The sequence below is a fragment of the Schistocerca americana genome, chromosome 5, assembly GCF_021461395.2.
Source record: "Schistocerca americana isolate TAMUIC-IGC-003095 chromosome 5, iqSchAmer2.1, whole genome shotgun sequence".
NCBI classification, from domain to species: Eukaryota; Metazoa; Arthropoda; class Insecta; order Orthoptera; family Acrididae; genus Schistocerca; species Schistocerca americana.
Window position 1 is genome coordinate 656444321 of NC_060123.1, and position 144179 is coordinate 656588499.

Genomic DNA, 144179 nt, shown 5'->3' on the forward strand with positions numbered 1-144179 from the left:
AATTTACACTCAAGTCGGATTTATTATTTTATTTACCAGTTTCTCAGTCTCCCCTGGTTTATTGCAAAGTGCCATACAACAAAAACCCACCGTATTGCGTCACAAACAAAAGAGCATAAGCTCCCGAATTGCGTCGTTAACAGTAAATGACCTACATTTTCTCTACTAAAGAGCGATGTAAGCAAAAGAAGGGACAAAAGGAAAGAGACAGAAAATAGGAGCAACTTCTACTTGGTTACAATGAGGGCAATAATTTTGTAATTTCTACATTTACAACAGATCACACTTGCAATATATGTTCGAAATTTGCAGCGTTTGCTCGAATGCAAGTACTGCATCGCTCGATCATCCGTTCACGCGCAAACACAGCCACTGAATATGCGTCGAGTTCATCATTCAGTGATGTCACATGATCAACATTTCTCATTCACTTTTGGGCTGTTTCCAACACTTGAGACGCCATACGAGGTGGAATCCAAAATTTTCGGGACTGGTGCTGCCATCTGGAAAGTAGGAGTGGTAGATCTTAGCACCGCTAGGTGACGAGAGCTGCGTATCTGATGAGTCAGTGAGCGGAGTGGCATTCAGCTGGGAGGACGTGTTGCGTGTCCACAGTGACTTCCGTAATACTCTGTGTTTGGTGTGTGGCGATCTTTACGATGGATCCGAGAACAGGATTAGCGCGTGTGTATCAAATTCTGTGCGAATTTCGTGAAAAGTGCTACGGAGACGCTTGCAATGATTCAACAAGGCATTTTGGGACAGAGCACGAGACGTACTCCTGTGTTTGAGTGGCATGCTCAGTTCAGGGCCGGCCGTATAGACGTAGAAGATGATGCTCACGCTGGAGGGCCCTTTAGCCGCACAACGCCAGACATTGCGCATAAAGAATTCGTCCCTCCCAACCAAACAGTGAATTCCGTGTACTACTGTAACGTTTTGCCACGGCTCCGTGAAAACGTACGGCGACGACGGCCCCAACTTTGGCGTCAAGGGAACTGGCTGCTGCATCACAACAACGCGCTCTGTCACACGTCCTTGTTTACCAGGATCAATATTGCAATTGTACGCCACCCACCGTACTCGCCAGATTTGGCACATTGCGACTTCCCGCTATCCCTAGAACAGAAACTCAAGTTGAAAGGCCGTCGGTTCGACACTCTAGAGACGATTCAAGAAGCATCGCTGGCGGTGATAAACACCCTCAATGAACAGGACTTCCAAAAAACGTTTGACCACTGGCAGAAGAACTGGGACCGGTGTGTACGTGCGGATGGGAACTACTTCGAGGGTGATGGTGACTACTAGTTCAAAGGTAAGGTTTTCAACAGATGGCAGCACCAGTCCCGAAAATTTTGGATTGCACCTCGTATGTCTTGTATTAAAATACTTGTCTCAGCGTCATCTACGTCACTTCGGGAGTTTTTAAACTTAAGTAGAATCACAGAACGTTATAGTCTGTACGAATTGCTCAAAGTGACTACACCATTTTCACGCTTTGATGTCACGCATGACAGTTACGTTCTGTGTACTGCATGTAATCATGTGGGACCCGCCTGTGTGAAGAAATCGACTGACAGCACACAATTCACACTGGGCCGGCGACTCTGTTGTTCTATCTATCTTTCCGAACTCACTACCTGCTCTCAACAGAAAAGTGCGACATGAAGCGATGGACGGTCATAATGCAGGTACTGTGCAACACATCTGGGCAAAGCTTCATTAGATTGTCTCTGTGGTTTAGATTTTGTGACCGATCAGAATTTAAAAAAAAGAAAAAGCCCTCGTATTTATCATAGATAACATTTTAAGTCAGTCAGTGAAGTGTGTAAACGATATTAAAGAGGAGCAACATGGTGTACATTTGGCCTTGTTTGTTGGGGCAATTCTGCACAATGGATAGAAAGTGAGAGTGCGGCTGTTAACTCAGAGAAGAGACAAAGATAATACTCTCGTTTTGCCTGAAGACGCGAATCATGATCTAATTCTTTAAACTTCTGGGGATAAGCGTACATGCAGATTCATCACCCTAATAATAAGAAGAGTGAAACCTCGAGTACATACCGATACTGTCCTTGTTCCAGTCAAGTTTTAGATTATCGTATGAGTAATATACTGAGTTCAGGGACACTTTTGCACTGGTTAGGCTACAGTTGTCAAATACACAGGAATACCTAACCACATTCTCTCTACTGCCTGCCTGAACTAAGGCGTTTCTAGCTGAAAACGTGTCTTAATGTACCATCTATGTCCTGGGATCGTTGGTAGAACTGGATACTTCTAGAGTACGCGTGAATGGAAATTTAATAGCAGTTGACCATCAGAGTTTAGTGCACGTAAAACTTTTAGACAATCTTCATGTGATACGGATATATGGGACAATTTCCACTCCAATTTCTGCAAAACGATTTTATTTTCTGCTGCATGTGCTTCTTGAATGATCACATTATTATCTATAGCGCTTCAAACGAGAATCAGTTCTTCCTTTCATTCATACGGACGTGTTTGTTATTTTCAAAGAACCCCAGAAACATATTGAGTGGGATATACGTACTAAATCGCTTACTTCTCGATCATTCAATAAACCGTCCTGCATTTGTAGAACATTCAGGTACAAATTTGATGCGGATACATAATTATTGACTGTTGATGTGATTCCATTGTTTTCTGCGCGGTCAAATTCCACGCCGTTAAGTTTGTATGGTATTTCTTGAATCGGAAAGGCGAACAGATTACATGTAAGTTCCAATGTTTCTGCTGGAACGCCTCCATCATTCTTCTCAAATGTGCCTTCCAAGAATAGGAAATTGCTGCTGGGAATTGTTAAATCATCTTGATGCTGAATCAGAATTCATACCTCATCATTATTTCCGAATGTCGCCAAAGCAAATCGCTTGTGGGAGATGTATCACTGACAAGTGATTCGTTCATCTTATCGAACTGCAGCTGTTATTCTGAGTGACGTCACTGTGAGGTTGCAGTGCTGCTGATTTGAGGATGTCGTAATTCTGACACCTTATCACCTTGCCCTGATGCAGAGTGGAATACTGGCTGATGTGTGGGCTGGTTTTATACTTTACGCCCATAGTGCTGCTGCGTCAGGTAAGGATGTGCCACGATTTCTTTTCCTCTAAAATCAATCAGATTCTCGTCCTGCTCGACAGTGTTCAATTCTGTAAGGTCTGATCCCTCAACAGCAACAGACGTTTCAGAGTGGTGCATACATTGGCAACTTATTCTCAATGTTGAGAAATGTAAAACTGTGCACTTCACAAAACGAAAAAATATAATATCCTATGACTGTAATATCAATGAGTCACTGTTGGAATCAGCAAACTCTTACAAATACCTGGTTGTAACACTTTACAGGGATACGAAATGGAATCATCACATAGGCTCAGTGGGTAAAGCAGGTGTCAGACTTCGTTTTACTGGCAGAATATCACGGAAATGCAATCAGTCCACAAAGCATATTGCTTACAACACTCGTACGATCCATCCTTGAATACTGCTAAACTGTGTGCGACCCATAACAAATTGGACTAACAGGGGATATTGAACGTATACAGAGAAGGGCACCACCAATGTGGTCACAGGTTTGTTGTCCGCCCCAGTAGCTGAGTGGTCAGCGTGACGGATTGCCGTCCTCTGGGCCCGGGTTCGATTCCCGGCTGGGTCGGAGATTTTCTCCGCTCAGGGACTGGGTGTTGTGTTGTGTTCATCATCATTTCATCCCCATCCGGCGTGCAGGTCGCCCAATGTGGCGCCGAATGTAATAAGACCTGCGATATGGCGGCCGGACCTGCCCCGCGAGGGGCCTCTCGGCCAATGACGCCAAACGCTCATCATCATCACAGGTTTGTTCAATCCGTGGGAGAAAGTGACAGAGATACTGCAGGAACTGAACTGGCAGACTCTTGAAGACAGACTGTCTCGAGAAAGTCTATTAACAAAATTTCAAGAACCAGCTTTAAATGATGAATCTAGAAATATACTGCTATCCCCTACGTATTGCTCACATAGGGACCTTGAGGACATGATTAGAATAATTACTTCACCCACAGGGGCATTAAAACGATCATTCCTCCCGCGTTCCATACATGAATGGAACGGCAAGTAACTCTAACAACTGGTTCAATAGGACGTACCGTACCGTCTGCTGTGCACCTCACCGTGGTTTGCAGAGTATACTCGTAGATGTAGATGTATGCTAGACTGCCGGGCAACTTTTTTTTTTTTTTTTTTTTTTTTTTTTTTGTCAGTCTACTGACTGGTTTGATGCGGCCCGCCACGAATTTCTTTCCTGTGCTAACCTCTTCATCTCAGAGTAACACTTGCAACCTACGTCCTCAATTATTTGCTTGACGTATTCCAATCTCTGTCTTCCTCTACAGTTTTTGCCCTCTACAGCTCCCTCTAGTACCATGGAAGTCATTCCCTCATGTCTTAGCAGATGTCCTACCATCCTGTCCCTTCTCCTTATCAGTGTTTTCCACATATTCCTTTCCTCTCGGATTCTGCGTAGAACTTCCTCATTCCTTACCTTATCTGTCCACCTAATTTTCAACATTCGTCTATAGCACCACATCTCAAATGCTGGGCACCTTAGGGAGTTTGAATCCTTATCGTACTGTGCGGAAGAACCCGTGGATATTGTGTATTAATCGACCTTCAGGTATGAAATCGTTGCGATAGTACACTCAACGCAGATCGTGCTAACAGGCAGAATGTCACATGGTTGATTCGACCGTAAATTTTCTCTGTATTATTAGCCAAAGTTTGACTTCTCGAGAAACCGGATACTGATCCTTCCGAGCCTTCTCGGATAAAGTCTACTGTACGTTTTGTCATTTTTTTTATTTTAAACGTATTAACGTTTGCACATATGTAAGATCCTGTTTCAGATCGTTTTATAGTTGCATTCAGATTGTCAATCTCATACGGAGTAGGAGTAATCTCAACTACCTTGCTACCTTCTAGATGAATTTTATTCTTCGTCTTGGTGATGTTTGAATTGCTGTTGTAAGTTTCCAAACCAATTCAATGGAATGCTCCATTCACCCTTGCTTATAAATATTGGGGGGAAGTAATTTGCACTTAATACACATCAGAGTGTACGACATCACATGTAAACCTCAACTGACATGGTGATGTGCGTGTTGCATGTTTCTGTGCTTTCATCGGAACAAACTAAAACAGAAATGACCACAGAGATATGAGTCGAAGTTCTAGTAGCACTGAAAATTGTAGAACATAAGGCTGTTGGCGGAGTTAGGCGCAATTCTTCCGGCAGGGATAACACTCCGTATGAATCAAAGCAGCACACATTATTCTGTTTTATTTTGACAGACACAGCCCAGTAAATTCCGATCCTCCTGTGACGTCTAAATTTACGATCCCACATTCCTTATGCTACCCAGTCGTCTTCAGAAAAGTATTCCACATAAACAGGACCCCAAATCTTGGGATTTTTCAGTTTCTTGACGAATTATTGGTAAGTGGTCTGTCCGATAGTTCTGTTAGGCGATTTTTTAAATGCACAGTCCAAGTCCTTTCTTGTATGGTTTTAAATAAAGTCGTTTACCGATAGCGATGGCTTCCACCGTCGTGTTACGCGTTTTAGATTCCCTTAGTTGCTCCTGAATGTTTTGTGCGTTGCATTCTTTACTGTTCCACTACAGCAGCCGTTCCTCCCGCTAACGGTTCGATTACCGATAGCCCCGCCAATGCTGGAATTAAAAATGGAATAATTCAAAAAATGGTTCAGATGGCTCTGAGCACGTTGGGACTTAACATCGGAGGTCATCAGTCCCCTAGAACTTAGAACTACTTAAACCTAACTAACCCAAGCACATCACACACATCCATGCCCGAGGCAGGATTCGAGCCTGCGATCGTAGCGGTCGCGCGGCTCCAAACTGAAGCGCCTAGAACCGATCGGCCACACCGGCCGGCAAATGGAATAATTCAACCTGATGTCTCAGTCATTGGTAGAGCCCTACGCATTTTAACACGACTTCTTCTTCCTACTCCTTTCTTCTTCGTTTTCCTCTTCAAGACGTTTTTGCTGCTACCACTGCTAACTGGAGACAATTTCTTCAGCACCCCATCCTTCGCGTACGACGAACTGCATTCATGATTAGTTTCATATTTATTCCAGCACACAGTTGCAATTTGGTATTCACTGCTTTATCAACTGTGACCGCTACAATATGTTGTCCTATGCCAATGTCCCTTCTTTAACGTATTTTCTTGGATTTATCAGCTAAAATTCGATATGCGGCATGACATTCTGCCAAACCATAATTTTCAGCGTACGCTAAATCAAACTCCTTGCTTGCTTCGTTAAGTAGATAAATCCCCTTGTTAGCACAAGCCACGCTTTTTTTTTTAGTTTCATTCCAGGCATCCCAGAATATGAAGTTCAATTGGCAGTTCATCGAGATGTGCTTCCTAGCACTGAAGTTATGCTGCTGCGCGGTCTGACGTTTGTGCACCCTGTCATAAACCACACAGCGACCGTCCACGCAACTGCATTGCGGCACTTGAAAGCCACACCTTTTCACTCAAGGCTTGTTCCTATGACACCTTGTGACATGCTCTGTAAGAAACACATCTGGTTCAGAACTTTTCTATAATTTCTCTGTCTAAAAACTCACCAAGATTTCTTCACCACTGGTGTCCTTTAATGTGTACGTTCTTGGGTTTGTCCTCTGTACACTGGGCATGGTAAATATCTCTATTCACCAGTTTGGGAGGTACAACTTCTCAAACACAGCTTCGTATTTTGCATGAAATCACCCACACTGAAGTTCTGCTTCCGTAGATCCATCACCTTAATATGACTGTATGATGTATTTAGACCATTGCCACATTTACTCGACAGCACAAAAAGTGGTTGGCTGCACCAGACTGTATGCAACTAACACAGCAAAGCTGTGTCGCAGGTCCTCTAAACCATCAGCAGGGTCTGTCGGGCTATACACAACAGTTACCACAAGAGACTATTATGGAACACCGCTCTTTATGGCTGTAAGACCAGATGTAAACTAATACCATCATACAGATCATCATACAGCTAATATTATAAACACTTTATTGGAGATGACAGTCCTTAACACTAGTAAATTAAAATTCACTACAATAAGAGACACTTCAGAAGACTTACCAAAAATGGTTCAAATGGCTCTAAGCACTATGGGACTAAACATCTGAGGTCATCTGTCCCCTAGACTTAGAACTACTTAAGCCTAACTAACCTGAGGACATCGCACACATCCATGCCCGAGGCAGGAATCGAACTTGCGACCGTAGCAGCAGCGCGGTTCCGGACTGAAGCGCCTAGAACCGCTCGGCCATATGGGCCGACAAGACTTGTCACACTGATTAAATGACATGACGAGTTTTTGCTCGTGATCTGAATTTGAACCCACTGGTAACCAGACAAAGCTTGTGTTACTGCTCGAGACCTGACTAGGCATAAAGAGACGTAAAATATCGAAGTTTACAAGGGTGAAGGAATGACATTACGTTTAGCATTGTACCAGGAACCCTCTGAAGCTTATATTGAACCTGAGGTGTAACCACGAAAGGTATGTACTAAAGTGCAATGCACAAGTGTGAAGCGCCTTGTACTAAATATGTCATGATGGGCGGGTGTAGAACCCAGTACCTACATGAATTGTTAACTAGGCACAACCAGGTGTCAGATATTAAAATTTATGTTCACCAATAGCATGCTATTGGAACCTGAAACGGATATACAAATGGTTTCTGCTTGGCAGGGATTCGAACGTGACACCTTTCGCTATAATCTTATAGCCACGAACAGACAAGAAATATTTGTTTCTTCACCAGTAGCGAGGTGTGCCATGTTCAGCTGGAGCTAACGCAAGGAAAAGTTCTGTGCCACCTGTAACTCCAACCCCGTGCATATTGTCATTGTTGACCCCCACGAAGATGTGTCAAATGTCAAATTCCCTCTCAGTAATAGTTAGGATCACGCCGTTCGAAGAGACCTGGAGGACTTTGGCATCGTGAGGAAACAACGAAATGATGGCACAGTATCGTCTCTAAGAGTTCAAATCCAGGGAAGACTTGGAATTGGAGCTCGATTTCCAGTTGGTGCCAACATATTCAAAATCTGGAAGTCACTTAAAATAAGAAATGAAGGTCCTGTGACCTTACATGAGGTTTGTTTCGTGAACTAAAGTAACATTACTAGTGTGAGAAGGCTTATTAGAGACAGAGTTTCTGCAAGCAGCGTCTTCCGTCACTGACAGCCGAAATTAATTCAACTCTGTTCCATTCAGTAGCAAATGGACACATTTAATGTTGATTTTGAACCACGGCACAGTCGTGTGTTCTTTACTTGGCTGGAGGTGAAGGGGGTATGTCTGTGGCTGTTAACAGCTGGTACCCCAGCGGGAATCGAACCCGCACCTTAGCCATTACAAACTAGCCTCACTCCTTCCAACCACCGAACCTGGACTTCCACTTGAGCTGTTGTTATGAATAACCTAGCCGTGTTCCAGTAGTCAACGTCATGCAGTGCGATGATGATGATGATGTTTGGTTTGTGGGGCGCTCAACTGCGCGTTCATCAGCGCCTGTACAAAGCCCCAATTTTTACACAGTACAATTTAGCCACTGTCACGAATGATGATGATGATGATGATGTTGATGATGAGGTGTTGATAACACGCACACTCATTCCCCAGGATTACTTTTCTATTAATATTTGCATTATTTACCCCATTCCCTTAAATGGCACAACATGCATATACTATATTTACAGATTTATTTATTCCTATTCAGGGATTCATCTATGGTATAGAAGGAGTTGTCAAGGAGATATGATTTCAATTTATTTTTGAAGCTATTACTACTGTCTGTCAGACATTTTATTTCATCTGGTAATTTGTCAAAAATTTTTATAGCAGCATATTTTACCCCTTTCTGTGCCAAAGATAGGTTGAATGCGAGTGCAAATCCGTGATGTTAAACTCATCCTTTTTCTTTGTTTTTTAAGCCGCATTCCGTCAGACTGCTAAGAGCATCAGCCTGACAGAGGGTCAATGGCTATATCATTCAGTTTATAACCAGCCAGTAATAGAAAAATCTTTTGGACACATGTTCGTGAAAGGGCTCGTGGGTGTGTGTCATGATAAGACCATTTTCAGCCAGCGGCCGCTTGATAAAGACCGTCGTCCGTATCAGGCATATGGCTTATGATATCAATCGGACTTTCCTGCGCTCGTATTAAGTATACCACTGCGTAACGTTGCGCATGCTATAATACGAAAATCTTTGTGTTCGAGTTCTAATGTCTCTTATGTTATTACAGTTGTAATATCATCCTGTGTACGGCGGTGTCAATAAGAACTGTTTGTATTTGGAGGAGAAAGATGGTGGTTGAATGTCGTGGAAATAATGTGCCACAGTGAAAAAGGGTTTGTTTTAAAATTGCATCCCCAACTCGTCCTCCTGCCCCCACGCTCTCCAATCTCAATCTCACTCTCTCCCCTAATTCGCTACACTACAAAATCAACTGCCTTTTTTCAACGTTTTCGATGTCCTCCGTCAAACCCATCAGGTAATGATTGCAAAGTGACGAGAGACGCTGCGTGGGAAGTCCGCATGTGAAGGAATAGCGACTTTTCACCGCATGCAATTAGGGAGGAAAACCGAATTACTCAGAGTAAGATAGAAATATGAGAGGGGGCTCATGCCACCTCTGATAGCCCCTACGCCATTTTAGATTGCAATTGGTGAGCGGTTGGCTCACTTAGGAGCGAGGTAGCGAGTCAATCGCCCAAGAACAATCTTGCAAACTGACTCCACATGCCACACTGTATAAAAAAAATCACTGCAACAGAAAATGCAGCTCATACAGGGAGGATTATTTATGATGTACCCAACTTCACCTTCTTAATATGGAAATCTAACACTCACATCACACATCCGTACCCAGGGAGCCCCTTCCAAACACCGATTCACACAGACTTTCACGCTCTAAATATGGCCTGGGCACGTGAGCTAAATATGGAGCAGTTTATTCTTTACAATCAGAGTTGGAGTGCTCCGCAATTAAATGCCCAAGATGTTACAACAATTTCAATCATTAAACTAACCTGAACTCAATCACACATGATACTATTTAAATTACCAATCTCTTTGTGAGCTTTTAGAATCTAATTACAACCCCCGATTCATTCTGTCTCCCTGCAGCAAGAATAACCTTTACAAAATGTTCCCTGAACTGATGGTCCATTCACAATGACAGTGGTGGTATCTGCTTCAGTTTATGGGGACTTCAGGCACACTGTTTGCATACACACAACAATAAATACAGAATACAAAAAAAACATGGTGTAGAGAACAATACAGTAATTTGGTCGCCCTACTCTATCACTTACATAAGAATTACAGTGCAAAACACAAACACATACAATGTATAACATACATTACAAAACCAACACTAGAGAAAGAAATTTAAGAAAAAAAAAACAAGGTTCATGGGGTGTCAAGTTGTGCTTGCACATTGCACAATGTTCACGACTGTGCTGAGAATGAGGCACTAAATCACATTGTTAGAAATATCTGAAGCACTTCACAAATTCGTTGGTTTCTCTGAGGGGGTTGGTATGTTGAGTCATATACATTGATGCACGTGGTTCCATGTCTTGAGCATCAGAGGGGGCTTTTGGGATGGGGCTACGGTACTGAGATCACATAGGGTTAAACGTCGGGTGTTGTTGCTACGTTGTTGCAACAGCAATAGGGTGTGCTGGAGCATTTGCAGGACGCTGTTGAGATTGCAGCAAGACCCACGCATATGATGAAGGCAGTACGATAGGCTCTCCTCTTGTCGATTAATTGTCTCTAATGTCTACTAGTTGGGATGTATCACTAGTCCAGATCTCTCCCTGGACAGTACTTTACGTTTCCCAATATTGAAGTTCGACGAGGGATGATGGCACGTGGAGTGACTCCACAAGTGTGTGAGGTCATCCGTACAGGATCGAACTAGGAGCGAAGATTGCTACAACTGCTCTCTAAGTGAGAGGAGAAGTTAGAAATGAGACAATTCATTTGTTAGAGTTTGTGGCACGATACTGCTTTGTGTATGCAGATCGACCAATGCTAGTGAGTTGTAAAAACTCAAACAGGTGAGTATATAGCGTCCCTTTCTGTCCTAAGCACATGAGGCGCAGGTTCTGACGCCGTACGTGATCTTCTTCGTGTACTCACGACAACGTGGTCTGCCGCAGGGTATCCCTCCAAACGGCTGCCGCGTCCGGAGAGCTAGCTGGCTGTTGCGTGCTGGTCGCGTGTCAGTGTCAACGGCCAGCCTCACTTTCGCTTGTGGTCCGGCGAGGGTTGTCGCCCGCCTAGTCCCTCAGGTATACGGCCCGGTGACCGTCAGCTTGTAGGACCGGACGCCCCCGTGCCCTTCTCGTCAAGTGGCTCGCTGAAGCTCCCCTTCTTGCAGGTAGCCGATGACCTGTTTCTGCTCCGGCTGGCCTGTGCATTGCCTGGATACCCGTCTTCTGCACAATTCTGACAAAAATCTTATGCCTAACTTTTTCCCATGACCTTCTATGTTATAATAAATTTACATAACGATACATTGATGTTCTGTCATTTCACTCTTATTTTAATTTTATAGTTATTAATCTGTGGCTATCATTATAACAAAATCTCGGTGTATCCAACCTAGACATGGAAATAATTTATCTTGATATTTGTGTACAGACCGATCTCACTACTGTACATGGTTTGTGACGCTATGTATTAGATGAACAACTAAATGTGCGGGCCCGCACTAATATTACTATTACTTATATAGAGCGACAGTAAACATGCTCAAGAGTTAACTACCATTTGCCAACGATCTACATTCTATGTCTTTTGAATAAATTATGTTATTATGCAGGTGGAAGTTTTACTGAGTTATAAAGAACATGCGACTATTCTACGTTCGCTCGCCTGTCGTCCCTCCATCTCGGGGTCTGTGGTTTGGTGACCTGAAAAATAGCATCCCAACAGGCGCGCGCCAAACATTCCTACTTGTAGTAGAAAACCCCCACAATATTAAGGATCTAGTTATTGCTAAACCATAAAGTTAAACGTATCCTAGTATATGGTACTTTTTTTTACCTTATGCAATACTCTTACATAACTCCTGTTACGCTGAGATGTCTCGTTGCTCGCCTCTACTGACGACGATAGTGATGTGCGCGCCGTGCGACACGGCCTCCGAGTTCTCACTACGCCTCACTGAAACTCCAGACACTGGGTTAGCCATGGCTATACAAGACACTAAATTTATAGTTGCAACTTCTTTTTCTATGTGATGCTGTTTTAGCGATCAAAGGGCACCTTTCCAGAGGCAATGTAATATGAGCAAGCCAGGACTGGTTCCTGTTGAGGATTCAGTCGCCCACCGCACGCCAGCTACCCAGTATGTCACGAATCTCCAAGTATAATTCCTTGCTTATTCATCTGTGACAGTCACGAGCAGCACACTAAATCCCCAACCAGCACATTGGCATGGTAGGCTTTATGCCCGCATTTCTACCGTTTAGGACGTACCTGCAAGCATTTGTATAAACGTCTCACGAACTGGTTGTGGCCGCTATGGAGCGTATCACGACTTCTCAGAACGCTTCTAAGAGCACGTTCTTGTATGCGCCCGTTTGTGCGACCTCTCCTCACTCATCATTATCCCTCAACATGGACACCAGACAGGAAAGGACAAAAACATTGCTCATGGAATGGTAGTGCCTCCTACTCCATCGACATTGGAAGTCGCGAACGTAAACCAAGAAAAGACTAGCAGCAGTAAATTCTTTTACAAGACAACGCAGCTTGTTAGTACTTTAACGATTTTAATCTATTAATGCAACGATTATTGTTCCCCGAAGAAAGATTCATATATTTGCCTATTCTACTATGTACACCACTTAAACTATTATTATTCCATGAACTTCTTTGTGTGAGAGATGTGGTGGAGTCCTATGGACTAGCGCCAATCCCTTGCCAGGCTCCCCCTCCTCTGACGTGCATTAGGATTTGAAGGTCTAATTTGAATCTCCTGGTTCTCCTGTTGTCCTTGATTTCGCTCTCTCCAATTACGGTCGCTTTGCCGTTCGTTATTCCTCCTCTTCCCGCTCCCTTGTCTAGCATGACCCTGTTCCCTGACGTTCTGGTTTCCGTGTCTCTGGTTTCCAAAACCTTGGTTAGCGTTATCTTGATCTCCGTAACCCTGTTTCCTAAATGACCAGTACGATTATGCCATCTGTTGTCGTCCTTCCTTGCTGGTCGTTGGTATTTGTTACTCTGCCCCTTCTTCCTGTCCTTTGCGTCTTGTTTGTCAAAGACAACTTCGAGTTCACGCAATAGACTCTTGAATGCTTCTGTGTCAGATCCACACTTCCCGACAAGTGTCTGTTGGTACCTAACAGGTAATTTGGAAAAACAAAATTTGATGATTTCTCCCTTGCTGTATGGACTATCTAAAAATTGACTCTTCTTGAGTAAATCATCAAAAAATTTGGTTGCGCTCCTTTGCCCGGACACTTCCAGTTCAGGACAAAATATTATTTCCTCTTTAATCCTGTCTTGCGTTACCTTTGACCAGTAGAGCCCCAGGAACGCATCAACAAATTCCTAATAAGTCTGACACGTCACTGCCACACCCCGCATCTTTTCCACGGCTTGGCCTTCGATGTGTCCACACATGAATTCTAATTTTGCCAGGGTTGGCCATGATGACGGTAATGAATTTGTAAACTGCATTGAAAGGTCCTGTTGGATTCCTTTCATGTTTTATTTCTTAAATCTGTTGTCATTTATGGCATAAATTCCTCTTCTAAGTTTACTGTGGCGTTTCTGACTATCTGGGAGGAGACTGAGTAGTGGAACGTGTTACTTTTACACATAAACAAGAACGATCTGTCACACTACTACACTTTAAAACACAGTTTATATGTAATTCATGTCACACAGTCTCATACGAAACCTACATCCGCTTTCTTTTGTATACTGTATATGATAAGATACTGTCATCCCCCTTCCCTTCTGTGTGAGAGGATGAATGAACAAATGTATTTCTAGTTGCATGCTTGAGGGTAGCAGACAAGCCTGTCTGCTAGAGAACAGGTAGCTAAGCTTTCTAAAAGCAAAGAGGTTTCTATCCTTAGTATGGTCCTGCCCGTCCCTTGTCATGTTGGTATAGGAAGCTGCCTCTCTGGTCACTTCCGTTTGTATTTGTGAGGCACCCCTCAGGTAGGAACCAGAGCAGTCTGTCTGTGGCGAGCGTCTAAAGTGGTAAGATCTCCGGCTAAGCGCGTGTCTGCTAAGTCCGTAGGACAATGGATTTCTTACGTTCAGCCTAACTGAAAATTTAATCACCTTTATTTCAGGTTTAGCTCTAAAATATCTAATGTTATCTTAAATTGCAACGCAGTGTATTTCGAGTGTGAAGTTCAGAATATTTTCCAGTAGTTGCTTTGTCACTACTTTGTGAGTAGAGTGGAACCACGTGTTGATCAGTAAATCTAACTAAGATCATTAATCTTAAATGCGAGTGTGCGTGAGATTATAACATCTCGTCTTGACAATATTTTTCAATATAGCAACTTTTCTTTATGTTCAACCCACGTGGGGTGTACTTTGTGAGACCACTACCACGTGCTTTTATAATTGTTTGACCCATCAGGTTAACAGTAAGATGTTAGTAACCAGTTCGAGGTTTTCTTTTGTAAATTGCTTTTCGATCTAATTTATTTTAATTATCAAAATTATTGTGGAGTTACACGCTTTGTGTAAACCAAGTTGACCAGGTGAAGCATGTGGTGTAATCGTCAAAGTAGCCCTCAGCTATTCTTTTTGGGAAGATTTCACAGAGAGTTTGTATGAATTTAGTATACCAGTGTGTGGTAATTACATGACGGACAGGATTGCGCTACGAACGTAACTTTTTTGGGTGAAAATTGAATCGGTTGGTTGTGGTTAATTTTCTCTTGCATATGTTTCAACGTTCTTCGTGTGTTATTTTATGAATGCAGTGTTGTATGCAGTCTCCCAATCTTGGCTCCATATTTGATGTGTTCCGTAAGATTTCAAACTCACATTTTCACAGACCTAAATAAGGCACCAGCTTATTTATGAATCAAGTTTAATATGCTGAAATTTCAATGATCAATGTTAAAATAAATTTCCATATATAAACTGATTTATTTCTTTTCATTTAAATTCTCTTTTAGATATACATACATATATATATATATATATATATATATATATATATATATATATATATATCACCAGTTGTCGTATGACTATTAAAAGATTATAATTAATGTTAGTCTGGTTGGGAATTTGGTAAGCTAGACTGGATACCTGGTGAAACAGTTGCGCAGTAATGCAAGGTTAACTTCCCCAGACAGCTCACAGCTTTTAACCCGCTTTTATTGTCTATCAGTTCCACTTACACCACAAAATAAGCAACAACGTTACAGCATCACCCAGCTCTTGGGATGCATCGACCCTCCATCATCTCTCAACTTTTGGAAGTGATTGTGATCAAAATCCTGTCCGATCCTCGCACTGGTGTTGTCACTCGTTTCCGATACTTGCACGTCTGCTGAGTGTCCTGATCCTGACCTATCTTGCTGATAACTGTGATGTGCTATCTCTGTATCACAGTGGAAGTGGCATTCAGCATCACTCTTCGAAGTCGGCTGCAATTATTGGAGCTATTACTCGCTGCTTCTGCCAATGCATTGTTAGTTCCGCACTCTGTCACTGGGCTAGAGAACGGCGAGCTTGGAGACACAATTCTGTGTACTCCATCATTGGTATCCGAACGCGCAGTGCTCATGTGCCCGTTTCGCTCTAGTTTTGCTATCCGACTCTCTACTTCTTTCATTCGTTTCGTGATGTTCGTAACCGCGATATTACCTTGGGTTTTTAAGAACACTAGGGATTTTGAGTGGGCTTGTGTCGCACGTCGCAAGCGCCCTGCGAGTTGAAAAGTTACTTTTGCGATTTTCATTGCCCCTGTTCCTGCCGTTTTGGCTAGGCCTGCTACTTTTTGTGCTATCATTTGTTTTGCTTCTCCACATTCTTTCTTTATTGTTAGTAATTCCCCACGATTTTCTCCTATATGCGAAATTATTGCCTCAGTGTCCTTCTTACGCTGATCGTCAGTGTCTTCCTTCTCCTTCTTATGTTGTTTCTCATCTTCTTCCTTCTCCTTCTTACGCTGTTTCTCATCTTCTTCCTTCTCCTTCATATGTTGTTTCTCAACTTCTTCCTTCTCCTTCTCGCGCTGTTTCTCATCTTCTTCCTTCTCCTTCTTACGTTGTTTCTCATCTTCATCCTTCTCCTTCTTACGCTGTTTCTCATCTTCTTCCTTCTCCTTCTTACGTTGTTCGTCAGCTTCTTCTTTCATTGATCGTAGGAAGCATAGTATTGGGTTAATGTCATCTTTTTGATCCTCGTCACACGTGGGCGATGTAACTCTGGACACCTGAGCGCTAGATGGCCTCTCTCTGCACTCGTTCGTTTGACTGTAAACTTCTGCTACCGTCTCGACCTGTGTGCCTGTCTCTGTTTCATCCTCTACTTCACTATAACAATCACTGTCGCGACGTTGCTCTAAGATCGCGTCCAAATCACCTTCCTCATCAATGACCCTGTCGTCCTGTCCTGCTAAAAATGTGCCCATCTCATCTCCGAACCTATCCCCGTCAGTAAACTGCCCCTTAACCATTATGCAATCCTCTTTTGTTTTAACTTCACTCGATAATAGTCGTGACTTACTTCTCGTGATCATTCATGAAAAACAAATCTATCTAAAATGCACAATAAAAATAATCTACTTCATATATTTTTCCACATAGACATAAAATTTCAACAACGCCGTTCCAACGCTGTAATTACATGCACGATTTGTTGTGGTACAGAAACAGCACACAAACCCAACAAAGTGTGATGTGGTACGGACACCACATCAAAGAAACACATAAAACAATGAACAAACAAAAAATATATATACGCTGAAAACAAAAACTGTAATCATGCGCCGCTGCTTAAAAACTAATCGCGGAACTACAAGAAAAAGAACTTAGGTATTAATCATTAAATAAAAGTAGAGAAAAAAATTTGATTGCTCCTACTAAGAATACTGTTTGCTTATCAGTGATTCACAGGAAAGATCCGAGGCTAAGGGTCGCCGTTTTATGCGAGGTTCCGGAGCTAGCAGTGTATTTAACACTAAATTCTTCTAGAATCTTCATATGGAAATGATGCTCTAAGCCCCCCTTTTCCAACTCCGACTTTTGCTGTTGCACATGGATTAAGAAGAAACGCGAACTGACTGTAATCGACCCTGCAAGTGGAGTAGAAAAGAGTTTGGCACCTACAATAATTTAATTTGATAAAGAAAAGTTTCATTAACGTAGTGAGAAATGAAAGGGTTGCTTTACCGATCCACAGAATGAAAGATCTGTCCAAAATAACAATTTGATTTATTATGAGTAAACTCAAAATAATAAACGAAACACATGAAACATTTACAATATGTCAAACTGGATACTCAAATAAACGCTGTGAAGGTGAAGTTGTCCATAAACTAGCTTGTGACGTTTATGATCAAGTGGTATGTGGAGCCAATTCCTTGCAACTCAATTCTTAAGAGAAACAGCCAGCCAACCCAACATTAATTGCTGCTATAGTAGTGAGAACTCAGGCAATGAGCATCCAAGACAGAACCACGTAAGAAAAGACGGGAACAGGCGCGCTCTGCTGAGCTCTGATTATCACAGAGCAAATTCTCTAATCTGCCGGTGCTGTGGACATACGTTACCAAGCTGTCTTCTTAACTGCAAGGACGCGATCTGGCGTACTGGAGGCGATGGCTGGTTGCTTGATAATGTCGCGAGTATAGCCCGAAACAAATTATCCTGGTCTGGTTGTTCCAGACGAAAGACTTCCTATCAATACAAATGCGCCTCTGAGGGAGACGAAGAAGGCTCGCCACACAAGCACTGACAGTACAGTGATTGATTTTAACAAGCGAAGTCACACAGTAACTCCGATACAGTCTACTTTAGCCAAAACTGCTCAAGACGGACAACATAGGCCGCTTGTACGCAGAACGCTCAATTCCCAACTGTACTCGGAGAGTTACGTTGAAGTCGAAACTTCAGCAACTTCGTCAAACAGTTGCAATTAAATGAAAGTATATTAGACAGCCAACGGAAAGCAGGCTGTCCAGAGCAGCGAGAGCTCAGTCTTGTAACCTACCCCGACCGAAAGGCGAGAGCCGACTCTCTCAAGAGCACCTGTACAAGCCAAACACAGAACACTCCCGCCCCCACGACAGTGGCTGTGGTTAAACGTTCCAATCAGCAACTCGAAAACCAGCGGAAAATTCCACTCTATTGCCGAAGCACTACCATTCCACCAATGGAGATTCTTGGCGCCAATTTCTGCGCCGATTTTGCTACGTCATGGAGCTATGCCCTGAGCAAGCCAATGACAGTTACGATTTTGCAGAAAACCATTTTTACCGTCGTTTCAGGTTCCAATATCATACTATTGGTAAACATAAATTTTAGTGTCTGACTTTTGATTGTGCTGAGTTAACAATTCATTTAGGTACATGGTTCTGCTCCCTGTCCATCACCATAACTTAACTGCATGGCGTTCCACACTTGTGCATTGCACTTTAGTACATACCTTTCGCGGTTATGCCTCAGGTTCAATATAACTTCAGGGGATTTCCTGGCGCAGTGTTAAACGTAACGTCATTCATTTTGGACATTCGGCCTTGTAAACTGCTTCTGGTGAAAACTCCGATATTTTACATTTCTTTATGTATAGTCAAGTCTTCAGCAGAAAGACAGCCTTTGTTTGGTTACCAGTGGGTTCAAATTCAGATCACGAACAAAAATGTCATGTCATTTAATGAGTGTGATAAGTCTTCTGAAGTGTCAAGTATTGTAGTGAAGTTTAATTTACCAGTGTTAAGAACTGTCTCATCTCTAATAATGTATTTTTAATATTTGCTGTATGATGGTATTAGTTCACATCTGCAATGACTGTCATAATGAGCAAAGCTCTCTAGTGGTCTCTTGTGGTAACCATTGTGTATAGTCAAATGACTGTACCCCACGGGGTTTTGGCGTTATGCATTCGCCATTGGCCCACTATTTAGCGTTCAAGCGTACATCAACAGGTATAGTCTTAATTGTATTACATTCAACTCTATTATACTTCCTCAGTAATTTGTGGGAGAATGTCTAGTCATGTGTATGAACCATGAAGATCAAATTATATCCACATATGGGTTTTGTTCCGACCTAGCATTACCTGCTTTCATGTGGGAGAATTTTGAGGAGTGGTGTATTCCTTACCACTCTATTACACACTTAAAATACTTATTGTAAAATTCACCTCCATGGTCAATTTGTAGATTGTCAGCACACCAATTTGTACCACTATGCAGCAGTTCTTCAAACATTCACGCAGTTCCCCTCCCAGTCTCTGCCTTCACAGAAAGGGGCCATTAATATTTGGAATACGAAACTATGGTCTTTAAAATTTATTTGAACTCTTTATTCAATCGTGAATATTCTCTCATATCCATAAGACTGGTCTGCCCTAAATCATCTAAATCACATATTATGAGTTGTCTGCATTGTAAAATTTTGAGTGCAAGTCTGTGGAGTTCATGATTTGATTTGATTGATTTGATTTATTTCGTGGTCTATAGGTCCAACTGTGTTGGATTCACAAGGACGTGGGACGAGTCAGTTTTTTACAAATACAATCTGATAATCTTATAGCATATACAGAAATTTGAGTACATAATTATATAAAAATTTATACAGTAAACTCTTTGGGCAGCAATACAGAAAAACAAAATACATATTATCTTAGAATCATTAAAGCACTACAGAAAACAGATACAGAGCACACACATATACAGATCTCAGGTTAACTAACATTCTTAGTGGCATTATGTCAACTTGCATTATATAATATTAAAATTTTACAATTTATTTAGTTAAAAATTCATCTAGACTGTAAAAAGCTTTTTCTGGCAGAAATATTTTTAGTGCTTTCTTAAACTTACTCTTGTTCTGTAAAAAGCTTTTTCTGGCAGACATATTTTTAGTGCTTTCTTAAACTTACTCTTGTTATGAATCTCTGTCTTTATTTCAGGAGGAAGAGCATTGAAGGGTTTTGCTCCAGTGTAGTGGACACCCTTTTGCGCCAAGCTCAAATTTCTATGCTAGCTGTGTACGTCATTCTTCCTCCATGTGTTATTCCCAAGATAATTACTGTTTGGTTGAAATATCTCTATATTTTTACAAACAAAACACATGAGAGAAATAAGATATTGGCATGTAGTTGTGTATATTTTAAGTTTTCGAAAGCTATTTCTACACGAGTCTCTTGGGCACAATCCACATATAATTCTTAAAGCTCGCTTTTGTGCAGTGAACACTTTCCTTGCTAATGGCTGGTTGCCCAAAAAATAATTCCATACTCAATGAGAGAATGAAAATAGCCATAGTATGCCACTTTTGCAGTGTTAGGTTCAACACACGTAGTGACAACCCGTAAAGCATAGGTAGCAGAGCTAAGCCTCTTACAGAGATCAATAATATGTGAAGACCAGTTCATTTTATTGTCAATGTGCACTCCAAGCAATTTAGTTGTTTCCATTCTTTCTATTGGTTGATTACCACATGTCACACTTATATCTCTCTCTTTTTCTGTTTTCGTACAGAATTGAATAAAGCTGGTCTTACTGGAATTTAATGAGAGACCATTCACCTTGAACCAATTAACCACATCTGAGAGTAGGTGATTAATGAGTTCCTGAAGTGTCACATACTCCACCCGAGCTATTCAAGACAATTTTTTGTTTTCTGTCTTGGAGGTACGACTGTAGCCAATTGCCTGCAACACCACTTATTCCTACTAATTTTGCTTTTTGCAAGAGAATCTGGTGATCAACACAGTCAAACGCTTTGGATAAATCGCAGAAGACACCAAGCGCTAGCATTTTTTCATTAAGGGTTTCTAGGACTTCATTTGCAAGTGCATAGACTGCATCTTCTGTTGAACGGCCTTTTTGAAAGCCAAATTGGCTCTTGCTGAGAACTATTGGAATTTGCGCAGCTGAATAAGTATTAAGGAGAAAAAAAGGACATTTTACTAATAACTATATTTGCACATTCAAGAACAAAAAAATTTACAGCGAACACAGCAGAATAATTATCACACACATGAGTGTTAGACAATGCCAAAGAGGTCTATTTTACACAGTGCACTTTGCGCCGACACACACGAAATATATTGTTCACACGATTCCAACACCCCTCCTTGAACTTGTATTTTGTGTGTTGCTTCCACAAGATAAACGAAATAATCCCACAATCTTCTCAAACTTCTCCCTTTCCAAGGGTTTGGTCAGAAGGTCAGCTAACATGTCTTCTGTGCGCAGATAGTCCACGGCAATGTTCTGTCGCTCTATGTGGTCCCGAATGAAATGGTGCCGTATATCAATATGCTTTGTCCTAGCACTAGTAACATCATTTTTAGCTAGGTTTATGGCTCCCTTATTGTCACAGAAGATGGTTGTAGATTCCTCAATTAAATTGGGTTCTATTTCACTTATTAATGTTCGTAGCCATAATGCTTCCTGTGTGGTGTAAGATAGTGCCATATACTCGGCCTCTACGGCGCTCAATGCAGCAGTTTTTTGCTTTTGACAGGACCATGATGTGAGGCCCCCCATTAATTTAAAACAGCAGCCAGTGGTGGAGTATCTGTCTCCCAATTCGCTCCCCCAGTCCGCATCGCTATATCCCTCTAGTTTTGCGTTACCATCTCTATGGTATTTTAACTTATAGTTTGAGGTTTCTCTTAGGTATCGGAATATCCTCTTTACAGCTTTCCAGTGCTTTTCCTTTGGGTCTCTGCAATATCTGCTCACTGCATTGGTGGCAAAAGCAATGTCGGGTCCTGACGTTTGAGGCAAATATAACAGACTCCCTACTGCTTCTAAATAAGGAACATTCTTGTCACATTCCACGTCAGTCTCATTTACACTTAACTTCACTCCTACTTCCATTGGAGTACTAATGGGTTTGCAATCACTCATGCCAAATTTCTTTAATATTTTTTCCATGTATGATGATTGACTTATACTCAATTCTTGTCTTTCTTCAACCTTAGTAATCTGCATACCTAAATAACGTTTGACTTCTCCCAAATCATGCACCTTAAACTTGGTTTGCAGCTGTTTCTTGAAAATTCTCATTTGGCCTTCACTTTCAGTCAGGATAAAGAAATCGTCCACCCATATCGCCATTATTATTATTTCTTCTTTTCTCCCTTTATAGTAAATGCTGGGATCTGCCTTAGATTGCTTCATATTCATATTTATTAGAGTTTCATGTAGACATCGATTCCAGCAACGTCCACTTTGTTTAAGTCCATAAATACCTTTTCTCAAACGCCAAATCTTTTTACTTTCTGATCTGGTTTTTATGGCTTCCCTTGGTGGAATGACATATATCTCCTCCTCCAATTTCCCATTTAAATATGCCGTTTTAACATCCATATGATGAATTATTACATTTCATTTTACTGCCAAGGCTAAAAGATATCTCAATGATGCATACTTGACTACAGGTGAAAAAGTTTCTTCGTAATCTACCCCTTGTTTTTGTGAATATCCATTTACCACAAGTCTTTCTTTGTATTTTGGTGATGAGATTTCAGGGTTCTTCAAATTGAATACCCATCTTGCCTGCAGTGGTTCCTTATCTCCTGGCATATCTACCCATTCAAAGGTTTCGTTCTGATATAAAGATTCTAATTCTCTCTTCATCGCTTCTTTCCATTCTTGAGAGTTTGGGCCACTCATTGCTTCTTCTGCTGTTCTTGGCTCATCATTAAAAGACTGTTCTGTATTCATTTAAAAATCCGGATATTCCTTCGGTTTTGGTACACGAGAAGAATGCCTTACATTGTTTTCTTCATTTTTTTCATCCTCTAACTCACTGTCATCATAATTTGTGTCCATTTGTCCTTGGTTGTCGTCTTCCTCTTCTTCACTTTCTATTTCCTCACACAAGGTTTCACCTTCTGAACTAGGTGTAGTTGACTTAGTGGTTTTGCTCTCTTTTCAGTCCATTCTATTTTCAAAGAATATTACATCTCTACTTGTGACAATCTTTTTAGTCAATGGATCTATTAATCGGTAGCCCTTTGAATTTTCACAATAGCCTACAAAAATATACTTTTTACCTTTCGGAACCCATTTTCCTCTTAGCTGTTTTGGACTATGTGCCATTGCATCACACCCAAAAACCCTTATATTGCTTAGATCAGGTTTCTTTCCTATCCATATCCTATAAGGGGTTCTATTCTTTAATGCTTTTGTAGGTGATCTATTGTTCATATATACGGCTGTTGACACTGCCTCTGCCCAAAAATCTATGGATAATTCAGCGTCAGTCATCATGCTCCTTGCTTTCTCAACAATGGCCCTATTAGCCCTCTCAGCAACCCCATTTTGAGATGGGCTGTACCTTATGGTAGTTTGATGCCTGATTCCCTTTTCTGCCAGAAGTTTCTTCAATTTCTGGTTAATATATTCTCTCCCATTATCAGACCTGATGATCTTGATCTTCTTTCCCGTCCACCTTTCAACCATATTGCAATATTCCTCAAAGATATCTCTCACTTGGTCTTTAGAACTAAGAAAATAAACATGACTATATTGTGAGTAATCATCAATAAACGTAAGAAAATAATTACTCCCACCTATGGAGTCACACTCCATCGGGCCACATACATCTGTGTGGATTAACTGTAAGACTTCTGTGGATTTACTCTTACTAGTCTTGAAGGGTAACCTTGCTTGTTTTCCCTTTATACATGTCTCACAAGGATCCTTGGACACACTAAAATTCTGTATTCCCTTTACCATATTCTTTATTATAGACATAATCTTTCTATTTAGATGTCCAAGCCTCCAGTGCCATAAAAAACCTTCTGCTGAATATACTGAATCACTAACATTTTTATGTTTACTGTCAATGATATCCAACTTAAAAATACCCCTATCGTTACTTGCTGTAGTTATAACTTCACCACTTTCACTGATTACTCTTGCACCCTGCATGTCAAAAGTGACTGTAATTCCTTTCTTGACAATTTCCCCTACAGACAGCAGGTTAGTTGCCACATTTTTCACATAATGAACATTGTGTGCTGTAACCATATCTGATTCACCATTTACACTTACATGTAGATCTAGTTTCCCAGCCAGGTGACACTGGAGCTTGTTGCCATCAACAGTAGATATTCCCATATGAGTCTTATCTTTGATGTCATAAAGAAGTGATTTATCTTTAACAATATGCACAGATGCACCTGTGTCTAAAATCCATTCCATATCACGATTACTCATCCCACCAAATGAATAAAAACAAGAGAGTGCCTTACCTTTGTTATTGGTCCTTCTCTCTGGGCTATCAGTAACATACCTCTTTTGCTGAGTGTCTGATCTTGGGCTTACTTTTTCTTTGCACTGAGACGCAATGTGTCCCATCTTCTGACATTTATAGCACCTCACCGGTTTCTTCATTTTGTTTTTTGAGTAGAGAGCAGACGCACCTTCCTTCTCCAATGTACAACAGCTTGGAACACTCTTTACGTCCTGCAGGATTTTCACCTTAACACTGTCGCCTGTGATTGGTATACCCGAGCTTTCAAGTCCCATAATCATAGGTGCATACCTTTCGGGCAGTCCTGCCAACAGCAATGTTCCTATCCATTCGTCACCGATCTCGAATCTGATGTTTCTCAGTCGGTTCGACGTGGTTATGATTTTGTTAACGTATTCGTCTACACTCTTACATTTGTCCAGACGAGTGGTAATTAACTCGCGTAATAATCCTACTTTTCTCGTAAGACCACCATCCTCGAATGCATTTCGTAAATTGTCCCAGACTTCTTTCGCTGTAGCAGCTTTTTCAACGTGAACATAATTCACCGAATCAATAAGTAACATCAATTTTGATTTTGCTTTCCTATCTTTATTTGAATAATTCTGATCTGTGGATTTCATTGTCCCATCTACCACGTCCCATAGGTCGTCTAAACGTAAATACGCTTCTACTGCGAACTTCCAGGTTGCATAGTTTTCGCGACCTATAAGTCTTTCAATCTGTGCGGCACTCATTCTCAACGGTAACTTGCTTTTTATTGCCGTAAAGAACACCGAAAAATAATGCGGAAAAAAAATTGCGATCGTCTTATAAGGATAACTCGCATTTCACGTAAATTGGAACTTTTCCAATACTTTCTCCCTACTATTTTATTGATATACTTATTCCAAATGCAGCCTGGGCCCATAACCTATTGGAATTTGCGCAGCTGAATAAGTATTAAGGAGAAAAAAAGGACATTTTACTAATAACTATATTTGCACATTCAAGAACAAAAAAATTTACAGCGAACACAACAGAATAATTAGCGCACACATGAGTGTTAGACAATGCCAAAGAGGTCTATTTTACACAGTGCACTTTGCGCCGACACACACGAAATATATTGTTCACACAATTCCAACAAGAACTCCATTCTTCATGAGATGATCAGTAATTCGTACATGTATTAGCTTTTCTAGAATTTTGGACAAAGCTTTCAACAAAGAGATAGGTCGATAGTTAGTTCAGCTTTATCGCCCGTTTTGTACATGGGATTCACAATGGCATACTTAAGTCTACTGGGAACAACACCTTTCTGAAGGGAATCATTGAAAATATGACAGAGAATGTCCCTTATCCACACACAAGAATATTTAAATAAAATACTAGATATATTATCAACCCCTGCAGAGTTCTTACTTTTTAGAGACATGATAAGTTTTTGAATTTCTTCTACAGAGACAGGATTAAGGTGCATTTCTGAAATTCTGTTTGAATATACTGCTTGACAAAGAGTTACAGCCTCATCAACATTGGGCTTGCAACCAATCTGTTGAGTTACTGATAGGAAGTGTTTATTAAAAATCTCAGCCTCCGTTTTGGGGTTATCTACCAGAGTACCTTCATATCTGATTTTATTTACATCTTCTTTGCTTGTTGTATCTCTTCCTGTTTCTTTTTTTACAATACTCCAAATTGTTTTTGTTTTATTATTAGAATTATCTATGTTCTTCTCATAATAAAGGGCTTTTGATTTCCGTATTAGTTTCTTCGATAATTTACAGTATAATCTTTAGTGTTCCCATTTTTCTACATCTTTACAGAATCTTATTGCAGCATAAGTTTCCCTTTTGGTTTTTCATGACTGTTTTATACCTTTTGTAATCCAAGGCTTACTTACAGAATTGGGAGCACTGTTTCTGGCCCACTTCTTGGGAAATATTTCTTCGAAAAGAGCACAGAATTCATTTATAAAACAGTTAAATTTAGTATCAACATCATCATCATACTAAAGACCAATCCATTTCCTGCAACCTCTGGTTGAAAGTTCCTTTTGCCTCTTCATTCATTACTCTTATGAATTTCCATAGAGGAAATTCTTTTTTGAACAGATCAATGTCATAAAGAGTGAGAATTTGTCCATCATGATCTGAAAGCCCACTTATAACCTGTCTGACAGTATTATTCTGATGTCTACATACATCTAAAAAAATGTTGTCTATCATAGTTTGGCACTCGCATGTAATTCTTATTGGGAAATTTATTACTGATGTCAGATTATGTAAGGTCATCACAATCTCAAAGTCAATTTTATTCTTATTTTCTGTCATGAAGTTTATATTGAAATCATCTAAAACTACAATATCCTTTGCTTTTGAAAGTAACCCTGACAGAAGGAGTTCCATTGAATGCAGAAAAGTTTTTATGTCGCCCAAAGGAGCCCTGTAGACAGCCAACACTATTATTGTGTAGAATTTAGTTATTATTTCTGTTGCACATGCCTCAAATTGTTGTTCCACACAATATTTCTTAATATTTATTGCTTTGTATGCTACACTATCCTTAACATAAATTGCTACTCCACCTTTGTCTTTACTTTCCCTACAGTAACATGTTACTAAACTATAACTTACTATAGATGGCAAGGCACATTTATCAGTAACATGGTGCTCAATTAAGCACAAAATCTGAGCATTATTTATACTGTCCATTTCACTAATGTTAATAAGAAGTTGATCTGTTTTGTTTAAGAGGCCCCTTATATTTTGATGAAAGAAAGAGATGCCTTCCTCTTGCTTTTTCATTCTGTTAGTGCTGTTACCTGACTGAGAATCCATTGGAGTCTGTCTTGAGACAGGAGAGAGGAGACACTTGACACTACCTACTGTTGTCCCTTCTTTTTCTTCAGTCCCACACATAAAAAATCGTTGAGATGAGGAGGAGGCTCAGCATTTCTTCTGCCTAACAGCCTTCTATTTGTTGTTGTTGATGGTGATGCTGTTTCTGACACTTCAAATGTTGGTTCTGCCACTACTGCTGTGTTTCCTTGTGAACTTGGAGTCTTCTCGTTTTTCTTGTTTCCGTCGAAAATAGTATTTGGCTGATTAGGAACTGTAGTTCTTTTGTCGCTGAAATCGATGTCCACTGTTCTTTCTGTTAAAATTTCGTCTTTTTTTACATGTTTTGCTGGTGCTGATGATGATTCTAATGCTTTTACCTTTTTTTGAAGTGTTTTCGTTGTGAAGTCAGGCGATGGCGATGCAATTATCAGTTTGGTTTTGAATTTATTTTGGTGGTTTTTTATTACCATGGTTTGCCAGGTTTGCCAGATATTCTTTCCCCAAGCCATTCAGGTGAAGTCCGTGCTGCGTGTGTAATCTACGTCCAATACTGCTTATATCAACGCATTTCACGTTTTTAAAATGTCTGCAGATTTTTGCAAACTGATTGTTGGCACTTTTTATTTCCCTGTTAACACATGACCATCTTACGAGATCATAGCGATGCGGAATATTGACCGGTATTACGTTAGTGTGAGTGAGGTTCCTCAGACACTGTTTAAGATCGCGCCTTGCACTCGCTGTTTCATTTTTGTAGATGTCGTTTGTGCCTCCCGGAAGTACAACGAAGTCTTTATCATGGAGATTTTTTGCCTCTGCCGATACAGTCATTTTTTTAATTTCGCTAAGTGGGGCTCCCTGTTTCACTATACCACACGAATATGTTTCAGTTGTTTCTTTTAGTTTACTCGCAAGCGCACGACCATGGCTGTCTGAAAATACAAACAGTTTGCTGTTATTGGAGTTCACAATGTGCGAATCGTTTTGTATTGTTTTACTAAACAAAAAATGGTTCAAATGGCTCTGAGCACTATGGGACTTAACTTCTGAGGTTCAAATGGCTCTGAGCACTATGGGACTTAACTGCTGTGGTCATCAGTCCCCTAGAACTTAGAAGTACTTAAACCTAACTAACCTAAGGACATCACACACATCCATGCCCGATGCAGGATTCTAACCTGCGACTGTAGCGGTCGCGCAGTTCCAGACTGTAGTGCCTAGAACCGCTCGGCCACCCTGGCCGGCTTTTACTAAACATTTCGGCACAATTTTGGTCGGCATATTTACATTGACCTCATTCACAGTTGTTTGCGTCAGTAAAGTTTCTTCTCTTACCTTATTCGCAAGACTTTGGTCTTGCTGTTATTGCACTTTACATTTGACCACTTTTCCGTAAGGGACGAACTATCTCGTGCACGTTTTAGCTTGTTCACTTAACTATTTTCTTGTTCTATTTTCTAAATATCCGTTTTCAAACTGCGATTATGGTCTGTAAGCTCGTTATGCGTTCATTCAGTTTTTTGATTTCGTCCTTACAATTTTCACATGATTTCTTTTTTACGGAAAAATTTATGTTTTTCTGTAAGGACACTTGCTTAACTTTTACTCTAGCCGCCACCTTGAAACACATGGATCACTGTCTTCATTATTACTCAGTAATGCATCTTTCTCGAAGCTCCAAAATAATTTATGTTGTTTTGAGAATTCGTATGAATTGTATTCTCTGTGGTGGCTGATGCTGTCAGTTGTTGTAGTCAGCCTATGATTTCTTTGGGATCATTGTAATGAATATACTCCGAAGGTAATCTGTTCAGCTTTTTTATGCTTGCCCTCCGCTATGTTCACCGCTTAACATTGGTCTAATAATGCCAATGTATGTTCATGTTGACTCGCCTGTATGCATTAGTCATACATAATATTTCAACATATCGTCTCTTATCTTTTTTCGAATACTTTTTAGGGTTCCAATAAACTAGGTGTCCACGCAAACGTCCTGTCTCCAGCATGTATGGTATCTTTAATAAGTATATAGGCAGTTTTTACAGTGTATATGGCTGATCTTGACTAACGCCCTGTATTGTATCTAATTCGCTAGTACTCAAAAGGTTTGTGAAATCAGTGGTAGTATATCCTTATTCTCCTTTTTTCCTTTTCCTCTTCTTTGTCTTTCTGCTCCAACGAGTGAGAGATGTTTACTGTTGTGGGTCCACACGTTTCAGAGAAAGACACTTTCCAGCTGTCCCAGTTTTAGGAGTCATAGTTAGTGATGAATAACTTTCTGCCCCTCTGACTTTGCATTTTGTGACATGCTGTCATATATTCATCTCATTTCGATATAGTGCACATCTTCTATACTGTTATACATAGCTTTCTCAGGCTCGTCAACCTTTCCATTGCCTTCTTTCGGAGATTTTTTTTCCATGATATTTACAGGAGAGGATTTTTAAGTACCTTTTAATGTTTTTTTGGACATTTACAGTCACTCTAAGAACTTTGTTGATCTTTACGTCCTCACCTCGATGTATGTCCACATTTATCATTCAAGTGCCACAGCTGCAGCTCACCTTTCATAGCAGATACCTTGTGTTGATTGCTTGCTCAGTTCGCTGGATTCTGTCATTCACCGATATTCGCCTTTCACAGCTGCTTACTTGTCACATATTGGTGCGGGCGTCAGTAAATGCAGAAACGGAGGCAGCAGCCAGATGGGAGAGGCACCTATGCAAGAGTAACCCAAACCAACGAAATGCTACAGGTTAAGAAGAAGACAACAGACCAGGACACATGTAGCTCTTAAACAAGTGGTTCCCAACCTGGAGCTAACTACCCCCTAAGGGACAAAATGAAATTTTCTGAGGGGTAAAAACTAAACGAATCGATTCTGTTTCACGCAATTATTTTCAAAAGATCATTACTATTATCACAGTTTTAGAAGACTCTAATATTGATCATATAAGTTATCAATAATTACTTTTTCTCAAATTGTAGCATTAATGTGGTGGTGCTTACAGGTTCCTCACATAATCCACCCACTACACACAAATGTTGTGCTTTGTCCGGTACATAGCTGATGATAAAAGTAAGACATATACGTAACAAATACTAGCTGTATCGAGACAATGTCTTCTCCAAGTTGTAGATAGTACCCATGGTGGTTCAGAAATTGCTTCAATACTCATTTCGGCACAGATAAACGAATTAAGTGACAGCACGACACATCAGTAACTATATAAGGGCTACTATAGTGCAGTATACATTATTATTATTATTATTATTACTATTACTATTAGTGGCTGTGGTCAGACACAAAGCATTAACAGCCTTAAGTCTTTCAATTTCTGCCAGTTTGGAAGAAAGGAGTGCAGCAATCAAGTAATTTACGAACAGGCAGTATAGTGCACACATTTTAGCTTGGTTGATTTCAAATTGAGTTGCAGTGTGCAGGTCAAGCAAGTGCGGCAGTGGAGATGAGTAATGCAGGGGAAGGTTATTTTGTAACAAGTTTCAATCCTCAATAGGGATAGTTTTCTTTCTTATCTGAGAAGGAGGTGAGGTTAGCACTTACGATGAACCACAATCTCCTTTATCATTCATACTAACACACATATACTGACACACACACACACACACACACACACACACACACACACACGCACACACACACAAACTAAATATCATTCATCTCTCACCCTTTAATGAATAAAAGTGTTCCAAGAAAAGTCTTTCATTCTACAGTTTATGTGGGGAGCGGGGCAACAGATGGCGAGGGGGGGGAGGGGGATGACGACAGGGGTACTAGCTGATGTCTAATTTCGCTCAGTGGTGATTGTTTCCCTCCATACCGGCACAATATGAATCACAGAACTGAGCGAGCTAATTCCAACAGTTAACTCCACAATGTCCCATAGAATCGATGGCTTTACGATACATGTTATAATCGACAGTCTACACAGTCTACAGCTACTTTATACACTGAAGTGCCAAAGAACTGGTATAGGCACTCGTATTCAAAAACAGAGATATGTAAACAGGCAGAATATGGCACTGCGATCGGTAACGCCCATATAAGACAACCAGTGTCTGGCGCAGTTGATGGATTCGTTACTGCTGCTACAATGGTAAGTTACCAAGATTAAAGTGAGTTTGAACGGGGTGTTATAGTTGGAATACGAGCAGTGGGATACAGGATCTCCGAGGTAGCGATGACGTGGGGATCGGAAAACGATCCTGCAAAAACGGGACCAACGCCGATTTAAAAGACTCTTTCAACGTTTCAGAAATGCAACCCTTTAGCAAATTGCTGCAGATTTCAATACTAGGCCGTCAACAAGTGTCAGTGTGTGAAGAGTTCAACGAAACATCGTCGATATGGGCTTGCAGAGCCAAGGCCCACTCGTGTGCCCTTGATGACTGCACGACACAAAGCTCTACACCACTCCTGGGCCTGTCAACACCGCCATTGGACTGTTGATGACTGGAAACATTTTGCTTGGTCAGACGACTCTCGTTTCAAATCGTATCGAGCGGATTCACGTGTACTGAAATGGAGACAACCTCATGAATCCATAGACCCTGCACGTCAGCAGGGCACTGTTCAAGCTGGTGGAGGATCTGTTATGGTGGGTTACATCTACAGTTGGAGTGATATTGGACCGCCGAGACGTCTAGATACGACTCTGACAGGTGACTCATACATAAGCATCCTGTCTGATCCCCTACATTCATTCATGTCCATTGTGCATTCCGACGGACTTTGGCAATTCCAGCAGGGCAATGCAACACCCTACACGACCAGAATCGCTACAGAGTGGCTCCAAGAACACTCTTCTGAGCATAAACACTTCAGCTGGCCACCAAACTCCCTAGACATGATCATTATTGAGCATATCTGGGATGCCTTGCAATTTGTTGTTCAGAAGAGATCTCCACCCCATTGTACTCTTACAGATTTATGAACAGCCCTGCAGGATTCATGGTGTCAGTACCTTCCAGCACAACACTACTTCAGACATTAGTCCATGCCACATCATGTTGTGGCACATCTGCATGCTCGCAGGGGCCCTACACAATATTAGGCAGGTGTAGCAGTTTCTTTGGCTGTTCAGTGTAGAATAACTCGTCTACACTACATTCTTAAACATCTGTTCCTGCAGATGTATGCACACTGTCCTATTAAATATTTTTATTATCCTAGGGAAGTCTCCAGCTGTGATCATATGATCTCCAGTGGTGACTTGGTCCATTCTGTTCCAAAAAAATATTCCCTCGGAAGTGCCGAATCGCTGTTCTGGCGTGTTCTGGCACAAATTAAACCCTGTACTTCGACTGAAAGAAGTTTTTCCAAATTAAAATTGATTAAAAACTATCTTAGGACTTCTATGAGCCAATACCAACTTACAGACTTGTCAGTGCTGTCTGCAGAGGCAGAACACCTTGAAAAACTAAAATCGTCTTCAGCTATGGCTAATTTAATAAGTAAGATAGCTAAAAAAGAAGGTGAGAAAAGTATATATTTTAATTGTTTGCCTAACTTAGCTCCTAGGAGCATTAATTGTAAATAATTACTTACCTGTGAAACCTATACTTAACCAATAAATATTTATTTTATTCAAAATGAGAGTTTTTATTTCTTCTATGAAAAATCTTAAGCCTCGATTTGATCTTCACCACAGTCGAGTAAAAGGATCTCGCAACAAATTTTGATACAAGGCCCATGTAAGACAAGCTATGTCACTGTTAGAAAACTAGTAAAATGCAATCACTACACAAAGGAGACTGATTTAAACAGTCATGTGAGTAATCCTATAGTACTACTCAAGTTTGTAGAACCTGTACCAAATACTATTAACAGAGCACATTGACCACATACAGAGAAGGGCAGCATGAATAGTCTCAGATTTGTTTCCCATGGGAGAGTGTTGTGGACATACTGATAGAACAGAACTGTTCGACACTTGGAGATAGACATAAACTATCATGAGAAAGACTGGTTACAAAATTTTAAGAACCCGCTTTAAGGGATGACTCTAGGAATGTACTACAACTTCCTATTTACCGCTTTCGTAGGGATCTTGAGGACAAGATTAGATTAATTACAGCAAGTACAGAGGCAGAGTATAGCTACAGATATAGAACTGTAAAAAAATGGAAAAATTGTCATCCATAAATTTTCAAATACCTTATCTACATTTATTTGGTAGAGAAAATATTTACATACAAACACTTCAAACAAATTTAGAAGGTACACATAGAGGCTCTTTACCTTAACCTCTGTTTTATTCCTCTATAAGTACCAAATAATGTCAAAAAGAACCTTACTTTTCTCCATCAATTGAGCTGACTTCTGCACTGTTTAAAAATGTAGTTTTATGAAAAGTATTTAATCAATTTCTGTTCTTATTTGTGGACAATATAGGATTTTCCTTTATTCAGGTATTGTTACTCCCATAATTTTTCGCTATCCGATATAGTAGTAGTATGGTATTCTGCGTTATGGCAGGTCTTGTCGTGGGTTAAGCCTCTTCCACTTATGTCTGTCCATAGCAAGTCTTTTCATTTCTGAATATCTGTCTCCTTTGATACTGTCCAGCATTAGATATCTTCTTTTTCCCCTTCCCCTTTTTCCCTTCAGCATTTCTTCTAATCCTTCCTTAAATAAACAGTCCCTCTTCAAACAGTGTCGAATCCAGTTCCATTTTCTCGTTCTGATGACTTTCAGCATGTTTCTTTCTTCTCCAACTCTTTTTAATACCTCTTCATTCCTTACTCGGTCTTCCAATTTCACTTCTCCATTCTTCTCCACATCCACATCCCTAGTGCCTCCAATCTTCTTTCATCTTCCTTCCTCACTGTCCAGGTCTCCGCACAATACAGTGCAACGCTCCAGGTGTAACATTTGGCAAGTCTTTTTCTCTGATCTTTGTTTAGTGGTCCACTAAGTAATTTCTGTTTCCCCTTGAATCTTTCTTTTGCCATTGCAGTTCTTTTCCTAATTTCTGTTGAGCAATACATATCATTCATTATTGAAGTTATTCACTTGCTCTATTTCCTCTCCCCCTATTTTCACACGGTTCATGGGCTGGACCTCTTTGTACATATCCGATATATGGTCTCTTTTGTGACAGCACACACAGGAAACATATGCAAGGACACGTTCCATCTTTGAATTGTCTCTTACAAACAAAGTAAACACTGAAAGCAAGATTAGAAGAAACAAAAGCAGATTATCTACAACTGTGACATGAATGGAGCAGAGAGAACAGGTTGACTTCCTAGGTCAGCGTCAAAAGTTCTTCCTCAGAAAAGTTGACATTTCGTTGTCTTGATACGCTGTGTGATGTCACCATTTGAAATGCATTGTGGAATGTTTTGATTTTCAGTAACACAACGTACATCGTGAATTGAGCTTAACTTCCGATGCTAGCAGACGACGCCACTGTCGGACCATAAAAGACACGGGTATGATTGTTGTAAAACCTTTGATGTACTTGCTTTATCGAAGATCTTTGGTGCAGTAGCGCTTGAACTTGAATTAGCAGTGGCGTTCAAAATGCGAATCGTATGTGTGTGTTTTGTGTGATACTGTTGTGAAGTATACGTAAAGTGCTTGTCTCGAAAATTTTGAGAGCAAATGTTTTTTAGTTTTTCTGGTAAGTTTATCCACGATATTCTTGCATAAATTTTTATCTGCACGAGCTGTCGTATATCAGTGACATTGTAGGCAAAACAAACACTATTTAAACCAATTCGGAAAGGGATAAAGCAACTTGATCTATTGCAGAGGAAAATATTTATTCCTATGCTCCGTATACGACAAATCAGAGCTACTAAGAAACTGTATGATTACACACAAGCCCACTGTTTGACTAATAATAAGGTGGAACTATTGTGTACAAAATATCAGTGTATATACAAACAAATAAGGCATGTCACGACAGTAAAATTTTACTGAACGAAACAGGTAATCAGACTCTGGAATTTGCCAGTGTTTGAAAAATAAAGTTGACAAAAAATTACATAGTTGTGTAGTGTCAATGTTTGACGTAACACATTTACCGAAAATACTAAGATTGTGTTGGAAGCAGTTTGTTGCGTGGAAAGAATGAGAGCTGTAGTTCATTGAATATGAAGTTGTGGTGTAGCAACTGGCCAGTAGTGGGTGATAGTCATATTCTATTTGTTGCGTTTCCAGTAGCTCACTGCTGAAAGATTGTAAACTGTTTCGGTCTGCCACTAAATGACCGCAGCATATATTCGAAATCTTGGTTGTGGTCATCTGCTGTAACTAACCCCAAGTTCCACTACGTAATTGGGGTCAGTCCATATGAAGTGGTCCACTGATGGTTGCTTGACCATTTTTTAATATGTGATTGGCCTAAATTTGAGAAGTTCAAAACAAGTTTTTTAAAATAATTTATCTTGCATCTTTACTGGATGGCGGCCATTTTTATTTGTAGGCGCGCGACGATTTCTCAGGCTGGAGACATTAGCAAAAATTTGAATATCTCTACAGCGGGTTAAGTTACAACATTGCAATTGACATGATTGTTTTTAGAAAAGTGTCCTTTACAACATTGTCTATTACACAAAATATCCTAAAATCAAAAACAATTAGCAATATTCATTTACTTTATTTATTTTTAATAATGCAATAATGCTTCATGGTGTGGGTTCCTGTAGTCATGTCCTAGTTCATGAGCCACGGGCAACGTATGAGTGGCCAAGTAAGTGGTCCTGACAGTCAGGATACCAGTTACTTCGGAATAAGGCTGGGCATCTCGGACATATTCTGAGTGGTGGTCACCTTTGTGCTCATACGGCAAAGACTACCAAATCCACCGGTTAGTCCCTCAGCCGTTAGGGGTAAAACCCAAAGGGACTCGGGGCAAGTAAGGCTAGCAACCTGCTTCCCTGGTACTTTAAATATGATGCTGGCAACAATCACAGCAAAATACCTCGGACCTTTGGAGGTGGCGGAGCCCCACCTCTAACTGACAAACCAGGGACTCCTAAGATACGACTTGGCAAACAAATGGTAATGAGATGGGGAGCTATTAATATCAATGGGGGCTACTCTGGGAAGAAGGTAGAGCTGGCAGAGGCTGCAAGTAAGATGGGGCTGGACGTTTTAGCTGTTAGTGACATTCGGGTAAGGGGTGAGAAAGAAGAGGAAGTGGGAGAATACAAGGTATACCCGTCAGGAGTCAAAGCAGGAATAGCACAATGGGGTGTAGGGCTTTGCATCAGGAAAGAAATGGAACCCAGCGTAGTTGCATAAGGTATGTAAACAAACGACTGATGTGGATAGAATTGACAGTGTCTAGCAAGAAAATTAGGATTTTGTCAGTATATTCGCATTGTGAAGGGACAGATCAAGATAAGATGGATAGTTTTTATGAGGCACTCAGTGATGTAGTTGTTAGAGTAAAGGACAATGACAGTGTTCTGCTCATGGGTGATTTTATTGCCAGGATTGGAAATCGAACAGAAGGGTATGAAAAGGTTATGGGTAAATTTGGAGAGGATATGTAGGCCAACAGGAACGGGAAACAACTCTTGGATTTCTGTGCCAGTATGGGCTTAGTAATCACAAACTCCTTTTTTAAACATAAGAACATTCACCGGTATACTTGGGAAGGCAGGGGAACCAGATCTGTCATTGACTATATAATAACAGATCAGGAATTCAGGAAGGCTGTGAGGGTCACACGTGTATTCATGGGATTCTTTGATGACACTGATCATTATTTAATCTGCAGTGAAATTGGAATTGTGAGGCCGAAAGTGCAGGAGGTCAGCTCCATATATAGGAGGATAAGAGTGGAGAAACTTCAGGATAAGGAAATCAGGCACAAGTACATAACAGTGATCTCAGAAAGGTACCAGTTAGTTGAATGTAGTCAATTACAGTCATTGGAAAAGGAATGGACAGGGTACAGGGACACAGTACTTGAAGTGGCTGAAGAATGTCTTGGAACAGTAGTGTGTAAAGGTAGGATGAAGCAAACAGCTTGGTGGAATGACACAGTCAAGGCAGCCTGTAAAAGGAAAAAGAAGGCGTATCAAAAATGGCTACATACTAGAACTCAGGTAGACAGAGAAAGTTATGTTGAAGAAAGAAACAAAGCCAAACAGATAATTGCAGCATCCAAGAAGAAATCTTGGGAAGACTTTGGAAACAGGTTGGAGACATTGGGTCAAGCTGCTGGAAAACCATTCTGGAGTGTAATTAGCAGTCTTCGAAAGGGAGGTAAGAAGGAAATGTTAAGTATTTTGGACAGGTCAAGAAAACTGCTGGTGAATCCTGTGGATTCCTTGGGTAGATGGAGGGAATATTTTGAAGAGTTGCTCAATGTAGGTGAAAATACGATCAGTAATGTTTCAGATTTCGAGGTACAATGGGACAGGAATGATGATGGAAATAGGATCACATTTGAGGAAGTGGAGAAAATGGTCAATAGATTCCAGTGCAATAAAGCAGCTGGGGTGGATGAAATTAAGTCGGAACTCATCAAATACAGTGGAATGTCAGGTCTTAAATGGCTACACAGTATAATTGAAATGGCCTGGGAGTCGGGACAGGTTCCATCAGACTGGACAAAAGCAGTAATCACACCAATCTTTAAACATGGAAACAGAAAAGATTGTAACAACTACAGAGGTATCTCTTTAATCAGCGTTGTGGGTAAAATCTTCTCAGGTATTGTTGAAAGGAAAGTGCGAGTATTAGTTGAGGACCAATTGGATGAAAATCAGTGTGGGTTTAGGCCTCTTAGAGGTTGTCAGGACCAGATCTTTAGCTTACGGCAAATAATGGGAAAGTGTTATAAGTGGAACAGGGAATTGTATCTATGCTTTATAGATCTAGAAAAGGCATATGACCCGGTTCCTAAGAGGAAATTATTGTCTGTTCTACGAGATTATGGAATATGAGGCAAACTTTTGCAAGCAATTAAAGGTCTTTACATGGATAGTCTGGCAGCAGTTAGAGTTGACGGTAAATTGAGTTCATGGTTCAGAGTAGTTTCAGGGGTAAGACAAGGCTGCAACCTGTCTCCACTGTTGTTCATATTATTTCTGGATCATACGTTGAAAACAATAGACTGGCTGGGCGAGATTAAGATATGTGAACACAAAATAAGCAGTCTTGCATATGCGGATGACTTAGTTGTGATGGCAGATTCGATTGAAAGTTTGCAAAGTAATATTTCAGAGCTAGATCAGAAATGTTAGGACTATGGTATGAAGATTAGCATCTCCAAAACGAAAGTAATGTCAGTGGGAAAGAGATATAAACGGATTGAGTGCCAAATAGGAGGAACAAAGTTAGAACAGGTGGACGGTTTTAAGTACTTAGGATGCATATTCTCACAGGATGGCAACATAGTGAAAGAATTGGAAGCGAGGTGTAGCAAAGCTAATGCAGTGAGCGCTCAGCTACGATCTACTCTCTTCTGCAAGAAGGAAATCAGTACCAAGACTAAGTTATCTGTGCACCGTTCAATCTTTCGACCAACTTTGTTGTATGGGAGCGAAAGCTGGGTGGATTCAGGTTACTTTATCAACAAGGTTGAGGTTACGGATATGAAAGTAGCTAGGATGATTGCAGGTACTAGTAGATGGGAACAATGGCAGGAGGGTGTCCACAATGAGGAAATCAAAGAAAAACTGGGAATGAAATCTGTAGATGTAGCAGTCAGGGCGAACAGGCTTAGATGGTGGGGTCATGTTACACGCATGGGAGAAGCAAGGTTACCCAAGAGACTCATGGGTTCAGCAGTAGAGGGTAGGAGGAGTCGGGGCAAACCAAGGAGAAGGTACCTGGATTCGGTTAAGAATGATTTTGAAGTAATAGGCTTAACATCAGAAGAGGCACCAATATTAGCACTGAATAGGGGACCATGGAGGAATTTTATAAGGGGGGCTATGCTCCAGACTGAACGCTGAAAGGCATAATCAGTCTTAAATGATGATGATGATGATGATGATGATGATGCAGTATTAAATGGTAGGAGCTTTTCGCTTTTGTTGTATGGTGACAAAAATACCCACTTACGTTTAGGTTTATTGTCAACAAAGAAGTACGTTATTGCTGGGTGTGTCAAAACTTGGTGATCTTAACTGCCATGAGTTGCTAGATTTAATGATGTGTGACACTATATTAACAGTTATGACTACATAAGGAGTTGGTGTAATAAATTCCCTGCTAAGGAAACCGTTATTGAATTTTCATGAATATGATGATGAAATGCGAGACACTATTACTTTCATACAGTGGGTCACAACTGACAGTGCAGAAATGATAACAGTGGTTAAATCTCAGGAAGAGTACTTGGAATCATTGATAACTTAAAAACTCAAATGTCACCACTATGTTTCTAAAACCCAAAGTACGTTTTTGGACAAAGAAGCACAACTTCATGAAACTGAATGCATAGTGCTAGCTGATTTTGCAGAAAATTTTACATTTATGGTTCAGGATGCAATACAGACAACAGTGCAGCCATTTATTCTCTACTTTAAAAATGGGAAAGATGACGTTAGCAGTTCTTTAGTTTGCATTCTAAGCGACTACTTGGAGCACAACACTTTGGCTGTACATGTGTTTAAAAAGTGTGTAATAAATTACATAAAAGAAAATTTTCCCAAGATTGAGAAGCTGATATACTTTTCAGATGGAAGTGATAGTTGGTATAAGAATAAAAAGAATTTTTCAAATCTGTGCAACCACAAAGTAGACTTTGGGTTGGAGGCTGAATGGCACATTTTTGCATCTTGCCATGGTAAAAATGCATCTGATGGAAGTACAACAAAACGTGAAGTAGGGCCTACCAGTAAGTAAAGCCAGCCTACAAAGGCCAACCACGGACCAAATTCTCACAGTACAGGACATGTAGGTCTTTCGCAAGTATGATATTAAAGGCATTAGGCAGACCTATTTTCTGATCAAGCAAGAAGAGGTTCTGTATATGAAAACAACACTTCAAACCAGATTTGAAAACTGTATAGCAATAAAAGGAACAAGGCATTTCCGCAAATTCCTTGCCATTACAGAAAACTTAGTTCGATAATATGTTTACATCAGAAACAGAAATTTGAGAATTGTTGTCAGTAAAATTACATCTCTGTCTTTAACTTTGAATGACATAGTGGCATGTGTGTATGATGGACAGTGGTGGCTTGCAGAGGCTGAAAGAATAAGTTTGGAAAACAATGAGGTTTTTGTGCATTTTTACCATCCTGCTGGCCCAAGAACATCATTAAAGAAATCTGCTAGTCACAAAGTTTGGATTCCAGTGAAAAATGTTTTAAGGAAACTTTCAGTGCTTGAACTTATCACAACTAGGAGGTCTTATTCTATATCACAGAAGCCATCTGAAGAAATAAGCGTTCTTAACATTCACCACCAGCTTTGGGAACAGTCACATCTCTAAGGATATTAATTGAAAGTAATTATTTTAAGTATGTCAAAATAAAATAAATGTTAATTTCAATGATGTTTCCACTTTATGTATATAATTCAGTACCTTACTTCAATAATAATTGATTATATCCAACCAGTATCACACATGAATAGGCAACAGCCATAAGATAAGTTGTAGAGTAATGTCAATTATTTCCTCATTTTCAAAAATTCATATCGTTGTTCACAGTCAGATATCAGTGCTGAAATTTTTACAGTATGTTGCTATCACGTAGATGTACAAACTGTGCAAAAATCATATTTTTTATGGTGAGTCCCACTTGAGATAACTAAGTCCAAACTTCACAAAAAATGAAAATTTTCAAAAATTCATAAAAATTAAGGAAACATTTGTAGGTAAGTGTTCTTGCTATATATGAGACTAGTAGTGTATGATATCTAATTATAGGAAAAAATACTCTCATAAATCACTCCTTGTTTGTTGTTTTTTGGGCCTAAAAAGTGGATTTTTAAAAATTTGTATACCAAACTTTGGAGGTAATTTTGACTGGTTATTTTTGAATTTAGGGTATTTTATGTAATAGACAATGTTGTAGAGGACACTTTTCTAAAAACAATCATGTCAATTACAATGTTGTAAGATTACCCAGTGCAGAGATATTCAAATTTTCACTAACATCTCTAAACTGAAACATTGTCACGCCCTTTCAAACAAAAATGGCCACCATTTAGTAAAGGTGAAAGGTAAATTTTTTTTGAAAACTGTTTTGAACTTATGAATTATAAGGTAATAACATATAAAAAAATTAATATTTGAAAATGGTCAAGCAACCAACTTATTTTTTATTGGACCACTTCATTTGGATTGACCCAACTTTAACCTCCGTTAGAGTATTGCTCTGCTTTCATGTGACATCTAGTCATTATTCATTAGCAGACAGGCGTCGGACTATTGGTATAGAGAGCATTGACTCTGGCAGTCACCAGTTGGGTTGGTTAGGTACAGACCTCAAACAGAGAAGGAATTATCTAATGTCTGTATGAGGGAAGGTTTTGTCTAATTGGTCACAGGTGTTCGTCAACAAGAACTAAAATTTGTCTATTGTTTCCCTTTTTGCCACCAGTAGGGCTGCTTTATTGATTAAATTTTTGTTTTTGTATCAGGAAACAAAGTGCAGATTTTTAGTGGAGTAAATCAATTGTAAACAGATAAGAAAAGATGCTAATGAATTTAAAATACTACGGTGTCGTCCAGTGCTTACATTTTATTATTTCTCGCTGTCTCGTATACTTTATCAAGTTGTGTCCACCTTAATTCTCAATCTTGGTTGGTTGGTTGGTTTGGGGAAGGAGACCAGACAGCGTGGTCATCGGTCTCATCGGATTAGGGAAGGATTGGGAAGGAAGTCGGCCGTGCCCTTTCAGAGGAACCATCCCGGCATTTGCCTGGAGTGATTTTAGGGAAATCACGGAAAACCTAAATCAGGATGGCCGGACGCGGGATTGAACCGTCGTCCTCCCGAATGCGAGTCCAGTGTCTAACCACTGCGCCACCCCGCTCGGTCCTCAATCTTGCATATATGATGTGACTGATCCTAATTTGAACATATTTCTTCATTTCCACTCTGCTCTGTGTGACCTGATCAGTAGTGCAATAAGCAGTTAATTGTCAGTTTTTTTTATTTACAAGTGGCTGCCCTACTCTTGCTTGGCAGATAGAAGTTTTGTTTGTATTTTTGAACTGCTATTTATGTACTACTGTTCCCTTATGGTGCCAATTCTGTCTTTTAAGAAAGCGTAATGACTTATGACAAAAACAGGAATTTGGGCTTATGGAGGTGTAAAATTTTCTTTAAATACAGTAACCTGAATGTTATAACTTTAGAATTTTGTTAATCTTAATGCAATATGGTATTATTGGTTGCAGATCATTCCAGTGTTACAGCTGCTTTTTGGTGTGTGTGGAAATAGGTTGTCGTAAAGCAGGCTAATCATCTCTGGAGTATGTGCTTGTGGAACATCTCAGGTATTGTACTCAACTCAAGTTTTATATTTAGGAGATGTGCTGCATTTGATGTGAATGTTTAGAGTTTATCAACATAGTAATTGTGCGCAGTGTCATATGGATTTGCGACAGGTGGTGTTAAAACATAAACTGTTTATTTCATTAGTTTATCTTTCTTCCTTCAGAAACCTTAAAAGAGGGAGTGGGAAGTTGGATGTTTCTTGTGCTTATCTAAATGTACAAACAGAAAACTTTGATATTGTGGTATACATTTATTACTGGAAGATAAAAATTGTTCTGGAAAATAACAGCAGTACCTGCCTAGAACGTGCATCATTGAGGCAAACAAGCTACCCACCCTCAGAGAAAATTTTTTAAAATCTTTATCTGAAGTACGCCAATTCTCATGCATTATGACCTTGGAAACGGTAAAGATGCTGAAAAAATTCTCAAGGTGATAGTTTCAAAAAAAAGTCACTAGTGCAGTCGTGCTAGTTAGGTTTTATCCCAGTCCACAAAACATTTATTGTGCTGATCAAAAAGTGCTTTTATTTATTTTCATTTCAAGGACTTACAATAGTATGACAGAAGTGGTATAAACAAACTGAACATGCACACTCAAATATTGGTCACACGTGATGTTATATGACTGGACCCTTGCTTTTGCGATGTTCATATCTGCAAAATCTTGGGAAGATATGTCATCCACTGTGGGCCAACGGTTGTAACACTTGTCCACAACTGGTTTTGCTGATGGCGTGTAAGTTTTCATTTTTTCTTTTCAAGTTGTTAATTTTCGTGATCATCATTTTCTGCATGACTTTACTTTCTCTCTGATGTTGACATTGGAGCCTGTGCAATGGCCATCCTAAAACTTGAGCAAATCCAGGATGATACTTTAAGGATATTTGTTTTTCTGTATTCTTCTCGGTACTGCAACCAACTATTTTGAGTGCTCAAGTCAAGAATGTGAAATATTAATCTTAGAGCCCATGTCTTAGTTGGAAATACGGAAGCGTCCGATCCCGCCCGTCTGCTTTGACCCATGACATCACAAATATGGCGGAAACAAAAACAAACACACACTCTTTCCACAAGAAGCCTAATGACACTAACGGGACAAGTGCGGGAAATGGGGTGTTTTGGGTGGGGGGCAAACTAAATATAAACAAATTTAGACGCCTTGCGTAGCTACAACGTGTAAGTGAAGACAGCCATGCATGAATACCCACCCACCTCCCCAGGGGTCGTAACCCCTGCAACCCATAGAAGATAAAGATTCTTCAGTAGCTGATTAGTGTTTTTTGTCTTTTTAAAAAAAAAAAACTCACGGGATAGAACGAACAGATCAGAAAGATGAATATAATAAACTAAAACAGAAATTGGAGGAAACAGATAATTAAAATAAGTAATGAGTGTTTTTAAATAAATAAAAAAAAAAAAAAAAAAGAGAGAGAGAGAGAACGAACAGATCAGAAAAGTAAATAAAATAAGATAAAACAGAACTGGAGACAGACACACTCAAACCAAACTCTGTGCCGTCATGATGTCACACACAACACCCTTACGTCACGGGTCAAAGCCGACGCGTGGGATCAGACACTTCTGTCGACCCTCTTAGTTTTGTCCTATAGCACTCCATCTGTTGATCACATATGGGCCCAGTTACGCAATATGTAACCAGCCCCAAATTTATAGTTTTGAGCTATATCATGTTTTGCAGAGCATTGAAAACAAAATTCTAAGAGTACGATATAGACAAGGTGAGAATGTTATTACAGTGTACATTTTAGATAACAGACGTTTAAAATAAAGAAAGGTATGAAATATAGATTTCTCTAGGTGTAAGGGTCTAAATGGGAGTTGGTTCCTTATTGCTTACCTCAATAAGTTAAAATGGCACTTGGATCTGTTGTGTTGTATTTTGAGGGACTAGGCAGTGTGCATCAGCAGATTAAAAAACCTGGCAACAGTTATGTTTGCATGTATTAATATATTAAACTTCAATTATTTTCCAAATAATATGAACATAATGCAATGCAGTGGCAAGAAAAATAACACATTTTGCATAGTGAATCAAATGTTAGTCCAAGGTAAAGTCCAGTTCCCCATCAACCCCATCAGTATTGTCCACAATACCACAGTCTACTGAAAGATCACTGTAAAACGAGGTAGCATCACTCGGAATGAGATGCATAAGGGATGCGATGTCATCCAATTTTGGCTGTGATATAGGCTTCCCCTTAGGCCACAAAGGTAACAGGAGTGATGAGAAGTTTACTGTAAACTTTGGGCGACCAGCTCTTCTTTTCTTGACGTTGGCAACAAAATTATCATCTAATTCTGTATTCATAAATACAGATAAGGGTTTGCTCTTTAAGATTCTAATCTGATTGAGTTGCAGCCAGCTTGTTGTCATGTATGTCTTGTTTCCTATTATCAATACTCTTTTAAAGTTGTACAGCTTCTTTAAGGTCATGTTTTGTGTGTCCTATGGGTCTGAAGGGGTTCGTTTTCCTTGCCCTCTGCAGTACACGGATATAGTCTCCTGCTGTATAGAGTCTATCCTTCATCTTCAGAGCACGTTGTATATCACCAAAATCGCTATTGTTAGGTGTAATTGCCTCCAAAGAAGTATGCTCTTCTAGATTTGCTTTTAACATTGAAATGAAATGAGTGCATGGCATTGTTGGCCTTGAGGCCCCATTCGGGGAAGTTTGGCCGTCTATTGTAAGTCTTGTTTCAGTCGATGCCACATTGGGAGACTTGCATGCCGGTGACGAGGATGAAATTATAACACAACACCCAGTCCACGAGTGGAGAAAATCCCCAACCCAGCCGGGAATCTGACCCGGGCCTGCTGCATGGGAGATAAGCACGTAACCTCCCAGCTAAGCAGGTGGATGCTTTTAACATTAAAAACTATTTAAATTATGGTTTTGTCCCCCACAAGAATCCAACCACAAAACCATTTCCCCCACTCCACGATTTACATTGTTCAGTATGTGGTGTCGAAGACATGACCCTACTTCTTGAGCCCCACAGCCAGCAGTGCCTTCAATCCAGGTAAAGCAGTGCTCTTCATTACATTTACCAATATGGATTCCGCAGTTGTACATCCACGGTTGTCTTTTGTAAAAGATTATATTTGTTGGTATCCGTGGTATTGGCAATGTTGTTGGTTTTTTTAATCGTGAGTGAATGTTTCAATCTGATCTTCCTCCTGAGCTCTAATCATATCTTCTTTCAGCATTTTCTGAGCTTGTTCTGCTCTAAATATGTGTTTGTCATGCTGGTCTTTGTGTGTTGTCTTATCCACTGCAGCATTTGCTGATGCAGCTTGTGGCTTCTATCTGTCACAAACATTACATGTGTCTTTTTGAACTGTCTTCCTTCTTAAATTCAACTCATTCATAAATACTTTATTATACTTGGAAAATAAGACTGGTCCTCCTTATATAATTCAAACATTTTGCTTACTTTAAATCAGGTGCTATGTATTCTGTGACTTATATATTTTGGGAACTTACTAATATGGTGCATAATGTCCCATTTTTGCTGATGTAATCTTATTATGACCTCCACTACATTGGTTGGTATCTCTGCACAAAGCCGCACATACGGAGACAGAGCTCTCGTAAAAGATAAGTAATTTAGGTTGTAATTAATTGTAGTTGAACACTTTTAACTAATTAAATACGTTCTTTAGTGTACTCTTCAAGCTCACTATTAAAGGTTTTTATTTATTTACGTATTCTTCCACTTATCGCAAGAAGTTCATTTTGGTTACATTCGGCTGTTTAGGCCTAATTTTTGATCATGCATATTTAGCGTTATACCACAAATTTAAGTACATTTGGCAATAGTTTACTTACATATTAGTTTCCAAAACATATTTAGTGTCCTTTTGCATCTGTATTTAATATATTATCGTTATCACTTAGTAAATCTGTTAGCTACTAAGTGTGTGAGCTGCAGTAGGAAAGTTAGTTCAGGGGTTTTATGCAGCTGTTGTGACAGGTGGTTTCATCGGGGAGATTGTGGCGGCGAAGCAAACGTGACTCTTTCATTCTTTTGCATGGTTTGTTCAAGAGATAGGATTATAGCTGAACAGGAGGAGAAAATTAGAGCCCTTCAGGCTGATTTGGACAGAGCTAGAGAGGAACTGAAGAGGTTGGGGGGGAGGGGGGGGGGGGGTAAACAGCGGTGGGAAGTGGTAGCTGGGGACGGGGGCCACAGAAAGAGGACAGTGTCTGACAGTTTCCCAATTGGCACAACCAATAGATTTGCCTTGCGACCACAGTTAAGTAAGGAAGGGGCTCCAGTAGAAGTAGATGTAGTTAAGATGCAACAGTATCTCACAAGGAAAGTTCTGTTGCTAGGTAGCAGCCATGGAAGAGGTGTCGACCAGATTTTGCAAGAAAATTTAGGTGACAGGTATCAGGTCACAAACTTTTTCAAGCAAAGTGCATGTCTTAGCCAGGTGGTAGAGGATATAGGTTCCTTGTGCAAGGGTTTCACAAAGCGGGATCGTGTGACGATAGTGGGTGGAGTGGGAAACAGTATTGATAGGGATCAGGGCTACAGTATTGAGTGTGACCTGGTGAAAATAGCCTAGGCAATGACCCATACCAATGTTGGGCTGGTGCCTGCTTTCATGCGGCATGATCAGCCCCAGTTGAACCGCTCTGTCAGGAGGGTAAATATGGAGTTGGATCAGTTGTGTAGAGCGGCCACACTGTCAGACATTGGATTGGTTCCTGTCGAGGCTATTGATAGGGGGGATTTCACAAGGCATGGCCTACACCTCAGTAGGAAAGGGAAGGGTAAACTAGCAGGGTTGTCAGCGAAATCCATAAGGGGGGACACTAGTACTCACGGATGTACCTCTTTTTTAGACTAATATCTGTGCCCAATGAGAAGTTCCGGCAAGCAGGTGCTAAACAGGTCCAAAACTCACAAAATTCTCACAACAAGAAAGTAAATAATAATGTTGCCAAATTTAACGAAAATATTGGTGGATTAAAGAAAAAAGTAGATTCTCACAAAAGTAAAGTAAAAAATAATGTTACCATTTTTCACCGAAATATCCCGGGATTGAAGAATAAAGTAGATGAGCTCCTGGTTTGTTTAGATGATATTGAATCTTACACTGTAACAGATATACTATGCCTATCTGAGCATCACATTGTGTCTGATATGGAAAAGGTAAATATCAGTGGTATAAACTAGCTGCACCTATGAGTAGAGAGAATAAGGTGAGAGGAGGAGTTGCCATATATGTCAAAATTTATCACTTTGTAGAAAGCTTAGATACAAAAACGTTTTGTCTAGAGCAACATATAGAAGCATGTGCCTGTCAACTTAAACTGAAGGAGGGCTCTTTTATAATTGTAACAGTATATAGGTCCCCTTCAGGAAACTTTCATTTATTCCTGGAAAACTTGGATGCCTTGTTGTGCTACCTATCAGATAGGGGAAAGCAAATTATTATTTGTGGGGACTTCAATGTTAATTCACTGAAAGAGTGTAATAGGAAGAATGACCTGGAAGTCTTGCTCAGTTCTTTCAATTTGACAACTGTCATTAATTTTCCTACTCGGATAGTAAAGGACAGCAGCATATTGATAGATAACACTTTTATAGACCAAGATAGGTTTAAAAACATAAATTCTTGTCCTGTTGAGAATGGCCTTTCTGATCATGATGCTCAGCTAGTTACAGTATATGACATAGCTCCATTCAGTAATTCAAAGGTACCCTGCAAAGTTGTGCGTTCAATTAATGACTCAACAATTAGAAATTTCAGAGAAAATCTTCAGAAGTTAGACAGGGATGAGGTGTACAAGGAACCCGATGCTAATTTAAAATATAACTTATTTCATGATACACTTGTAAGAGAATTCGAAAACTGTTTCCCCAAGAAAGTAGTTAAATCTTAATTATAAGAAACCATGCAAAAAACATTGGCTTACTAAAGGAATAAAAATATCTTGTAACCACAAAAGGGAACTGTATCTAACAACAAGAAAGAGTAATGACCCAGAAACAGCCAAATATTATAAAAACTACTGTACTACATTAAGAAAGGTTATTAAAAAGTCCAGAAGCATGTGCATCATGTCGGAGATTAATACCTCTGATAACAAAATCAAAACAATTTGGAATATTATTACAAGGGAGTCAGGCAACCAAGAGTACAGGATGACGGCATCACCGTCAAAGCGAATGGAAACTTGATAACCAACAAGCCAGAAGTCGAAAACATTTTGAATAAGCATTTTTTTAATGTTGTAGAGAAAGTAGGATATAAATGTTCATTAGAAGAAGCAAGGCAGTTTATGGAAGAGGCCTTACCCACACCATTTGATACAATTGAAATTCCACCCACCTCTCCTTCTGAAATTAGGAAGATGATAAACTCTCTCAAGAATAAAAGCTCACGTGGAATTGATGGCATTTCCAGCAGGATAATAAAAAGCTTGTTCCCCAAGAAATAAGTGGGATTCTTACCCACATATGTAATAGCTCTCTGAAGCAGGGTATTTTCCCAGATAGACTGAAGTATGCCATTGTTAAACCACTGCACAAAAAAGAGGACACATCTGATGTCAACAACTACCGCCCAATCTCTGTTCTGACTGCCTTATCCAAAATTCTTGAAAAAGTAATGTATTGTAGAGTAGCTTCACACCTTTGTAAAAATAAAGTTTTAACAAAATCTCAGTTTGGCTTCCAGAAGGGTTTTTCAATGGAAAATGCTATGTATACTTTCACTAATGAAATATCAAATGCTCTGAGTAACTGGAAGTCACCCGTTGGGATTTTTTGTGATTTATCAAAGGCCTTTGATTGTGTAAATCATGGAATACTTCTAGGTAAGCTCAAGTACTTTGGTATGAATGGGACAGTGCTCAAATGGTTTAAATCATACTTAACTGGAAGAGTGCAGAAAGTTGAAATAAGCAGTTCACATATATGCAAAAAACTGGTGATTTCTTAAACTGGAGAACAATCAAGAATGGGGTGCCGCAAGGTTCGGTCTTGGGTCCTCTGCTGTTCTTAATATATATTAATGACTTGCCATTCCATATTCACGAAGATGCAAAGCTGTTACTTTTTGTCGATGATACAAGTATAGCTATCACACCCAACAGACAAGAATTAACTGGTGAAATTGTAAACGATGTTTTTCAGAAAATCATTAAGTGGTTCTCTGCAAATGGGCTCTCATTAAACTTTGACAAAACACAGTATATACACTTCCACACAATAAATGGAATGACACCATTAATAAATATAGACTTCAATCAGAAATCGGTAGGTAAGGTAGAATATTCAAAATTTCTAGGTGTATGCGTTGATGAGGGGTTGAACTGGAAAAAACACACTGAGAATCTGTTGAAACGTTTTGAGTTCAGCTACTTATGCTATTAGGGTCATTGCAAATTTTGGCGATATACATCTGAGTAAATTAGCTTACCATGCCTATTTTCATTCTCTGCTTTCGTATGGCATCATATTCTGGGGTAGCTCATCGTTGAGTGAAAGAGTGTTCATTGCACAGAAGTGTGTGATCAGAATAATTGCTGGAGCTCATCCAAGATCATCCTGCAGACACTTATTTAAAGAGCTAGAGATCTTCACTATAGCCTCACAATATATATATTCACTTATGAAATTTGTTATTAACAATCCGAACAAATTCAAAAGTAATAGCAGTGTACATGGCTATAACACTAGGAGAAAGGATGATCTTCACTACTCAACTACACACTAACTTTGGCTCAGAAGGGGGTAAATTATGCTGCCACAAAAGTCTTTGGTCATTTACTTGATAGCATCAAAAGTCTGACAGATAGCCATATAGCATTTAAAAGGAAATTAAAAGAATTTCTTAATGGCAACTCCTCTTACTCATTAGATGAATTTTTGGATATAGTAAGTGGGTAATTTCCCCAACCCCCACAAAAAAAGTGTCATGTAATATTTTGTGTAATGTAATATCTTGTATAGACACCTGTTCTTAACCTGACACGTTCCACATCATTATGAAATGCCGTATTCATGATCTATGGAACAATTACTAATCTAATCTAAACCTTTTATCTAATAATGCGTTGTTATCTTTGGATCTGCTCTTCTCCAATGCTGTATTCAACCTCTTAGTTGAAATACACAATGTCTGACAGAATAAATCCCTGCAGACTGTAATATCATTAGTTGTGTAAATCCTACTGTAAGTATGTTTATTATTGTCCCTTTCCTCTGTGACAGCAGACTTCATCTTGCGTAATCATTCTAACACCGCAGTTCGTACATTATAACCTCGACTATTCCAAAAATTATCAAAGCACAGTTTCCTCTCCTGTATGCTTAGTTTTTCACTAAATTTTCATGGGCAGTTACAGATATAATCTCTGAACAGTTTTGACTCCACTGATTTCTTTGCAGCATTAACATATTTTTTGTTATTATTTCTTAAGGTCTTCCACTGCTCTCTTTACAAGCCTCCAAATTTTCTCTTCCTTCCTTTTGTGGACCTTCCTTTGTTTACCTGCAGCAGCGCTACTGTCATCACCACTATAGCTCTGCATCATGTTCTATAACTGAATTTTCTATATCAGTAAATCCATTAACATCCATGACACCTTGTCTTACATATGATATTTCCATCTTCCTCTTGTAATACATTAAAAATAGGCCCTTGTTAGTATGCAGTACCATGAATATATCATCCAGTTCAATATCAATGACAATCACAAAATATAAGTGAGTTTAAATGTTATACTAGCCCCACATTTTCTTAATTCATTTTGGGCCTGTGGAAATTGTTCTGTGACATTCCCTTCCTGCTACAATAACAAGCAAGGCCTTGTAAGTAATAGGTTCTATTTTGCATAACGTGCACACACCTTCAAGAACATTTTGCAATATAAATCCAGAAACTGGTGTTTGGATACTTACTGCATAACTAGGCCCATATATCAACCCCTCGTATTTGTTATAACTCTTTACAACATATGGACAATTGATTTCCACATACTCGTCCTCCTTTTTGCACCATCTCTACTTTGTGTTTCTATTCCTTCACAAGTTGATGGTAAAACCACTTGATGGTTGTCTTTCCATTCTACTACAACCTGGGCACCATTACAATGGACATATTCATGGCACTCGCCCCTTTGAGCTTTTTCTTCTTATAATTTCACATCTCTTATGGGATTAATCATGATGGTGCCTGTGGCATCAATTCCTACTTTTTGTATGGCCTCTAGTAAAGGAATTGTAAAATATTGGTCAGACATCATTTGCTCATCGATAGAGTAAAACTTGATACCTTTGCAACTTTTGGCATTGACTTCTGTGTCGGTGACCCATTGTACTTTCCACAACTTGTTTACTTGAGCTACCTCTGGAGGTGACTCTGTGCTGACAAAATGAGTGTTCTGTCTGATTGAGGGAAACCTATCTATAGACATGCTCTCACTCACCACTGATAGTGCCGGACCTTTTTCCCAGTACATAGATAACCTCGGGTAGAGGATACAGCCCATTGCTAAGTTCATGTCAAAAAAAGCTTTTTTAGTTCCACAGCTGTAGTATTTATAGATTACCTGTCATCCTTACGCTGTGCATATTAGTGTACAATGCACCTATGTCATAAAAATCGTCACTAAAGTAATCAGCCAAATCCACCATTGGTGGATTCTGAAATTTAGAAATAAATGCCCAAAATTTATTAAGGTTTAATCTAAATGAATTCATGCGGTCTGTTGTGGGCACGTTCTGACAGTGAACCATTATAGCGACACTAACCTGATTTGAGGTGTAATCTTTTGGAGGAGGATGTGGTTTGGATGCAAATTCCTTCTTGTAGAATAAAAGCCTCCTACCTGGAATTGGAATTGATTTCTGTTATACCTCTTGTTCTTCTTCTTTCCTGTTATGTTCACCACCATGAACATCAGAATTGTCATTGTCATCCACAACACTGCACGATGAGGCCATTATCTCGGACAGTTTCCAGCCTCTGGCCAGGTCTATTTGGAACATAAGCCTCTCCATCGTCTTCTGTCTTCACCTTGGTCCAGTCTTCTCCTTCCTTCTGGATGCATTCCTCCACGCCTTTCAGCCATCTGTCTCTCAGTCTTCCTCTTGGTCTCGTTCCTTCCAGTTTGATCTCGTGTATGCTCCTGGGTATCCTCTTCTCATTGGTTCGCTTAACATGCCCGTACCGTCTCAGCCTTGATTTCTGTATCTCCTCCTGTAATGGTTCCACTTTCACTAACACTCTGAACCTCTTGTTTCTTAACTTTGTCACTCCAGTACTGTTCCTCAAGAACTTCATCTCACTAGCTCGTGCTTTGCTTTTCTCTCTCCCTTTCATAACCCAGGTTTCGGATGCATATGTCAGGATTGGGTCATAGTATGACTGTTATATAACCTTTGTACTGATTTGGGGTACATCCTTGCTCCATATCATGCTTCTGACACTCTTACGAAATGCTTCTGCTTTTCTCCCCTGCTCGTTTATTTCTCCATTGTTTCTTCCATCTTCCGCTGCCAGTCTTCCTAGGTACTTGAAACTCTCCACTCTCCTCAGTTGTTTCCCACCTATTGTTATTCCAGTTGTTCGTCTATCCTTCATTCTTGTTGTGATAATCATCTCACTCTTATTTGTACTAAATTTCATCCCATATTCTTGTACTATTCGGTGGTTAGACACTAGACTCGCATTCGGGAGGACGACGGTTCAATCCCGTGTCCGGCCATCCTGATTTAGGTTTTTCGTGATTTCCCTAAATCGCTCCAGGCAAATGCCGGTATGGTTCCTTTGAAAGGGCACGGCCGACTTCCTTCCCCAATCCGATGAGACCGATGACCTCGCTGTCTGGTCTCCTTCCCCAAACAACCCAACCCCCCCCAACCCCCCCCTCCCCCCCCCCCTTCCCCCCCCCCCCCCCACACACACACACACACACACACACACACACACACACACACACACACACACACACACACACACTTGTACTATTCATTACCATACGTCCAACTGCTCTTGTACTTCCTCCTCCTTATTCCCCCAAATCATTTGATCATCTGCAAACACCATAGCTTCTTTCCTTCACCAATTACTTGTGCTACTGTACTCATTATATCATCCATCACTAAAGTGAAGAGTAATGGTGAAAGTGCACTTCCCTGCCAGAAGCCATTCTTCTGCTTAATCCAAGCTGATTTCTCTCCTCCCACTTTCACACAGCTCACACTTGCACCGTACGTTTCCCTTATCCTTCAAATAATCTGTTTTGCTACTCCTCTGTTCTCCAGGGCTTTCCACACTATGCTTCTACGTACACTATGATATGATTTTTCAATGTCCAGGAAGGTCATCAGTAGATCTATTCCATACTCATAATGGTGTTCAGCAAAAATTAGATCCACTGTAGACCCTCTTGTTCTGAAGCCATGTAACCCTTCTCTCATACCACCTCCTAATTCTGTCCGAATTCGTGCTTCCAAAATTTTCTCAAAAATCTTTGCACAGTGACTCATCAGTGTTATCCCCTGATAGTTTTTGCACTCTTTTCTATTTCCCTGCTTAAAGATCGGGACAATTATTCCCTTCTTCCAGTCTTCTGATATCATCTTCCGTCTCCACACAATTTTCATTACTTGATATAGCCATTGTATCCCTGCCTCTCCTGCTGCTCTCACCATCTGTACACTTAGCTCATCCATGCCTGGTGACTTCTCTCCCTTCATCTTGCCCATTGCCTCTTCCATGATGAGGTAATTGGTTGAAAATCATCACTGGAGAGGTCACTTAAATTGGAATCCTCCAAAAAAGTTGTATTATTTCTTCATCAGTTAACCCTAGAAGACAAAAGGATATTGTATTTGCATATAAAAACCAAAGCATTAGTACTTGTTCATAGATCTTAGAGCCAATATTTACTGTACTGCCTTCTTGTAAAAATGATGTCAGCATCAAAGCTTGGCATCATTAACACCTGAGATGTACGATTATGCTACTCCAAATATAAACATTTATAAAATCCAACTGGCACTTGATGCACTTGTTTAGACAACTTATATATGTTAAGTGAAACATTCTCTGACTAAAATAATGTAGCATTGCCTTAAATTAATGAAATGGAGGAAAATACATTGTATTTACCTCGCAGATGCATGCCTCTGTCTTCTCGTCAAAGTTTGAAGTCATCTGGTGCCCTCTAGTGGTCGCATTATGAAACTAAACAGCCACCAAACACAAGCCGAGAGCCCGCATATTCATTGCAGTGCGGAGTGATTCAGAAAAGTTGTGTGTTTAAGGCATGATAACTTTAAAAACAAACCCGCGCTATCATGCAGGGCAAAGTGGAAAGACATATCCATGGTTTAGGGTGGTGTGCTCATCAAATGTCCTCTCTTCTATCTCTTTATTAATTACACATCTGCAGTCTACCAAGACACCCACCAGATTCTTTTCACACGCCCTCTTGTTCGTTTTGTACCCTAACCCTTTTGATGAGAATGAAAATGGTATTCATTCCTCTTCATCAGTTTCCTCCTCAGACTTCTCTTGAAGCCCAATTTGTTAACCACTTGCCAAGAACCATAGTGCCATTACTATATACTGAAACAAACTATTTTATCGCAAGCATGACACACGCTAAAGAAAACTTGCATTAATATTGTCATTTCCTAACTCATACAAGGTAAGTGCACTGGTGTTTGTCACTCTTAGATGACGAATTTGTTGGATTTTTTGTGACTAGTAATAGTATACTGTAGATAAATGTCCCATGTGCGCAATATTCCTTGGCACATGTACATCAGTACTGAATCCCACAGAAAGTCATTATCTACGCATTTTAAATTATGTCTTTAATATTTCTGAGGAAGCACTAATAATTGACAGCTCAACTTTTAGAATGTTCCTTTTATTGGCTCCTGCTGCATTAGTAAGTGCCACTTGCATTATATGTGTTAAACATAATCAGAATACTGTAGATTATCATTAATTAGTGTTAAATATTATACAATGTACGTCTAAATGTCAGTATCGTCAGTATTCACTATGTATGAAGGTCTTTGGTAATTTACAAGCACCACATAAAAACAGAATACCTGTACAATTGGTGCCTGTTATAACTGGACCAATTTTCAATTAATTTTATGAAGAATTCAGTACTTTTATTTCAACATCTGCCTTCAGATTGCAATTAGCACAAAGAATACTATTTACAAAAGATTTTGCATGGAATGAAAATTACGAAAGTTGCCCTAAAACATGTCGGCTTTGTGACAAATTCATGCTTTATTTTTAAGAAAAGGGTATAGTGCACACTTTTTTAAATATTGCTGTTCTTTTATGACATAATCATCCTTTATTTATTAAATGCAGTGTTGTTTCATCAGAATTTTTGTCTGTGGGAGCCAGAATGTTATAGGTGCTACAAAGTTGTAGCTACTTGTAGTGCAACTTTGTAAGAGTTGCATTTCTACTTAACCAGCTCATATGTTTATGGCCTGTTCGATAGTTGTAATTGTGGAGGTCTTATTTAAGATAGATAATTGCATACGAAGTAACTTGAGACAGTTTGTTGCAAGAAAAAGCCATGAACAACTTTTATAAGGAAATTAATAACATTATGATGCAACCCAAGAGTAGCAGCATTCTAAGTAAACCACAGTAACAAATCTTATTTCAGCAACCCTGAAAATAGTTTGTTTGCCTCTTTGTGTGTAGCACCCAAAGGGCCACCTTCAGTCCACATGCCCCACAAACCCTTACATTTGTAGTCTTGTAAACAGGAGCAAGCTCACCATCAGCATTCCCACAGAACATGCTGCAGGTACAGGCCCTGGTGGTATTCTGTACTTCGCCAGGATGTTTTTTGCCCCTCTTTGTAATGATTTTAACCAATCCAGGATCATCCACAAAATGAGTCTCTTTGTGGTTCCATATATTGGAACGCCTTCAGTTCAGGATGGAGATGATCAAAATATTTGTTTACCACATTTTCATCAACAGGTGACCTTGCAGTCGACGTGTTCTGAGCAAACGTCCGAGTCGGGATAGTACGGCAGATCATAAATGCACCTTGTCATTCAGCTATAGAAAATTAATTCTAAAAATTGGGACTTTCCTTCCCCCAAGGTCAAGATATGCCTTCACTAAACATCTCCGATGGAATTCTATGACAGGAAAACCATAATTGGACATAATTAAGCAATGAGAAATGAACATTTCCTCTTCTGTTTAAGAAAATATTGTTTGGTGACTTGGAGTCAAGAAATGTCTATTTTTTATTGTCATCCGTATTGTCTTTCTTTATATGCCATACCTGAAAAAAATATTGAGGTTACAACACAATTCAATGACTAAAATTGTAACTGTAACAAAGATGCCAGTATGTACAAACTAACTTCTCAGCTTCATTCCTAGATGATGTAATCTCGTTAAGAGCTTTCTGCAAAGTTTCTGTTGTATAATTACGATATGGGCAGACTCTTCGTAACTTTAAAGCCAAATTATGATTTAACTACGGGAAGCAGCCCATAAATATAGCTAAACCCAAAAATAACGGCCATCTTTAGCATAAATAGACAACTTTGTGACAGTGTATTTGTTTCATAGTTTTGTACCCTGTCACCTCACATTTTCAGTATACCTGTTATATTGGAAGTGGAAGTTTCTAGGAAAGTATACCTTCACTGGTGATAGTTCCTTCACTGGTGAGAGTTCCTTCACTGGTGATAGTTCCTTCACTGGTCCCTTTTAGTGAAAGCAGATTACCGATTCCAGTTCTATCAAACAATACACATTGACAAGGGATAGTGTATTACCACCAGTGAATGTATACCTTCACTGCCAAGAGGCTAGGAATGTGAACAATGGCTGTAATAACAAAACAGTCATAACCTGTAGTTTGAAAACAGTCATATTATGTAAAATTTACCATTGCACTTTGAGTTGCAGAAAACATTTTTGTTTCTGCAAAAGCATCCGAGTCTCACATTTTTGCAGGTAGTTGCAGTTGAAGAATCCCTGGCCGCTTTCCATCGACTGAGATGTTAGAGCCAAATACTGAACTAGGACCTGAAACAAAATGTTGTAGTTGTAGCGGCAGTGACATATCGTGTTGTCCCTTCCACAATTATTTAAAAACAAAAAAATTGTTACTGTGTGTATAGTTGGCTCAGCACACCATCTCTCGTTTCAATTCAGTAGAAGCCATTGCCCATTGTCTCGGCACTCAAGATCGACCTAGCATTTCCTCTTCCTGTATCGAAGTCTGGAACTGGAACTCTAACAGTACAGCCCTTTTCCACTGTTGGAAAGCAGCGATCTGAGCACTGCCGCATTCTTTGCGCTTGTTTATCTAAGCAATGCTTCAGCTCTGTATTTTTTAATAGCACGAATTGACTCAACTAAATCAGCCAGGCAGTAGTCATTATTGTCAGAAATACTTTCTTTCTCTCTGTTCTCAACCTCTGTTCCTATTGGTATGTTAACCTGTTACAATGGAGATATACTGATAATAATCCTGAAACATTTCAGTCCCTGTCCCACTGCTAACACTCACTTGATTAAGTGTATTTTCAAGGTCATCCTCAGAGTGCCCCCTTGTGAGTGTTAAAATAGGCCCGATATATTCCTTTCTGTTGTAAGGGGTGACTAAAAGGAGTCTCACACGTTTCGGCCTTTATGTGATGGTCCCCTATAAGGTTTGACCTCCATTTTTCAAAATTTTCCAAAAGAGCGAGCCAGTTGAAGGGTGCCTTACACGGTTCATAGTGTCCATCGTGCGCTGAGACCTCTCGCATCCTTTGTTGATGATGAGCATCTGCACTTCTGGTCATTCTCCAGCTGTTGGGTGAGGTCACCCTCCTCCATCATCTGTGCAGTATCGCTTTCTGCACTGTCGACAATAATGGACTTCTTAGCTCGTTTGCATCTGATATCGACCATGGTAGCCACTCCTTTGTGGTGGGGCCACCATGTACCCTGTAAGTTGTTGCCCCCTGCACACACAGGGATTGATCTGCTGATGCCTGTGCCGTTAACTCCCCACATATGCCAAGGAGTAGATGCCCGTCACCCTGGGGCTTCGGGACTCTGGGTAATGGCCATCCTGCCAGGTGGCCTTTGCTACGGCTGGGTGGCGCCCATGGGGAGGGCCCCCGGTCAGAGTGGGTGGCATCAGTGCGGATGACACACCATGAAGCGTAGTACGTCATCTCTTGCTGGTGGTCGAACACCAGCAGTCTCTAAGCGGTCAAGGTCTAACATCAGTGCTAAGAAATACAACCCCGTCGTCGTCCCCCCCTCACCACCACACCATGGGAGGAACGCCAGGCTAAGGATGGCAGCGAAGATTATTCACACCAGTACTTCATATGTACGAGAGTTGATGGGGGATATTTCTTGCGAATGAAACGTCAGTTTTTTGTGGAGCATTTAGAGGACAAGTTTGGGGAGGTGGAGGGCTTGTCCAAAATACTGTCAGGGTCGGTTTTGATCACAACAGCATCCTCTGCCCAGTCACAGGCACTACTCTCCTGTGACAAGCTGGGGGATGTTTCTGTTCCAATCACGCCCCATAAGGGTGTAAATATGGTCCAGGGTATCATATTTCACAGGGACCTTCTTTTGCAGTCTAACAATGAGCTGCTCGGCAATTTAGAGCGGTGAGGTGTCCATTCCATCCAGCGCATCCATGGGGTCCGAGGGATAATCAGGTTGCCACCGGTGCCTTCATCTTGGCCCTAGAAGGCGACACACAACCCGAGAAGCTCAAGGTGATGGTCTACCACTGTGACTTAAAGCTATATATCCTTCCCCTAGTGTGGTGCTTTAAGTGCTGGAAGTTCGGCCATATGTCTTCCCGCTGTATTGCCAGAGTCACCTGTTGGGATTGTGGACGTCCTTCACATCCCAATACTCCGTGTGCCCTGTCTCCCGTCTGTGTCAACTGCGGAGAGCACCATTCGCCTTGCTCATCAGACTGCAGGATTCTCCAGAAAGAAAGAAAGAAAAATAATGGAATAAAAGACCCTGGATCGACTGACCTACACTGAGGCTAAGAGAAAATATGAGAGGCTTGCGTCCTGTGCACATGACGTCAACCTATTCTGCTGCTCCGACAACGGTTCTACCATCATCGTTCCGCCGCGTACAGTTGGCTCTCAGAGCTGTCAGACTCCACCTACCCTCTTGGTGGTTCGGGACACTCCCCTTTCTGTTGTTCCTGCACAACCCACTTCAGGAGTGACATGCTCCCACCACCTCCTCCCCCTCACAACCATCGGGGACATCAGTTCCCACTTCTAAGCTGGAGAAGTGTAAGCCTTCTTTGGCTCCTCTTGCCAGGAAGGGATCCTGTGGGCCACTCCCTTCCCAGGTTCCTACCAGTGGCAAAGCTGACACCTGCCAGTGGCCGAAGCAACCACAGGTAGCTGGTCGTAGGGCTTCATGGTCCTCCTCAGTCCCTGAGACTAAATCAGTGAAGCCCTCCGAGCCGGACAAACCTAAGGAGCAGCGAGAGAAACATAAACAGAAAAGGACCCCCAGGAACTAAACTGCAGTGGCACCCACACCACCACTACTTACAAGCTCTGTGTCTGAGGATGAGGTGGAGATTCTGACATTCGCTGAGGGCCTATATCTCACTGGGCCCTCAGACATAATGGATGTCAATCGCACAGGTGGCAGGAGGTGACCCTGAGGCGTAGACTGCCTCATTGAATGTTTCGTGCCTTACCAGGCTCAAGATCACGTAATCCTCCAGTGGAATTGCGGTGTTTTTTTCGACCACCTTCCTAAGCTACAGCAACTGTTAAGCTTTACACCTACTTTCTGCATGAATTGCCCTCCAGGAAACCTGGTTCCCGTCAATGCGGACCCCTGCCCTTCATGGCTATAGTGGATATTAAAAGAACCATAGCATATATAATAGTGTCAGGTGAAGTTTGCATCTATGTCCTGAACTCAGTATGTAGTGAATCTGTGCCCCTTCAAACCCCTCTTGAAGCTGTGGCTGTCAGGATAAGGACAACACAGGAAATAACAGTCTGTAATGTATATCTTCCTCTAGATGGTGCAGTACCACTAAACGTATTGGCTGCACTGATTGATCAACTCTGTAAACCTTTCCTACTTTTGTGAGATTTTAACGCGAATAACCCCCTTGTGAGGTGGCACCATGCGTACTGACCAAGGTAGGAAGGTCAAAAATTGACTGTCTCAACTTGACCTCTGCCTCTTAAGTACAGGTGTTCTGGGGGTAAGAATAGGCCTGAGGTATTCCTGCCTGTCACAAGAGGTGGCTAACAGGAGTCTCACACGTTTTGGCCTTTGTGTGAAGGTCCCCTGTAGAGTTTGACCTCCATCCTTCAAAATTTTGGGGAAGAGCGCCTAACATGGTGCATCATGTCTATCGTGCCTTGAGATCTGTAGTCTCGCATTGCAGTCTCGCTCATTCTCATGAGGACACCTTCCTGCGTGTGTTTTCCACCATGCACTATGCAGTGTTGCTTTCTGTGCCGATGATGACCATGGACTTCTTTGCACCTGATATCCAGCATGGTAGCCAGTCCATTGTGGTAGGGTCACCATGTACCCAGTTGGTTGTAGCCCCCTGACAACACATGGATCACTCTGCTGATGCCATTCACCGTTAACTCCCCACGTATGCCCAAGAGTAGATGCCTGTCACTCTGGGGCATCGGGACTCCTGGCAGTGCCCATTCTGTCTGAACTGGAGTCCTTCCCTTCACCATATATACTGGAGATCCATTCACATACACTTCCATGGTGTACACTGAGACTGCGGCTTCGCCTGGATCTTTCACTTGGCCCTAAGGACTCGTTTGATCCTGTAACTCTCCTCTGTCACTTCCTCTCGATTCTCAACATGTACTGGGGCCATGAAGTGGTTTACACTGATGACCGATGGTCATGTTGGCTTCGCCTATGTTCATGGAGAACATACAGAGACGCACTCCTTGCCCGATGGCTGCAGTGTTTTCACTGCAGAGCTGGCGGCCATATTTCGTGCTCTTGAGCACATCCGCTCATGCCCAGGCGAGTCATTTCTCCTGTGTGCTGACTCCTTGAGCAGCCTAGAATCTATCAACCAGTGCTACCCTCGTCATCTTTTGGTAGTGACCATCGAGGAGTCAGTCTGTTCCCTGGAACGGTCCAGTCAATCGGTGGTGTTTGTCTGAAGCCCAGGTCATGTCAGAATCCCAGGCAACTAACTTGCCGACAGGCTGCCCAAACAGGCTACGCAGAAACAGCCTCTGGAGATGGGCATCTCTGACCTGACCTGCATTCATATGTTACAGGGTTTATCGGCTTTGGGGGATGGAATGGCATAACAGTATGCACAACAAACTGCATGTCATTAAGGAGTGGAAGTCTTGCATGTGGGCCCCTCACAGGGAATCAGTTGTCCTCTGCCGGCTCCACATTGGCCACGCTCGGGCGACCCACGGTTACCTCCTGCACCGTGAAGACCTGCCTCAGTGTCGGTGCAGTGCCTGGTTGACTGTGGCCTATCTTTTGGTGCACTGTCCTACTTTGACTGCCCAGCGATGGAATATTGGTTGACTGGACTCATTGCCACTAATTTTATCTGACCACACATCATTAGCTGATTTAATTTTAAGTTTTATTCGTGAGGGTTGGTTTTATCATTTGATCTAAGTTTTAGCACATGGTCCCTTGTCCTTCTGTGTCCTCCACCCTAGTGCTTTTAGGGTGGAGGTTTTAACGTGTTGCAGAGTGGCTGGCTTCTCCTTTTTATTCTCATGGTCAGCCAGCCATAGTCATCTGGTTTGTTGTTTTACTCTATTCATCATGTTTCTGTGGTTTTCTTGTCCCCCTTTTGTGCATTTACATGTTTGTTGCCCTACATCATTCCTGGTTTTTTTTTTTCTTGTCAGTCTCGTTTGTTTTATTCTCACACTTGTGGCATTGTTTTATTCGGAATAAGGGACTGATGACCTCATAGTTCGGTTCCTCCCCACCCCTCTTTTAACCAACAGGTGCCCCCACGCATTTTAGTGTGGCACATGGCACATATTCAGCCATTGATTTCTCATTTTGCGGTCCTGGCCTTCTCTTATCTGGTCACTGGAGAGCACATGACGACCTGTGTGGTAGTGACCACTTCCCCATCTTCCTGTCACTCCTCCGGCATCATGCCCATGACACTTACCCAGATGGGCTTCGAACAAGGCAGACTGGGAAGCCTTTACCTTTACTGTCACTACTGAATCTCCACCACATGGTACCATCAATGCTGTCATTGAGCAGGTCACTACGACGAATGTTTCTGCAGCGGAAAATGTGATCCCACATTCTTTAGGGTGCCCCCGGCGAATGACAGTCCCTTGGTGGTTGCCGGAAGTTGCTGAGGCAACTAAAGAGCGTCGGTGAGCTTTACAGCGACATAAGCAGCAACCTTCCCTAGAGCATCTAATAGCCTTTAAGCAGCTCCGTGCCCGCGTTCGCCAGCTTATAAAACGATGGAAACAGGAGTGTTGGGAGAGGTATGTGTCGACCATTGGGTGCCATACTTCACCTTCCCACGTCTAGACGAAGATCATACATATTTTTGGGTACCAGACCCCAACAGGCGTCCCTGGTATTAACATCAATGGTATGTTACCTACTGACGCAAACGCAATTGCCGAGCATTTTGCTGAACACTATGCTCGAGCCTCAGTGTCAGAGCCCCAGTGGGCCCTGGGGTTAGAATAGGCCCACAGTATTACTGCCGTAAGAGGCTACTAAAAGGAGTCTCATATCTTTCGGCATACATCTGCTTGTTAATGGTTTACTGAAGAAGCAGTCAGTTTTGAGGATTTTACGACTCCTTCTTCTTCTTCTTCTTTTTTTCCATCATCTGTGTTGTAGCCTGCTGTCTGACACGACAAAAACTAAATGGGGGCGAAATAATTTTAACTGTTGTCAAATAAGGAAATACTCTTCATCATTTAGATTTTTTGTATAAAGGTTGTTGTTGCTGTTCTTCCTATTATTATTATTATTATTATTATTATATTTTGTATCATTTATTTAACAGATCTTACAAAATAGCTGTACTGTAATTTCCGTTTCTTATTAATTTTCACGAGAATAGGCATTAATCAAAAACGATGAAGTAACCGAGAAATGTAGGGCATTACAATCGACGTCCATTTTGATCAATTATGTTGGAGATTAATCAGCTGGTCATGCTGGAACAACTGCGCTTTCTGCCAGACTGCAGACAATTTATGGCGACTTGCAATATCTGTTCATTTCATCTTTAGTTTCTAACATAATTGCTTACTGGAAAATGCATTTCCTGGATATATGGCATATGTTTTACTTTATTAAGAAGTCAGCTTCATAATTTTAAAAAACTGGCCATTTCGTCCCCATAAATATGCAATAACTGTGATTCTATTAACTTTATGAAAAATGTTTTAAAATAAAAATTGTAGAGTATAAAATTTCATTTTCAGAATGTAAATTTTACCCTTCCTGTTGTTGCTTGTAGTTAAAAATAGAACAGACTGGTAAGTTATGAAAGGAGACATTTCATTACCTGGTGTTTTTGCAGGTTTGTCGACTTTCTTAAACAGTACTTGTAGCTTTGCGGCTTTTATTTCATGTATTTTGCATTAAATTGGTCAAGTCACAAATATTACATTCTGCATTAAAACTGAATGTGTGGTGCAGCTTGCGATTAGCCGCTGAAAAATGTGTTGCCAATTTTGGCTGCAGTTGGAATTTGTTACTTTTGTCATAGTTCCAAATGTGCATGCCCTATATCAGATAGTTTTTTATAACTACAGCTCCTCTGCTCACATTTTGATGGTTTCTCAACGTGCTTCATAAGTGCCAAAAACACTTATTTTGAGGTGCAGTTGAAAGAAATAAAATACGTAAGTGGTTGACTTCTTCGGCACTCAGTAGCTACGAATTCTGTGTCTACTATAATATTAGATGCTATAGGAACAATTTAATAATCAACATAAAAGTAGTATTGGAGTAAAGACTTAACATAAATTACCAAGATTCGTTAAGTTTACTTTAATTATGACAGGGCGCCGATAACCTCACCATTTCCCCCACTAAAACCACAACCGTCATCATCCTCATTAATTAGGAAGCATAGAGTGCCACAAAAATGAATTAAGCTTAACTACACTGAAATATTTGAAGTCTTTTTCTTGTGTAGTACTGTTTAGTTGATCTCGGATGTTGCAGCAGAAGCACAGTTCTTCGTTTTTCTTGAGTGTCAAAGGAATCTACCAGTTACTTTAGGCCTACTTCATTCAATATCATTTGGAAAGAAGGGTAAAGACTAAGGAATGTATGTCATTTAAATGGGAAAAAGGGGCACACACTGTGGCAAACAGTAACACAACCTCATTTTTGCCCTTTAATGCAATTACCACGTCTCTCTTAGGATACATGGCCACTTCAAAACGTGAAAATAATGCCCACTAGACGGTATAGTTATTCGGCAAGAAGTCTGTCACTTACAATGTCAGACAGGCTTGCTACCATCCTAAGAGTATGCGCGTCTTGTAATGATAAGCAGATGTAGGAGACACTAAACATGTAACAATTGTTCATGGAAACACATTATAGAAAAGTTGTCTAAAAATGTGGTGTTTATTTGTAACACAGGCTGTAAAATTAAATTAAGGCTGTTTCAGTACAATGTAGTGAGGAGGAGGAAAAATGATTACTAAAGAGCCATTTCCGTTAAGGTCACAGAAAGCAATTAAAATCCGAAGAGAATCGGCACAAAATGTTCCAAATGGTGCCAAATGGCACGAAATTAACTAGAGAACATGGGGTCTGCTTGTTGTTGTTGTGGTCTTCAGTCCTGAGACTGGTTTGATGCAGCTCTCCATGCTACTCTATCCTGAGCAAGCTTCTTCATCTCCCAGTACCTATTACAACCTACATCCTTCTGAATCTGCTTAGTGTATTCATCTCTTGGTCTCCCCCTACAATTTTTACCGTCCACGCTGCCCTCCAATACTAAATTGGTGATCCCTTAATGCCTCAGAACATGTCCTATCAACCGATCCCTTCTTCTGGTGAAGTTGTGCCACAAACTCCTCTTCTCCCCAATCCTATTCAATACTTCTTCATTAGTTATGTGATTTACCCATCTAATCTTCAGCATTCTTCTGTAGCACCACATTTCGAAAGCTTCTATTCTCTTCTTGTCCAAACTATTTACCATCCATGTTTCACTTCCATACATGGCTACACTCCATACAAATACTTTCAGAAATGACTTCCTGACATTTAAATCTATACTCGATGTTAACAAATTTCTCTTCTTCAGAAATGATTTCCTTGCCATTGCCAGTCTACATTTTATATCCTCTCTACTTCGACCATCATCAGTTATTTTACTCCCTAAATAGCAAAACTCCTTTACTACTTTAAGTGTCTCATTTTCTAATCTAATACCCTCAACATCACCCGACTTAATTTGACTACATTCCATTATCCTCGTTTTGCTTTTGTTGATGTTCATCTTATATCCTCCCTTCAAGACACCATCCATTCCGTTCAACTGCTCTTCCAAGTCCTTTGCTGTCTCTGACAGAATTACAATGTCATCGGCGAACCTCAAAGTTTTTATTTCTTCTCCATGGATTTTAATACCTACTCCAATTTTTCTTTTGTTTCCTTTACTGCTTGCTCAATATACAGATTGAATAACATCGGGGAGAGGCTACAACCCTGTCTTACTCCCTTCCCAACCACTGCTTCCCTTTCATGTCCCTCGACTCTTATAACTGCCATCTGGTTTCTGTCCAAATTGTAAATAGCCTTTCGCTCCCTGTATTTTACCCCTGCCAGCTTTAGAATTTGAAAGAGAGTATTCCAGTCAACATTGTTAAAAACTTTCTCTAAGTCTACAAATGCTAGAAATGTAGGTTTTCCTTTCCTTAATCTTTCTTCTAAGATAAGTCGTAAGGTCAGTATTGCCTCACGTGTTCCAGTATTTCTACGGAATCCAAACTGATCTACCCCGAGGTTGGCTTCTACTAGTTTTTCCATGCATCTGCAAAGAATTCGTGTTAGTGTTTTGCAGCTGTGGCTTATTAAACTGATTGTTCGGTCTGCTTGTCTGGTACAAAATGTACACGAATAGCAAACGATTACCGAGTTTTCGAATATTGTAGAACTGAGGTTCTCTGAAATACAAGGTCTGGCAATAAAGCCTCCCTCATTTTAATAAGTTGTCAAGGAAAATTCTAAATATGATAGAGAAAATTTACTTTTATTTATGAAAAATACATACTTCGCATTTTGGATCATTTGTTTTTAAGAATTATATTTATGTGATGTCCTCCACTGTTGACGCATTGACGAAGTCTATCCCAAAAGTTCTCCATAAATCATGTCATTTCTCTTGGAATGGCTGCCGCTTCTTGGGTAATGGCGTCTTTCAGTGCTTGCAGTGTTGTGGGACGGTGTTTGTACACTAGAGCCTTTAAGTGTCCCCAAAGAAAAAAATCATAAGGTGACAAATCAGGTGACATTGGGGGCCACGCGATGTCTCCTCACAGAGAGACAAGATGACCTCGAACCAGCTCGCACATTTCCATAGAACGCCGAGAGGTGTTGGATGTTGCTCTGTCTTCCTGGAACCATACATCTTGATGTTCATGATCTGCGGTAAAATGGTTTAGCCTAGGTCGGAGAAAAGTTTCTAGCCCGTGACAATAACGGTTCAAATTAAACGTTACTGTGTGGCCTCCTACTTCGAAAAATTACGGTCCCCACACAAAACATTCAGCAACTGTTAAGCTTTACACCTGCTATCTGCATTGCCCTGCAGGAAACCTGGTTACCAGCAATGCAGATCCATTCCCTCCGCGACTATAAGGGATATTACAGTAACCGTAGCGACTATAATCAAGTGTCAGGTGGAGTTTGCATTTATGCCCTAAACTCGGTCTGTAGTAAACATATGCCCCTTCAAACCCCTCTTGAAGCTGTGGCTGTCAGAATAAGGATGACGCAGGAAATAACTGTCTGCAATTTATATCTTCCTCCACATGGTGCAGTGCCGCTGAATGTATTAACTGCACTGATTGATCAACTCCCTAAACCTTTCCTACTTCCGGGAGATTTTAATCCCCATAACTCCTTGTGGGGTGGTACCATGCTTACTGGTTGAGGCAGAGATGTCGAAACTTTACTGTCACAATTCGGCCTCTGCATCTTAAATACTGGAGCTTCCACACATTTCAGTTTGGCTCATGGTAGTTACTCGGCCATTAATTTATCAATTTGCAGCCCAGGACTTCTCTCATCTATCCACTGGAGAGCACATGACGGCCTGTCGACCTGTGTGGTAGTGACCACTTCCCCATCTTCCTGTCATTGCCCCAGCTTCAGGCGCATGGACGCCTGCCGATATGGGCTTTGAACAAGGCGGACTGGGGAACTTTCACCTCTGTTGTCACCACTGAATCTCCCCCACACAATAACATTGACGTAATGGTTGAGCAGGTGACGAGCGCAATTGTTTCTGCAGCAGAAAACGCGATCCCTTGCTCTTTAGGGTGCCCAAGGTGTAAGGCAGTGCCTTGGTAGTCACCGGAAGTCGCTGAAGCAATTAAGGAGCATCGACGAGCTATACAGCGGCATAAGAAGCACCCTTCCCTGGAGCACCTCATAACCTTTAAACGACTCTGTGCCCGTGTTCGCTACTGTTGTGTGCATAGTTCCGCGTAGTCAGCGCATACACAACTTTCCCACTAGAGTGCTCCCCGCTAAGCACAACAGCGCAGGCGCAACACTCGTCTTGTCTCCGCAGTAAAAGATGGCGCTGCCATAGAGACGGACCAAATTCTGCTTCCGCCAATCCCCGTATTAATATGTAACGCAGCCAATGAGATTGCTGCTAACATAGAGCCTTTTCTCCTCGCAGATCACATTCGCGCAGTAATACTTGAATGCGCGAGGTATTATAACGAGTGTACAGGCCTCAGATTAGTCAGTCTGCCTTTGTCTGCACCAGTCTGTACCAGTCTGTACCAGTCTATAGTCAAGTTTCAGTCTGCACCTAATAAGATTACCATATTCCTGTACATAGCCATCAAGAAAAATGTATAGACACTCTTGTCAAGTATCAGTGATATATGTGAGAATAAGATTAACATACCAATACCAAAGGAACTTCAGATTGTCAATTGTAAATAGCATCCAGAACCAAGTTAAGTAATTATTATGCTTGTTATTATTTTAATAGATGTGTGTGAAAATTAATCAAGTTCTGTTTAAAGTTTGTCACCATCAATCTGCTACTCGGAGTGTGTAAGTGGCATTTCTATCATCTGACCTAACGGTAGAAGATAAGACCACGAGACATATTGCTGACACTCGCCTACTTCGTTAGAGCGACAAGTCAAATAATCTGATGGTGTGTGTACTGAAGGTCTTACAGTACGCTCACCACAGCTACCTTATCAAACAACGGAAGGAGGAGTGTTGGGAGAGATACGTCTCCACCATTGGGTGCCACACGTCACCTTCTCAAGTCTGGGCAAAGATCAAATGTATCAGACCCTAACAGCTGTCCCCATTGTTACCATAAATGGCGAGCTATGTACCGACGCAAACGCGATTGCCGAGCACTTTGCTCAAGCCTCTGCGTCAGACAATTACCACCCCCCAGCCTTTCGCACACTCAAATGGTGGCTGGAAGGAAACGTCCTCTCATTCACTACATGCTGCAGTGAATCCTATAATGCTCCGTTTACAGAGGGGGAGCTCCTCAGTGCCCTTGCACATTGCCCCAACACAGCTCCTGGGCCTGATCGCATCCACAGCCAAATGATTAAACATCTCTCATCTGACTAAAAGTGGCATCTGCTCATCATCTTAAACCGGATCTGGTGCAATGTCGTCTTTCCATCACAGTGGCGGAAGAGCACCATCATTCCGGTGCTCAAACCTGGTAAAAACCTGCTTGATGTGGATAGCTATCAGCCCATCAGCCTCACTAACATTCTTTGTAAGTTGCTGGAACGTATGGTATATCGGTGGTTCGGTTGGGTCCTGGAGTCACGTGGCTTTTTGTCCCCATGTCAGGGCGGCTTCCGCCAGAGTCGCTCTACCACTGATAACCGTGTGTCCCTCAAGTCTGCCATCTGAACAGCCTTTTACAAACACCATCAGCTGCTTGCCACCTTCTTGATTAATGACATCATATCCTTGCCCCATTATACGAGAGGGGTCTCAGAGGCCCACTCCCGATTTTTATCCAGAATTTCCTGTCGCTCCGTACTTTCCATGGCTCCCATAGTTCCATCCATATCCAGGAGAATGGAGTCCCGCAGGGCTCTGTATTGAGTGCCTCTCTATTTTTAGTGGCCTTAACGGTTTAGCAGCAGCTGTCGGGCCCTCCATCTCACCTTCTCTGTATGCAGACTACTACTACATTTCGTGCTGCTGCTCCAGTACTGTTGTTGCTGAGAGGCACCACCAGGGAGCCATCAACAAGGTGCAGTCATGGGCTTTAGCCCACGGCTTCCAGTTTTCAGCCGCAAAGTCGTGTGTCGTGCACTTCTGTAGGCGTCGTACCATTCATCCGGAACCCGCACTTTACCTTGACGATGATCCACTCACTGTAGTGGAGACATATCAATTCCTAGGACTGGGTTTCAGTGCTCAAATGACTTGGCTCCCTCGTCTTTGTCAGCTTAAGCAGAAGTGCTGGCAGCACGTCAATGCCCTCCGTTGCCTGAGCAACACCAATTGGGGTGCAGATCGCTGTACACTGCTGCAGCTCTAGAGAGCCCTTGTCCAATCCTGAATTGACTATGGGAGTGTGGTTTATGGTTTGGCAGCACTTTCAGCATTGCATTTACTCGACCCTCTGCACCACTGTAGGCTTAGATTAGTGACAGGAGCTTTTAGGACGAGTGCGGTGACCAACATACTGGTAGAGGCTGGTGTCCCTCCGCTGCAGATCAGACGTGCGCAACTGCTCGCCAGTTACGCAGCACACACTCATAGTTCCCCTGAGCATCCGAATTACCGTCTCCTTTCCCACCCACAGCAATCCATCTCCCGCATCGGCAGCCCAGATCGGGGCTAACGATTGCGGTTCGCGTGCGGGCCCTTCTCTCCGAACTGGAGTCCTTCCCTTTACCACCTCTACTTGTGGTCCGTTCACGTACGCCTCCATGGTGTACACCTTGGCCGCAGTTTCGTCTGGCTCTTTTGCATGGCTCTCCGTTAACCCCACTGCTATCCGCTGTCGATTCTTGACGTGTTCTGGGTCTCTGAAGTGGTTTACACCCACGGCTCAATGGCTGATGGTCACGTAGGCTTCGCATATGTTAATGGAGGGCATATTGAGCAGCACTCCTTGCCAGTTGGCTGCAGTGTTTTCACTGCAGAGCTGGCAGCCATATCTCGTGCTCTTGAGTACATCCACTTGTGCCCTGGCGAGTCATTTCTCCTGTGTACTGGCTCATTGAGCAGCCTACAAGCTGTCGACCAGTGCTACCCTCGCCATCCTCTGGTTGTGTCCATTCAGGAGTCCATCTATGCCCTGGAACAGTCCCACTGTTCCGTGGTGTTTGTGTGGACCCCAGGACACGTCGGAATCCCCGGCAACGAACTTGCCGACTGGCTGGCCAAACAGGTGACTCGGAAACTGCTTCCGGAGATAGGCATCTCCGAAGCTGACCTGCGTTCTGTCTTACACGGCAGGGTTTCCCAGCTTTGGGAGATGGAATGGCATCGCAGCACGCACAACAAACTGTGTGTCATTAAGGAGACTATGAATGTGGGGAAGTCTTCCATGCAGGTCTCTCACAGGGAACCAGTTGTCCTTTGCCGGTTCTACATTGGCCATACATGGCTAACGCATGGTTACCTACTCCGTTGCGAGGACCCACCTCTGTGTCGCTGTGACTCCCAAATAAGTCGTCCACCACTTGCTGGACTGCCCACTTTAGCCACTCTGTGGCAGACTTTTAACTTGCCCAGCATCCTGCCTTCGGTGTTGGGCAACAATGCCTCCACAGCAGATTTAGTTGTACGTTTTATCTATGAGAGTGGGTTTGATACTTCTATGTAGGTTTTAGCGCATGTCCTTTGTCCCTCTGTGTCCTCCACCCTAGTGCTTTTAGGGTGGGGGTTTTAATGCGTTGCAGAGTGGCTGGCTTTCCCTTTTAATTCTCATGGTTGGCCAGCTACTGTAATCTGCTTTCATGTTTTACTCTCTTCTGTTTCTAGTGTCTCTGTTGTTTTCTTGTCCTCTTTTATTCCTTTAAGTGTTCGTTGCCTTCCCTTCGTTGTTGTGGCCTTTCCTTTCCCCCCCTGCGGGTTCGGGGGTTAGAATAGGCCCGCGGTATTCCTGCCTGTCGTAAGAGGCGACTAAAAGGAGTCTCAAACGTTTCGGCCTTCTGTGATGGTCCCCTCTTGGGTTTGACCTCCTTTTTTTTTCCAAATTTCCGTCGTCAGTGCGTGCCATTTGGGGAAGGACACCTTACGTGGTGTTTTTGTATTGGTCCATCATGCTCCACCATCTTGCATGTTACCTATTGTCGTGTGGGGGGGACTACGCCCAATGTCTTCTGGGTTGTCTCCTTCTCGCCTTGTGCGCGCTCTTATTCTTAGCGCCTACGACAACTGTGGACCCTTTAAACACCTAAAATCCAGCACGGTAGCCAGTCCGTTGTGGTGGGGTCGTCATGTACCCTCTTGGTGGTAGCCCCCTGACCACGCAGGGATCGCACTACAGATGCCAGAGCTGTTTCCTCCCCATGCATGCCAAGGAGTATGTGCCCATCTTGTCTGGGGCACGGGGACTCCGGGCAACGGGATATCGGCCAGGTACCCGTTGCTTTGGCTGGGTGGCGCCCTTGGGGAGAGCCCTCGTTCGGAGTAGGTGGCATCTGGGCGGATGTGGCGCAATGAAGCGCAATAAATCACACCAAGCTGGTGGTCGCACGGCCACCAGCGTCTCTAAGCGAGGTAGAGTCGACTTCGATGCTGCGCAATATGACCCTCAGACGTTCCCCTCGTTGGCTGCGCCATGGGAGGGACGCCGGTCTAGTGCCAAGCGGGAGCCTTATGTACCGCAATACCTCGTCTGCAGCAGGACTGATGGTGACTCCTTTCTTCCGACGAAGCCTATGTTTTTTGTGGAACACCTGGAGGATAAGTTTGGGGAAGTGGCAGGGTTGTCAAAAATGAGGAATGGGTCCATCCTCCTCAAGACGTCCTCCCCAGCCCAGTCACGAGCGTTGCTCTTGTGTGATAAGCTGGGTGACGTCCCTGTTACCGTCACTCCCCACAGTAGCTTAAATATGGTCCAGGGGATTATTTACCATCGTGACCTCTTGTTACAATCCGATGACGAGCTGAGAGCCGACTTGGAACGACGTGGTGTGCATTTTGTCCGTCGTGTCCATCGAGGACCCAAGACAAACAGGGTGGCCACCGGTGCCTTTATCTTGGCCTTCGAGGGTGATGTCTTGCCCGAGAAGGTCAAGGTAATGGTTTACCGTTGCGACGTGAAGCCATACGTCCCTCCCCCGATGCGGTGCTTCCAGTGCTGGAAGTTTGGGCATATGTCCTCCCGTTGCCCATCCAGCGCTACATGTCGAGATTGCGGACGCCCGTCTCATCCCGATTCTCCATGTGCGCCCCCGCCTGTATGTGTCAACTGTGGGGAGCACCACTCTCCATGCTCGCCGGATTGCCCCGTTCTTCATAAGGAGCGGAAAATAATGGAATTTAAGACCCTGGACCGGCTTACTTATCGAGAGGCTAAACAGAAATATGAACGGTTGTATCCTGCTCCCCTTCGAACATCTTATGCTGCAGCCACGTTATTGTCGCCCGCACGAGCGACGGTTGTCGCTTCATCTGTGCCGCCTTCAGTGGGCCCTCGGGGCCATGTATCTCTGTCTGCCCCCCTTGTGCCTGGGGGCAAGCCTTCCTCTCTTGCCCCCTTAGCAGTTGGGGGCAAACCCTCTTCTGTCGCTCCCCCCAAGCTTACTTCGGGAGTGACATCTGCTCCACAACCGGGAGGCTCGATTCCTCCCCCTCCTTCTCCGGCGGCGTTGCCTCCGCCGGTTCCTCTCTCGCGGAAGGGGTCCCTCGGGGCTCTCCCTTCCTCCGTTTCTTCTCCTTCCCAGCCAGATGTCAGCCAGTGGCTGAAGGTTCCGCCACCTGCTGGTCGTAGGGCTTCTGCGTCGTCGTCAGCCTCTGACGCTCCTTCAGAGAAGCTCTCCCAGCCCTCTCACCCTAAGGGCAGACGCGAGAAGAAGGAACGGAATGTGTCCAAGAAGAAGGACGTTCCGGCGGTTTCAGCACCGCCTGCTGTACATAGTCCTGGCTCCGGGGATGAGGTGGAGATCCTCGCCTCTGCCGCGGATCTCGCCCTCACGGAACCCTTGGGGGCCTCTCCTATGGACTCCGCTGACTCTCCCCCAGTGGCGGCGGTTGGCTCTGAAGCGCTGTCTGCCTCTTAGTCGCATTCACGCCCTCCCAGTCCCTTCCTGCTTCCATTCTCCAATGGAACTGCGGCGGTTATTTCCGCCACCTGCCAGAGCTCCGGATGCTTCTGAGTGATTCCCCTGTTCTCTGCATTGCTCTGCAGGAAACTTGGTTTCCTGCACTGCGGACCCCCGCCCTTCGCGGTTATCGGGGATACTATAAGAACCGTGCTGCCTGTCAACGAGCGTCAGGTGGGGTTTGCCTCTTTGTTCACCACTCTGTCTGTAGCTCGCCAGTACCCCTTCAGACGCCCTTAGAGGCAGTTGCTGCCAGGGTTGAGCTCTCGCCGGCTATTACTGTTTGCTCTGTTTACATTCCTCCGGATGGGGAGCTCCCCCGACATGTCTTGGCTGAGCTGCTGGCTCAACTCCCGCCACCATTGCTGCTTCTGGGCGATTTCAACGCCCACAATCCTCTATGGGGTGGGACTGTCTCCGATGATCGCGGTCGGGCCGTGGAGCATGTGTTGGCTCAGCTCGACCTTAGCCTCTTGAACACCGGTGCTCCCACGCATTTCAGTGTGGCCCATGGCTCGTTCTCGGCCATCGATCTCTCTACTTGCAGCCCTGGACTTGTCCCATCCGTCCACTGGAGGGTGCATCCTGACCTGTGTGGCAGTGACCATTTTCCCATCTATTTGTCACTGCCACAGTGTCATTCTTCTGGGCGCTTGCCCCGCTGGGCTCTCCACAGGGCTGACTGGCCAGCTTTTACTTCCGCTGTAACCATTGCGTCTCCCCCACAGGGTGACATTGACGAGGTGGTCCGTGTTTTCACCACGTCCATCATTTCGGCGGCCGAGGCTGCTATCCCCCGTTCCTCTGGCCTCCCTCGGCGGAAGGCTGTCCCCTGGTGGTCGCCGGAGATTGCTGAGGCTATTCGCGACCGTAGGCGGGCTCTCCAGCGTCATAGGCGGCACCCGTCTCTGGAGACCCTCATCGCCTTTAAGAGGCTCCGTGCCTTCGCCCGTCGTCTTATTGCACGGCGTAAGCAGGAGTGCTGGGAGAGGTACGTCTCCTCCCTGGGCTCCCGTGTCTCGTCCTCGCACGTGTGGTCCCGGATCCGGCGGATTTATGGCTCCCAGACCCCTATGGGTGTCCCTGGGCTCTCCTTGGACGGCGCTGTCTGCACGGACGCTGCCGCCATTGCTGAACGGCTAGCCGCGCACTTTGCTCAGAGCTCTGCGACTGCATCCTATCCCCCCGCCTTTCGCTCTCTAAAGGAGCGAGCCGAGTGGACGCAGTTCTCATTCCACACGCGTCGTTCTGAAACATACAATGCACCTTTCAGCGAGAGGGAATTCCTCGCCGCCCTCGCCGATTGCCCTGATACAGCACCAGGCCCAGACTGCATCCACGCGCAGATGCTGAAGCATCTCTCCAGGGACTGCCAGAGACACATTCTCGCGATATTTAATCGCATTTGGAGCGAAGGCGTGTTCCCGTCGCAATGGCGGGAGGGCGTTATTGTCCCCATCTTGAAACCCGGTGCGGACCCACTGGCGGTGGACAGCTATCGTCCCATTACCCTCACCAACGTTTTGTGCAAATTGCTCGAACGTATGGTGGGGCGGCGTTTGTGTTGGGTCCTTGAGTCGCGCGGTCTTCTCGCTCCATCCCAGGGTGGCTTCCGTCGGGGCCGGTCTGCAGTGGACAATTTGGTGCGGCTGGAATCTGCTGTCCGTACGGCTTTTGCCCGACGTCAGCATCTTGTTGCTGTATTTTTCGATCTGCGGAAGGCGTATGACACCACATGGAGGCATCACATCCTCGCCACGTTGCATGGGTGGGGTCTTCGTGGTCGGCTCCCGGCTTTTCTTCAAAACTTTTTATTGCGCCGCTCTTTCCGGGTGCAAGTCGGTGCCACCTCTAGTTCCTCTTATATACAGGAAAATGGGGTCCCGCAGGGCTCGGTGTTGAGCGTCTCCTTATTTTTAGTGGCCATTAATGGTCTGGCAGCAGCAGTGGGGTCGTCGGTGTCTCCTTCTTTGTATGCCGACGACTTCTGCATCTCATTTAGCTCCACGACTACGGGAGTCGCCGAACGCAGGCTGCAAGTCGCCGTTCGCAAGGCAGCATCATGGGCACTGACTCATGGGTTTCAGTTCTCTGCTGCCAAGACTCGAGTAATGCACTTCTGCAGGCGTCGGACGGTCCACCCTCATCCTGCACTTTACCTCGACGGCCACCTGCTTGAAGTGGTGGACACTTGCCGCTTCTTGGGACTCGTGTTTGATGCCCGGCTCACATGGGTTCCTCATGTTACTCAGCTGAAGCAAAAATGCTGGCGGCACCTCAACGCCCTCCGCTGCCTTAGCCACACGTCTTGGGGTGCAGATCGCTGCACGCTGCTGCGGTTGTACAGAGCCCTGGTGCAGTCCCGGCTTGATTATGGGAGCCTGGCCTATGGGTCTGCGTCCCCCTCAGTGTTGAAGTTGTTAGACCCCATACACCACTGTGGGGTTAGGCTTGCCACTGGCGCTTTTCGCACCAGCCCCGTGGATAGTCTACTGGTGGAGGCCGGGGTTCCCCCACTGCGGATTCGCCGCCATCGTCTGCTTGTCGACTATGCTGTCCACGTTCATTGCTCGCCAGATCATCCCAATCGTCGCCTGCTTTTCCCTGCTATGGTCCTCCATCTGCCCGAACGGCGCCCTAGGTCTGGGCTTTCCATAGCTGTCCGTGTCCAGTCCCTGCTGTCAGAACTGGGGTCATTCCCTCTTCTGCCTCCCTTCCGGGTCCGTACACCTACGCCTCCCTGGTGTTTGTCCCGGCCGTCCATCCGTCTGGACTTGGCACAGGGACCCAAGGACTCGGTTCCGCCTGTGGCCCTCCATCGCCGTTTTCTTGCTCTCCTCGCCTCATTTTCGGACTGTGAGACTGTCTACACTGATGGTTCCCTGGTTGATGGTCGCACTGCCTACTCTTTTGCTCATGCTGCTCATGTTGAGCAGCGCTCCTTGCCGGCTGGCTGCAGTATTTTTACTGCAGAGCTGGTGGCCATATTGCGCGCTCTTGACCATATGCGTTTCTGCTCAGGTAGGTCCGTCGTGATCTGCAGTGACTCCCTGAGCAGCCTTCAGGCCATCGACCGCTGCTATCCCTCCTCTCCTCTGGTGTCCTCCATTCAGGAGACTGTTTCCGCCATTGCCCGTTCTGGTCGTTCGGTGGTCCTGGTTTGGACGCCCGGTCATGTTGGCATCCCAGGGAACGAACGTGTAGACAGGCTGGCCAAAGGGGCGATCGACGCCCCGGCTTTGGAGATCGGCCTTACGGCTCGCGACCAGCAGATGGTGTTGCGCCGTAAGCTGATTGGGATGTGGGCTGCTGAGTGGCGTGGCATGACAGCCCCGAATAAACTGCGGGCTGTCAAGGAGACGACCGCCGTGTGGCGTTCCTCCCTGCGGGCTTCTCGCAGGGACTCGGTAGTCCTGTGTCGGCTGCGCATCGGCCATACGTACCTGACGCACGGCCATCTCTTGCGTCAGGAGGATCCCCCCCTGTGTCAGTGTGGGTCCCGGCTGACGGTTGGCCACATTTTGCTGGAGTGTCCTCGACTGCGCACACTCCGGCAATCTTTTAATCTCCCGGGCACTTTGGCTTTGGTTTTATCTGACGATGCCTCCAGGGCTGATGACGTTTTAAATTTTATCCGTGGTAGTCCGTTTTATGGTTCGATTTAGGGAGGTCCTGCACCTTTCCCTTTTTGTGTCTTTTGTCCTTGTGTCTGTGTCTGTTGCTGTTCTGGTGTGCCGTGAGTTGGTTGACTCTTTCCCATTTTTGTTCTCGTGGTCAGTCAACCAGTCTCCGGCCATCTTCCTTTCTTCTGTTTCTTTCTGTCTGGTGTGCCTCTGTCCTGTTCTTGTTTGTAGTGTTTGTTGCTGCATTTGTGTTCTTTTAGCGCCTGGGGGGACGTCTCCTCCCACTTTGGTTTTTACCTGCTCCGTCGCTTTTGGGCTCGCCTGATTTTGGAATGGGGGACTGATGACCTTCGCTGTTTAGTCCCCCCTTAAACATCCAACAACCACCACCACCTTTCCTTTCTTTCCGTTTTGTGTTATATGTTTCACCCATTTTATTCTCTCACTTTTGGCATTGTTTTATTAGGAACAAGGGACCGATGACCTCGTAGTTTGGTCCCTTCTCCCACCTTTAAACCAACCAACCAACCACCTATTTCAGTGCTGGTCACAGTGCCTTTCCTGACATTGATCTTCCCCTTTCTTCTTCCTCCCTCCTCCTTTCATTACACTGGTCATCACACGACGACCTTTGCAGTAGTGACCATTTCTCATTGATTCTCTCTCTACCTTCCCGCTCCCCGATGGATAGGTTACCTCGTTGGTCTTTCCAACGTGTTGATTGGCCTCTATATACTGCACAGCTCGTTTTTTTTCTTCCTCTGTCAGGTTGTATTCATGACATCCTACGTGACGTGTCTGATATGATTGTTCACGCTGCCAGCCTTGCCATCCCACTCTCATCTGGACCATTTAGCCGAAGGCAAGTCCAATGGTGGAGTACGGCCATTGCCATCTGTGAACGCCGTCGAGCTTTGCATCACCTTATGAGATGCCCATCCGCTGTCAATCTTTGCACCAAAACCCTTTACTTAATCAAACGGAGCAAATGGGTGTGTTGGAAACGCTTTTTTCTTTTTTTTCCTTCGGTTCTACTGTCCCTCCGTCACTGGTATGGGCTACACTTCACTCTCTCCATGGTTGCCATTAGCAGTCTGCCCTCCTGGATAGCCTTGGCATGAACCCGTTGATTCTCGCGGAACATCTTGCGACCCATTTTGTATCAGCATCAACCTCCTATCTGGCTGCTTTCGTTCACCAGAAACAGAGGGCCAAAGCTTCCGCCTTATATTTTACCCCTTGTCAATCAGAATCTTACAAATGACATTTTACTGAATGGGAACTTCTTTCCACACTTTCATCTTCTCATGATATGGCCCCTGGCCCAGAGTCCATTCATAACCAACTGCTTCAGCATCTCAGTGCTCCACAACAACATCATCTTCTCTGAGTGCTTAACCGTATTTGGCTTCAGGGTGACTTCCCTTCTCAATGGAGGGATAGCATCGTGGTTCCCGTCCTTAAGCCTGGTAAGAACCCCCTGTTTGTCGACAGCTATTGACCAATTGGTCTGACAAACATTGTTTGCAAGTTACTTGAATGGCTGGTAGCCCGTCGGCTCAATTGGGTCCTCGAATCTCGGGATCTGTTGTCCTCTTACCAATGTGGCTTCAGAGAGGGACGATCTCCGATCGATCATGTACTTCGCTTGGAATCTGCAGTTCAGCAGGCTTTTTCACACTGCTGCCATTAGGTTGCAGTATTTTTCGACCTTCACAAGGTGTATGGCACTGCTTGGTGCCATCATATCTTGCTCACACTTCATGAGTGGCGTCTTCGGGACCCACTCAAGATTTTCATTCACCAGTTCCTGTTCCATCAGTATTTCAGGGTTTGTGTTGGTACTGTTCGTAGTTCTCCATGGACCCAGGAGAATGGCATCCCACAGGGTTCCGTATTGGGTGTACTTCTTTTCCTCATTGCTATAGATGGACTTGAGACCTCCATCAGTCCTTTGGTCACCCCTGCTCTGTTGTTGTTGTGGTCTTCAGTCCTGAGACTGGTTTGATGCAGCTCTCCATGCTACTCTATCCTGTGCAAGCTTCATCATCTCCCACTACCTACTGCAACCTACATCCTTCTGAATCTGCTTAGTGTATTCATCTCTTGGTCTCCCTCTACGATTTTTACCCTCCACGCTGCCCTCCAATGCTAAATTTGTGATCCTTTGATGCCTCAAAACATGTCCTACCAACCGATCCCTTCTTCTAGTCAAGTTGTGCCACAAACTTCTCTTCTCCCCAATCCTATTCAGTACCTCCTCATTAGTTACGTGATCTACCCACCTTATCTTCAGCATTCTTCTGTAGCACCACATTTCGAAAGCTTCTATTCTCTTCTTGTCCAAACTAGTTATCGTCCATGTTTCACTTCCATACATGGCTACACTCCATACAAATACTTTCAGAAACGACTTCCTGACACTTAAATCTATATTCGATGTTAACAAATTTCTCTTCTTCAGAAACGATTTCCTTGCCATTGCCAGTCTACATTTTATATCCTCTCTACTTCGACCATCATCAGTTATTTTACTCCCTAAATAGCAAAACTCCTTTACTACTTTAAGTGTCTCATTTCCTAATCTAATTCCCTCAGCATCACCAGATTTAATTTGACTACATTCCATTATCCTCGTTTTGCTTTTGTTGATGTTCATCTTATATCCTCCTTTCAAGACACTGTCCATTCCGTTCAACTGCTCTTCCAAGTCCTTTGCTGTCTCTGATAGAATTACAATGTCATCGGCAAACCTCAAAGTTTTTACTTCTTCTCCATGAATTTTAATACCTACTCCGAATTTTTCTTTTGTTTCCTTTACTGCTTGCTCAATATACAGATTGAATAACATCGGGGAGAGGCTACAACCCTGTCTCACTCCTTTCCCAACCACTGCTTTCCTTTCATGCCCCTCGACTCTAACTGCCATCTGCTTTCTGTACAAATTGTAAATAGCCTTCCGCTCCCTGTATTTTACCCCTGCCACCTTCAGAATTTGAAAGAGAGTATTCCAGTTAACATTGTCAAAAGCTTTCTCTAAGTCTACAAATGCTAGAAACTTAGGTTTGCCTTTTCTTAATCTTTCTTCTAAGATAAGTTGTAAGTTTAGTATTGCCTCAAGTGTTCCAACATTTCTACGGAATCCAAACTGATCTTCCCCGAGGTCCGCTTCTACCAGTTTTTCCATTCGGCTGTAAAGAATTCGCGTTAGTATTTTGCAACTGTGACTTATTAAACTGATAGTTCGGTAATTTTCACATCTGTCAACACCTGCTTTCTTTGGGATTGGAATTATTATATTCTTCTTGAAGTCTGAGGGTATTTCACTTGTCTCATACATCTTGCTCACCAGATGGTAGAGTTTTGTCATGACTGGCTCTCCCAAGGCCATCAGTAGTTCTAATGGAATGTTGTCTACTCCCGGGGCCTTGTTTCGACTCAGGTCTTTCAGTGCTCTGTCAAACTCTTCACGCAGTGTCTTATCTCCCATTTAGTCTTCCTCTACATCCTCTTCCATTTCCATAATATTGTCCTCAAGTACATCGCCCTGCTCTGTATGTGGATGATTTCTGCATTTGGGTTATCTGCAGAGCGGCAGCTACAGGCTGCAGGGAGCCATACAGCATGCCTCTGCGTGGACCATCTCACACAGGTTTCAATTCTCTCCTTCAAAATCTCAGGCGGTCCACTTCTGTGACCGTACTACAGTGCAGCCCAATCCGGAGCTCTACCTCAATGCACAATGATTACCTGTGGTCCCACAGTTTTGTTTCCAAGGTCTTCTTTTCAACAACAAGCTCACTTGGCTGCCTCATACCAGACTTCTGAAGATAGGTTGTTTCCGTAAACTCTGTGTCCTTCACTTCCTTGCCCACATCTCTTGGGGTGCGGATCGTTCCACTCTTCTCTGCCTTTATTGGGCTTTAGTGCTGTCTCACTTGATTATGGTTGTCAAGTTTACGATTCGGCTGCTCCTTCCACACTGTGCCTCCTGGATCCGGTCCACCATCGTGGCATCCGTTTGGCCACCGGTGCCTTTTCTACTAGCCCTGTTGATGGTCTCCTTGTTGAAGCTGGCATCCCCCCCTTTTCTGTTGGGCGGTCCCAGCTTCTGGTTTCTTATGCAATCACTGTCCGTTTCTCTCCCACTTATCCTTCCTATTCTATACTGTTCCCAGACCAAGGATGTCGACCACCTAATTCCCGCCCTTGAGTGGGTTTACCGGTTGGGCTCTGCCTTGCGTCTCTCCGCCGTGTTTTTCAGCGTCCTTGTGTGTCCTGTCTCCCACGTTTCCTCCCCAACACCTCCCCTTGGTTAGTTCCTTGGCCCCGGATTCAGATGGATCTCCGCCAAGGTTCGAAAGATTCTGTTCCCCCAACGGTGTTACGTTGTTTTTTCCGCTGAATTTTATGAGAGTTTCGGGATCCTGTGGTTTTTTTTTACACCGATGGCTTTAAATCTACTGATCGTGTGGGATATGCCTTCACATTCTCTGTTGGCATGGAAAATCATCTGCCAACTACATGTGGGGTGTTTACTGCAGAATTGATGGCCATTTTCCAGGCCCGTACCTTTATTAAACAGTCACAACTCACCCGCATTTTGTTATGTACGGACACAATGAGTTGCCTTCAGGCTATTGATCGGTGTTTTTCCTGCCAACCCTTGTTCTTGGCCATCCATCACCCTTTCGCTGATCTTCACCATGCTGCTTGTTCAGTTGATTTCCTTTGGGTCCCTGGCCAATGGGTATCCCAGGTAATGAGCTTGCTGATCGTTTGGCTGGGGCAGCAGTCACTTAACCCCCTTCTCTGTAATGCCTCCTGCGGCAGATTTATGGCTTCATATCAAATCCCACTTCGCACAATCATGGCTACCTTTCTGTCTAATAACTTTGTGCGATTAAGATGACACCTGTCCCATGGCGTTCTTCCTTCCGCCTGTCCCGAAAGGACTCAACCATGCTGTGTCGTCTCTGCATCAGCCGTACCAGGCTGACCCATGGTTTTCTTTTGTGTAATGAGCCACCCCCACTTTGTGGTTGTGGAGCCTTCCAGTCAGTAGCCCACATCATTTTTGTGGAATGCCCCCCCCCCCCCCCCCTTCTTTTAGCTCTGCATACTAAGTACAGACTTCCCCGCACTTTACCTTTAATGTTGGCTGACGATTCCCAGATGATTGAACTGGTTCTTAGTTTCCTCTGTGAAAGTGGTTTTTAGTTTCAGTTCTAAGGTTTTTAATCTCCCTCTGGAGTAGGGGGAGTGCGGTGAGGGTTGGGGTATCTCCCACTGTAAACTGTGTTGGGAGATTCTTGACTCCCCTCCCTGGCCGAGATCCTCTTTTCTTCCCCTTTTACTCTGTTTTTATCATTCTTTTTTAGGATTGGTTTGTCTCCTTTTGCCATACGCACTTCTACATTCTAGTGGTTGCACCTTTTAAGTCGCAGGTGGTCTTGCCTCTGCTGCTTCAGAGGTGGGATATTTCCTGCCTCTTGCATAGCATTGGGTTCGCTCTCTTGCTGACTTGCCTCATTTTGTTTTTACCATTGACAACATGACTGCCCTTTTCCATTTTGTAGCCTTTTCCCTTTTATCGTTCTGACTTTTCTGAGATGTCACACTATTGGAATGGACCACATTTGAAACAAGGGACTGATGACCTTACAGTTTGGTTCCTTCAACACCAACCAAACAACCATCATCACCTCACTGTTTCTACCAGCTCTGTCATTTTCATTGCTATTATCATCGTTTCTCTTTCAACTTCTGTATCACTACAAGCACCAATGGTGTCTTCAATGCATATCTGAAGCAGCAGCAGCAGCATCCATTTATCTGTTGAAACTTCATTGCTAAAATCTGTAGCTTCATCCTCTTCCATGTAAACAGTACAGAATACTTTCAATTATATGCTCTTCTTTCGCTTCACAGTTTAATCTGCTGTATTCGGGTTTAGTGTGTTCCAGTTAATCACCCATGAGAATGCAGAGTTCAGGTTCAGGTTCACAGTACCAAAGCTTACACGTTAGTGAACAGTTTATAATGTGCAACAGTTGCCAGCAGCAATTAGAATGCCTCAATGAAACGATTTCATATACACCCAGAGCCGAGTGTTGCCAACCGTGACTGTATGACAATAAATTCATTCGGTTTTAGAACAGAGTATAATTTTTTGATGGTGGGCGAAAAGGTTAAAGGCTAACTTTTTTAAACCCTGTTGTTTTCTTCCATTGTGATGAAGAAGCTCGAAATTAGACTGTAAGTTGACTACAATCCCCCGCACTCAGCGAAACTCTGAGCAGCAAGAAGTTGACACGTGATGAAAAAATGCCAGAGCTCAGAAGTTCATGTGAGGTGTAAGGTGGCACCAAATTTCACAACATTTCTGGCCAAAGCCACCGTAGACTTGTCACATGACAGAAAGATCTTCCACCCCCACCCCCTGGCCTACATCGCATCGCCTTTATTGATGCCTCTTGTGACGGAGGTTAGAACTGCAATGCCCGTATTTTAAATTATGTGGTTTTCTGGGGGGCAAAGGACAACATTGCAGCACACCACCACCCAGAATCGCTATGAAAAGGCCCCAGGAGGTGGCATAGGGGCGCCAGTAAAATCATAACCTCTCTTGGTGTGTTCATTTACAAAACCAGCAGTTTGCAGTCCAATGTGCAGCAGAATGACATTCTTGACAATCATAGACACTGCTGACAATACTCCCCTTCTGCCCCTGCATCACTAAGCGAATTGTAGACGTGCGGGCCCATTAAACCTGATCTGACATCCTTCGAGTAGAGTGTGCCCGCAATTTTTGACCTGGTCAACAGGGTGGAACCACTAGGGACCATTCAATGAAATATGAATGTGATCAGAAGCAGCAAAGAATGTTCACTCTTTCAGCCCTCCTGTTTCGCACCCTCATGTGGCATGATCACAGGAAGTAAGAAAGGAAAAGAACATGACAAGAGCAAAGTGTCACCTCACTTTGGCAACACCCTCGGTGCCACTTGCACACCGTTGATGGTGGCTATCTCAAAAAAGTATAGAGAAATGCATTTACCGATGATTGTGTGCCAGTGGGATAGGCAACACTACGGATCTAATCTCAGTTGAGTGTCATTCAGTTATAGCATTACCGCTTGCTGACTGCATGCGAAATGAAACTCGAGGGCTCTTTAAATTATTGCCTATCCCACCAGTGCGCAGTCATCGGTGAATGCTTACCTCGGTACTGGGACATTTTGAAAGTGCTCAGTAAAGGTGCACAGGGCTTATTGGCAAACTTAGGATCTTAAGGGACCCTTCACTGTTTTATTCATGCATGTGTCGAGGTCGTATTCACCTGTGAAGTTACATGAGGGTTGAAAAAGCTTAAACATGCTACACTGCTTTGAACCATGTTCAAACATCGTCAAGTGGTTTCAAATGGTCCTTTGCAGTTTCACCCTGTATACGAGAACAAAGTGGGGTTGCAGCCCTGTAATGTCTTTAGAGAAGGGTTGAATCGTCTGGGAGTGTGTCAGAAAAGTCTAAGACTGTGAAGAATATTGCTCTGTTGCACACTGCACTGCAGACTGTCGTTTTCAGCAGCGAAATATATATGAATGAACGCTGCAAAGGAGGGGGTGCTTTCGTTGAAGTCTCAGTGTAACATGTCACTGTGGACATGTGTTGCATAGAACTGCAGTGAAATTTGGTGCCAATGTGGCATCATTAACCCACCTGACACCTCACATTTACTTCTGAGCTCTACTTTTATTTTGCTTATGTCAACACCTTGCTGTTTAAAGTGTCATCAAGCCTGGGGATGACCTCACAGGGCACCATACCTTTACCGTATTATGGAAAGAAGTTGTAGGCATTTTTGAGCCAAATTTTGAATTTCTATGTAGCAGTGAGAGAAAATGATGGGGGTTTAATATATAGTGATTCCTTTTGTACGATTTGTGTGTGTGTGTGTGGGGGGGGGGGGGGGGGGTGGAGGGGGTTCGGCAATGGCTCAGGTAGTCTCGTATCAACCGATCTCTTCTTTTAGTCAGTTTGTTCTGTAAAATTCTTTTTTACCTAGTTCAATACAGAATCTCGTAATTTATTATTCAGTCAACACCTCGAATCTTAAGCATTCTTCCATAGCATCACACTCGAAAAGCTCTTCTCTTATTGGCTGAAATCCTTATTGTCCTCATTTCAGTTCAGTATGAGGCTATGCTCAAGATATGGCTTCAGAAAATAGTTCCTAAGGTGGTTTCAAAAGTTGTTGGAATCACCACAAGAGGTCAGCACTAGCCCAACAAGTTGTTCCTGTGATATTCACTGGTCTGCAAGGAGACTACATTGAAAAAGAAAGTTTCAGTGATGTAAGTACTTTTTTTCTATTCAATTCAGAGAACATTTTCAAATCACCCTCGTAATTCCGTCAGGATCATCTCGTGTAATTCAGTTACAGTACGTTATTCTTGTTTACTGTTGTTGATGTTCACCTTGTAATCTCTTTTCAAGATGCTATCTAGTCTGTTGAACTTATCTTTAAAGTCCTTTGTTGTTTCTGACCCAATGACTACCATAGCAGAATATTGTCAAATATTTCACAAAAACCCAAAGACATTCTGATCATGTGTAAGGGCTATTGCTGGCATCAGAGTTGGTGTCCAGTCCCTAGCGAATGAGACAGGAACTAAAATTGAGGGTAGCAAAGCAAAAGCTGAAACACTTAACTCAGTTTTCAAATGCTCCTTTACAAAGGAAAACCCATAACTGCCCCAGTGTGTTCCTCATACCACTGAAAAGATGAGTGAAGTAAGTGTTAGTGTCAGTGGTGATGAGAAACAGCCGAAATCACTAAAATTTAACAAAGCTCCAGGGCCCAATGGAATCCATGTCAGATTCTGTACTGAATTTAGGCTGAATTAGCCCCTATTCTAACTGTAATCTATTTTAGATTGCTCGAACGAAAAACAGTGCCAAGTTCTTGGAAAAAGCACAGGTCACACCTGTCTAAAAGAAGGCTAGTAGAAGTGATCCACAAAATTACCATCCAATATCCTTGAAATTTGTTGTAGAATCTTAAAACATATTCTGAGTGCAGGCATAATGAAGTATCTTGAACAGAATGACCTCAGTGCCAACCAGAACGGATTCCATAAACATCAGTCATGTGAAACCCAACTTGCCCTTTTCTCACATGATGTACTGAAGGGTTTGGATCAAGAGAGACAGGTAGATGTAGAATTTCTTGATTTCTGAAAAGCATTGACTCGGTACCACACCTACATTTATTGTCAAAAGTGCCATCATACAGGATATCAAGCTAAATTTGTGACTGGATTGAGGACTTCTTGTTAGGGAGGAGAACAGCATGTTATCTTGGATAGCATGTCACCATCAGATGTAGAAGTAACTTCGGGTGTGCCCTGAGGAAGTGTGTTGGGACTCTTTCTGTTCCTGTTATACATTAATGCCCTCGCAGACAATATTAATAGTAAACTCAGGCTTTTTGTAATTGATGCAGTTACCTATTATGAAGTACATCTGAAAGAAGTTGCATAAATATTGAGTCACATCTTGAAAAAGTGTCAAAGGGGTGCGAAGTTTGACATTTTACTTTAAATGTTCATGTATGTAAAATTGTGCAATTAACAAAATGAAATAACATAGTGACCTATGACTACAATACCAATAAATCACTGTTGGAATTGGCCAACTCTTACAAATACCTGGGTGGAACTCTTTGTAGGTTTCCAGAATGAGATTTTTACTCTGCAGCGGAGTGTGCGCTGATACGAAACTTCCTGTCAAATTAAAACTGTGTGCCAGATCGAGACTCAAACTCGGGACCTTTGACTTTCGCGGGCAAGTGCTGTACCATCTGTGCTACCCAAACACAACTCACGCCCCGTCCTCACAGGTAGGAGACGAGGTACTGCCAGAAGTAAAGCTGTGAGGCCGAGGCGTGAGTCGTGCTTGGGTAGCTCAGATGGTAGAGCACTTGCCCACAAAAGACAAAGGTCCCGAATTTGAGTTTCGGTCCGGCACACAGTTTTAATTTGCCAGGAAGTTTCCTTGTACGTTCATAAAATGGAATGATCACATAGGCTCAGTCATAAGTAAAGCAGTTTGTAGACTTGCTTTCTTGGTAAGTTACTGGGGAAGTGCAATCGTTCTACAAACGATATTGCTTGCAGATCACTCGTGTGACCCAACCTAGAATATTGCTAAAGTGTGTGGAACCATGCCATATAGGACAAATAGGGCATTACTAATGGGGATACTGCGGGAACTGAATGGGAAGACTCTTGAAGAGAGATGTAAATTATCCTGAGAATGTCTGTCAACAAACTTTCAAGAACCAGCTGTAAATGATTCTAGAAATATGCTACAACCCCCTATGTATCACTCATGGAGGGATCATGAGGATAGGATGAGAATAAATACTGTACGCTCAGAGGCATTCAAACACGCACTCTTCCTATGCTCCATACGTGAATGGAACATTAAGAAACCCTAAAAACTGGTACAATGGGAACCTTATGGTAGTTTGCAGAGTGTAGATGTAGCATTTGATGCATCATTGACGAACTTGAAAGATCGCTTTTCTTCTTCCTGAACTTAATTCCATTTTTAAATTTCTCCATGGTTTCTGTCACAGCTTGCTCGATGTGTGTATTGAATACCATCAGGGATAGGCTGCTACAATGTCTCAGAACTTCAACCACTGCTTCCCTTTCATGTCCTCCAACACTTATAACTGCAGTCTGCTTTCCGTATGAATTGTAAATAACCTTTCAACCCCTGTATTTTATCCCTGCTGCCTTTAAAGTTTCAAAGAATGTTGTCCAGTCACTGTCAAAAGCTTTCCCAAGGTATACATGTGCTATGTTATGTTATGTTATGTTATGTGGTTTATTCATCTCATTACATACAATTTTCAAATCATTTGATTTGATGTACAGGAGACATGTCAAGGTTTACAAAAGAAACTTTTTTTCACTTTTTTAAGAGAACTACAAAACTTTACATTATATTTTACAATTCTAAGTTACAGCTACACATGTACATAAAATAATAAGTGTATTACAATCCCTGTGTTCAGATTGTGAAGCTGTCCTCAATGAAATCATCGACAGAATAATAACACTTTTCCACCAGGAGAGTAAAGAGCAATCTTTTCAGTGAACCAATCTCCATTTTAAATATATTACTGCCTTTTATTTTATTGAGAATTTTTAACCCCATATAATCTGGCGTTTGGGCATAAAGTTTTAAACGATGTGTTGGAAGTTTGAAGTTATCTCTGTGGCGAGTGCTGTAGTTGTGGTCAAAACGGAAATTGTCTAGTGTATGTTGATTTCTATATAGGAACACCACCATCTCATATATGTAAAGTGAGGGGATAGATAGTACTTTTAAATTTTTTAACAGTGGTCGACAGGATTCCCGTTTTTTTGCAACACACATGTTTCTAATTACTTTCTTTTGTAATACTATCAATGTAAGTTTGCCTTTCTTCACTCTGTCTTCTAGGATATGTCGTAGGGAAGATCAGTTTCGGTTCTGGAGGCAGTAGTAATCCCGAGTTGGGCTTCTGTCAGTTTCTCCATTCTTCTGTAAATAATTTGTCAGTATTTTGCAGCCATGACTTACTAAATTGTTGGTTCAGTGGTATTCACACTGGTGAGCATCTGCTATGTTTGGAACTGTAATTATTACAGTCTTCTTGAAGTCTGAACCATGGAATAGTTCTGTTATGGCTGGCTTTCTCCAAGGAACTCAGCAACTCAGAGGGAATCCCATCTACTCCAGAGGCCTTGTTTTGGCTTAGATTTGCCTTTACTCTGTTGAATTCTTTGTGCAGTATTACTCTCTCATCCCATCTTCCTCTTCACGTTCTGTAACATTGTCCTCAAGTTAGTTTTATGTAGGCCTCTGTACATTCCTTTTTCAGCTTCTCTTCCTTGCTTAGTACTGCATTGCCTTCTGAGCTTTTGATATTCATATGTTAATTCTCTTTTCTCCAGAGGCTTCTTTCATTTTCTATAGGAAATGCTTCTATACCTTGCATTTGTCCTCTAGCCATTCCAGCTTAGCCATTTTGCACTTACTGTCAGTCTTGTTTTTTAGATTGTATTTCTTTCGGCTACTTGATGTACTGCACTCTTATATTTGCTCCATTTTTCTGTTCAGTAACTCCTGTTATGCAAGGATTTCTAGGTCACTCAGTTTATATATATAAAGATGACGTAACGTACCAAATGGAAGTGTTGGTATGTTCATGGACACACACACACACACACACACACACACACACACACACACAAAATTCAAGCTTTCGCAACCCACGGTTGCTTCATCAGGAAAGAGGGAAGGGGAGGGAAAGACGAAAGGATGTGGGTTTTAAGGGAGAGGGTAAGGAGTCATTCCAGTCCCGGGAGCGGAAAGACTTACCTTAGGGGGAAAAAGGGACAGGTATACACTCTCTCGCGTGCGCACCCACACACACACACACACACACACACACACACACACACACACACACACAGACACAAGTCTGCTTGTGTCTGTATATGTGCGGATGGATATGTGTGTGCGAGCGAGTGTATACCTGTCCCTTTTTCCCCCTAAGGTAAGTCTTTCCGCTCGCGGGATTGGAATGACTCCTTACCCTCTCCCTTAAAACCCACATCCTTTCATCTTTCCCTCCCCTTCCCTCTTTCCTGATGAAGCAACCGTGGGTTGCTAAAGCTTGAATGTTGTGTGTGTGTGTGTGTGTGTGTGTGTGTGTGTGTGTGTGTGTGTGTGTGTTTGATGTGGACAGAGGTGGGGATGTGAGCTTCAACAAGATGAAGGTCAACATCCAGGAAGGTGGCTTGGATTTTGGAGAAGGACCAGGTGAAATTCAGATTCAGAAAGGAGTTGAGGTTATGGAGGAAATTAAGGAGTGTTTCTTCACCATGAGTCCAGGCCACAAAGATGCTCCCTTCCCTACAGCCTAGGTATTCGTGGCAAAAGTATCTGCTCCAGTGACGAATCCCTCAACAATTACACCAATAACCTGACCAGTGCTTTCCTCTCCCCCAACTATCCTGCAGACTTTGTCCACAAACAGATCTCCCGAGCAATACATTCCTCCCCAGCCAACAACAATGTTCCTACCCCCAGACCACACAGAAGCATCCCCCTTGTCACCCAGTATTATCCTGGCCTCGAATACATCAACAAATTACTCCGCCACGGATATTACAGCCCTGAAATGAGATCACCTCCGTAACATCCTTGTCAAATGCTACAATATTCCCAGACCACCTTCTCTACCCCGCTGCAAAACCTGTCCCATGCATCCCCCCACAACCACCTACTCCAGCCCTGCTTCTGGTAAAACATACACAATTCCAGGCAGGGCCACATGTGAAACAACACATGTCATTTATCAGCTGATGTGCCTGCACTGCACAGCCTTTTACGTCGGTATGACGACAACTAAACTGGCTGAGCGCACGAACGGGCACAGACAAACTGTCCGCCTAGGAGATGTCCAATACCCAGTAGCAGAGCATGCCCTCCAGCATAATTCTAGGTACCTAGGAACCTGCTACACCGTACATGCCATTTGGCTGCACTCCAACACATCCTTTCATCCTGCCATCCCCCTGGACTGAACCTACATTAACCAACCTCACTCCCATTTACTCTTCAGTCTTTTCCTTTGTCCCTCTCCTCTTTAGCCATTCACGCATCTTTTCATCCTACATAGTTGTGTTTATCTTTGTACTATATACCTCTTTACTTCTGTATGCATCCTCTTTGGTTTGAAGCTGGCACAGTTCTTACAGTAGAATACCGTTGGCTTCCCTCTGACAACCATGCCTCCATCCTTGCTACCCTCCCTGTTTACCTTTCCCTCATAACCTGGGTTGTGAGTAACTGAATCCACTTTCCCTTCTTCCCTTTTTTCCCCTCTCTCCTCCCTGACGAAGGAACAAAGTTCCGAAAGCTAGGAATGTAAATTTTCTATTCTGTTTTGTGTATCTATCAGCTGTACTGAGCTGAGGTAAGTACTGGCCAGCACCTCTATCTCTATCTCTCATATATAATTTTCACCTAACAGTAACACAACCTCCTTTTTACAGAGAGGTTCCTTGAGAAATATTGATTATCGTGTTCAGATTTACTGTTTCACTGAAATCAAATGGCTCAAGATCTGCCTAAAACAACTCAACAATCATTTGTAACCTTTAGGTAGTTTGTATGGTGCTGATATGCAAGTAATTCATCAAAAGCTAGGGAAAGTTGCTGAGCAAGTGTCCTATGTTGCAATGTAATGCCTAACCTCTTCATAATAGTCACGTATTAGTTCATACTTGCTTTGAATTCTGTGACCTAGGCACTTGGAAAAGTCCTTTTTATCTCCTGCAGCTTCATTGGGGTGATTACTCAAATAATCAGGAAGTCTCCATTGTGTTTGCCTTGCACATACTGAACAGCATGCTGCTGCAATTAACAAAACGCTTCCTGATTTAGCCCCATTGAAGTTGGCATGTAAAACTAGTGATTTGTAATTTATTCTTCATTGGATGCTATCCACCAATATTTTCCTGTGTGGCATCAAATTTTCTTTGTGTTGCACAGTTGTTTGTGGCCTCTGCATTATGAATAACCACTAACCCAAAAATATATTTGTATTTTTTGCATGAACAAGTTGTGAACTTCAGGCATATAGATCCACATTTCTCCTTATCAATCACTACAATTTACTGTCGCTAATCGGTGCCTGTGCTGAAGTTTGCAACATGTTTTCATTGCAGATGTGTTGCTAGCACTGTTCTCAACAATGTTTCTTGTTAAGATCTCTGCCCACACTGCCGGCAAACCTTTCTCGTGGGATATTCACATCATCTATACCTTCATTTCTCGTAGTGTATTCACATGGTCTGCTACGCTATGTCTAGTGCCAAAGAACCTATATTGATAAGTGGCATTGTACTATTTGCACCAAAAAGTTCAAGCAAACATAGAGGAAGGTCTAGTTGTGATTGGTGGAACAATATCATTACTTAGGAAAAGTGGTGCAAATAAGCTGCAACAGCGGCTGAATATGGAAGACTGTGCAGCAGTCCATTTCCTTGTTGGGAAATGCAGCTCCAGTGGTATGCATATCCTCCCAAGGTAGAGTTTTAACAAGCTTCTGGAGTTGTACCTGCACAAAACGTAGTGTGCAGAGCATAATTCTCAGCATCATTCATTTGGAGAATGAAATGTGTTCCCCGATGCTCTCAGGTGGGACACAGACCTGATTTTTCTCCCAGCTGAAATCAGCCAAGTGCTCAACAAAAAAAGTGAGCATCATACCCACGTAAATTGTGGAATAAAACAGGTTTGTGGCTTGGTAGCTGGTACTTCAAATTGCCATGTATTGTGAGCTGCCATGTAACTTCCCCGTTAGGTGTCAGTGGTCTCTATGAGGAGTTTCAGCATGTCTAACAGCAGCTCACAGATATGACAGTCAAATGTTTATTGTAGAAATCTTCATTTTCTTTTGATGTGGTCATGAGAACGTTTTGGTTGTAAAGCCTATCAACCTCTGATGAAAGTTTTTGAGCACAGTGAGCAGCCAAACCGCAGGATTGTCATTGACGTAAGATTCCTAGTGGTTGAGACTCAAATCATAGTACAATACAGTTTGGTACGCTGCCACATATGGTATGCGTTTCTCTGTAAAGGCGGTATGTGAGGTCATCGAGTCACCTTTACAGTGGGTCAGAAGCGAGGAGGCATTCAAAGTCGGCATACACTACAAATGGGCATTGCTCCTCGTGGTGAGCATTCATAACCTTTGATTTCTTTTTTATTTATTTATTTTTTTCCGCAGTAGGCATAACAATATGTACTGCGTCCTTGGAAGTACAGTCTCCTAGATGAACCGCTAATAACGTGCGTGCAGAAAAGGTGTTGAGTCACCTTAAACGAATATGCTTTAGACACTTGTGGTTACTCAGTTGAGAGAACAGAAGTCAGGACATTCTTTGATCCAAACATAATGATAATTATCACATTCAGAGAACAGCAGCATGTTCTATGCATCTTACACTCACCGGCAAATTTTGAGAAATGGAGGGGGCTGACAACCATACGCTTGTGAGATCCCCTGCTATACCTGCAGGACGGGACAGATAGTTTAATTTGTGGAAAGGGGCCAAAATGAGTGGCTATCAGTTTCACTCGAACATACTACTTTATTCATTTGACAAACATTACAAGAGTAAAGGAAACATTAAAAACAGAGCAACCCAAACATTAATTTTAGAACTTAATTCCCAGCTAAATGCACCATTCAATCTCACGCCTCGAGGGCAAAACAACTTTAATTTAAAATCAGCTAGAAGCCATACATGAACAACAAGAACAAATAAGAAAAGGCAGCACATCAAATGGCGCTCAGAATTTTCCAAGGTTTGGCCTGGAATTCAAACACTAACGCTCACTTAGGTGGGACAGGCAGTCGGCCCAACAATTCTCAATCCGACGACAACCCAACCAACAGACAGTCAGCGGACCAAGCGACAGGATAACTTCTGCTCCACCCGACCAGCACACAACAGGGAATTCCTTGGAACAACGCAGGAGGTATTGGCACCCACAACGAATTACACATTCGGCTGTCAAACTACACGCCATGCTAAACAGTCACAGCAGGACCAGGAAAATACACTGCCTCAATTTATGTAAATGGCCAGGGCAGGTAACCGAAATGTTAACGGCCGTAAGGCAGAAGATTCCACTTGTGCACTTCGATTCCAAAATAATAAAGGTAAGTTAAACTCCACAGGAGGGTGGCTAGAATTTCACCAACTTGAAGACACACGCTGTTGCTCGCAGGGATGTCCCAACAGCCCACAACGAAATTGAAACGACACATTGTGAACAGTTGGGGCTGGCTGGTAAATTAAGTAAAGACTCAACTTTAGTGTCCGGGATTAGTGAGCCACAGACCTAGTAGCAGGGAACTGCCCCTCACACTCCAACCGTGCGTCGATGCCACCAGTGGCCCCGGTGAGACACGTGCCACAGAGACTTCCTCGCTGCTCCGACCAACTGCCCACACATGGTACAGCTGGAAACTATAAGCACAAGGCCAAAGATAGTACAAGGGTGCAAATATCGATACAGGGTGCTGCTGCCACTCACGGAGAGAGAGGATAACAGCATAATCGCAATAACTGTGGTAGACTAATCACAGAATAGCAACCAAGGTTTAATGCAAAGCATAACATGAGTCAACCATGGCTCAGCTTGTTCTCTTCGTCTGCCTTGCTTTTCTTCACCAGGCCACAAACCTGAACCTATGTTCCAGTATTCTGTGCCTCAAATTTAGGTATGTCCTGGATCTTGACAGGAACTCGATACCATCAAAGTTACATCACCCACGAATATTATCACCTACATGGTATGTACTGGAACGCCCAGGATGATCTCCATAATTGTAATTTCTCTCGACCCTGCAAAACAGGCCTGATCCTTCCTGTTTTAGACATTAATGCGTGCTCTCTTATTAGCTATATCCTTACGGAGCTTGATGCAGCCAGAGCCTCCATTTACCATATCATATGCATGTGTTTGGATGTCCAGGTGTAGTATACAGCTGAGTACTTTAGCTGCCCTCTCACTTCCGTCTCGGAAAACCAGGCCAGTATAGCCCTCAATGCGGATTCACACCACCACCTGGCAATTGACGTGCTCCACATTATCACACCATTTTCTCCCAAAAAAATAATGAAGACTTGTCTCTCCAATGCCATAGATACATTAGGTGTGTTGCAACAAGTGCGATGCACAGCACTGCACTGCATTTAATGGTAGGATACCACGGGTCATGGACTGTTTTGAGGAGCTCTCTTTCCATGAGAGGAAGACACGCCCTGAGAAACCCGATAGTCCTGCTGGACTCTTGATCCTTGTGAATGGGATTTGCTCCTCAAAGGCATCTGCTACACTAAGTATTCTAACTGCTATATGGTTTCACTGACCTGATGTCCTTCACTAAAAAGGACAGGAGAGGGTACTGTAGTTGGCCACAGGATCATCTGGTTTCAGCCTACTTTCCGTCCCTAGTACTATGTGAACCTTGTGACCGTTTATTAATGAGAGCAGTTCTGGGATCTTTCTATAGACGCTCATGCAGTTTACTATTACCACATTAATATTGTCATTCCTTGTTGTATTTTGCCTACTGCTTCCTTGTTGCATCTCAGGAGGCGTCTTGACGGGCCTAGGGAGGGAATTCTCTAACCTAAAAACCCCACATGTGCACTCCACATGTACTCCGTTACCCTTGTAGCAGCTTCCTGCGTGTAGTGCATGCCTGACCTATTCAGGGGGGGACCCTACATTTCTCCACCTGATAGCGGAGGTCGAGACGTTTGCACCCCAGATCTCTGCAGAATCGTCTGAGCCTCTGGTTTAAGCCTTCCACTCGGCTCCAAACCAGAGGGCTGCGATCGGTTCTGAGAACAACACTACAAATAGTTAGCTCGATATGGTGCCTCTGATCCATCACATCATCACCACCACCAAAGATATATACCCCCCTGCCTGTTGCAAGAGGAGACTAAAAAGACTCTCACGTTTCGGCCTTAATGTGGTGGTCCCCTGTAGGATTTGACTTGTCACTTTCAAAATTCTACTGAAGTGCAAGCCATATGGCGAAGGACACCTTACACAGTGCACGAGTTGTCCATAGTGCCCTTAGATTCGATCTCTTGAATCTCTTGTCATGGCTTTGCATCTCCACCTGCAATTCAGCTATTTGTATGAGGACACTTTCCGGGGTATGTCATCTTCTTCAGTTGTCTCCTGTCCTCTTTTGCCCCCATGACAATAATGGATTTCTCTGCAGCCAGTATCCAGCACGGTAGCCAGTCCATTGTGGTGGGGCCATCATGTACCCATTTGGTGGTAGCCCCCCTGACAACACGGGGATCGCACTGCTGATGCCTGAGCTGTCTTACTGGGGTATCAGGACTCCTGGCAATGGCCATCATGCCAGTTGGCCTTCGCTGTGGCTGGGTGGTGCCCTGGGGGAATGCCCTAATCTGAGTGGGTGGCATCAGGGTGGATGACACGCAATGAAGCAGATTAAGTCATCTCTTGCTGGTGACCGTATTGTACCAGATGTCTCTAAGGAGGGCAAGATCGAATACAATGCCAACAAGAATGACCCTAATCGTTTCTTTCCCTCGCTACACCATGGGAGGAACACAGGGCTACAGAACGGAGAGAGCCACATTCGCCTCAGTTTTTAGTGTGTAGCAGAACTGATCGGGACTCCTTTCTATCAATGAAGCCTCAATTTTTCATTGAACACCTTGAGGATAAGTTTGGAGAAGTGACAGTGCTGTCCAAGATGCGAAACGGTGCAATCTTGATTCAGACAGCATCCCCAGCCCAATCCTGAGCGTTACTTGCCTGCGACAAGCAGGTGATATTACTGTTTCTGTCACTCCCCATAAAAGCCTCAACATGGTCCAAGGGATCATTTTCCATCGCGATCTCCTCTTGCAGTCTGATGACGAACTCCACGCCAATTTAGAACAGCGGGGTGTTCATATCATCCGGCGCATTTACAGGGGACCAAAAGACAACAGGGTTGCTACTGGTGCCTTCATCTTGGTCTTTGAAGGTGATTCATTGCCTGAAAAGGTCAAGGTGGTAGTTTACCGCTGTGACGTTAAGCCGTACATTCCTCCCCTTTTGCGGGGCTTTACGTGCTGAAAGTTCGAGCACGTCTTCCCGCTACACTTCGTAAATTTGGAAGATTACACCCCATTAGATGGATGTCGACATATGCTGCAGCTATGCCACCATCGCCATCCCAAGTGCCAGTTGTTCCTCACTCTGTGCAATGAACAGTGGGCCCTCTGGGCCACCAGAATACATCCACCACCTTGATGGTAGGGGGGCAAATCTTCCTCTGTTGCTCCCAAAGCTCCTACTTCAGGAGCAAGCCCCCCACCCCCAAGCACAGGGACATCGGTCCCCTCCCCCTGCCGGAGAAGCAACGGCCTCCTCTGGCTCCTCTCGTGCGGAAGGGGTCCTTTGGGGCCCTCTCTCCCAATGTCTCCACTAATGCCGTGGCAGACACTTGCCAGTGGCCGAAGGAGCCAAAAGCTGCTGGACAAAGAGCTTCACAGTCTTCCTCCATGCCTGAAGCTGCTTCAGAGAAATCTTCCTAGCAAGCCCCTAAAGAGAAGCAAGATAGCAAGCAAACTAAGTAGTAGTGTGCTAAGAAACAAGACCCTCTGGTGGCCCCAAGACCACCACTCCCTGTCAGTTCTGCATCTGAGGATACGTTGGAGATCTTAGTGTCCACTGTGGACCTGGATCTCACTGATGCCTCATCCATCTTAGAAACGGCTACAAATACTCAATCGGTGGCAGCAGGTGACCCTGAGGCATAACCTGCCTCCCATGCTTCATGCCTTCCCAGCCTCATGATAATGTCATCCTCCAGTGGAATTGCGGCATTTTTTTTTTATTATTTTTTTTCCACCTGGCTGAGCTACAGCCCCCTGTGGACAGTGGTCCACATTCTGGTGCAGTGTCCCACTTTGGTTGCCCTACGACGAAATCTTCGGTTACCGGGCTCGTTGCTGATAATTTCGTCTGAGAACACCTCATTGGCTGATTCTGTTTATGTTTTATTCATGAGGGTGGGTTTTATCATTTCATCTAAGTTTTAGTGCATGTCCTTTGTCACTCAGTGTCATCCGTCCTAGTGCTTTTAGGGTGGACATTTTAATGGGTTGTAGAGTGGCTGGCTTCTCCTTTCTATTCTCATGGTCAGCCAGCCATGGTAATCTGTTTTGTCATCTTAATCCCTTCTACCAGTTTCTCCCGTTTCTGTGATTTTCTTCTCCCCTTTTGTCCATTTAAGTGTTTGTTGCCCTTCCATCGTTCTTGTGGTGTTGGAGACTGCTGTGCAGTTGGTGAATAGTTTTCAGCTGCCTTTCTAGGAGGTCAAAAGCCGCTAGAATTTTTGTCATAATAATACAAAATACAATACAAATAGCTACTACCGCATAGGTATTTTTTCATCTACGCTTAGGTGACTGTTGGCACTGTATATTCGCCACTGGAGGCTGTTCCTCAGTGTGTGGCAGGTGTATTTTTTCAGCCTCCAGCTGAAGCTAAGTTTTTACTAAGTGAATCAATATAATGGAAGGAAACATTCCACATGGGAAAAATTATATATAAAAACAAAGATGAGGTGACTTACCGAACAAAAGCGCTGGCAGGTCGATAGACACACAAACAAACACAAACATACACACAAAATTCAAGCTTTCGCAACAAACTGTTGCCTCATCAGGAAAGAGGGAACGTATTATTGAGTATATATATAGGCGGGATTTACTAAGTGAGCTAGAACAAGAACAAGCATGAAATAAGAAATAAACCAACGATACAAAAACAAATTACACTACTACTACTACTACTACTACCACTACAATGAAATTTTTCAATACTCACATGGCAGTTACAGTCATGGGCTGGACCTCAACAGGAAGTGTTTGCTATGTCCAGCCTCGCATTGCTTAAACAGATTTTAATAATGCCTGAAGCAGTTCTTGTCAATGACAAGGAGTATATGTGCGCCATATAGAAGGGTGAGGTAATTCTAGTAAGAGAGGATGTGCTTAGTGCAACTGCCCTGCAGTTGCAGTGGCTGTTGCAGTTGCCAGTGGCCAGTGCTTCAAACCCGGTGCATGGCTGCTTCCAGCGGGTGCGATTCTGGTGCACAGAGTGCTCCCGAGAAAGTTTTTCAGATATGTTTAGTGTGATCTGTGACAGTGTAATTACGTGGTTCATGTCGCTATCAGAATTTAAAAAAAAGTATCACAGTAGCTTAACATTGTCTTAATTGTTTAAACACAAATGTCACTTTCGAGATTTTAGATTTCAGAAGTAAATGTACAATATTCTTAAACAAATTGGTTAAACAATGCCATGTGCACGATATATTAGCATACTGTCATGAGGTCCTCGGCGTCTAGCAGCTAGATGAAGATTGAGCGAATTTCCCACAGTTTTTAATCTTGGCTGCCATCTTGGATTATGTCATGGGAGGTCAAGAGCGCCTTTTGGTAGTGGTGTTGTGAAGTAGGTCAGATGGCCCCTGGACCTCAAGGTGAACACACTGGATGGAGCTACTGTATAGTGCTCAATCAGTGGCAATTCAAAATGTTTAAATAAACAATATACTGCACTGCATAAAAAATAAAGACTTACATCCATCCTATCTGGCAGCCCAGTACAGACTCTTTTTTTCCCTGCCAATTTCTGGATGGGAGAGGGGAGGGGAGGGGAGGGGAGGGGAAGGGAGTTGGGTTAGTGGAGGTAGCCCAGTTGACCTATTTTCCCGGCAAAATTTGAATTTCCCGCCATTACATCAGTGGCCGTCATCTTGAATAAATTGGCAATAATGCAAAGTGGAGTGATGCCCCTTTTGCCCCACTACTGACGATGTGGTGGCACATACATCTCGGCACTCATTTAATGGTCTCCCAAGTTGTTTGTTGCTCACGTTACTCTTTCTTTTATTGCGGCAATCTCTCTATATCTGGCCCTGTACCCAGCAGTTGTAGCAAATTATTTCTCCTTACAGTGACCAGGCATGTTACATGTGTAATATTCAGGATTTGTGTTGTTCTTCCAAATTTATTCAAAATGGCTGCCATGATGTTGCAGTGTCATCATGGTGGGAAGTTCAAGTTTTGGTGGGAAAATAGGTCAGTTGAGCTACCTCCTCTAACCTAAGTCATCCAACCACCACATCTACCTTGGAATTGGTGGGAAATGGTCAGTCTCCAACCAGCTGTTGCAGAGGAAGCAGTGTACTTCAGCGGGAAGCTGAAACAATTTATTTAGGGATGGATTTCACGTAGTTTATTTATTATGCTGATACAAAACACTAGCCCTGATTGCAATACATAGCCTACAATGTGCAAACTACTCTTAAATTAGCAAAATAATGCAGTACACCGATGTACAGACACATTCACTATGTGTTAAATTGTCGGAATAATGCATGTATAATGCTCAGCAAACATGCTCACAACACTTAGATGAAATAATGCAGTGCACAAACACTCACTGCATGTAAAAATGTTTTCAAACTATCGTTAAGAAATCCAACTGTGTCTTACCAGCTGTCTGTTCCCTACAAAGGTCCAAGGTGGAATGATGACCAGCTGTGAGAGGCACGCTCTCTTGGGCAGTGCACCGACACGGATCCAACCTGTCCCACAAGCGAGATTTCTGGGCATGCCCACCTGGAGAGGGTGGTAACATGTTTACGGGGCCGCCATGTCAGGTGCGCTGACGCGTCACCTTCATATCTGCGGGTCCAGTACGGATTAGCATAAATAGGAGACGCGGTCTTCTAATTGCTCTACATGCCAGCCTGTCCCACAGGTGAGACATATCTGGCTGGCACCCATGACATGAACGACGACTCATTGAGAGCTTCTATATGTGATAGCTCTGACATGGCCTAATTGCTGAGCAAGATGTTATCCTAGCAACTCACCGTCGCAGGTGCGGCTACAAGGTTGTCAGTGTTATACTGATGTTTCATGTGTATGTAAATGAAAGTCTAGCCTCCCTCTGGACATTCTATAGGAATCTTTTGCACTGCTTATGGAAACTGTTGACGAAAATCTCCCAGAATAACATGGAATGCATTCTTCCTGATGCTCCTAATGAGGCACCCCATCCATTGTGTGTCACCCTTCCCAGAAAACATGATGTCCTGTTTTCAACAAACTTCTCAGAAATGGTAAACATTCACTCTTGTTCTCACCGCTAAAAGCCTTCATTGTGTCTGTACATGCTTGCAAAAATGCTATTAATCATAAAAGCATTCCTGTTGTTTGGAAAGAGATATGATAGCCACATGGAGCCCTTCCAGGAAATAGTGATGTTCCATAAAGGCTTCTCATTGGCTGTCCATTCAAATGAAGCTCTCTCATTGGTCGCCTAAATCTGTATAAACCCACAACCTGCCCTCCATAGTCCTCAGTCCACTGCTGTCAGCCTTGTTGTGTGTACTCTCATATGTGTGTGTCCTCTCAGGAGGAGTCCACTGTTTTATACCATCTATGCATTGGTTACACCAGGCTCACCCATTGTTTCCTCCTATGTAATGACCCACCCTCACAATGTGGTTTTGGAGCCAGACAGTATCCCACATATTGGTGGAATGTCCCCTTCTTTCCACCCTTTGTGTTAAGTGTCGTCTTCCCAATTCCTTAAATTTAATATTAGATGATTGACAGATGGTTGATCTGATCCTCAGTTACCTCTGTGAAAGTGTTTTTTACTTCCAGGTATAAGATTCTACTTTAGTCTTCGAGCATTGGCTGGTTGGTTGTGGTTGGGCCCTCTTTTCCAGTCTTCTCAGTTGGTGACCCCATGAACCGCCCCTTTCTTCCAGTTTTTAGATTTGGTCTCACCTTTTATGCCTTTTACTGTGGGTGTTTAATGTTTATTATTAGGACTCCCCTGACTGGATCCATCCACTTTTAGCGGACCCTATTTCTTGTGATTAACTTCTGAATTGCGGGACTGATGACCTCGCCGTTTGGTCCCATAACCCCTCTCAATCAGTCTGTGTTACGTACATTTTTGTCACCAAGATGAGGAGAGCTAGCAGCAACAATTCAGAGTATAGCGGCAAGATAAGTAGAGTTCTGGAGACAGTATTACCAACTTAGTAAATAATTAGTATTTTGAGTGTGTATTTCATGTGTATCTTAAATTCACCTTGTTAATTCAGTTTCCGTTTCTTGTTATAGTACAACTCCAGGATTTTATCTTGGATTTTGAGGAGAGACGGGAGGGGACTGGACCGTGGCACTGTAAGTCCAGCCTCCTGTGATGGGCTAGCAGCCAGGATTGCCTTGTGAGTATAATTTTCATTGAAATTTGTTCCTGTATAGTAGTGGTTCAAACATTTTCTTGTTTCATACTCCCCCCCCCCCCCCCCCCCACCTCTCTCTCTCTCTCTCTCTCTCTCTCTCTCTCTCTCTCTCTCTCTCTCTCTCTCTCTCTAGTTCACTTGATGCAAATGCAAACTGAGCTGGAGGCTGAAAAGAACTATCCACTTCACAAGCAGCAACACTAGTAGTAGTAGTATAGGAAGTTTTATTTTCTCTCACAAAATGGTTTATATGTCTTGTCTGTTGTAGACGAGACAGACCAATTACCAGACGCCGGTTCTGATGAGGATAGTGACATTCGTGAATGGGTCAGGCAGAGGGTCACTGAAATAGAGGCGAAAAGGCATCTCGTTCTGGCCCTGTTTAATGATGGTGGTGATCACTTCTTTGAGGATGTGGGGGAGTCGCCCAGTGAAATGTTCATGCCTTGGAGCCAGAGCAAAAAAGGTAATTACTCACTCTGCTTATAACCTTGTGATCATCAGTATTCTTCCTTTCACTGTCTCAACAGTGCCAAGAAATGTACTTAACTATAATTTTTTTCATCTCTTCTTCTAGTGCCTGGTAAAGTACGCGTCTCCTCTAAGGGCGCCGCTACACATAGCACGGGAGGTCACAATTGCCACCCAGCAGCACCGCTCTGGTGTCTGCGGACCTACCAATGATCTACCACCCCTCAAGTTATCGATCGAGTCTGCAACAGCAGCAAAAGCAACAGCATTGGGAACCATAGCCACAGCCTGGCTGTTCTCATTGGTGTGACCCGGTAGCACTACAGCATCCTCCTCTGTCATCCATATCAGCCTCGTCAGAATTGGTATAAACACAAGGTATGTGTGGCTTGGCGCATTCCGATTTGCCTCTCCCCAGCACCATACCAGCGGGGTGAACACAGAGCAGTATTAATAGTAATAGAGATGATCATGTGGATAGTGGCAGTTCCCTTTCCCCGTCCTTTCAGTGAAGGACATCAGGTCAGTGACACCATATCGCAGTTAGAATATGCGGTAATTAGACACTTTCAAGGATCAAGAACCTGGCAGGAGGGTATCGCAACCCTGTTGGTTTTCTAAGAGCATACCTTCCTGTCGTGGAAAAGAAGCTGCTCAAAGTAGTCAATGATAAGTTTTCTGGCCATTAAATGCAGTGCGTGCTTTGCATCAAATTATCACATCCCGACAAAGTTGATGCTCGCGTTGAAGAGACAACTCTTAATCATCTTCGGAGAAAAAATGGCTCGATGCCACAGAGCACGTCAATTGTCCAGTGGTTTCGTAAATCCATCTTGAGTGCTATACTGGCCTGGTTTTCCCGAGATGGAAGTCGGAGGGTTAGTTAAAGCACTCAGTCAGATACTACACCTGGACATCCCTACACACGTATATGATCCAGTAAATGGAGGATCTAGCTATATCAAGTTGCCTAAGGATATAGCTAATAACCAGGCATGCATTAATATCAAAAATAAAAAGGACCAGGCTTCTTTTACAGACGCCAACACCTGGTTGCTGTCTGTTTTGATTTTAAAAAAAGTGTATGACACCACCTGGCGACATCATATCCTTGCCACATTATACGAGAGGGGGCCTCAGAGGCCCACTCCCGATTTTTATCCAGAACTTCCTGTCGCTTTGTACTTTCCATGTCCAAGTTGGTGCCTCCCTTAGTCCCCTCCCCCCCCCCCCCCCCTCCCCCCCCCCCCCATATCCAGGAGAATGGGGTCCTACAGGGCTCTGTATTGTGTGTATCTCTATTTTTAGTGGCCATTAATGGTCTAGCAGCAGCTGTAGGGCCGTCCGTCTCACCTTCTCTGTTTGCAGATGACTTCTGCATTTCATACTGCTCCATCAGTACGGGTTTCCTGAGCGGTGCCTACAGGGAGCCATCCACGAGGCACAGTCATGGGCTCTTGCCCACAGTTTCCAGTTCTCGACTGCAAAGTCGTATGTTATGCACTTCTGTCGGCATCGTACCATTCTTCCAGAACCAGCACTTTACCGTAATGACGATCCACTAACTATAGTGGAGACATATCGATTCTTAGGACTTGTTTTTGATGCCTGATTGACTTGGCTTCCTCACCGTTAACTTAAGCGGAAGTGCTGGCAGCACCTCAATGCCCTCCGCTGCCTGAGCAACACCAACTGGCATGCAGATTGCTCTACGCTGCTGCAGCTCTACAGAGACCTTGTTCAATCCCACCTTGACTGTGGGAGTCGCCAGGTGACAGGAGCTTTTAGGATGAGTCATGACCAGTGTCCTGGTGGAAGCCAGAGTCCCTCCATCGCAGGTAATGCGTGCGCAATTGCTCTCCAGTTACATTGCACACTTTCGTAGTTCTCCTGTGCATCCGAATTCCCATCTCCTTTTCCCACCCATCGCGGTTCTTCTCTCTCATCGGCGGCGCACGTCAGGGCTTCCAATTGCAGTTCGTGTCCAATCCCTTCTTTTGGAACTGGAGTCCTTGCCCTTACCACCTATAATTGAGGTCCATTCACATACACAGGTCCATTCATGTACACCTCAATGGTGTACACCTGGACCGCGGCTTCGCTTGGACATTTCACGTGGCCCTAAGGACTCTGTTAACCCTGCGGCTCCGCTGCCATTACCTCATGATTCTTCACATGTATGGAGACCATGAAAGGGTTTCGGACAGCAGCTCGATGGTTGATGATCACGTCGGCTTTGCGTATGTCCATGGAGGACATATTGAACAGCATTCTTTGCCTGATGGCCGCAGTGTTTTCACTGCCGAGCTGGTGGCTATATACCATGCTCTTGAGCACATCCGCTCATTCCCTGGGGAGTCATCTCTTTTGTGTACTGACTCCTTGAGCAGCATACAAGCTATCAATCAGTGCTACCCTTGTCATCCTTTGGTAGCGACCACCCAGGAGTCCATCTATGCCCTGGAACAGTCCAGTTGTTCGGTGGTGTTTGTCTGGACCCCAGGTCACAAACTGTATGCCTTTAAGGAGACTACAAATGTGTGGGAGACCTCCACATGGGCCTCTCACAGGGACTCTGTGGTTCTCTGTCAGCTCCTTATTGGCCACGCTTGGGTGACACACGGCTACTTTCAGTGTTGTTGCGGCGCTAGGCCGACAGTGACCCATATCTTAGTGAGCTGTTCTTTGGCTGCTCTACTATGGCGCACTCTTAGTTACCGGACTGGTTGCCATTAATTTTAGCTGACAACGCCTCATTGGCTAATTTAGTTTCGCCTTTTATATGTGACGGTGTATTTTATCATTCTGTATCAGTTTTAGCGCATGTCCTTTGTCTCTTTGTGTTCTGCACTCTAATGCATTTAGGCTAGATGTTTTAATGTGTCACAGAGCGGCTGGCTTTTCCTTTTATTCTCGTGATCGGCCAGCCATGGTCATCTGCTCTCTTGTTTTTACCTCTTCTACCTGTTTCTTGCTGCTCTCTGTGGTTTTTTTTTTTTTTTTCCTGTTTTGTTCATAGTAGTGTTGGTTGTCCTCCTGTTATTCTTCTGGTTCTTCCGTTCTCCTGTTATTGTGCTGTATACCTCCTTTCTCTTCTTCTTTCCCTTGTGTACTTATTTTACCGTGAGCAAGGGATCAATGACCTCGCAGTTTGGTCCCTTCCACCCGTCTTTGAAACCAACCAACCAACCAATCATGGACACTCCTGGCTCATGAGAGACATTAGGATCGTAGGGATCATCCTGAGCATCCCGGTACGTATCATATAGGTGACGATATTCGTGGGTGTTATATGACTTTGATGGTGTAAAGTTCCCCATCAAGATTCAGGACATACCTAAATTTGAGGTGCAGAATACCAGAATATTGGCTCATATTTATATCCTGGAGAAGAAAAGTATGTCAGATGAGCAAGGTATTGTCATTGGACGCCTTCATTTCTCAAAATTTGCCGGTGAGTGAGAGTTGCATGTAAACATGCTGCTCTTCTCTGAAGGTGATAATTATCATTATGTTTGGATCAAGACATGTCCCGACTCCTTTCCACCCAACTGAGTAAGCATAATGGTAAACAGCATATTTGCTTAAGGTGCCTCAGTGCCTCTTCCTCAGACAGGTTATTAGTTGTGCATCTAGTAGATAGTACATTGCACTTCCAAGGACCCGGTATGTGTTGTTATGAGTACTGAGGAAAGCAAATTCATAAGGTTTAAGAATGCTCACCACCAGGAGTGATTCCTGTTTACAGTGTATGCAGACTTCAAATGCTTCCTCGCTTCTGTGACCTGCTGTGAATGTGACCTGGCAGCATCACATACCACCTTTACAGAAACACACATACCATATGCAGCAGCGAACCAAATTATATTGTCCTGTGATTAGAAAACTGCTACAAATCTTATGTCTGTGATAATCCTTCAGTGTGGCTGCTCACTGAGCTCAAAAAACTTTTATGGGAGGTTAGTAAGCTTTACAGTGACACATTTCCTGACCAAATTGGAGGAGTATGAAGATTTGTATAATAACAAGGTTGATTATCGTATTTGTTTGCTGCCATTAGAAAAGAGGAAACTCTTTGTAGCAGCCACTGTCGTCTTACAGGGAAGTTCCGTGGCGCAGCTCACAGTACGTGCAATTTCAAGTTCCAGCTACCAAGGCATTTTCTTCCCCAATTTAAGCAGGTATGATCCTCGCTTTCTAGTTGAGCACTTAACTGATGTCGGTTGGGAGAAAAATCAGGTCAGTGTCCTACCTGAGAGCGTCGAGAAATACATTTCATTCTCCGAATGAAGGGTAACATGAATTCTGCTGTCTTGCTACACTGTTTTATGCAGGTGCCTCTACAGAAACTCATTGAAATTCTACCTCAGGGTTGCGTTTCCCTACGAGGAAAAGTTTCAACATTTTCCCATATGAGTATGTGGATAGTATTGCGTAACTAAACGAGGCCAGCTGACATAACTGCATTCTCCAGCAACCTTAAAGACGACGCCATAACGGATGCAGAGTGTGCCATGAATGTCTGATTGGAACTCGACATCCCCACTTTAAGCCAGTATGCACTGCTTTACATGGACACAGACGTGCACTTACTTGCGGACTTTTTGAGAAATTCTGGAGTCTATGTATTTCCACATATTCTATGGATCCTGCCTTTTATTACATTGCACCTGGGTTGTCTTGAGACTCAATGCTTAAGAAAATGAAGTGATGCTGACATAGTTCATTTCTTTTAGCGAGGTATTTGTGAGGGACTTTGCCATTGTATCCACAGGCATGCAAACGCGAATAACCCACAGGTTTGACGCATCTCTTGATTCAAGTTACATAATGTACCTGGATGTAAATAACTTACATGGGCATGCCATGCATCGATTACTGCTGATTGGTGAGTTTCAGTGGATACCCAAAGATGAATGCAAGGGATTAGGTGGAAAAATCCTGGGGGGTATGGCAGCTGATTCTGTGGTAGGATATGTGGTGGTGGCAGAACCCACATACTGTATTAGTTCGCATGATACACATGCTTATTTGCCATTGTGTTCAGAGCAACTAGATCCGTAAGGAGGCTCCACCCCAAAACTGATTTGTTAAGCCAGGTGTTTTCTCAAGCCACGTATCACCAATCTGTATTTTGTCATCATGGTGAACACACTGGATGGTGCAACTACCTATGCCACCTCAAAATTGTTTAAATAAAGAATGCATAAAAAATAAGACTTAGGTCTGTCCTATCCAGCAGCCCAGCACAGACTGAGTCCTCCTCTCGCCAACTTCCAGATGGGGCAGGAGAAGGGGGTTAGGTTGGTGGTGGTAGCCCAGTTGACATGTTTTCCCGCCAAAATCTGAACTTTCGCCGTGTCATTGTCACTTGGCCACATCTATGGCCGCCATCTTGAATAAATTTGGCAACAATTTAGTAGGTCATGTTCTCTTTGTCCTACTACTATCATAATACTTCCACAAAGCCAACAGCTGCTTCCTGAAAGGTCTTACATTGCGCTAGTCTGACTACTTTGCTTGCTTCCTTGCCGTGGATGAGTGTGTCCAAAACTCTCTGATCGGCTTCGAACAGCTGAATGCAGTTCTCATTCAAGTCTTCTACCAGCTTGTATGTTGGAGTGTTAACGTTTCGTATCCTGTCTACAAACTGCTGAATAGATTCGTCCCATCGATCCACAGACTATGAAGTTGCACTTTATAGAATGAGATAGAATTTTTGCATTTGAATCTCTGAACAACTGTTGCTTTGAATTCATTGTGATCTGACTTCACGCAAGTGGGCTTCACACTAATGAAATCTCATGCGGCTCCCAGAATTCTTAATTTAGCAACTGGTAATTTATTTGAATCAGTCTCCTTCAAGTTTAGGGGAGAACACTTTGACACTTTCCTCAGGTTTATTGCTAAACACGGGTACTGACGGTAATAATTGGAAATTCTTTATGTGGCCACCATGGCAAGAGCTATCATTTGACAAGTCACGTGAAAGGCTGTGCTCGGAATTTTATATGGAGTTCGAATCTGTGATCAGAATTAAAGGAATAATTTTATTTCTCTCTCTTTCTTTATGGTAAGGACTGGTTTGGATAGATGCTGTGGCATTGCCACGTACTTGACAAAGTTACTGAGTCTTGTGCAACTTGCCAGGAAAAGCCCTTTGCGCTAGCGACTTGCAATGGGCAAAGTGTAGCGCACAAAATGCTTTCTCTGTATGCTTCGACACCATTTCGGAAGTGCCTTTGTCGATGGTTTTCCAGACTAACTTTCTGGCACTATGTACAGTATGTGGATGACAAAGTCTGAAGTGGGGTTTTTACCATTTCTTTCATATGGTGAGCAATTTACCAAAGTCAATTTTTAAGATGTTTCATTGGCTTTATGCCTAGTGTTCTTCAGTCTTAATATAATTAAAGCTTGTATTGGTCCATGGTGATGGTTGAGTGGAGTCTTTAAAACGGAAGTGCGTGAAGCTCACACTATGCGATGTGAAATTGAGAGTAACCGGTCGTTCAAACAATGAGACTGCGAGAAAGAAATCTGTTCGTAGTAACGTTTACGTACCGTAAAATGGGGTGACTTTGTGACAAGTTTTGCATGTTTTCACTCGTACACTGATCAATTTTTAACATAAACTGAAACGGATGGCATCATAAGATAGCTACAACCTTCCTTTACAAGATTATGTCTTAAAAAAATTTGTATCTTTTTTATGAACGACTATATAAAGGGAAAACTCTGTCACAAAGTCACCCTACCCTGTGGGGTGACTTTGTGACAACATTGTTTTTGGGTTACAAAGTATGGGAAAAAAATAATGTCACAATTTTGACCAATCAAAAAGTATATTTAATCAATGTACATGTGTTTGATGCTTTGGTAGAGCTACATCATTTTTACAAGTGATGAAAAAGGAGCTCCCTAATCTAGATTTTTCACCTCAAAGAACCCTCGCTTTCCTACCGGTCTTGGGGGGTCGATAGTGTACAAAACATCTTCTTTGGAGTACAGAATAGCATCTTCTTTAGTAGGCCACTTCCAGAACATCTTGGTCCTCTCCATAACGCTGACAATGTAGCCCTCTTGTTTTTCTTCAGTCACCCTTCCTGGAAAAAGTTTCCCTTCAAAGTTCACCACTACAAAATCATCCACTTTGAAAACGTTTTTTTTCAGGAGCCATGCTGTCGATCCCCAAGACGTCTTTATCATTTGGAATCACTTTTGTGGGAGACATTTCAGGTTCTGAATCCTCCAAACAGCTGAAAGATTCATCCAGCACGTCGGGGTCACTGGGATCTTCATCCGTCCAGTTCCTCTCTCTGCTGTTGTCTTCATCTGAAGAGCTTTCTTCAGACATCTCACCTGCCAGTACAGCCTTTTCCTTGGATCCGCTGGGTCTGGAGGAAGTGCTGGCTTTTGTGTTCTTCCCTTTCGGCTGTTCCGCCCTACTGGCTTCGATTTCGGCACTGGATATACTTCTGCCTGCTGGAACAGTGAGCCTTCTCCTTCTCTTGGGGGCCCGGCATCCTGTAACCTCTTCTCTCTTCTTCTGCAGTTCTTCTATGAAGATCTCACCAACCACTCCTGATAAGGACTGTAGGCTCTCTTCCAAGATGGCCTTCGGGAGTCTTTGGAGGACTTCCATTTTGTTAAGCAGAAAAATCCCAGTCTTCCTAAATCCTGACTGGAGATTTTTTATGATGTTCTCCTGCAGCTTGTCCATCATTTTCTTTAACAGACCAGGCAGTTCATCTTTTGGAACTGATGTGCACCGGCTACCAGATGTCGATTGCTTCCAATCTGATAAAATTTCACGCCAAATCAGTTTTAGAACTCTGAATATGGCAACATCTAGCGGTTGCAGTAGATGTGTCGCATTTGGTGGGAGTGCGATAAATTTTATCCCATACTTTTCGCAGAGTCGAATAACCTCTAGGTTTATATGCGAACTCAAATTATCGCCAATAAGAACTTTTTGGCCATCTTGTTGTTTCAGTATGGGGAGCATAAGATTGATGAACCAGTCCTCAAACACTTGGTGATCAAACCATCCAGATTTAGTACGATTGCAGCGGGCTCCTTCGGGTCCATTTTCGGTCCAGGTCGACCACATGTTCTCGGCCTTGTAATTTACGTATAGTGGAGCCAACTGTCCTGCGGCGTTCCCACAGACCATAATCGAAGTACACGCTTTGGAACAATTTTGTATCCGCTCTGGATATTTTGCTCCTCTTCTGACCAACACTTTTTTGCTTCCCGGATCGTCCTGGACGTTCGTTTCGTCGTAATTCCAAATTTTTTCTGGCGGAATACCCTCTAACTCCTTCTCTAAATGCTCAAAATATGAGTCAATCACTTCAGTATCAGTCGCAGCTCTTGCATATGTGATATTTTTTGCGACATGTTTGGAGAGAACATACTTATGCCGCTTCATAAATGACATGGCCCACTCTCTCTCAGGAAAGTTTCCATTTCCAAACACGGGAACTTTTCTTCCGGTTCGATCTAGATATGATTTGACGACACAGCGCAAATCAAGTAATGTCATTGGGAAACCATAAGATGCCATTGCAATGGAATGAGCAACGAATGTATCCTCTTCTTCTTTTCTAAAAATAGGTTGACCCCCATGCTGTCTTTTAGGTTTGACTCTGAGTTTGAGGTGGTCGAACGTTTTATCTCTTTGGTTTTGTTCCACAATGTGTTTCGATGAATATTGAACCTAAAAGCAGAGAAAAAGAACGTATAAAACATATATACCAGTATGGTATAATTCAGAAAAAAATACCATACCTTTTAAAAGATGTTTAATAGAAAAAATGCCAAAAATATCAGAATTTTTGGAAGGTAGGTTTAAAATTTGCATAAATGCTTCCTTTACAAATGCCAGAAGTTGCAAATTGGTGTAAAAACCTGTTTTATGACAGTAAAGTTTGTAACAAAATAAAGGAATGTAGGTAACTTCCTGGTGTACATAGCTGTATTTTGCTTCCTATTCAAGCAGAAGAATTTGCTTAAAAACGCCAAACAGATGGTCATCTAAACGTCTATTTTAGCCTTACAGTATCCAATAAAACGTTTACTTCCTGTGTGAGAGTGTATGAAAAATTAAAGAACTGCCACTAACCTTTCAGATGCTGCTCGCAGGGTCATTTTCTTTGTTAAAACCAATTTAACGGCTTTATCTAACGTCTCTGGAGAGTAATTTCTATAGGCTCTTGCACCCAACTTCCTTTTATAAGACCTCATCTTCTTTTCAGTGCTTGAAAGACAAAAAAACGTGATAAAATATAACCTAAAACCATGGTGGGGTGACTTTGTGACAAGTTGGGGTGTCACAAAGTCGCCACACAAAGTGCGTGCATTTCAGTTTTTGTCTCATATGTTCAACAAACATGGCTTGATTTAATCGATATTCTACAATAATTTGCCCAACATATTAACAAACAAATGTACATACCTGTTTTAGTTGCGTCCTTAACATAAGCGTTTTCACAATATAAAGTTTCCCTCGTTTTACGAAAACGTAAATAACAGCGTTTCTAAGCAACGGCGTCGGAAGGAACTATGCGTGTGCAGAAGCTTCACCCTGCTGCCGCTACGTGGCGTGGCATGTCTGACAAACGAAATGCGTGGTTCAGCTCTTTCTTGAGACGAGCGGTCGCGGCGCGAGATTTAAAATACGAAAACTCGATCCCTTGTCACAAAGTCACCCCACCAGTCACAAAGTCGCCCCATTTTACGGTACTCTACCTGACTGACAAAATGACTTTCTGTTAAATGTTGGCGATGAATGTTGCGAATCTTTGTTTTCCAATCTATTGCAGTACCAGAACTATAATCGTAACTACGAAAATGATCACTGAATAAAACTCTTCTGTCTTTATCTGTTAAATCTGTTGGAAATCACAAAGGAGCACTTAAATATTTTGCTCCCATTAAACCTCTGAACTAATACCGAGATTACTCTCGTAAATGCTGTGCGTGACTCTGAATATGAACTACAGTGATAACAAAATTTGTGGCTTACCTGTGCAAAGTGTACCACTTGTCATAATCAGCACGTGCCCCCCCCCCCCCCCCCCACACACACACACACCTCGTGATGTGCAGTGCGAGTGTGCAGTCAAATAAAACCATAAATACATATGAAAAATCGGGTATTAATCTCACCGACAAAGAAATAACTTAAACGACACTTCAACTAAGCTTCATTAAGTCACAACAACAATACAACTTTCCACATTTCTCGCACATGAGCTAATTACTAATATAACAAACCACGTTACCTTTAATGTTATTGTCCCCCACTCATACAATATTACAATCCTACTGCTTAATATTTCTCTTCAAACATCATGTTACAAAAATTGCTCCAAAGAATGCTGCCTCCACTCTAGGGCAGGCCAGCTTCCATCCATTTCAAACCAAGTAAGGCTAAATTTACACTGCCCGCGATGCGATGCCGAGCCGAGCGGAGCGATGAAGCGCTGAAATCGCGTGACAATGGGCTGGCTTGGTTTAACAGTGGCAACAGAGCGGTGCCCGTTTAGACAGCAGGCTGGGCCGAGCGATGTGATGCGATGCGATGACTCCTCTGTAGTCGCAACCGAGTTTGCGTTTCGCGCGAGTGTTTGGAGTGATTGCTTGTTTGCTTGCAATTGACATCGAAAGACTAATTAACAGTTTGCGTGAACGCTCCGTGTTGTGGGAGCAGAAAAATAAATATTACCACAATAGGGATTTTGTTCGTCAAGCATGGAATGAAATAGCTGAAGATTGTGGAACAGCCAGTAAGTACAAAAAAGTAAAATAAATAGCTACAAGACTCCAAGAAATAAGTAACACAAACAACTTCGTTTATTTTCTAATTTTAATTGTGTATAGATACTATTACAGTATTTTGATAATGAAATGACGTTCACAATAGTTACAGTATTTGATAATTTCGACATGAAATATATTTGCAAGCTTTAGTGTGGTCCATGACATACCCAGAATTACCATAACAAATAGGACAGACACCTTTCATTGTGGTTTTTAAAAAATACTGGCATCCCTATTTCCAAGTAGCCACCCTCAATAACCAGGCGAGTCTAGTCACGGACGGGGGGCTTTTTCCCAGCTCTCAAGCCTGCTAGTGAGTTGCTTAATAATGGAGCCCAAGCCTTTGGGGAATTTAGTAGTTCCCCAAGCCTCGTGCTGGTGTATGTTCATGACTCCCAAACCGAAATCATAACATTCATAAAAAAAAAGGCATTAGTGCCGGAGCGATTCAAATGTATCAACTTTCACGACTTAGATGGGAAGGACCATCTGCCTGTGGGGTGAACAGTTGCATTCACGTTATACAAAATATTCTGATCCATTTCGTTTCCGTATATTTCTGAGCCTTTGTAGTGTTCACCATCATCAGATGGTTTTCGTCAGGTGCATACGAATCATCAGTCAGCTTCAGACTGTTATCAGAAAACTTCATCTCCAGAATTCGTCTGCTTCTGTTAGACACATTCCCAAGTATTTTTTCAGGCTTATCTTCATAAACAACCAAGAAATTGTGATAAAATGAATGAGCTGTAATAAATTAACCCTTACAGGCTTAAAATGTATTTAGCATATATTTGAAAATTAAAAGGTTAAAACATGTCGTCCTTTGCGATAAATAATATACTTCCACTACAAGAAGAAATTAAGCTGATCTATTTTGAAAATTGGTGAAGGGGGGATGGGCACGTGTGTCGAATGAACGTAACGAGATGCATATTTTCATGTGAACATAGGATTTTCAAAGTTAATTTTTTATTTTAGGTTGGTTTTATCAGGGCGGCAGTTATGAAAAAAATAAATAAATAAAAATAAAAAAACAGTAGCGAAACACATTTATTCTTCTGGCAATGGAACACACAAAACATTACACACACATTTTCAGCAAAACATTTGAAAATACCTTTTACGTACAACACTTCAATGTTTTCTGTGTTCTATAAAGTTTACTGGGACATGGGTGTCCCACTACATAAAAATTATGTTCAAACCAGCAGAATAAAATGTTTAGCAATGTTTGAAAAAATGTCTGTGATGTGTGAGAAAACACAATTACTTAATTCAGACATTCTTGGATTGGAGAAGATCGATTTGATCTGATTTTCGTGAAACAGGCGTTATAAACACCCCCCCTCCCCATTTAATTGCTTACAGCCTTCTATAGAACCATCCCATGGTCTGTAGTATTTTTCTCCACGCTCCGAAATGATCTCGCTACTAACTGGCACTAGGAAAAAGAGACACAGGGACGTCCCAACGCACAAAACTGCATATTGGTTTAGTAGGACGCATGTACCCCATCAACTACGAAAGGGTTAAATCAAAACTGATACCAGCAATTGACCCAATTCTGATTCTGGGGGCGAGGAGATCACAAGTTGTTCTTGATTGAGGAATATTATCAAAATATTTTTATCTTTTTTTTGAAGCAAAAGGGGGAGAGAGCTGGAGGGAATGAAAGTAACATCTTTTTAGTATGTAGGTTAATTTTATTGTAGATTATCCATGCTGCTTCCTCCTACCCCCCCCCCTCCCCCTCCTCCCTATCTCAGAGTAATCATAAGTAAGTACTTTTTCTGCATTGGACTGTAATATTAATAAAGATATCAACAAAACATATATTTTATTACATTAAAATACACTTCACAGTACAAACTCAAGCTGACTTTTTTTTTTACTTTTTGCAAATATAGTAGTAACTCCATCAATATCTATATCTTGCTAGATATACAATAAAGCTAGACTAGTGAGTCATTCTTCCCCCGTAGCTGTTCTAAGCCAAGTCGTGAGGCGACCAAGGGTTGAGAATGTACGTTCTGCTGTTGCTACACTAACTGGTAGCGTGGGAAACATTTTTAGAATCGTGCAAATGGAAGGGTACGTTTGTCGCACACCTCCAGAATTTTAAGACCTGCCTCGACATGGTGCTTCTGCCTAGCAACACAAAATTCGAATTCTTACATTAAAAATCAAATAGAAGTCCTTAGAAACTGCTTGTTTACCTCATGTTTCTTTCACAATTACAGTGTCTTCTTCACTGTGTGATGTACGCTGAGAAAAATCCTTAGAAAGATTTAGCACTTCTGGGGAGAGCCTCTCCTTGACATCCGATCTCTAACAAGGGCATGTCCAAGGGCCTTCGAAAGTATTCTTAGGTGGTCTGTGCGGGTAGATGAGTGTCTGGGTATACCTATCGGGAAACCATGCGCGTTGCTTTCATTTCCACATCCAATTGCTCGGCGACATTTTGAACTTCAAAATGGGCGTTTACACTGTGATTTGTATCGACACATGTATGAGATACATGTATATGCGACTTTGCGACATGTATCGCGACTTGTATGAGTTGACAAGTATCAACCTCATACATGGATGAGCGTGCGTTTACACTGGTTGATTTGTATCACTGTGCGATGGCTTCCGACAACGATTTGGAAGATTTCACATTTTTATGTGCTGGTACACTTGCTCTTTTGGAAGATGATAGGAAGAAAAGGCGAAGGAAGCGTAGATGGTGGCAGAGAGTGTTTCTTCTCAAACGCGCTACTCGCGGAGCTTACGCAATGCTCGTTCAGGAATTAACGCTAGAGGATGGCGCGTATTTTAGAAATTATGTTAGGATGAATATGGAGGATTTCCACGGTTTGTTATCTCTTGTGGCTCCTCTTGTGTCCAAAACCAACACAAACTTTCGGGAAGCAATTCCACGAGAGGATCAGTTGGCAGTAACACTCTGTTTTTTGGCCACTGGGGATTCCTTTTTGACATTAATGTATCTGCATAGAATATAAAAAAGTGCCATATGCAACATTATTCTTCGTGTTTGCGAGGCCATTGTGCAAGTTTTATCCCAAGAAGTGAAGGTAAAGGTTTTATATATATCAGAGTATGTAATACATTATATAATTTTTTCATGCATCTGGCACATATATCAATTTTTTGCTATTATTCCGGCAGCCTAACATGATAATGTTGACAACGGATGCTAATGCTGACAATCGTGTGAGAGACGTTGGCATTAGCAATCGCGCAACAATGCAAATGTTTTGTCATGAAATCTTCGTTTTACGAGGGCAGTTAGTTTTAACGAGCGGACGAGGGTACATACAAGTATTTGTCAACCAGGAACAGCAGCACAAATTTTCTATCGCGTCGTTGATGTTGCCAACATAACCACGTGAGGCTGCTGGAATAGGAACTAAAATTTTAACGGCACATACGTTTCTCAAATTTTGCTGAAATGGGTTAGCTTTTAGTCCTTTGGAACGACTGACGTACTTCACTGAGTAATACAATATCATAATTTCTGAGGACACTTTCTGCACAGTAAAGGTATCCAACAACATTAATTTGTATTTAGTTTTATTAATTACTACTTGACAGCAAATGACATGCATATTTCAACATTTATACGTGTTTTTAAAGAATCCCAAAATTATGTTGCATTTGCATCATTTGCCTCCTGCAAACATCTGTATATTCCGTTCTCAAGTCTTGCCATAATTCTAGTATGGCCATTTTCATATAGAAATATGAGCTTATTGGCTACAAAGTCACCTAAGTGGATAAACTGGTCCCTTTTTCTGCCTGCTAAATTGTCGCCAACTTTTCTTAAGGTCTGTAAAAGACCTTCTCGGTCTTCATCCAGGTCTCTCCTGGCTCTCTTCAGTGCCACTTGATCTACCACTTCCACTCGGACTTGGAATGGTACAGGGTGACACGGTTGCAGATCCACTTTCATGTGGGGGCACAGAGATGACTGGAGTGGTTTCCACTTCCACAATGTCTTGTGGGGGCGTGGCAAATGTCACCTCCTCCATTTCTGTTACGTCGAAAGGGAAACTAATGCTTCCTTCTCCTTCTCCTTCACCATCTCCTTCTGTGGCTGGGGCTTCCATGACCTTTAAAATACATAACACATTTCTAAGGCAAAGTGAGCTATATGTTACACATACATTATAATCAAAGTATCTTAATGTATTGAGAATTTTTTGAGCGTCCATGCGTAAATTAAATTAAAAAAGTAACCATTTTCTTTCCAGCTTCCTACTACTGAAGAGGAATTAGCAATTTCCTCCCACTCGTCGTACCTTTTCTGAGTGTTCTTATAGTCTCCTAGATTCACATCCCATATACAGGGGTGCCTGCGCACTGCCTCTATAAAATGCAGTGTATTTTGTTTTGACCAAGAAGAAATGACAAATTTTAAAGTATTACACGCGGGCACAACACACGACACAATACACAAATACCTACACAACAAACGACAGTTTGCACCTCCAAAACTCCAACAGCCACCAAAGAGCCTGGTACTACGTATGCGCTAATTGTCAAAATAAGCGGCAGGCGACAAGACGACACGAAATGATAGTACTGCGCATGCGCGCGAGTTCTTCAAATGTCGCTCATACATGTTGCGTATATGGCCAAAAAGCGATATACAAAATGTATACGTGACATGTATGACCTCGAGGGTCCGCATAAAAGTTCCGTGAATTTTTGTATGAGGTGATGTATCGTGACATGTCAAATTGACATGTCGCGATACATGTATCCCAGTGTAAACATACCTAGAGAACAACTGCCAGAAAATCGAATCCACATCTTTATCACTTGTGTTCAAGGAAGCTTACAGTGTTCCTCACAGTGTCCATTGCTCTCTTCAAATCTATGGTGGTCTACAAAGAAAATGGCTGAGCGACACTTATCCCTTTCGGCTGAATGAGAAAAATAAACATTAATAACAGAAGAAAATAAGAAACATAATTTGTGTCTTAATAGGTAGAAGAAAGGAAATATAAGAAACGTGGGTACATTTCACAACTTACTTAAAGCACTATGTTTTGCGTTAATAGCTGTCTTGGTAAGCTCCTGAATGGCATCCTTTCACAAAAAACCATAACCGAACAGCTGTCAATGCCAGTTCCAACTCGCATCTTCAGATCAATGTTAAATTTCTTACAAAGATCTTTAACTATATGAGCAGGGGCGAATCTAGTTAGACGACACTCTACACTTGCATCTTCGGAACAGATTTCCTCATAAGCATGACAAAATGTAATATGAATTCCTTCATGAAGGTAATTGACGGGTTAACTGAGCAGTTCAATGTGAGAAATACCGTTATTTCGTCAAACATAATGGAAAAAAATACTTTGCTTTCCTAACTCTGGATAGAATTTTCTTCTCTAACTCTGGATAAAATCTTGTCTTGAATTTTTTCTTTACGCACATCGATTAGTGACTGTGTGTATGTATGTGGCATTCAAAGAGGTGTTTTCGAAATCTTGACATAGATCAGAATCACCCGAATCAACTCGGAAGTACAAATCAGCTATGAAATTCCTATCATTGGTAATCACAATATTATCTGTCTCATGATCAGGAGCATAAGTTTCTGTCCTAATACTTCTTTGGTACAAATCCCTGCCATCTCTGTGATCACGCAAAGAAATATTTTAACGGCCACAGAAGATAATGCTGATAATAATTGGACACAACTGTTCTCGGTTCTCTTTAGCTTCAGCATCTCTTTGTGAACAAACCTGGTTGTTACCGTAAAGTTCAGGATGATTAAATCTAAGAGGAAATTTCTTACCAGCTTAACAGCCCATTGATGATATTTGTTCCGCTGAGGAGTCAAAAGGGATGCTTTTCCTCCAAGTCTTCAGAGGTTTACTGACCAGTCACTTTAGACAACTATTTGCCGAGAAACCACCACGAGAGCCTTGATTTTTGTGTGAGAGTATGAGCCAGTGAAATTTCTCCAAATGTGATCTCTGAGCGTATTTTTTGTTTCTGCTTTTACACTTTTTTGGTAATGACACAGTAAAGGAATTAAAAATCGGAACAAAGTGTCGAGTGTCACTCCAGCAGCATAGTCAAGGTGAAGTCATCCACACTGCTGGAAAAAAAAATAGTCCACATTTTTAGACATTCACTACTCACTCCAGGATACCTTCAGTATCACCATTCTCCCGGGCCTCTTACTGTGTGGACTGGTGTGAGAATGTTCACGTGACCACTGATACCAGCATCGTTGTACAGTTAACGCAACATGTCCAACTTTTGTGGCATTTCTCCGAAAGAGTCACACCTCCACTGGTAAGACCACAATTTGACCCCTTTCAAATTCACGTGTTTGGCTGTAGGAAGCACGAGAACGTCTCCACGGCGTGGTTACCTGCTTGCTTCACACATTTGCACCGCACTAAGCCTTCTGGCAGTTAGCCTTCCTTGTTGAAAGGGTTGACATGGCGCTCTGGTAGCTGTGCCGCTAATCTATAGCTACCCTTTGGCGGACGACGTTGAAGCCATTATCAGTACATCTACTATGCCCCGGGTGGAGTATGCCGTCATCGGGTCAAAATCAATGTCGTCTTTCCAGGTGTACTTTCTTTTTCTGGGAGTGTGCAGCAGACTAACGCGCGGAACACGCAGTATCAGACAATACTAAAAGGTGAAACAATACTAAAAGGTGAAACTTTTTCTACGACTGGAAACGGTAATGTACCACAACAACAAAGTTTGGCGAGGCCTGCTCAGCTTTGGTAACTGCAACATCGGAACAATAAACATCTGAATCATTACTGCTGGGAGAGGGAACTCATAACGTAGACGTCGATTCTCCTCCCGTGTCATTTTAAGACTTGAACTTCTTAAGTTAAAAAGTGTCATTCACCCTGACAGATGAATGGCGTCTCAACTTATTCACCTGCTTCAAGCAATTGTCCTGTCAGAGTAATAATTTACGTAAGAATAAAATAAAGTATTATGTTGATTCATTATTGCGCTGAACGAAGCACTGATAATTTGCAACGAAAATATATACGAGCTACATTAGCTTATATTTCAAAGTACAAATGTAACGTATTTATAAGTTATTTTGTAATTGCTTCTTTCTTCAGGTACATTTAACTACTCTTTGGTTTTGCTTTATTTTTGACGTGTACAGTGATGCAGTTTTTGCGTGTGGGACAAAAATTTGCTGCAGTTAGGTACGCCTCAGACCTACTGTTACTCTCAGTGCCCGGGTAAAGTTAGTAGAAATCATCAAATCTATCAGGAGAGATGGGAAACACCATCGAACAATTCCCGTAGTTATACATTAGCATAAGGTCTTTCCGAGAATCTTGGAAAATTGTTGCCAGAACGAATCAGGCGTTTATCAAACCACGGTACTACTTTCACAGTTATCAAAGAATCCCGCCCTCTCAGTTTATTCAACCGGTTCTTAATGGTGGTGTGAGATACATCTTCTGTTTTCCCTTATTCACTTTTCAAAACAGGTGCATGATCCACCATATTTCATTAGAAACACAGTAGTTACCACCGCTGCAGTGTGACGGCAAGCAGAAAATGACAATGCCGAGCGATAACATTACTTTTACATAATGGTTAAGAGAACACCACCTAACGCATATGTGGAAATTGGCTGCACCACCATAAGAACTGCCGGAACGATTTAGATGTCTGTCATGCTGACGGCATGTCGGCACAGTTCAGTTCAGCCGAAGTGCATGTAACTGCTGCAGTTAAAGGTGTTTTCTTTTTTTTTTTTTACAAATTATATCGTTTTACAGCCAATATTAGTTTTTTTTTAAGAAAAAAGCTCTCATCAACTTCAGTACATTAACGGCAAGCAAAAAAAGTTAAGGATCGCAAAAATCTATGTAGTGTATTTAGTGTAGTTCTTAAGTTATTGACCGATATCTGAGTGTTCAGTGCATTTTTAACAGTGTTTGAGCGGTTGTTGTGATACATGGGACTCCACTTCGGTACTAGCAAGGAGGCAACTATGGCGGAATGTAATTTAACCAAGAAAAATGGCGAAGCAACGCAAATATTTTTGAGACTATCTATTGATAAATTCAAGAACGAGGGGACGCAGTGCAGTAGTATACAAAAAATCAAGAAGTAGGAAACTTACCAGTAACTAGAGATAATAGTGAAATGAAATGTCCTGTCTGGCACGAAAAGAAAGAAACTCGAAAATGTCACAATTGACAGTAGTTATTGCACATAAAGTCGGAAAATGAATTTTGCATGAAACACTTCATAGTAAATAGTGGGAGTAGCCCTGAGGACATAATATTGCAACCTGAACGATTAGAGGTTATATGACAATCCGGTAAATGATTAAATGTTTCCTAAGTACTTGGTAGAATTCAGTCTTCACTACATTCTATACGCACAAGAATTAGGTTTTGGCTCTTCTGCCATCATCAGATCTACAGGGTTATTGCAAATGATTGAAGCGATTTCACAGCTCTACAATAACTTTATTATTTGAGATATTTTCACAATGCTTTGCACACACATACAAAAACTCAAAAAGTTTTTTTAGGCATTCACAAATGTTCGATATGTGCTCCTTTAGTGATTCGGCAGACATCAAGCCGATAATCAAGTTCCTCCCACACTCGGCGCAGCATGTCCCCATCAATGAGTTCGAAAGCATCGTTGATGCGAGCTCGCAGTTCTGGCACGTTTCTTGGTAGAGGAGGTTTAAACACTGAATCTTTCACATAACCCCACAGAAAGAAATCGCATGGGGTTAAGTCGGGAGAGCGTGGAGGCCATGACATGAATTGTTGATCATGATCTCCACCACGACCGATCCATCGGTTTTCCAATCTCCTGTTTAAGAAATGCTTCTGCTTTAGCCTTTTCTGTAAGATTTTCCAAACCGTCCGGTGTGGTACGTTTAGCTCCCTGCTTGCTTTATTCGTCGACTTCTGCGGGCTACGCGTGAAACTTGCCCGCACGCGTTCAACCATTTCTTTGCTCACTGCAGGCCGACCCGTTGATTTCCCCTTACAGAGGCATCCAGAAGCTTTAAACTGCGCATACCATCGCCGAATGGAGTTAGCAGTTGGTGGATCTTTGTTGAACTTCGTCCTGAAGTGTCGTTGCACTGTTATGACTGACTGATGTGAGTGCATTTCAAGCACGACATACGCTTTCTCGGCTCCTGTCGCCATTTTGTCTCACTGCGCTCTCGAGCGCTCTGGCGGCAGAAACCTGAAGTGCGGCTTCAGCCGAACAAAACTTTATGAGTTTTTCTACGTATCTGTAGGGTGTTGTGACCATATGTCAATGAATGGAGCTACAGTGAATTTATGAAATCACTTCAATCATTTGTAATAGCCCTGTATAAGATACTTCACTTCAAGAATTCGTGAAACATGAACCTACTACATACAAACGGAAAAACAAGTAAGCGACACAGTGGACGCATAGTCGATAATTGAATAGACTATCAGTGTTAGAATTAACCAAATTGAGAGGTAAAAGTTACACAAACTTCAGTTTTACAATTTGTAACTGTACGACTAAAGGCCGAGACACACATAACCGCACTGAGTCCTTCCCGAGCAGAGTCCGCCACACGGACAACTGTTGGTGACGGTGGTAGAACACACTAGCCAGTCACTGCTCCCAGCGACAGCCGTCATTATTTTCTCAGTTCTGTTCTCAGAGTGGTGTGTTTTTCTGATCTCAATCATGTTTTCAAAATTTCGGAACAGTGATGTAGCGATGATTGCATTGGCTTTAGAAGAAGAAAAAGAGGAAATTTTGAGAAGGCGAAGAAAGAGGACTTGGGTGGGCAGTGCATGGAAAACCAAGACCTATTGAAAGAGAATTTAATACCCTGTTTCCTCGTCTCATGGATGATGAAATAAAGTTCTACAGATATTTTCGAATTACACAAAATATCTTTCATCTTCTCCTCAACAAGTTGCACGAACACACAAAGAAGAACAATACTTTCTGGAGGAAATGTGTATTCCACCTAGAGAACATCTGGCTGTGTGCTTAACGTATGTGCCCATATTTTGCTGCGTTTTTAAGGTCACTAAATACACAACACATTTTCAAAATGAGATGATCACAATTTTTACCCAGGTTTCTCATTCTCAAGCCCCATGCTTTACTGGTGAAACTCATAATTTTCAGACATAAAACTATTTTGTAAATTATTGTACTACTTGTAATAGAAACACACAGTGTCAAAAAATGAATACTTTAATTGCAAAATTTTTAATAGTAAACATGTTGTTTTTGCAAATAAAAATAGATGTAGGACAACCCACGTTAGGGGAATTGTATTGAGATGATTCACTGGTGAGTGATGAATCTGGGTAGGAATCATTGCTGCCCGTGACTCTTGAAAACGTGTCGTCGCTCATCGTTTCTAAACAAAGCGGGTTTGTTACTTGTTGGTGGCTTTCGTTCTTTGATATCTGCATCAACTCACAAACTCTTGCTCTGTGGTGAAAATAAGTTTTTGCCTGGTTCAACAATACGGGTTTGAAAGATTTTAGAGTAGGAGCCAAGCCAACTAGAAAAATATCAACAGAGTGCTGTTCATTGGTTGCATTGACTTCTGTTTTTTCTGCCTCTTTTTCGGCTAATATGAACGCCATAAATTGGCTCGAAGGAGACTCCTGTGCAGTTTTTTCATGATGGGATACTCTTCGTTTAACATTCAATGGCCTAGCAGAGTGGTTCTTTTTCCCCAGGAATGGCTTGTGTGGACTCAGCTGGAGGAACTGGAGAGGTAGGATGCACTGTAGTTTGAGAACTGGTACCAGAATATTGCAAAACATCGTTTTGGCTCTCAAGCTCTCTTTCGGGATCATGTTCAGGCTCTCCCACTGTTGGGTCAATTTCAGAATCGTCTCTTTGGTCTTTCATTGATGGCACATTTGAGAGGGTTTCTCTTTCCACAATGTGGGAGAGCAAAATTCCAAAATTTCTTCGTACTTCTATTTTTTGGCTGCAACTTGACCTGGTTTTGTCTTCCTCTTCGGTAGAGTTCGACTAAACTGGTCTCGAATTGAAGCCCATCTTTTCCTGCACTTTTCTGGCCCTCCTAAAAACAAATAATATTCATTCAGAATAATAATTGTTTGTTACAAACTATCAGAATATCGTTATTTTCAGGTTTCTTGCAACTGGGGAAACTTCTAAAAAAATTTCATTCAGCTACAGGCTGGGCAGATCGACCGTAGTTGCTATCATTCACAATACAAGTAAAGCAATTGAGGACGTTATTCTAACTGAGGTCATGCCTGTGCCAGATGAAGCAAAATTGAACATTGTAGCATCTGAGTTTTGGGAAAAGTGGCATTTAACTGCATTGGCGCCTTGGATGGAAAGCATGTTACCATTCAAGTTCTGAAGTTATCAAGCACTGGTATTACAAACACTCATACTCCACTGTACTTCTTGCCTTAGTTGACACATGCTACAACTTCATTGTAGTAGACGTCAGAGCTTACGGGAAAAACTCGGATGGAGGTATTTTTTTAAACTTGAGTTTTGGAAGAGATCTGGAACATAGCCAGCTCAATGTTCCCAGGAGTCGAGCACTACCTGGAACAAATTTCGAACTGCCAATGGTAATTGTAGGTTATGAAGGCTTTCCTCTCAAAAGGTATGAGACATCGTGGAAAATGTTTGACAGGTGACAAGAAGATATTTAAATACCGTCTAAGCCGAGCCAGGAGGATTTCTGAAAATGCGTTTGGAATTTTAGTACAGAAGTTTTGCATATTCTCCCGACGGTTGCAAGGAAATCCTGAAAACATAACGATTTCAATACTAGCTGCTTGCGTCCTCCACAATTTCATAAGACAAAATGAAGTAACATGGCAGCATTAAATGAAAGCAGTGATGGCACTGAAAGCACCAGACTCCCTGGCAGGGCGTGCAATCTTCAAGACCTACCCCGTCTACGACGAGGGCCAACACGAGAAGCATTTGCTGTGCGAGAAAAACTCAGATTTCTTCAACTCTCCAGTTGGAAGTGTAGAGTGGCAAGCGAGGGCTCCACTGGGAATATAATGCACCCAAGATATAACGCCAATTAACTGTGGCTTTTAACCTACAAGTAGCGGTAATATTTTGAACTTTAACTTTCAACTGTGTTAGTGCATTAATTCTGTGTAAATTAAATTGACAAACACTTGTACATGAACGATACATGGTGTTTTTGAACTCTCTTGACAGGCTTTGTAGAAATATTTGTCGAAATATTTATTTTTCAGATAAAAATTATGTAGTGAAAAACAAAATTGCAAAATTTCTACAAAGCATGTCCAGAGAGTTAAAAAACATCCTGTATACGAAATGACATAATATAAAAATGTAACATAGGGCTACCTGGTGCTTTCATTGTCTCGGAAATGATTTTCCACACCCTTTCCATGCATTCGACATTCCGATATTTATCATCATTTTGATCGTGCAGAACAGGGAATTTCCGCACTTCAATAAAGTTTTCGCCATCCATGTTGCACGAGCCCTTACCGTTCTCCGTCAAAAAATTAACTCCGTCAAAAAATTAACTGAACTAGTCCGTACGTTGTGGCCTCGGCGCTGTCTCCGAGCACCACGACGGTGCTGACGCAGTGCGGTGTAGGGACACGTTCGAATGCCTTGTTTTTCTTTCTCGCTGTAGCACGTTCAACACTTGGCCGTGTGTTGGCGCGGGCTCGATGCAGTTGTGTGTGTCCCGACCTTTAGCCAGAGATGTAATGATAGCTCGTGTAATGTAGAGTAGAAAAGATCGAGTATGGGAAATAATTCATGTAGTGCTAGTTTTTACAGTGGTAGATGGGAGGGCAATGAACAGCATACTAAAAATCCATGGAGAAGAGTTGTGGTGGCGAGAATGCATTTTAAAGATCACTTTGTACGGTTTTTCTTGAATAACTTGGAACTGTAATTCCACTGAGATGAAAATCTTTTTGATCACAAAATCATATAATTAGGAATTAGAAAGGGCTAAAATATCACAAACTCTAGGCCCCATCGTGTAAGTCAGTCTGCTTTTTTGGTATACATATATCTAGACCAGTTAGACATCTGAAAAGGAGAAAAGACAAGCGCAAACTAATACATCGTTCGTATTTAAATCGCGCCCACTTTTCGTCAGCGACGTCGTTTCCTTGGCCCGCTGGTTCACGTCAAAACTAGCCACTTCGACAACTATTAGAGATGAACTGAAATGGAACCATGCATTATTTTTCTGTATGATCACTTACTAAAAACAGATTGAACTAATTCAGTAATTATGATACAAAAGCGTATTTTTAACACAAAAATAAATGTTAAATTTCCTTGCTTGTTAAATACGTATTGTGAACAATTTCTATTAGTTGGTGAACCATAAACATTTTTGTAATCGGTATTCTTTGCGTCAGTGCTCAGTCCATCGCTCTAGCATAAGTTCCAAGAAATATATGTTTGGAGAAATACACTATGTGATCAAAAATATCTGGACACATGGCTGAAAATGACTTGAAAGTCTGTAGCGCCCTCCATCGGCAATGCTGGAATTCAACATGGTGTTGGCCCACCCTTAGCCTTGATGGCAGCTTCCGTGCTGCACTGAGGAGAGGTGTCGATGTTGGTCAGTGAGGCCTGGCACAAAGTCGGCGTTACAAAACATCCCATAAGTGTGCTATAGGATTCAGGTCAGGACTCTGTGCAGGCCAGTCCATTACAGGGATGTTATTGTCGTGTAACCATTTCGCCACAGGCTGTGCATTATGAACAAGTGCTCGATCGTGTTGAAAAATGCAATCACCATATTTTTAGAAGTTGAAATTTTTTTTCCCAAAATTGTTCAGGGATGTCAGGAAAAATGTTGGAAAAAAAATGTTTTTAATTCAGAAAAAAATTTATTTTTATTCAGTTTGCATTTATGCAAAACTGTGGGAAACTTACCATATACACTCATAAGTGACACTTTGCACATATGCAAAACTGTGTGAAGTTTTTCACACAAAAAGGTTATTAACTGTAAAATTTTTTTTCATGTCAAATTAACAACAGATATAAAAGAATTAATGACATATTCGAAAATTAATGAAAGACACATGTCTCAAACACTATGGAATGCAAGGAAGCAGCTTTTGTCTTTCTTTAAACATAAATTCACTTTGCACGTTTCACACATGATAGAGGTATAGCCTTTGCAGTTAGGGCATTTGCATGTTGATCTCTTCTTATTCCACACTGGCCAGTGATCATAAGGATCTAACCTTACTTCCTTGGAGGTAATGATGATCCCTTATATCCCATCCTGTTTATCTCTATTGGATCTGTGCTAGCTGGTCTACCTCGTTTTTTTTTTTTTTGCTCCAGGACCAATCTGGCAAAAAGTTTGAGCCTACTCAGTTCTAAATGTCTTCACCAACTCAGTTCTAAATGTCTTCTGATTCATTGGCGTTTAAACAAACGTAAATACCAGCGTTTGGATCTAATCTTTATATGACATCTTCCAGTGTTGCTATCCAACAAATCTACAATTTCCCATATGTGAGTTGTAAACAGAAAAACAGCTGGACACTGCACCATTCTGTGCGCTCTCTTCTTTCTGTCAAATCTTGTCACTTCAGATTTTGGCAGCTCATCAACAAATGTAGACAGGAAACAGACAATATTATTATCTTTACACAAAACAGAGGAAATGTCCACATTGTCAACAGTAGTGATGTATTCCTCAGAAGAGCCACATACTTCTTTCTTCAGTTCCTTTTCACTTTGAAATTTGGTATCCTATTCCTTTGTATTGTTCCTACACTCTGGATCCCAAGTTTGAAAAGGTATACGACTAGATCCATAGAGGAATAATATCTGTCAAAGTTGAACTTGTAATTCTGTTACCTTGGAACTTCCCTTATGAGGCGAATCACAACATTTCCAGATGCTCCAATATCTGGTTCATTATCTAACCTGAATTTTGGATTATTTTCTTGCCCACTGTAATTTCAATTTTGTGTGCAAACCCCATATCCCCGCACAAAACAAATAGTTTATACCCCCATTTATGTGGTTTGTCTTTCATATAAACCTTCATGTGGTGCCTTGCTTTGGTTGCGCAGATTTGGTCATCAGCTGGCAAACGCTCACTCATTGGAATCAAAAGACATTTTTTATTTACATGATCAATTATAGTACAAATTGTCATGATCTTGACTCTCAGGGTCTGGCTGCTTTGTATTGTCATTGAAATGCAAAGTGGCCATCAGACTCTCAAAGTACCTCTGAGATATTGTCTGTTTTACTACCTCAACACCAATAACATCATTCCAGAGATCACGAATAGCAGAAGGTGGAGCCAAAGAACTAATAATACATATACTTGTAAGTTCATGAATGTCATGAACACTGCAATTAAATGGTTTGTTTGGATTTTTTTGTGTGCTGCAAATATTAGTTTCATCAACAATTTTTGCCATTAATTCATCATTAAAAAAATATTTAAATAACTGATATGGTGTGGACAACTCTAGCACTGAGTGTGGCAGTGAGGACTTTCCTTTGAATATAAATTTATCATTTCCAAATGAAGCACTTTGTTTTTCCCAGATGATTCGATTTTTCTGAACCTTTTGGTGTTTTTCAGAAGCTTGTGGTACCTATGCATCAGCAACAGCTTCATTCTCATCATCCTTCAAACAATAATTATTTGAATTATGTGTATTAACTACAGTAGCCTTAGGCTCGCTATCACTATCTGCAGATTCCAGATCATTTACGTTTATTGTCGGGTCTTCATCTGAATCATCAAAATCTAACTCATCCTCACTGCCAGAAGGGCATTCTAGGGCAATGAATTCTTAATACGTCATCATTTTACGTCGTCCATTGTCGAAATACGAGAATGTCTCCATTACAGCACTCGAACTATCACGATAAACTAGAAAAAAGCAGAAAGAAGGAAACACTACTTTCTCATCGTTCGATTGTGGATAGAAGTATTATTACGCACTACTGCACATATGCAAACGAAATTGATTTGTATACTACTCACATATTTATTAGCAGAATACTCTCCAAAGATTGTAGAAGCACTACAAATTTTTTGCAGTCACATGTTCTTCCATTCAACTACTAACAATCACCGCCGAAAGAGAGCAATGTCAGCCTGACTTACAATGCTACTCACAGCAACACACATTGTCGTGTCATACACTCAGTAGCGCATTCTAGTGGCAGAATCTTATCAGTTACCATCATAATACAACATAGCACATCAGCAAAGCAGTTTCAAGCGTGAAACTTAAAGAACAACGGCGAAAAGAGAGTTGAAACTTTGCTTTGCACATCTGCAAAGCAACGCAGTGAAGGGTTAAAACATCAGTGTAGGCCTGTGCTGTGACAGTGCCACGCAAAACAACATGAATAACACGACCACAGCATAACACCACAGCCTCCGAATTTTACTGTAGGCACTACACACGCTGGCAGAGGACGTCCACTGGGCATTCGCCATACCCACAACCTGCCATCGGATCGCCACACTGTGTACTTTGATTCGTCAGTCTACACAACGTTTTTCCACTATTCAATCGTCCGATGTTTACGCTCCTTACACCAAGCGAGGCGTCATTTGGCATGTACTGGCGTGATGTGTGGCTTATGAGCAGCCTAACTGTCATAGTACTTGCAGTGGATCCTGGTGCAATTTGGAATTCCTGTGTGATGGTCTGGATAGATGTCTGCCTATTACACATTACGACCCTTTTCAACTGTCAGCGCAGTCTGTCAGTCAACAGACGAGGTCAGTCTGTATGCTTTTGTGCTGTACGTGTCCCTTCACGTTTCCACCTCGCTATCACGTCAGAAACAGTAGTCCTAGGGATGTTCAGGAGTGTGAAAATCTCGCGTACAGAGGTATGACACAAGTGAGACCCAATCACCTGACCACGTTCGAAGTCCGTGAGTTCCGCAGAGCGCCCCCATTCTGCTCTCTCACGATGTCTAATGGCTACTGAAGTCGCTGGTTTGGAGTACCTGGCAGTAGGTGGCAGCACAATGCACCTAATATGAAAAACGTACGTTTTTGGGTGTGTCCGGATGCTTTTGATCGCATATTGTATATCACTTGAAAGGCTCTCATCTGAAACTGTGTTGAGTACCTGTGTCACACAGAAACATTGACAAAGTAATAATTTACATGATAACAATTGAAGTATACACTCGCCATTATCGGTATTTCACTCCACACTACGATTGTGAACACAGATCTGCAGACTATGAATACATACACGAGTGACTGAGGGAATGCTGTGTGTGTCAGTAGTTTCCGTCAGTACTCGGGAAAGTCAGTCTCTCTATCTTAATTTTCTTTATTGGCGATGGGCCCTCTCTCCGTCGCTTACTCCCTGTGGTGAGCGAGGTCTATCTGTGGACTTCAGACTGTGACTTAGTGTTAGCACGTAAGCCCTTGAGTGGACGCCGTTACCCGGTGGGAGTGTCTCCAGGAGCCAGTCAGGCCGGAAACCCATCCGTGTCAAGCATCCCTCAGTCAATGAACAGAGGAGTATCCTATGCTGACCACAACTTTCAATCTCCTAGTACACCTTGCCTTCGAGGCTCACAGGTTTAGACCCACAGTTTTGATACTTTATTCTCTGAAAGTTGGCTTAAGATTGGAAATTTGTATGTGTAAAAATAGATATGCTTTCAGTTACCTGTTCTTTTGGGGGGGGGGGGGGGGATGTCGTGACACCTACCCCCCTTGGTTTAGCGCCTGTTTGATACTGTGTTAAGTACATACTTAAGTACTGAAAAATTTCGAACGAGTAAAGTTAAAGTTAATAAAAAAGATAACCACACTGAAACAAATTGAAACCGCACTTCAAAATAAGTAATTTTGTAGTAGAGATTTTATGAACGAAGTTATTCACTTGAAATTCTTGTAAGCAAACTCCTAAAACATAAGTTAAGCTGTAGCGTAATCAAGTAACTAACAATGGCATATCAAAGATCCGGAAGAATAAGCTGGATTATCCACCTCTGAGACACGTTAGTGCTAGTTTAGGAATAAAAGTGTTAGAGGCGGGTGAATATTCACTCTTACTCAGAACATCTGTCCATGCGGTGGTGTGGGTCTGGAATGGAAGCAAGTTTTGCTGGGTAAATCGGCACGATGAGGCACGTGACCTTCACTACACTACCACTAAATGTCAAATGAGACTCTCGTAGCCGCCTAGAAGCATAGGACAATATTCACCGCTTCTAGTGGAGCAGATGTAAACCATATCCTGCTGTCAGACGGATATTCGGCTTTAAGTGTTAATGACTGGTTCTGGGAACCCAGCGTATATAGGCAAACAAATGTTGTTGTATATGAGTCCAGCAGATTTGTGAGCCTGAGCTCCCATTTGAGGAAAAAAGGCATGCTTCTGAATTTCACGCATATTTGTCGCCCATTGACATTTTTCATTGGACAGTTCGAAAGGAAACGTGCTGGCTCCCTATCATCGCATAATGTCTCCAAATCTCGTTGCGGTGATGAAACCATTCATTACGTGCCATCGTCATTTACTTCTGATATTTTGACAACCTACCCTTCCAATCAATTTAAGTAAATTACTGATTCTCTCTTCTTTTAGCAACCTGTGAAGCTAAAGAAAACATTCTTCCCGAGAAACTCTGGCTGATTCTATAAGTTTCTCGTGAGCAAAACATGAATTCATTTTTGTTAAAGTTTCACTGACATTTTGTGTAAATCCGCGGTCAGGAGATTTCGTTTTCCTTTGGGCACTGCAAGCTAATGTGTTTACAGTGCCTCCAACTTTGACACACACAGTTTCCAAGAGTTCTTGCAATAAAGTTTCAACCAACATTTACATCATAATCTTTGAGATGTTAGCACAGATTGGCGAATTCTCGAAATTTTTGTACTGAGCTGCATACCCATCTCTGGCTTTAAACACACGAAATTAACAATGGTACTGCGCCACCGACGCGAACCAGAACTCCCCCCCGCTACTGCGGGAGCTCTGATGCCAGAAAAACAGGCACAGAAGCAGAGACCCGCATGAGTGGAGGGAGACGAACATTCTCTCTCGCGAATCCGAGAAACGGTTAAAGGAATGGCGCGCGGAGACCTGAGAAGACAGAAAGGAGACCTTCTTCCTCCAATCTCAAGATGAATGGCAACTAGTCAAAATGTTTGACAGCAGCGTTCAACAAAAGGGGCGATGTTAGGACCTGTGTTTGATGCCGTGTGAAAAGCCGAACTGTTTGTGTACACATACGAGGAGCTAAACACTATGACAAATCGACCTCACAGCTGCTCAGCAGCGTGAGGAAGAAAACATCACACAAGCAGTACAAAACCTCTGAAACACATCTACACAAACAGCACCAACACTACTGACAAACCATCGCCCGATCAGCCTACTCTCCAAAATGAGGAAAATACTCGAAAGAGTAGTTTTGGATAGGATCAATAAATGTCGCGAGACGACGAAACCATCAGACCAGAACAATTTGGGTTCCAGAAAAAGGTCTGTGCAAAGCTACAAGTCCTATGACTCACCGATCACATCACGCACAAATTCAACTATACAAACTCAACACTAGTATAGTATTCCTCGACCAGGAAAAGGCTTACAACAAGATATGGCATGACAACATAGTATTCAAAATCAAACACCCCACCACGATCTCCGATGTGTAAACAAAACTGATAGACAGTTTTGTGATAGACTGGATATTTCTTGTTGAGGTTGATGGGAAATGCTTCTCAAAAATGCGAATGACATCTCCCTGTCGCCACATGCCAGAATTGTCCAATTTGCAGACGACGCAGCCTTCTACGTGAGTGGCAGGCAGCACCACTCAAAACATAAGGTGGCTTCAAAGGGAGCTAGACTTGGTAGAAGACTGGTGTGGGGAAAATAAGGCACGTAGGAAAAACTGCAGCTGTCTACTTCTCAAGGAAACTTCAGGCTATCTCTAAACGTTCAGGAATTACCATGGAGAGACTACACGAAATACGTGGGCATAACACTAAACAAAAAGATGCTTTTCCGTCTTCACACTGGGGAAAAGAGGATGAGAGGAATAAATCTCACAAAAACCCTCTTGCCCTTTTTCCGCAGCAGGGAGATGGGGATGGAAACGAAAAGGACATTATACAAGCCAACAGTACTCTCAGCATTAACATATGGGTTCTCTGCAGGAGGAATTATGTACCAGATGAACCAGGAAAAAACTGCGAGGAGTGCAGAATAAAATTTTAAGGTGGATTCTGGACAGCCCACCATGAACACCCATACATGAGCTTTACAAAGCTGTGTAAATAGAACATCTAAGTGATACAACAAGAGACTTGTAAATGCACTGTATAACAAACTAGAAATGATACGAAATAACTGTATACAGCTAATAGACATAGGTATAGTGACACTGCATAGACAAAGAGTGCCACACCTCATTAATAAAAATCCAATACAGTAAGTTATTAAAGAACCGTAAACAACCTACAGGGTTGTATAATATGTAAAATCAAAAACAGTCCAGCAGCAGGTTATTTCCCGCGAGTGTCGATAAGCCCAACAATCACGCTGCCCGATGTTTAAGATAAATTTAGTTGTACTATGTACACAAGTTGCGAGGTGCCGGGGCTAGCAGTGTATTTAACACTAAATTCTAGAATCTACATATGTAAATGATGCTCTAAACCCCCCCCCCCCCCTCATTCTAACTCCGACTTTTGCTGTTGCACAAGGATTAAAAAATATACGCGAACTGACAGTAATCAACCTTCAAGTGGAGTAGAAAAGAGTTTGGCACCTGCAATAATTTAATTTGATAAATAAGTTAAATAAACGAAGGTTTCATTAACATAGTGAGGAATGATAGGTTTGCTCTACCGATTAACAGAATGAAAGTTCTGTCCAAAATAACAATATGATTTATTAAGACTAAACACAAAATACTAAACCAAAACACATGAAACATTTACAATACATCAAATTGGATACTCATACAAACACTGTAAAGGTGAAGTTGTCCCTAAACTAGATTGTGAGGTTTAAGACGAAGTGGTATGTGCAGCCAATTCCTTGCTACTCAAATCATAAGAGAGACACACAACTAACCCAACGTTAATTGCTGGTACTCAAGACAGAACAAAGTTAGAAAAAGACGAACAGGCGCGCTCTGCTGAGCTCTGATTATCTCCTCAGAAAATCCCTATCTGCCGGTGCTGCGGACATACATTACCAAACTGTCTTCTTAACTGCCAGAACACGATCTTGCGTACCGTAGGTGATGGCTGGTTGCTTCGACGTCCTCGACCGAAAGGCGAGAGCCGACTCCCCACAAGAGCACCCGTACAGGCCGAACACAGAACATTCCTGCCCCCACGACAGTGGCCGTGGTTAAACGTTCCAATCAGCAACTCGAAAACCGGCGGAAAATTCCACCCCATTGCCGGAACACTACCATTCCACCAATGGAGATTCTTAACGCCAATTTCTGCGCTGATTTTGCTACGTCACGGAGCTATGCCCTGAGCAAGCCAATCACAGTTACTATTTTGCAGAAAGCGCGGGAATTTTCTCGCCACAACTGCCTGGGTACGCAAGTCATTCCCACGCCTCGCTGGTAGCCCGCCAGAAAGTGTTTTCGCTAAGTTTCTGGGAAGTAACGGAACCTCTAGCCCAGCCGCTACTTCAGGCCCCGGCGGGCGTGTCTCTTGACAATGTCGGCGTCTGGAAAGCATTCACTCGACTGCCTCACACGCGTCGGCTTAACCCTCTCGAGATCAGTGGTGCCCGCCTGTCACCGGACCACCTGGGTGACGAGAGACGCTGCGTGGGAAGTCCGCGTGTGAAGGAATAACAACTTTCCACCGCATGCAATTAGAGAGGAGAATCGTAAGATAGAAATATGAGACGGGGCTCATGCCACCTCTCATTGCCCCCTACGCCATTTTAGATTGTAATTGGTGAGCGGTTGGCTCACTTAGGAGGAAGGTAGTGAGTCAATCGCCCAAGAACAATCTTACAAACTGATTCCACATGCCGCACTCTATAAAAGAATCACTGCAACCGAAAAATGCAGCTCATAGAGGGAGGATTATTTATGATGTAGCCAACTTCACCTTCTTAATATGGAACACTAACACTCACATCACACATCCATACCTAGGGAGCCCCTTCCAAACACCGATTCACACAGCCATTCACGCTCTAAATATGGGCCGGGCATGTGAGCCAAATATGGAGCAGTTTATTCTTTACAATCAGAGTTGGACTGCTCCGCAATTAAATGCCCAAGATGTTACAACAATTTCAATCATTAAACTAACCTGAACTCAATCACACATGATACTATTTAAATTACCAATCTCTTTGTGAGCTTTCAGAATCTAATTACAACCCCCGATTCATTCTGTCTCCCTGCAGCAAGAATAACCTTTACAAAATGTTCCCTGAACTGATGGTCCATTCACAATGACAGTGGTGGTATCTGCTTCAGTTTATGGGGACTTCAGGCACACTGTTTGCATACACACAACAATAAATACAAAATACAAAAAAAAACATGGTGTGGAGAACAATACAGTAATTTGTAATAAGAATTACAGTCTAAAACACAAACACATACAAGGTATAACATACATTACAAAAACAACACTAGAGAAAGAAATTTAAGAAAAAAAACAAGGTTCATGGGGCATCAAGATGTGCGTGCACATTGAACAAAGTTCACGACTGTGCTGAGAATGAGGCACTAAATCACATTGTTAGAAATATTCGAAGCACTTCACAAATTCGACAGTACTGACATCTCATAGGGCTAAACGTCGGGTGTTGTTACTACGTTGTTGCAACGGCAATAGGGTGTTCTGGAGCATTTGCAGCACTCTGTTGAGATTGCACCAAGACCTACGCATATGATCACGGCAGTACGGTAGGAAGACACAGTGATAGGCTCTCCTCACGTCGATTAATTGTCTCTGAGGTCTATTTGTTGGGATACATCACTAGTCTAGGTCTCTTCTCTCGCTGGACAGTACTTTACGTTTCCCAATATTGCAGTTCGACGAGGAATGATGGCACGTGGAGTGACTCCACAAGTGTGTGAGGTCATCCATACAGGATCGAACTAGGAGCGACGATTGCTAAAACTGCTCTCTAATAGAGAGGAGAAGTTAGAAATGAGACCATACATTTGTTAGTGTGGCACGATACTGCTTTGTGTATGCAGATCGGCCAATGCTAGTGAGTTGTAAAAACCCAAACAGGTGAGTATAGAGCGTCCCTTTCTGTCATGAGGCGCAGGTTCTGACGCCGTACGTGATCTTCTTCGTGTACTCACGACAACATGGTCTGCCGCAGGGAATCCCTCCAAACGGCTGCCGTGTCCGGAGAGCTAGCAGGCTGTCGCGTGTCAGGGTCAACGGCCAGCCTCACTTTCGCTTGTGGCCCTGCGAGGATCCCGCCTAATCCCTCAGGTATACGGCCCGGTGACTGTCAGCTTGCAGGACCGGACGCTCGCCCTCCTGCAGGTAGCCGAAGACCTCTTGTTTTAGCACTGGCTGGCCTCTGCATTGCCACGATACCCGTCATCTGCACAGTTCTGACAAAAATCTTATGCATAACTTTTTCCCATGACCTTCTATGTTATAATAAATTTACATAATGACACATTGATGGTCTGTCATTTCAGACATTCTTATTTTACTTTTATAGTTATTTATCTGTAGCTATCATTATAACATCTAATCTAGACATGGAAATAATTTATTTTGATATATGTGTAGAGACCGATCTCAGTATTGTACATGGTGTGTGATAACTGATGCTATGTAATGGATGAAAAACTAAATGTGCGGGCCCGCACCAATATTACTATTACTTATATAGATCGACAGTAGACATGCTCAAGAATTAACTACCATATGCCAACGATCTACATTCTATGTCTTCGGAATAAGTTATGTTATTATGCAGGCTGAAGTTTTACTGAGCTATAAAGAACATGCAACTATTCTACGTTCGCTCGCCGGTCGTCCCTCCATCTCGGGTCTGTGATTTGATGACCTGAAAAATAACATCCCAACAGGCGAGCGCCAAACACTTGTGGTAGAAAACCCCCACAATATTAATCTAGTTATTGTTAAATCCTACAGTTTAACTTATCCTGGTATATCGTACCCTTTATTTATTTATTATTTTTTTTTTTTTTTGTTTACCTTATACAATACTCTTACATAATTCCTGTTACGTTGAGATGTCTCGCTGCTCGCCGCTATTGACGACAGTGATGTGCGCGCCGTGCGACACGGCCTCCGAGTTCTCACTACGCCTCACTGAAACTCCAGAGACTGGGTTAGCCATGGCTATACAAGACAATAAATTTATAGTTGCAACTTCTTTTTCTATGTTATGCAGTATTCGCGATCAAGGCACACCTTTCCAGAGGCAATGTAATATGACCAAGCCAGGACTGGTTCCTGTTGCGGATTGAGTCGTCCAACACACGCCAGCTACAGAGTATGTCACGAATCTCCAAGTATAATTCCTTGGTTATTCATCTGTGACAGTCACGAGCAGCACGCTAAATCCCCAACCTGCACATTGGCATGGTAGGCTTTATGCCCGCATTTCTATCGTCTAGGGCACCATTGGCGTCAAACGCTCACAGGTTCACCCCGACTTGCAAGACAACGATGCTGGCGCAGCTCTGCAAAAACTATACTGCGCATATTCATCCTCGAAATCACGCAATATACCACAATCTTGCAGTGCACTGACGCGTGCCTGCAAGCATTGGTATGAACGTCTCACGAACTGGTTGTGGCCGCTATGGAGCGTATCACGACTTCTCAGAACGCTTCTAAGAGCACGTTCTTGTATGCGCCCGTTTGTGCGACATCTCGTCACTCATCTTTATCCCTTAACATGGACACCAGATAGGAAAGGACAAAAACATTGCTCATGGAAAGGTAGAGCCTCTTATCGCAACGACAGAGGAGATCCCGAACATAGACAAAAAAAGTTAACAGCAGAAAATTCTTATGCGAGAAAACGCAGCGTGTTAATACTTTAACAATCTTAATCTATTAATGCAACGATTATTGTTCCCCGAAGAAAGGTTCATATATTTGCCTATTCTACTATGTACACCACTTAAACTACTATTATTCCACGAACTTCTTTGTGTGAGATATGTGGTGGAGTCCTATGGACTAGCGCCAATCCCTTGTCAGACTCCCCCTCCTCTGACGTGCCTTAGGATTTGCAGGTCTAATTTCAATCTCCTGGTTCTCCTGTGGTCCTTGATTTCGCTCTCTCCAGTTACGGTCGCTTCGCCGTTCGTTATTCCTCCTGTCCCAGATTCCTTGTCTAGCATGACCCTGTTCCCTGACGTTCTGGTTTCCGTGTCTCTGGTTTCCATAATCTTGAATTGCGTAACCTTGATTTCCGTAACCCTGGTTTCCTAACTGACGAGCGCGATTATGCGATCTGTTGTCGTCTGCCCTTGCTGGCCCGTGGTATTTGTTATTTTGCGCCTTCTTCCTGTCCTTTGCGTCTTGTTTATCGAAGACTACTTCGAGTTCGCGCAATAGACTCTTCAGTGCTTCGATGTCAGATCCACACCTGCCGACAAGTGTCTGTTGATACCTAACAGGCAATTTGGAAAAACAAAATTTGATGATTTCTCCCTTGCTATATGGACTATCTAAAAACTGATTCTTCTTGAGTAAATCATCAAAAAATTTGGTTGCGCTCTTACGCCCGGACACTTCCAGTTCAGGACAAAATATTATTTCGTCTTTAATCCTGTCTTTGCGTTTCCTTTGACCAGTAGATCCCCAGAAACGCATCAACAAATTCCTGATAAGTCTGACACGTCGCTGCCACACCCCACATCTTTTCCGCGGCTTGGCCTTCGATGTGTCCACACATGAATTCTAATTTTGCCAGGGTTGGCCATGATGACGGTAATGAATTTGAAAACTGCATCACCCAGCTCTTGGGATGCATCGACCCTCCATTATCTCTGAACTTTTGGAATTTTAGTATCGACAGGAAGTGATTGTGATCAAAATCCTGTCCAATCCTCGCACTGGTGTTGTCACTCGTTTTCGATACTTGCACGTCTGCTGAGTGTCCTGATCTATCTTGCTGATAACTGTGATGTGCTACCTCTGTATCACAGTGGCAGTGGCACTCAGAATTCACTCTCCTAAGTGGGCTACAATTATTGGAGCTATTACTAGGTGTTTCTGCGTGTGCATTGTTAGTTCCGCACTCTGTCACTGGGCTAGAGCATGGCGGGCTTTTCCTCGGAGACACAATTCTGTGTACTCCATCATTGGTATCTGAACGCGCAGTGCTCGTGTGCCCGTTTCGCTCTAGTTTTGCTATCGGACACTCTACTTCTTTCATTCGTTTCGTGATGTTCGTAACCGCAATATTACCCTGGCTTTTTAAGAACGCTAGGGACTTTGAGTGGGCTTGTGTCGCACGTCGCAAGCGACCTGCGAGTTGAGAAGTTACTTTTGCGATTTTCATTGCCCCTGTTGCTGCCGTTCTGGCTAGGCCTGCTACTTTTTGTGCTACCATTGACATTTGTTTTGCTTCTCCACATTCTTTCTTTATTGTTAGTAATTCCCCACGAATTTCTCCTATATGCGAAATTATTGCCTCAGTGTCCTTCTTACGCTGTTCGTCCGCTTCTTCCTTCTCCTTCTTACATTGTTTCTCATCTTCTTCCTTCTCCTTCTTACGTTGTTTCTCATCTTCTTCCTTCTCCTTCTTACGTTGTTTCTCATCTTCTTCCTTCTCCTTCTTACGTTGTTCGTCAGCTTCTTCCTTCTCCTTCTTACGTTGTGTCTCATCTTCTTCCTTCTCCTTCTTACGTTGTGTCTCATCTTCTTCCTTCTCCTTCTTACATTGTTTCTCATCTTCTTCCTTCTCCTTCTTACGTTGTTCGTCAGCTTCTTCCTTCTCCTTCTTACGTTGTTTCCCATCTTCTTCCTTCTCCTTCTTACGTTGTTTCTCATCTTCTTCCTTCTCCTTCTTACGTTGTTTCTCATCTTCTTCCTTCTCCTTCTTACGTTGTTTCTCATCTTCTTCCTTCTCCTTCTTACGTTGTTTCTTATCTTCTTCCTTCTCCTTCTTACGTTGTTCGTCAGCTTCTTCTTTCATTGATCGTAGGAAGGTCAGTATTGGGTTTATGTCATCTTTTTGATCCTCTTCAAACGTGGGAGATGTAACTCTGGACACCTGGGCGCTAGAGCTCTGACGTGGCCGAGCTAGCCCCTGTCTGCTCTCGTTCGTTTGATTATAAACTTCTGCTACCGTCTCGACCTGTGTGCCTGTCTCTGTTTCATCCTCTACTTCACTATCATAATCACAGCCGCAACGCTGCTCTGAGATCGCGTCCAAATCACCTTCCTCATCAATGAGCCTGTCGTCCAGTCCTGCTAAAAATGTGCCCATCTCACCTCCGAACCTATCCCCGTCAGTAATGTGCCCCTTATCCATTATAGTATCCACTTTTGTTTTAGCTTCGCTCACTAATAGTCATGCCTTACTTCTCGTGATCATTCATGAGAAACAAAATTTATCTCAAATACACAGTAAAAATAATCTACTCCCTGTATTTTTACACATAGACATAAAATTTCAACAACGCTGTTCCAACGTTGTAATCACAAACGCAATTTGATGTGGTACAGAAACCACACACAAATCCGACAAAGTGCGATGTGGTACGGACACCACATCAACGAAACACAAAAACAATGAACAAACCAAAAATATATACACTGAAAACAAAAACTGTAATCATGCGCCGCTACTTAAAACTAAACGCGGAACTACCAGAAAAAAAACTTGGGCATTAATAAATAAAAAAATTAACCAAAAAAAATTCTGAATGTCCCTACTACTAATAATGCTTGCTTATCAGCGATTCACAGGAAAGATCCTGGCAGGGTCGCCATATTATGCGAGGTGCCGGGGCTAGCAGCGTATTTAACATTAAATTCTAGAATCTACATATGTAAATGATGCTCTAAACCCCCCCCCCCATTCTAACTCCGACTTTTGCTGTTGCACAAGGATTAAAAAATATGCGCGAACTGACTGTAATCAACCCTGCAAGTGGAGTAGAAAAGAGTTTGGCACCTGCAATAATTTAATTTGATGAATAAGTTATATAAACGAAGGTTTCATTAACATAGTGAGGAATGATAGGTTTGCTCTACCGATTAACAGAATGAAAGTTCTGTCCAAAATAACAATATGATTTATTAAGACTAAACACAAAATACAAAACCAAAACACATGAAACATTTACAATACATCAAATTGGATACTCATACAAACACTGTAAAGGTGAAGTTGTCCCTAAACTAGATTGTGAGGTTTAAGACGAAGTGGTATGTGGAGCCAATTCCTTGCTACTCAAATCATAAGAGAGACACACAACTAACCCAACGTTAATTGCTGGTACTCAAGACAGAACAAAGTTGGAAAAAGACGAACAGGCGCGCTCTGCTGAGCTCTGATTATCTCCTCGGAAAATCCCTATCTGCCGGTGCTGCGGATATACATTACCAAACTGTCTTCTTAACTGCCAGAACACGATCTTGTGTACCGTAGGTGATGGCTGGTTGCTTCGACGTCCTCGACCGAAAGGCGAGAGCCGACTCCCCACGAGAGCACCCGTACAGGCCGAACACAGAACATTCCCGCCCCCACGACAGTGGCCGTGGTTAAACGTTCCAATCAGCAACTCGAAAACCGGCTGAAAATTCCACCCCATTGCCGGAACACTACCATTCCACCAATGGAGATTCTTGGCGCCAATTTCTGCGCTGATTTTGCTACATCACAGAGCTATGCCCTGAGCAAGCCAATCACAGTTACTATTTTGCAGAAAGCGCGGGAATTTTCCCGCTACAACTGCCTGGGTACACAAGTCATTCCCACACCTCGCTGGTAGCCCGCCAGAAAGTGTTTTCGCTAAGTTTCTGGGAAGTAACGGAACCTCTAGCCCAGCCGCTACTTCAGGCCCCGGCGGGCGTGTCTCTTGACAATGTCGGCGTCTGGAAAGCATTCACTCGACTGCCTCACACGCGTCGGCTTAACCCTCTCGAGATCAGTGGTGCCCGCCTGTCACCGGACCACCTGGGTGACGAGAGACGCTGCGTGGGAAGTCCGCGTGTGAAGGAATAGCAACTTTCCACCGCATGCAATTAGAGAGGAGAATCGTAAGATAGAAATATGAGACGGGGCTCATGCCACCTCTCAAAGTGTGTCAGTACTAATATGTTCAGCATCCATGTTAGTCTAGCCTCCCCCCTCCCTCCCCTCAGTCGGCTATTCGATCACCCTAAATCAGACCAAGAGCTATAAATCTTGCAATACTACAGGAGAAAGGAGAGCATAGGTGCAGACCAGCAGTGCGCAGTTGCACAGCAGTCAGAACTGACCTCTCCCATCAGAGTAGAGCGATCACCATACTGGGGCCAGTGGTGCTGCCCCGATACCCGCGTACGTGCAGAGTAGGCCATGTCAGCTCGCAGGTAACAACTAAGTGGGACTGACTTGGATAACAACCAAGTGGGACTGACTTGGATAACAACCACCGGTGACCCCCCCCCCCCCCCACACACACACACACACTGCAACACTAAGATGGCTGCCAACGATCGAGGAGGGACTCTCACCTGACAGCCGCCCCCCCCCCCCCCCCCCCCCTCGCCACCCATATTTCACAAATGTTAGGACAGGAACGTCAACGCCAACGTTTCCAGGGAACAACAAACGAGACATTGACGACCACCAGACTGTGACCTATGTCATTACTGGTCTGCCCCGAGACTTTACGCA

At 42.6% G+C, this 144179-nt stretch overlaps 1 long non-coding RNA gene across 1 annotated transcript; it reads left to right on the top strand.

Moving 5' to 3' along the window:
* The first annotated feature begins 34891 nt into the window (after window positions 1-34891).
* On the top strand, window positions 34892-103809 carry LOC124616781. Its single transcript, XR_006979882.1, has 5 exons — window positions 34892-35022; window positions 42724-42822; window positions 102863-102969; window positions 103256-103453; window positions 103565-103809. It is a non-coding gene; the product is annotated as an uncharacterized LOC124616781 (long non-coding RNA).
* Window positions 103810-144179: the final 40370 nt, after the last annotated feature.